Raw genomic sequence first — 103,007 nt, forward strand, 5'->3', positions numbered from 1 at the left:
TCTTGTGGTAACGTATCGTATCGCAATTGCTTTGTATAATAACGTAGCAGAACATGCTTCCAGGAGTAGTCAGCAGGATATATGTTTTAAGGTCCACACCAGTTTAAATTAATTATTTTTTAGTTTAAGTTATGCAAACTCAACAAGAAACTCTTAATTTTTCTTCTTCATTATAAACAGCTGTGCAGCATCTTCTCATGAAGAAAGCAGTTTGTACTGATGTTTCATCTCATAATGTGCTGCAGGATTTCCAGTGAGAGATGCACCTCAAGCACAATCTCAGAGAGACGATTTCAAGCAAAAATCTGAAAAAGACGCATTAAAGCTGACCAGATTTCCTCCAAGGGCATGGTGGATTTTTCTTTTAAAGCATTACCCCACTGCCCGGAGGCTTATCAAATATAAATAGAAGACGGCTCAATCGATTCGAGTGGGCGAGTAATCAGAGCATTGCAGTCTGAGGGCTCAAATCCAGGCCTGCACCTTGGACCGTAAGTGCACACACTGGAGAAACACACAATCACACATGCATGCACCCACAGGTCTGACTGGATTAATTTTTCTTGACAGACACAGTTGTGCAATTAGAAAGTTCAGTGTGGTTTGTGGTTTAGGAAGACTTAATTATTCATCTGAAATTAAACATGAATAATAAAAGAGACACTTTGCCGTTTGATTTAGATTTTTTTCCCCCCTTAAGCTGATAAAAGAAGCTGAATTCTCAACCCTGACTAAATACATTATATGGGTTTTTTGTTTTATCTTAATACCTCTGAAGAGGGCTTAATCAAAAAATGATCTCTTGACAGGATCATGATAAAATGTGTTTTATAACAATGATAAACTGGATTGAACAGCTCTAACAACTTATCACACACAGTGGAAATAAACGGCACAACAGACAGTGTCTGGTTTGCAATTTACCGTGTAGGTCAATATCACCTCTTCAGATTGTTTTTAACTTTGTCTTTTTCAGCAGATAAAGGTGTTTCATCGTCTAAAAAAATACAGAACTAAGCTGAGCTAAAGTTAATACCAGCTTTAACCAGCTGTCCTCTTAGCTCTGCAGAATAGAATCACAAACATTGTTTTTTTTTTTATCCTGACACTGTTTAGTTCATTGTTTTTTAATCACAGCGTCTGTGTGTTTTTGGAAGGAAAAGAACTCTGTGGATAATTCCAAGTAGAAACCTCAGTATAATAATGACTGCAGGAATCCATACCCTAAAACTCAGCTAAGGTTATGAACTGCAGCACCTTTGTCTGCATAGAGATGTTGGAGGAATTTTAAGAAAAAAATGTAAACGGCTCGATCTTCAATTGTGTCAGTGATTATCTTTAGAGTAAAAACTTATATTAACAGACTGAACATGTTTGACAGACAGCTACATTGTAAAGTTTAACTGAACCATCTGTTTTTCAAGGTCTCTGTCATCATCAGGATATTTTCAACCTCGCAGCATTATCAAATAATAAACCATGATAAAAATCAATACTGCTCAATACAACAAAAAAATCAGGATTATATTATTTGGCCGTATCGCCCCTGTAGCTCCCTCTCTACATAGTAGGCCGTTTTCTTTCATGTTAAGAACAAAAAGTTCAAAACTCTGCAGTTCATCGAGTGTCCATTTGAGGCTGGCAGCACAAGAACCGGAAGTCACATACACACCCATTCAAAAAAGCCTGTTTTTACAGCAGAGAAACAAAATGTTTACAGCCTGGTTTAAAAAAAAGAAGAAAAAAAGGTCTGATTAGGTCATGTCTCGATCAGCACACTCTGCAGGGGGGTGAATTTTTAGATAACTCATCCGATTTAATTTCATGAAGGATAAGAGGTGTGTAGCTGACCTGATTGACAGGTAGGTGTGATGTTATGGTTTGTCACAGGGCTTAAAACCCGCCTCAGCTCCAGCTCTCAGCCTGCCGTTAGGTTGACTGAAAGTTAGGCTGAGACAGGATTTTCAGCATGGCGACCGCCATCCATGGGACTCCAAAGCCGCCCTCCAGTAACAGATCGGTGATGTCACTCAGGCTTCATCCATTAATATTTACAGTCTATGAGAGAGACACAGTAGGTGAGATGTTAAGACTGCAATAGGTTTTGAAACCAGAGCCCATCTCCTGATTTATAACTGTGGTATTAAAGAGAGAATCTCAATAAAACATCCAGAGCGATAGAGATAATAAATAATAGGGGCAGGATCACACCCCTGCAAAAGACTGGTATCAATATTTAGACTCAGCAGCATCAGGCGAATGTTTAGATACTCATCAACTTTTCATATGAGAGAAGAAAGGGAAGGCCAAATGTGATTATTTCCCTGAGGGCATGCAGACCTGTTGTGTATATTGTAATAATAATGTGGTATTTGCTCTCCCGCTCTGTTCAGCAGATTTCACTCAGGTTTGACGAGTTACAAAGAGAGATAAGCTGAGAGAGAGAGAGAGATGAAGGATTTGTGCTGCTTCAGAGAAAAACGCTGATTAACCTGCTCAAACACGAGAAACGCTGCGGAGAAGTTCTTGAAAAAATACAAATAAAACTGTTTTCATGCATACATGTTTCAGTTAGGATACTTTAAGCGTCACAGAGACTTTCCTGCTCACCTGTCCCCCCTGTCCCCCCCCCCCCCCCGGTGGTTGACACGCCAAGCTAAGCTGGGACAGTGAGGCAGAGCTCATATAGGACACAGCTCTTTTGTTGCAAGAGGCTTATTCATTATTCACCTGATCTGAAAAACAGACTGCAAACCAACTGCACAGCTGTCATCGAGCAACAAGGCGTAGACACAAATTATTCATGACTCTGCAAAGAAAAGGCAGCAGAATGAGAGGAAAATAATAACAAGAGACATCAGCGAGGCAGCTGACAGGCTGAACACGTGTGGGGAGAGACGGCCTGTTTGGGCTGACAAGCTTTCTGCTCAGTCGCGCCTTCACTGAGCTTCCCCTCGACCGCATTTACAAACTGAACTGACTTTGAGAGTTTAGAGTGGGACAAAGGGCTCAATACTTTTATATTGTTTCAGAGATTTTAAAATCATGAGGCAACTTATTTAAGAATTTTTTTTATCAATGACATTGGATAACTGTAACTCACTGTCTCTTGGGTTAATGGTGTAAGTTGTAGGACCTACCTCGACCTTTAACCCTGTTGTGCTGATTTTATTACAGAACTATCAGCTGATGTTACAAACTGGATGGCAAAAAGTTGAAAAGCCAAAACAAGAAAAGACAATTATTTGTATTATTTACCCTAAACTTATTCCTGACCAGGTCCTACGAAGTACAATAAATCAAATCCATTATCTATACCGCTTTCCCGTTCAGGATCGTGGGGGGCGCTGGAGCCAAGCTGTCATTGGGCGAGAGGCGGGGTTACACCCTGGACTGTTCACCAGTCCATCAATAAATCCCAGTTTTAATTTAATTCACTTAAATGATAAAAGTTAATCAAACATTGCTTTTTGTTCTTAGTTTGACAAAGCAAAGATACAATCTAATTTAACTTTATTGAAACACACAAGCACACCCTGTTTTAACTTCATAGTGACACAGTTTTCATCGCCTTGATCAAAAAACCTTCTGGCTGCCGATTGTGAAAACTGCTGCAAGACTTTGAACTAGAAATCCAAATTGGGACGGCATTCTGTCTGTTTCTGCATCTCTAAGTCGGCTGCTGGCTCATTTAAGAAATGACTTTCAAATGGGGCGGTTATAGTCGAGTCTTCTTTTAATCAGAAGATTGGTGGTTGGTGTCCAAGCTCCTGCAGTCCACATGTTGAAGTGTCCTTGGGCAAAACATTGAGCTCCTAATCGCTCCTGAAGGCGTTACCATCGATGTTTGGTTGCATATAAATGGGATTAGTTAATATGGACACTTGACAAAGCAGCCTCTGCCATCAGTGTGTGGATGTGACATGTGTAAAAGTACTTCACTAGTCAGAAAACTAAAGAAGGGATATACAAGTACACATCTATATTTACCATTCACCAAAATTTGATATCTTTATAAGTACTGAAAGGTTTAATAATTCACAGATATGGAACCAAAAAAACGTGTATCAAATCAAACTTTAAAACCTACGATGATTATATGGTTTGCTCTGCCATAAAAACTTGTCTTCCTCTTTTTATTTATTTATTTTTTTACTTTTTTTCCCCCTCCAATGGGTTCGAAGTTTTGCATTATATTTCATTTTTGCAGCTGTTTTTTTTAAGGCTTAATGTTGTGAATCGAACTGCCCAATAAATCAAGGTTACCATCATTACTTCTACTGCTCAGAATAGTAATGTTGGTGTAAATGTTGGTGTAAATGTGCCTGTGCTGTTGTTTTCAGTTTTCAGGCCTGTTTATAATGGCATGTCCCAAGGTGAGTGTGCGTGATTCTACAGCCATGACCACACACACACACACACACACACACACACACACACACACACACACACACACACACACACACACACACACACACACACACACACACACACACACACACACACACACACACACACACACACACACACACACACACACACACACACACACACACACACACACACACACACACACAAACACACCAGTGACATAAGGAAGTCCAAATGAGAGCCGACATATTCTCTGGCTGCCTTGAAAGCTTTCCATTAGCCAGGATCTGTTCTGAGGGTCCCTGGCCCTGAACAGCATGAGCCCATGGGGGCTGGTGGTGGTGGTGGTGGTGTGTGGGGGCTGACTGGGATGGGGGACCCACAGGTTTGATAAAAGGGAGGGGGTCGGTAGGGCTGTCCACTCATTTAAAGACATGTTTATCTGGTTCATTAAGCATTACATATCACTAGACGATTTGGATGTGAGCTGTCACTCAGGAACGAAAAGGCAGCTCCGCCGCTGCTCAGTCTGAACTTGTGTCGGCGTCACAGTCGCCTACTCTCTGTGTTGGTTTACACATTTCATATTGTATAACTGTAAAAAAAATAAATTAACAAAATACCTTTGTTCACCTCTTTTAACCCTTTTGCTCCTACATTGCGCTCTCACCTTGTTGGCCTGGTTTCATCCTTTTAAATGCAGTCATGTCGACATGACAACACATGAATCCTTAAGATGACATTAAAAGGATCCACTCTGACTAAAAGGCTTGAAAACAAAAGATTCTCTTCTCTTCAGGGGAAAGGAAACGCGTGGAAAAGAAAATCTTGACATATCCTTTTATCATGCAGTTGATACTCTTGTTCACTTGTAAAAGGTTTTACATCACTTAGATATTGATGTGTGGAGTGTAAAGCTGTACGATTCAAGCACAAATCATTGCTGTTTTGTGGGGAAAAGACTTGATGTTAATTGTGCAGTAAAGACTAGAGGCCACACTGTGAAAGCTGGAGTTAAAAAAAGAGATTATAATGAAAATGTGCCTATAGTCAGATTTAGTGTCTGTACAAGTTGCCTGTGCTCAGAATACATTTAAATGTCACATATTATCCTCCTTTTCAACCAGTTTAAATAACTCTCAGAGCTCCCCAAAACCAGTTTGTGAAGTTTCTTCTTCTAAATCCACTCTGATCCTGTATTTGATCATACCTATAAATCCCTCTATCTCAGCTCTGCTCAGAACAGGCTGTTTCAGTGTCTGTAGCTTTAAATGTAAATGAGCTGTGAATGACCACGCCACTCTGGAAGGGGATGTGGCTCAGGCTTTTTCGCTCCATGCTCTGTTGTTTAGGGTGAGAAGGCAGACTCAGAGGACAGAACAAACACCTAGCTGTGGGAGTGTCACCCACCAGGGGGAGGGGTTTCTGCCCTTTGTGATGTCATGAAGAGAAATTCTCCAATCAGCCTGTTTGAGCACACATTTTCTGAAAGTGGAGCAGGCAAAAGACGGCGAGAATGGACTTTTCTCATAATTAGGGGGTTTGTAGACGCCAGCATGAAACCAAAACAACTGGCGCTGCATTGTTGTGTTAGCATGCTAATGCTAGCGATCTTTATTATGCTCGTATCTTCACACTGCATGTAAATTTACCTGAAATGAGCGTGATCTAGAAATGCAGTTAATCAGTGAGTAAAGTATGTTATTCTATTTTTCTCTAGTCCCTCAATTAAACAACTTTTATACGTGAGGGGAGGAGCCGGCCGGCCGCCCCGGCAATGTAAACAAAGTGAAGCTAGGACTCTGAAAACTCGGAAAGCGTCACAGACAGTGGGACTCGGGTGTTACACTCATTGTAGACAGTTATGACTCACAGAGTTATTTCAGAGGATATACTTGATTTCTATTATATTTAAGTGTGAATTTAACAATGCGTGTTTTATTAAAGATTTGCTTGTCTTTATACCCTTCAAACATGGTACTTACAAATATCTTTAGATATCATTCATACCATAAGAATAACAAACATACGATAAAACTGTGTGAGATTCTACAAAAATGCTTCAAAGTGCACAAATGTACACGCCCACCCTCTCAGTCACACCTGTACCCACTGCTGCTCTGTTTATGTGGGAGCTGACACTTGATTTTTAATGTGCCCTGATGAAGACTTTATTTTCACAAAGCAGTGTGCCTTGAAAGTTTTTGGTCATGACTTATTGGACACAAAGCAGAACACAAGTCTAGCCTCTCCTGTTTCTGGCGGTGTGCTCTTTCCTTGTGTCCAAGAAGCTCCTGTCTTTGAAACCTGTGAGGAAGCACTCCTCAGTTAATCATTTGGCTTTTTTTTCTTAATTTACTGACTTTAGGCAGTTAAATAAGTACATGTATGTAAACACTATACATATTTTATATTTGTAAATAATCCTACTTTTAAAAAACATTTAAAACGTGACCCTTTCCATGAAAAACTACACCATGGACAGTACACTAGCCCCCACTGTTGTGTAGCTAAAATGTTAATCACGTAGTAATATAACAGAGGGATGTTTTAGTATCTTTATCAAATGAACACACAAAACCTCTCTGCATGGATTATGTATGCAAACAGTAAATGATTTGTGATTGAGCATGGCAGCACAAGATGTTACTCTGTGATACAGTCATCTTCTTAACCAGGCCTGATTGCAGCTATGAATCTTTCTGAAAAATTCATAAGATCCATTTCACAAATGACCAAGCCTAGCACACGCCTGTATCCAAACAGCAAAAAGAGAGAGAGAGAAAGAGAGAGAGAGAAAGAGAGAGAGAGAGAGAGAGAGAGAGCGAGAGAGAGAGAGAGAGAGAGAGAGAGAAAGGATCTATAAGAGGAACCCGCAGCTGGAGGAAGGAGAACAAAATGACAAAGATTTATTCTCAGCCATGATCAAATATTTATGCTGAGGCATTCAAGTAAAGTTACTTTTTGTGTTCTGATTTAATGAATGATTTGAGCAGTGGCAGTGCTGAGAGGCACAGATGTTGGGTTTGCTGAAGCCTGCACTAATGCCCATTCAGGGGTCTGTGTGGTCATGTGTCAGACTGCAGCAGGATCAAAGCAGAGTAATGCAACGGCGGGGATCGCAGCGGAGACGACTAGGATGGTAAGTACTTCCACAGGCCCAGAGGTCCACACTGGGCCGTGACTGGGAAAGATGGAGTAGGGAACAGGGTGAAAAGAAATGCTAACAGTTAGTAATTGTTGAACAATCCTGCAGGAGGAAAGGGTGTTTTACATTATATTTTTCTATGAATTAAAGGTTCTTTATCTCAAAGTGAAAAGGGTAACATCCAATCATTGCCTAACCCAATATCTCTCTTTCTTTTTCATCCGAGGCCAGTTTGTTAACAATCAACCCACCAGAGACGAGACACTTTAACAAAAGATGCTGCACATGCTGGGATCCAAAGTGATAAAGCTGCAGTCAAAGGAAATGGAGACTCTCTCATTCTCCCTCTGGCATCCTCTGAAACTTTAATGACCCCGAGCTGAATCTGATCTGGCCTTCTCTACGCACTGCCCTGTTTGTACTCACCACCATCACCCGCTGATAAATAAAGTCAATCTGTGAGAAATATAAGGAACAGAAGATAAACTGCCTCAAAAATACACTCTTGCCGGCCTTCCATCCATTGATGTACCTGATGAACTTTCTAAAACTTTTGTATCTTATTTACCACACATCCTATAAGTCACACATCACATCACAGAGCTTTATTATGAGCAAACGTAGTACTCTGTTGAAAGAAATGTGGGGCTTTGATTTGATTCTTTCCTTTGTTTAAATGAAAATGTGGAAGAATGGTGTTCAGTCATGTTTCAGGTTTATTTTTGGGCTTTTTGTACCTTTTACTGTAGAGATAGGAAAGTGGATAGAGTTGGAAATCTTGGAGAAATGCTGCTGAAGAATTATCAACAGTCATATAAATAAAAAGACATCATGTGAAAGATTTTTGTCCTTTTGCATTAGCTATTTCTGTCAGTTTTTTTCCTGAAGAGTTGTTACTGTTGGAGTGTGCTCCTTTTTCTGCTGTTTTAATTTACAGGCACCTTATTATAGCACAGATTTACTCACTGTGCCCCTACAACCTCAGTGTGTATATCACATAATTCTGAGGATTAATTAACATAATTTATTATAATTATTATGATAAAAGGTGACGTTTAAAAAACAAGGCAGAAAACGTATGAAACCCTGATGTTAAACTAGCAGAGTGAGAAAAGATTCAGAAGGAAGTTTGTAAATTCAGAGAAGGATTTGGATCACATGACCTGAGTGGAGGCCTGAGAGGGCAGAAAGTGCCAGGAGACGTCTGTGGCAGGTGAAATACAAATTGTAACACTCGAGTGAACTCTTAAACAGATAAAGGGAAGTCAAGAAAAAGAAAAAAAGAAAAGGCTAAAAGCCTCCATCACTTCCAACAAGACACTGGTACCCCAAACACAGTGTGTCAGCATCTTTAAACACCGGAGAGAAGGGGAGATGACAGAATCGTTTTGACAGCCAGTTCACATGTAACATCTCCGATTCATCCACCTTGGGGAGTTGCTGGGCAGTTTTACCACGCTGCCGGGGGAAAGCAAGCCCCTGTGTGTGATAGCAGAGTGGGCAGGGCCGAGCGTGTGCACCACGCCACACGCCAATTATTGATCAGAGTCAGACAGGGTGTCAGTCTCCACAGCCCAGAGATACAGCAGGCAAGCAGCAGTTATCTGTGTCTATTAAGGCTTCCGCTCTGTGTGTATTGATTGGGAACAACTCGACACAGGGAATTGTCATCAAAATGCCGATTTACAAAAGGTTGAGCAGGCGACAGTGAGGTCTGTCTGATGCGGCCGGTATGGATTTGTTGATGCGCTTCTCCCAGCGGCTTCCCCGAAACCAGCAGCAGCTCAGGCAGGGCTGAGGCGTTCGGTCTGAGCCTTTGTCTCACCTTGGGAGCTTTCACCTCGCAGCCCACTGGTGGATAAAGCAGCTTTATGCCATGTTGAAAGATGTGAAAAAGACTGGACTACATTACCGCTACAGCTTCTGCCAGATCACAAACAAATGTGAACGAAACACGCTCACACACTCACACTGCAGCCGCACAGCCCCTCCCTCTAATTGTTTGCTTCAGGGGCAAAGCTTTTACAAAAAGGGGCCAAGGTCACGATTTCCCCTGGTGAGGCAACCCTCTCCATTAGCTCCAAGATCACCAGAGTATCCCTCTCCCCCGAAGATATTATACTTCTTTACTCCACTTCTTGACCTGCACAATGGAAAAGAAGAAAAAGACACATCTTTAGGGCACAAGTTTCCACTTTATCCGTTGAGATCTACACATTTAGTAGTTTGATAGTTTAGTACATTTAGTTTTCCTGCTCAAGTTATGACATGTCTTATGAGACTACTGCTATCATTACTGGCCCCAAAGTTTGATCCAAAATATCATTTGATGGTGCAAGGAATTCTCTGTTATAAATACATTATTTAAACACAACTGAACACAGCGTAACACAAACATTAGCTCTAAAATGTAAATGTATGAAAAGAAGTTAACAGACTGTATTTTTCTATACTAAATGTAAACTACTAGCCAGATTAGTCACCTCTGCATTGGTAAATAGAACAACAACAATGCTGATGAGAAAAAATTACAGGGCTTCAGCAAACTCCTCATATGTCTTTATTTACCTTGCCACTAAAGCTGATCCTGATTCTCATCAGAGTCATTACTTCATGCAGTACAGAGGGCTCAGAGACAAAGAAAGACTGTCAGATGTTTGCACAACGCTAACTACACTCCTAAACAAAAAAGGAACCTGGGGTTGGTACAATAAAGTGTGTGCAAGGTTCACCAAATCTACTCGATTCACAAGAATTGTACAGCGTGTCGAGCATCTCTACACAAAATGGTAAATAGTGAATGGACTTGAGCTTGTAAAGCGTTTCTCTAGACTACTCAAAGCGCTTTTACACCGCAGGTCACACCTACACACACTGAGGGAAGAGTCTGCTATGTAAAGTGACCATCAGTTAACTAATCCAATCCATACACATTCAAACGGCGCAGACAAAGCAGCGGACTGTCCTGCAGCCACATGTCCGATGTAGATTCAGAAGCTGTTGATCGAACAACCAACCTTTTGGTTGAGAGACGACTGAGTCTACCATCCGAGCCAACGCCGCCCCCTTTCTCTCCTTGGAACATTTAAAAACCAAAAGATCTTGGCATGTATGAAAACAATGAAATTCTTGGGGACATTACGTTTACCCATGAACCATCTGAAGTTCAGTTTGAGGTACCGGTACATGAAAACTTCTTTCAACAACTTCTGGAAGCTTCCCATGAACGATGAATAATATCCAGTTTTTCAACTGTTCCATTAAAGTTTCTGTTAATTTCTTTGGGCTGGATATCACTGGGGTGTCATAAGAAAAAAGACTGACGAGTTCATCCTTAAAACGATTTGAGAACATTCAGTTTAAAGGCTTTCTATGTGATTTTTCACACTTAAACGTAATAGAAATCAAGTATATCCTCTGAAAATAACTCTGTGAGTCATGACTGTCTACAATGAGTGTAACACCCGAGTCCCACTGTCTGTGAGGCTTTCCGAGTCCTATCTTCACTTTGTTTACATCGCCAGGACGGCGGCTGACTCCTCCCCTCGTGAATAAAAGTTGTTTAATTGAGTGACTAGAGAAAAAAAGAATAACATACTGTACTCACTGCTTAACTGTGTTTCTAGATCACGCTCATTTCAGGTAAATTTACATGCAGTGTGAAGATACGAGCATAATAAAGATCACTAGCATTAGCATGCTAACACAACAATGCACCGCGAGTTGTTTTGGTTTCATGCTGGTGCTCAAGGGCGACATCTGCTGGATCAAAAAATTGCATATAAAGCCTTTAAACATTAAAGCAGCAATCACAAAAGCAAATCTGAACTGCATAAAAAAAATATCTTAAAATCAAATTCATGTGAGCCAAGCAGCGGTGAAGCTGGAGCAGCACCCGAGAGAGAGGCCTTAAACATGGCAGCTTTTCTTTGACAAGCGCAGCGAGGCCTGGGGAGGTTTTGGGCAGACAGGAGAGCTTGCAGTGGTCTGAAGAGGCCTCAGGGGGACGCTGACTGGATAAATAGTTCACTTAGACCCTCTTGCTCTCTAAGAGGTCACCGAGGAAATATGGGATGGAAAGGGGAAAATGGAGAGGCTTTATCTCGCTCTCATAGGACCGCTGCCTGTTTGTATACTAGACTGCTCCATAAATACTGCACTATCTGCTGCTGCATGGCTGAAATGATACAGTCAGTCATTTTTTTATCACTGCTTTCTCTTCCAGTCAAAGAAAACCAAATGCACAAGAACATATCAGGGCATTTCAACATGCAATAAACCACAATAAATAAAGTCCTGCAAACAAACTGGAAGTTACACAAGGCTGTCCTCTGAACGCCCAACGAAGCAACTGTGTTGTTGTGGTCCATCAAATTAAATATAAATGGATATGTGATATCAGTGACCTGAGATACACGTCGGCCTCTGAACACTGCAAGCCGCTCCCCACATGCCTAGACAGTAAACAGAGCGTCACACAGTATCTCCACCTGACCTGAAGATTGCTCAGGATATTCATTTATGGAAATTGATACTTTGATGGGGGGCTACCAAATAAATGTGCTCGTACCACTAAGATAAATTGGCGGTATAAAGCTGCAGAAGATGTATCAGATTACACAGTGGGACATTGTATCTCCTGACACCATGATACAGGTAACAATACACATCAATAGCTACCGTAGAACGCCATTTGATTACCAGAACTGAAGGATCCTGACAAAATATTTAAATTAAGTGGGACTGCCTAGTATGTCGTGTACCCCATGTTCAGATGCTGTAGTCCTGTTGCGGTGAATGTGGGTTCGAAACCGACTTCTACCCCTTTTCTGCATGTCATCCCTCGCTCTGCCCTCCCAACATTTCCTGTCTCTCTTCAGCTGTCCTATCCAGTAAAGGCAAACTAGGACGTGAAATAAAATTGTTCATTACTGTGAAAACAATATGAAGTGTGATTAATAACCAACATTTAAAGAGTGCATACTCACAGTTTTTACGTCTACCTGCTTTTTTCAACTCCTGTGTTTCCAACATGTTTCTCCAGAATCCAAATAAATCCAAAACAAATTGTTTCTCCACAGATAAACTAGCAACAATGACTCGGAGGCTAGCTAAGAACTAGCTTGAGCTTGATCTTACTGCATCAAAGTGGTGTGAAAGTATGGTTATTATACCCAGATCTTCATCCAAAGGGGCAAAAGTATCCATGCTGAGTGTGAAAGAATTGCTTGTTTATTATGCTACTTTATCCTTTACTGAACTACACTTCTGTCAAGGATGGATTTTAAGGATGTAGTTAGTATCTAGTCATGAAGATACATTTTCATTCAAACACATTAAGGCCTCTACAATTTTCAAAACAATTTTCAAAACAATCTTTTTCCTTTAATCCGTGAAGAGCACTGTGATCTATTCTTCACCAGGTTCTTTACTGCATGTTACACTTACACACAGCTGAGGAGAGACAGGAGATGTCGGGGGAGAGAGGGGGATGATGGGATAACATGCAGCAAAGGGCTGAGGCCGGATTCAAACCAACGGCCGCTGCAACAAAGACTAAAGCCTCCAAACATGCGACATAGCACTAGACCATCCGGTGCCCCAGAAGACTGAACTTTTAGAACCTCAAACGAAACCATCTGATGTTATCAAACTTCTTTTATGAGCTTTTTTCAGTCATTGTTTTTGATATAAATACAAAATATTTGTTGAGTGAAAGCACATGACATACGACATGAGAGTAAAGGTAAAGAGTGGAATGTAAAAACACTAATACTTGTAATGGAATATGTTTAGCAACATAAAGGTATATTTTTAAATACTTTCAATCTAATTTAGGAAATTTAAAATTACAACATTTCTGTCACCACTGCCTCAGTATTAAGGTGTTTCATCTGTTGACTCTCTCCAGACAAACAGCGCCCTCCTCAGTCAGAAAGTCAGAATTACTTTCACTCACTCAGCAGGGCTTTTGGATTCTTTATGATTGATTAATTATCAACACGATCAAAAGAAGTCTAACTTTGCTTTTATAGATACATTCTTCTTCTTAAGATCACCTTCATTTGACGTACATTTCTTTCACATCAGTATTTTGTATCCAAAAACATCAAAGCACAGAGTTTTAATTTCATTTACTGTAAGAAAACAAAAGAAAACAAAATAGTTTTTAAGTTGATGATTGATGTTTAGAATTTATTTTTTGTATCGCAGTTTATTTTTAACGTCAGTAAAAAGTCTGAAGTCTTCAGAAATCTTCATCAACAACTACAGATTTCTCATCACTTGCTGTGGCTTACAAGCTTCACTCACTCTCTGATTGCACTTTTCATGTAAGTGATGTGTGTGTGTGTGTGTGTGTGTGTGTGTGTGTGTGTGTGCGTGCGTGTGTGCGTGCGCGCGCGTGGGTGCATGTGTGTGTGGTTTGGTTTTATGCTCTGCTGTCATTCATGTGAGCTGTGTGCACACTGATGCTTTTTCACACAACTGAAGTTCCTAACAGATAAATAGAGTTATTTGAATTGAATTGAAGAACTTTATCCGACACTTACAGAAATCTTGGAGTACTTCTTGATCTGCATCTTTATCAAAATCACAATCACAACTTAACCAAGAAGCTGAACCAGAAACTATAACAAGATCAGATCACACCTCACCAATACAGTCTCTGAAACATACCTACATGCAATAATTCTTTCAACAATGTTCTACTGTCTCTGAATCTTGTCTCTAACTACAAAAGAAACCATTAAACTTAAAGCTAGACCGTATAATGGAGCCCATAAGATTCATGGAAACCTCCCCCCCCCCCCCCCCCACACTGTATTGCACTCGCTGTAACACCATGACTTGAAGAATTATACAAACATTCACACCATGAAGTTTTACAATCAGATCCATAACAACAAGTCGTCTCCAGAACTTAATGCTCTAGTTCTAAGATCCAACACAAGTCAGGAACACATCACTAGATCACTCTCAAAATAAATCCCAGAACTAGTTTACAGAGACAGCTCTGGTCAGAGGTCAGAAGTCATTATTTCATACTTATACTAAAATCTGGAAATCTACATTATATCAAGACAACAAGTGATGCATTTCAAGCAAGGCTTATTACCGCCACCACATGTGATCAATGATTTAACTATATGTTGATTTCATTCACCATCTTCATCAATTTGATCCGACGTGGCAGAGATAAATCATAAGACAAATGCAGTATAGTCAACACATACTTTTCCTTGATTTCCTGCACACAGGAACCGCTGTCAAAACAAAACCTCATCAGCCTGTAATTACCAAAGACAAAATCAGTGACAAACGCGTGCTGAGCAGTCGTCTGAACTGTGTTTGCTTTGTGGCTTTTGTCTAAAGCTTTCACCACAGAGCAATACAGAGAGCAAACCAGAGCGGCAGATGTCGGCTAAATCCGACCCGTTCAAACACGCTTCTCTCCCTATTCATGTAAAATCAGGACTTGAGCTGCTCTTGTACTGAAGCTGTCTGACAGGAGCAGGAAATCAGTGATTGTACGTCTATTGTGCTGCTCACACAGAGAGGCTGGAGGGGAAAAGATGATCCCTGCCTTTTGAAGCCTTTGTGTGTTGTCATTAAGCAATCATGGAAAGGTATACTTCATCCTTTTGCCTCTCTATACAACACACTTCTTTCATTTAATTATATAGAAAAGCAGGAGCACCCGGCATGGGACACTGGTGGATTTATTTGTTAAATATAATGTCCAATCACAATGAGGCTCGATCGGTACATTTTCTGTCATAGAAGGTTAAATAAAAGGTTCATCTGTCATGGGGGGGGGGGGGGGGGGGGGCTGCCCAGAGCAAATGCTCCTGAGCTGGCGGAGTGGTTCGATGCCTTGCTCAGGGGCACCTCAGCAGTGCTCAGGAAGTGTACTGGCAAAAGACCTATTTCCAGACTTGGACCATGCGACCCCCCAGTTCCCAACCAAAGTCCCATACAGACTGAGCTACTGCCGCCCAAAAACACAGTAAAACACCACAACATCATTTTTTTGAGCCAGAAGAATATATTTCAGGGTGATAGTGAAACTGCTTATAGAAGCTGTATTTTCATGAGATTGGTGAATTATTGGGCAGAAATGTAAATAGACCGTTTCGAAGGAGGACACACAGTCATGGAAAGTTCACGTCATCTGTGCTTTAAGTTAAAAAAAAAGAAGATATTCCCCTTGAAGGCCTCCTGTGTTATACAACAGCCAAATTCTACAGTAATATTTTACATGGGCACAAGGGTCTTATGTAGACTTTTAGCAACATGATGAAAAGTGCAGATTTTCTGGATCATCCCACATGTATTAACATAATGCCTATTAACTAGGGCTGTCAAATGATTAAAATGTTTATTATAATTAATTGCATGTTTGAAATTCCATTATTGGGCATTTAAAAATACAAATGGTTAGGGTTGTATCTTGAATGTTTGTACTGTCTTAAGCTGAGAGCACTTTACTTGCTGTTGAGTTCAACCCCGCTTTTATTTTGAAATCAAGTAAGGACCCTCTAGTAGATCGATCTATACGACATTAACTTAACCACGGATAAAGAAACTGATTACGGATCAATACGTTTATGAAACAGCTGAAGTGTAAATGTGTGATGTCATAAGGTGGATATCACTTTGGACTCGTCAGCTGAGCTGTCTGAGAGTTAAAAATGAAATGAAAAGACGCAGCAGGGTCGTTCTTTTATATCACTGTGACCATAGGGAGACACCGAGGAGGCTTATCTACAGGGTGTGTGGGACAGAATAGCATGAGATTAATAGAGCTGGACTATAATTTATGGCAATTAACTAGTTAATGCTGACAGCCCAAATATTTTCTGCTGTTTAAAACAAAAACTTAATACACAAACCTACAGAAAGGTAGTTAAACACTTTAATGAGTGGGTGTGAGAGTGGGAGGTTTATATATTCAGGGTCCTTCCAAATGTTCAACTAAATCCTTCCAGACACTTCCAATATTTTCTGTGACCACACACACACGCACGCACACACACACACACACACACACACACACACACACACACACACACACACACACACACACACACACACACACACACACACACACACACACACACACACACACACACACACAAACACGCACACACACACACACGCACACACACACGCACACACACACACCCGAGTGCTCTGGTTTAATCCTATTACACGTCAGGCACAAAGGGAGATAAGAGGTTTATGTCAGGGTTCCTTACAAACAGAATCTCTCTCTCTCTCTCTCTCTCTCTCTCTCTCCCCAGAGACACCGTAAAAGCCATATATCGGATCATTTTGATACTGGCTGCTATTGAAAAGACATACTGATAAGAGGATTTTCTGTGATGAGGAGCTGAGGTAACACCAATGATGAATGAAGAACAGGTGAATGTCATCATCCAGAGATGGGTAAGTCATCAGGGTTCACTTCAATACCATTTAGCTGAGGCATTCACTTTTCTAATTATTGATCTTGTTAAGTTAGGGGATGTTTTGAAATGCATTTTTAAGCATTCTAAAAAATACTCTTCTATTTTGATGAATTATTTCAGACAACATTAAATGTCCCAGTACAGGTTAGCATTGGGTTTTCGTCATTTCTGCTACATGTCTCTAGAGTCTACTTGAGAGATGGACTAAAGAGCTATTCTCTCACTCTGTGTTTAGATGATGGTAGTGGAGAGGGCTATCTCACACTTTAGTCCAGAATCTCCCCTTGGGTGTTTGACTGGGATACGATCTGATGACTGTGAAGGCCATTGCCTACTAAACATGAAACTCTTCAGTGATCCCTCATGGATCCCTGTGTGGATGGCTGCATGGTCATGCTGGAGAGATTTTGTCACCCACTTGTTTTCTCAAGATGAATGTTGCACAGTTGTGTTCTTATAGCACGTTAAATATACCTACAATATCTAACAATTTCTTCAAAACAATTTTACTACTTCCTGATTGGTTGGCAGCTTACAAGACAACACCCTTGTTTCACTTTCAAAATAAGAGCATTTGGTCTCTTAAGAGTGTTGTGTGATGCAACTGAGAGGTTAATGTGACCCTGTCTCTACTTTTTTTTAAAGGTTTTCGTGGCATCAAATTGAGAAAAGGATATATAATCAGAGGCGCTGCTCCTCAACAGGCAAAGCAGACAACTGCTTTGGGCCTCAGGCTAGTCCTCGAGGGCTGACAAACTTGAAACCACAGCAGTGGCTATAAATGTTCTGAATGTTGTTAGTCCAGCCCTAAAGATGAGGGAGAGACTATTGAACAACATAACTTTTTTTTCACAAATCTTGTTTGTTGGTGTCAGATTATTTAAAACATGATGGTAACATACGCTGGTTGAAGCCCCCTCAACATTATCACTCTCCAGAGTGTAAAGCGGTGATGCACTTACATGTGCAGTTACTTTCCAGTTGAGTGACCATCTTGTCTTAATTTGACAGATTTTTCACAAGTGTTTCTTAACTGCACTTAAAGGATCAACGCAATAAATGTGTTTATCTATATCTATCTGCAGTGTGTAGAAGCCCCACTCTGACATCTCTCCACTAATGTATGTCCACAGGTCATGTTTGCATGTGTGTATTTGGGGCCTGTGTGTGTGAGAAGCATGTCTCTAAATAACAGAGTGTGAACCAGAATTTCCCTCTGGGATTAATAAAGTATGTAAAATAAATAAAACAAAAAAATGCAAACATAAGCTGTTGTTTAGCTGCAACGGAATATCAGATATGTCTTTAAACTTGTAATATGGCCTGATGTCTCTGAGCATCTGAGAGGTAACATTATAAGAGCATCTGAGATTTTCATTTTGCAGCGGACATCAGAGGAATATGGTCACCATGAGATTATGGGGAATGATATCATCATGATCATACAAGAGAAAATACATCAGAAATCAACTGACTTGAACATTTGTCCTCATTATCAATGATAAAGTTAAGATCTGCACACATGTTGTTGTGACTAAAAGCTGTTTTGCCTTTTTCTCAATTTTTAGAGAGATACACCGGGAGAACATTTAGATCTGGAGGACTATCAGAAGTTCAAAGACTTTGGATCCGCTTGTCTCACTCAGGGTGACAGTGAACAACTACTGACATTTCTTCAGGATGAGAAGAACCAGGTATTTCTCCTCCAACACCAACACACTGACAGACGCAAATCAGCAATACACTGCCTGGTACGAGTCATATCTCACAGTTATGGAGTGACATTAGACTGACACTGTTAATCTGTCATACAACACTTAAAGCACATTCACAGCAACACTAAATTCCCAGAGCAACAACAGCCACATAGCTACTGAAGCGAACAGCAGCCACTTTCCTGCTACCCCAAGTATGCCAAACATTAACATGCAGCCTGTACTCTGTGCCTGCTGCGGCCTCTTGACCTGGAGGTGTGGGGAGGAAACAAGCAGATATTCAGTCAGATTTCTCGCTCCACTGATAACCCTCTTCAATACGACACTCCTCTAAGTGCCCTTGGTTGTCCCTTCTCTCCATGCGTCATGCAGTAGTGTGTTACGTCCTTTTAGGAGCACGTGTCAATTCTTACTTTCTCCAACAATCTCAAGGGACGAAAAAGAATGATTACAAATGAGAAATCCATGGCTTTGAACTTTATAGTGACCCACACAATAGGCTCAAGTGCATCGATAGCGCTCTCATTCTGGTTATCACTTTATGGTCGAGGTCTCTTTTAGTATATTTAGATATACCATGAAAAATCTGTTTATCAGAAAGACAGAAGAAGCTTGAAGAGGATTTTTGAGTTAACACATTGTAGCTTAAAAAAAAAGATTGGCATATAGAATTGAAAAGTAATGATCTTGAAATTCAAGAAGAAGAAGAAAAAGATAAGTGGGGAGAGGGATGAGGGAAATTACCAAAAATAGAGAACAGAGGAAAAAGGTAGAATAGGAAATGAGGCAGACCCTGAAATATGCTTTCATAAAAGACAGGGAGGTCGTATATTCTTCATTATTTTAGGAGGACAATTGGGTTTTGGCTTTTTCTTCTTCTAGACAAGAGAAAAAATTGACAGCAGCGCCACAGAGAGTTCATTTTCAACACAGAAAGGCTGACATCAGGTTCAGTTTGTCAAAGTATTGTTCAGGAAACAGACATCTATGGTAAAAGGTAAATGGACTTAGTGCTTTTCTAGTCTTCTGACTACTAAAAGTGCTTATCGCAGGTCACACCTACACATTCCCACACTGATGGCAGAGTCTGCTATGTTAAGTGTCCATCAGTAATTATTTACTAATCTCATTCATACGCTGCTGACAAAGCAGCGGGAGTACTTAGGGTTTTGTGTTGTCCAAGAACACATTTGACCTTTTGGCTGAGGGGACTAGGGGAATCGAACCCCCAACCTTCCGGTTGAGAGACGACCGAGACAAGACAAGGAAAACTGAGCCACAGGGGGCGGATGTGGATCAGTAGTTTGGTTTTTGGGAGGATTAACCAAGCAGTATTAAATAATATAATATAATATTAAATAATTGTCAAATATAGGATTTTGAAAAATTGAGAATATAAAATATAGCAGAAGACCATATTCTATTGATGATTGACTGTATTGTGAACAACAATATTTCAGTGAGTGTTTGGATTGATTTTGCAACCCACTGGTCAATGTTGGTGTGTTGGTGTGTTTTTTGTTTAGAGTTAAATGGATTCCTGTCAGAGCCACATCATTTTCTTAGGATGCGTCTTGTATAAAGATCAATACTATGTAACTGTTATATCTAAGAGTTAAATAGGAGTGGAAAGACTCTCACAAATGTCTGTTTTTTTGATAGCAAATGGAAAAGGAAGAACCCTTCCTCTCTCTCCTCTTGCTTCTGGTGAAATATGATTTTGTTCTCTTGCACTCAGGGGCTCATTAAGATTATGGGCTGTGTTCTCATCGGACCTCTCATAAAGGACGTTCTTAAAAAAGGGAAAAGTTTGGACCACTGCCAGGCTGCCATCACACATTTAATCACGGTAGGTACAAACAACTCATCTAAATAATCCTCTACATTACGAGCCATGATTTCTGTGCATCCCCTTTGATTCCTGTTCGATTGTTTAGACGTGCAGCCCAAATGAACTCCTGCACAGCTTGCTTGAACTAATTGAAGACATCGCTCCAGGTGTCATTTCTGAGACCATCTTAGTCCTCATCCCACATCTTCAAACTGGTAAGACAACCCGAGCTAAAAAAGGGCGCCACAACAACACTTTCTGTGACACTGAAAGCTCTTGCGTGATGTATGAGATGAGTTAACAAGCCTTTGTAATGCATTGGTGTCCTGTGACATTAGAAAGAAAAAGCCAATATTAAAATATTCTGTGAACTGTAAAAATGATGATCCTAAATGGCCAACAGGGTAACCTGTGCACAGCCTGTACATTCTCAGGTGTGCACGGTTGCAGGAACATACCATGGAAAATAAATCAAAACTCTGTGGCATAACTTTACTGTATTTTATCGTGAGGTGAAACGCATTGTTCACTCAGTAAAATACAGTAAAGTTATTTTCAGTGTGCCACAGAGTTTGATTTATAAAAATGATGGTTACTCATTTCAAACATAAAAAGTAAATAAACATTAACGCACAAATCTGAGTGATATTAATGATTGTGACATTATAAATGTTGTTATCCTTTCATATCAAGACAAATAGACATGGCCAAATTTACTGATGAGAAACATGGCGTCAGATAATATTGTTTTTTAGATGAAGTTAAAAGAAACCTTTTCTATATAGATTCTCTTTGCAATTAGACAATGCAAACATACTCAGAAATCTGCTGTCTTAAATAGACGACATGATTTAAAAACATTTAATATTATTCCACTGTTTCAAATAATTGGACGGCTGTCTGCTTAGCTGCGACTCTCCAGATGGGCTACAGAGAACCCTAAGATTATTGAAAACTTAATTCTGAGTTCTGCTTGACAAAGATCATGTCACCATTTCCAAAACATTGTTTTCTGCATTATATGTTCTGTGAAGGAAGTTATGAGAAAGCATATATTTACCTATTCCAAGCTATCTGAACCTATAAATGGTCAGATTTAACCTTCAGCATCGAGACATTAAGGCCTCCAGAAACTTTATTTTATATATAATTGCTAAAGCAGTCAGTACTTTTACTAAATATGCACAAAAAAGTCAGGGTTACAATTAATCATGCAGCCTAACAGATATGTGATCCTGCTTAGCTCTACAGCTGTGGGATTAAGTTGTTAGTATATATACACATTTATTTTTGGGCTTTTTATGCCTTTATTTAGAGATAGGACAGCGGATAGAGTCAGAAATTGGGGAGGGCGAGGGTACAGATATGCTGGAAAGGAGCCACAGGTTGGATTTGATCCCGGGCTGCCTGCTTGGAGGTTTACTGCCTCCAGTCCGTACATGGAGCATGCGCACTAACCACTAGGCTACCGGTGCCCAGATTGGTAATATATTTATAATAAATAAATCTATAGATTAAACAAAAAATATGCATTAAAACACCAATGAATGGGGCATTTATAGCAGGAAAGCTGTGTTAGATTACATTAGGGTTCGGTACAGTAAATAAATGAGATGTACTGAATAAGATGTACTGGTTTAGAGGTGGCAAACAAATGCAGCTGTTTAAAGAAGTGGTGTTTGGCTCCCTCTGCTGTACATTAATGTTCACTGCAACAATGTTTAAAATATTTAAAAACAACACACACATCAAAACGTCAAGTACTGGGTGCTGCAAAGTCAAACAACTCGAAAGGAAGACTGAGTCCGCACACCAGAAGCTGCTGCAAATCACATTTAATGAGGTTCATCACAAAATGTCACATGGTGATAAAAACTTCATTAAATGTGAGTTGGAGCAGCTTTTGGTGTGTAAACTCCTCTTTTATCTCAAACCCTCTTGACTCTTCAAAGTGCTTCTTCAGCTGGAGGAGGGAAAGGCAGCAGGTGTGGGCTCAGCTCTCTCCGCCCTACAGAAGCAGCTGTCTCGGCTGCCTGTACCTTACACCCGGCAGCAGGAGGAAGCTGACCAGTACGGTGTGTGTCGCTGCTGCCATGCCTTGGCTGCGTTTACAAAACCATTCATAGAGGAGGTGAAGAGGAAGAATGGAAACTACATCACAAACTCTGAGGATGAAGAGCTGCGCACTGAGCTTCTTAAGTTGTAAGTTTCTGACTTTGTATGAAAACTATAAACTTCAAGTTCAAGTATAGATTAAAGGCAGGGTTGGTCATTTTTGAAAACGAGCATGATTTTGAAACCCACCCACCCCCTCCCCTCTGTGCTCCCTCAAAAGCCAAGCCCCTCACTATTTTACAACTCACAACAGCCAACTACAAACTCACAGTTTAAAACCCGGTCATCGGTGACGTGCTTTGAGTGTGGGCTAGTTCTGACGAGGGGTAGAGAACGAGCAGGGAGACAGGGAGGCGTGTGATTGGTTCATCAGATTGGTACCTCGTGGCAGACATTAGTTTTACAGGCTTACAACTGCTACAGGTGACTGATTTTCTTTGTTCCTTTTTCGGAGCACATGAGTTATTCATTTCTGTCAGGACCTAAAGACAATTTCAACCAAAATCTTAAAAAGTGTATCTGGGGAAAATGACCAACCCTGCTTTTAACTTGAAACAATATTTTATTTCAGAAAAGGTTAACACAACAATCTTAGAGGAGAGGCGCTGATGTAAAATCAGAAGTAAACATCTGTGTTGTCGTCATTTGCAGCTGCATGTGGAGCTTGAGAGAGCCTTTGCTTGAGGCCGAACTGAACCGGGACAGAAAGTCTGCGCTCTGGCTCTTTGCAACAGAGATCATGGTTAGAGCATGTTTTCTATCAGTGGGAAAAAGTTGATGATTTCTCAGTGTGATTCTTTTCTGTAAGTGTTGTCTTTGTGCATCACTTATCCTACAGGTCATACTGCCTGCTATCCACGAGTCTCTGTCAGAGCTCCTGTTCTTCAACTCTGTGAAGAAAAGCCCCCAGATGGACAGCAGTCAGTCGACGGAGTCTAGAGCTTGTCTGGCCTATCTACTGTTTGTCCAGCTCATCAGCATCGACAGCTTTCCAGCAATATTCAGGTGACATGAGAGAAGCCCATCATGGTCGGACTGATGATGCACCGGCACACATGAAGAGAAAAAACATACTTATTGAATATTCAAATACTGTTTCCTGCTTTTTCAGTCCCGTTTTTGTTCTTCAGTGCAACATGGAATACATCAATCAGCTACTCAGTAGGTAAGAGGTCATCACAGTGTGACCTGAATAAATGTTCTTTTTGAATTGATTGATTACTTTGTGTAATCTGTAATGTTGTTTCTTTAACAGCAAAAAGGAATCACACTTGCTTAAAGGACTGGTAAGGATGCATTAATATTAATACAGAGAGTCTAATAAAGGATGAAAGCAAAAGGAAGAAGGATTAAACGTCTGTTTTCTCTCAGGCTCTGTACGGAAAAAGTTTGGAGAGTGTGCAGGACGACAGCCTTACAGTGAGTCTACTGGAGCTGAGGAGCTTCAATAGTGTCCCAAAGGTAAGACAGTCATGCCATTAGCATCCATATCAAACTGTAACAAGCATTTTAACGCCACATACCAGGTTATCCATAAAGGTAGAATTATTCACTTCGAGGTTTTCAGACTTCTAACTAAGCCATACAGGAGATAGTTAGTAGGATCTTATTTGTATGAGAAAACATATTGAAAAATACTTAAAAACTGCTAAGAAAGAAATCTAGACTGGTTATACTACTATGACTATTAGAGGGCTAAAACTTAGGCTGATACCGACATTTGAAATAAAGATTTAGCAGATTGTTGATTTCGATGTTTGTACATGACTTCTTTTGGTTTAAGACTCCCAACCGTGACACCATTTTCTGTCGTTTGACAATGAAAACAGATCTGAGTGTCCAACAGGTGACTTCATCTGCCAAATAAAAAAACTGTTCTCTGAATAAGCACTTAGGTGTACTAGATGTCAGCATTAAGTTGATTTGGCACAACAAATAAACATCGGCTACAGACATTGGCTCATGCCACATTATTTGCTGATGTCTGTCAATGGGGACGATTTCGGCCGATACGATGCATCGGTGCATTCCTACAGACTTAAAATAAGAATTTTCCACAGTTAAGACAAGCATGCCATCAGCATCAGTATGACTTTACGTCTCTTGAGCTGCATCATAAATCTCAAACTAACTAGTTTTTCACAGAGATCTACAATTTATCTATTTATAGAATCTTTGATACTTCTTACTTATTATTATTGATTATTTAATATCTTCCTAAATCAAAACATGTATTTTTAATAAATTGCAAAGAAATAATTCTTGTACTCATGGCCAATGATTGACTAATGCTGTCCTGATATTTACAGAACCTGCAGCGAGTTCTCAAGGATTGTCCAATTCAACACTTGGTGGGTATTATGCTTGATGAACATTTCACAAACTGTGAAACCCAGGGCTTTGTTAAACTGTTTGTGATTGCTCCCTCTACAGAGAGAATCAGGACTGAAGGTTTTCCAGCTCTTCATCAATAAATTAGATCATGAAGCAAAGCACAAGTTTTTCAGGTGAGAGGATCATCACAGGGAAGTTCATGTTTCAAATCAACCAAATGTACTTGATTGATGTACCTTCTTTGGACTGTAGACATTACAGAACACAAACTGTACTCAAATTCAAATTCAGTCTTTCAATACTGGTGTTTATGGGATAATTTTCAATTTTCAATTTTCAAATACTCACATCTCTTATAATTCTATATCATCTTTTATTTTTATTAACAGTTTAAAGTAAAGCTATTGCTTTACAATTTTACTCAATTTACAATTTTTGCAGGTGCATGTTAAAAACCAGCAACCACGCAGGAGTAGAGAGTTATATCGTAAAAAACATCAGGAGTCAAGTCGAATTTTCTATGCAGGTGAGTTAAACATGCAGAGTCAAGCCTTCAATGGCTCATAAACTTTGTGACATCAGAATCAAAAACACCCTGACTCTGTTTTGATGACACAGAGGTTATTGACGGTGATTTTATATGACGATGTTTAACATATGATAAACTGTCCTCTAGCCAGGTAATGCCAACAGATGGTTTCTGGGAGAGGAGCTCCTCTCGTTGTTGAGACTGGTGTTCTATTTGCCTCAAGGTGCTCAGACAGATTTGTTGAATAGTATGGACAGGTGAGTAACACGAACAGTGTGGTTTAATAAACAGACAGTCCTGCTGTTTTGTTGCTTCAACTCCACACTAGGCATAACCTACAGATAACACATGTGAAAATGTTTGCCACTGCAGAGTCAATGCAGTCTTCAAAAGAAGTCACAGTCAGATTACCTTTAAACACTTGTCCAAAGGCACCTGATCAAAGTTTTCAATTCCTACAAATAAGTGCTTTCAATTGTCACATCTATAAATTGATATAACTATAGATATGTATCTTTATCTTCAATTAATATAAAAGGTACATTTAATGAAATATGAGGCAAACTATCAACATTTTTAACTGTAGGGCTTTTTATAGAACAGTATTTAATTTTATTTAGAGGGTTTTTCTCTTAGGGGAGATTTGGTAGTGAAATTTGAAAGTTGGAGAAGTGAAACAATTTTATGCTATATTTTCTGAACTAAATACACAAATAGAAAAATGGCTCCCTGAACACTGTTTGGAGCTAAAAAGCTACCAGGAGAGTTATGGTTTCACTGTTACGGGCCCCCACGATAACTCCTCACGTAGCATTTTATCTTCTAACAGTGTTTCAGGGACCACATTTTCCTCTGAGGACAGTGTGTGTATAGAGTTATGAACATATACCACAGAATCTGTACACTTCTCCAACTTTCACATTTCTCTCCCTAAACGACATAGTGCACCTTTAAATTAAATAAAATGACTCCTGTGACCGACAACTTGAAATGGATCACTGTGAAGCTTGTTGTGTTATTGGATGTTCTCTGACGCCTCTATTTGTTGCCATTTAAACTCTATTTGCTCTTCTATTACAAAGTCACTGTGAGGGTTACTCTTTTTCTGAGGTATAAAGAAAGGTTGATCAATTGATTAGTAAAACAAAATGACTCAAAGTAAATCTCTATCTTTTTACAGTTTTGACTTTTCAGCAGGGATTCAAAGACAAAAGGTGTATTATAATTACGACTTCTGGACACTTCATCCAGACTGAGCCTTTAAGCAATTCCCTGTCTCTGTTTCCCCAGGATAATGGAGACTTTGAATCTTCTTCGCTATCTCCTTATCAGAGACAAAAAACTGAAGAGCACAGTAAGTCACCCTTATTCAACACCTCCACTGGTCAGACAGCGTGGTTCAAGCAGAAAGCTGATGATCTTTTCCTCCTTCCTTCAGGCAGATGCGTGGGAAGAGCTGTACAGGATCAAGGACGAATACCTTAAAGTGCTGCGTGTGTGTATCAGCATATCAAGAGGGTATTATTGTGCTGAACTGAAGGCGCTGAGGGAGGATCAGAAGCTAAAGGCGAAAGGTAGGCAACAGCTGCTTGCCTATGTTTAATAATGACTTTGAAATTACCTTCAATTCAAGACAGAACGGCAGTATGTTTTCATTCTTTCTCTATTTTCCTCTCCTAGAAGCGAGAGATGCTGCCAGATCGAGCGGATTAGTCAAAAGAATGACAGTGAAACATGAGAAAGTCTCTAACATGTCCCCAGAGGCCCAGCACCAGGTACACAAACTCTCTTTCTCGTGATCATTTGGATTATAAACATTTTTAGGTCCAACAAGCTACAAATAAGTGTTGTTATGTGTCACAGGTGTTGCAGAGTGCTTTGGTGACATTCGACCTGATGGAAAGTCTTATAGTCCGGGTCGAAGAGATCACAGAGGAAAAAGTCAAAACCCCAAGTCAAACCACTCTCTCAACCTCTGATGAGCCTCTGTCTCCCTGTTCAGAAAACTGAGAAGTCTGATTCAATATTCATAAGAGTTGTGTTTTATACAAAAATACAAGAGCTTGGCTGTATTGTGGTTTGCATATATGGAACGCCAGGATTAATACAATCAAGCGCTCGTTACTTGGACTTGGAATTTAAAAGTCACATATTCTCCTCCTTTTCAACTAGTTTAAATAAGTCTTAAGAGCTCCCTAAAACATGTCTGTGAAGTTTCTTGTAATAAATCCTCTGATCCTGTATTTGATCATGTCTATAAACCCCTCTATTTCAGCCCTGCTCAGAACAGGCTGTTTCTGTGTCTGTAGCTTTAAATGTTAATGAGCTGTGTCTGACCACGCCCCTCTCTGGAAGGGTTTGGGTGGCTTGGGCTTTCTTGCTCCATTCCCTATTGTTAACGGTGAGAAGGCTGACCCAGAGGTCAGAACAAACACCTAGCTGTGGGAGTGTCACCCAACTGGGGGAGGGGTTACTGCCCTTTGTGATGTCATGAAGGGAAAATCAACAAACGGCCTGTTTGGGCACACATTTTCTGAAAAGTGGAGCAGGCAAAGGACAGAGAGGATGGACTTTTCTCATAATTTGGGGGGGTTTGTCGACAGACTATAGGGACAAATATTAGTGTTTGAGAATCATTGTTAAGTGTATTATGCATAATATGTGACCTTTAAAGAATTTAACATGATACTTTTGACCAGTTTACAGATTTTTAGTCCTTCCTTTTTTTGTATTTTTCTTTTCTTGGTCGGATTGTTGTCTAGTTTATGTTTCTAAAATTTCATTATTTTTAAATGTTGTATTTTCATAGTTTAGGTAAACTTTTATTTTTCATTAATAACTGGATTTTATGCAGTTTTGATTAAAAATAAATTAAACAACAAACAAAGGCTCCATGGGCTCTTGTGTCATTTCAGAAAACTGGGTTAAATAACACTAATACACAGTTTTATTTCAAGTGATCTGTTAACCAGTAGAAATACATGCATTATGTTAAGTGTGATTTTTTTTTACAGCATATAGTTATCTAGAAAACAGAACAAACTGTGCTACTATATTGTAACACATGTTTTACCTTTTCCTATGTATCATCAGATAACATGACTGAGGTGTGAAAATATGCTGCATCACCTGTTGAGCTCTACGGCATATCTCTTAACATCTCCCACACAGGACTGCTTTCAATGATGTGAGCCCGAGCCAGAAACATCCTATTGCGGACACTGTCAACATGAGGCTTACTGGTGGCCTGTAGATAACAAAAAAAACAGAAGCCTGGGCTTACTTAAAAAAATCAGGACATAATGGCTTTTTATTACACCAAATAACTTCATTGCACTGCCTCTGTCCTTACCTTGGCAACTGTCAACATTCCTTTGACGATCTCAGCGTTGTTTCGCACAGGCAGGATCCTCAGGTTGCTGCCAAAGAATCTGAAGGAGAAATAAAACCCTCAGTTTTAAGAAGGGTGACAGAGATAACAAAAATCCTGTTTATATTAGTTTTATTAAAGGAAAAGAAGCTTGCAAGCTAACATGGTTAAGATATCAACTTTGGGATTCATTGATGAAGACATAATGCAGCCACTCATATATACCTGTGCTGAATCACTGTAAATATTTCCATCTCCCTTGTCCCATTAAAGGGGGCGAACAGAAGCAGGAAGCTATTCCGATGAACTTGCACAAATGTATTTATCCTCTCAATGAGTCCAGATTCCTCAAGACGCTCAGGGAGATCTTGAGGGTCGACCAACAGAAATGCAGTGCCTGCAGTACACAAGTTATCAAAGTCACAAGTTAGTAATGTCAACTATTTATTTAAGTAAACACAACATGGCATTATTTGTGTAGTGTAGGCTAACATTGACAAGACATTGTGGACTGTTTCAAGAGTCCAATAGCTATAACTATGTCTTAAGTGATGACATTATAAAACATATACAGGACCTTTCGTTCAGGTTAATATGTATATTTGTATACAGTGCATGCATATATCAAACAGTAGACAATACAGCAGGTTTACCTGAGAGCAGAGACTGTAAATATTACCTGAGAGAGGAAAAATAAAGACTCCGGACTCCACACTGTCTGAAAATCTGATTCTGTGCTGCTGCGCACTTAGCATCCGGTTAGTATCGTGATTCTGGAAGAAAACAAAAGGTAAATTAAATAATATAACTTCTTACTTTCGGTTAAAGCCCAACTTCAACGAGGTAAAACTTAAACAACTATTATCATTGGCGCATAACTGCGTTTTTTGTTCGCAGTGTTAGTGCTAGAAAGCTAGAAAACACTTAAATTATGTAAAATCAAACTCAAAATGTTAAACATTTCAAACACCTACCCGGAGTGAAGAGCTGGCTATAATGGTCGTTTTCCACTGAGGAGCTGTTTCTCCGTTTGCTGCCATGGTTGCTAAAAGGCAGCAGAATAATTCACTTTTGAAGATAAAACTTAAAACCTACCATTTATTTAGTTTGGTCGATGTTTATCCTGCTTGTGCTGCTGTGCTTGAACGCAGCGTGAGCGCTAATGTCGTCATGACAACAAGAAGCCACGAGAGGCCGCTGTGGTATCAGTCTGTGACATTTTCTGTTGTTCAGGTGTTTTTGTTGGTAAATAAACAACTTTTGCACTGATAACAGCATCAAATAAGCAGCGTTTTGTCAGTAGTTATTGTTTCAGTGATGCAGGTGTGTATTCACTTGTTAGGCCAGATTACAACATACGGCGGTGTGATCGTTTGATTAAATATTAGTTTATTTACCTTTGTGCGGTAGCGGTGTCGTCATTGCAGGTTAAACACAGACAGGTGTAAGTGATTACACTAATCAGGAAAACATATTATCAAATGCAAAGATTTCATTTCGGGGCGCATGTCACAATAATAGCCAAGCTCTCTTACAGCAATACATTTTTTTAAAAGCAAGTCGTAAGTTAGGAATAGTTATTAAATCATTATAATAGCCTAGTTATTAATAGATATTAATACTAACCCCAACCACAATGTCAGACACCACTGACTCAGGGCTTATACATTGAACCAAAGCTATAGGCCTACGGGACACACTTTTTAAAAGCGTCTAGTCCACTATAAAACTTGGATTGTTTGAATTGAGATGTTTTCTGCTGTCCTGTGAGGTATGTTTTCTGTCGTTGAAACAAATAAAACAATACACTGTCAGCAGAGCTATATGGTTCTTGAAATAAAAAACATTTTATAGTTGTGTATGTTATTTCACTAAATGGCTTAGTTTAGTTACAAACTGTGCTACATAGGTTTCTAACAAAAGTGAGCAGCTATAGAAGCAGGTTAGTGGAAAAGTTGTGTGCCTCCTTCAAACACATTAACTAATATAATGACTTATAACACGTCTATTGAAGTATAGACAAAGGCAGAATAGGTAGAATTTACGAAACTATCAAAAAGAAAATACGCAAAACCTGGACCTAGATCAGTGTGCCATATAACAACATGGAACGATCTTAATTTTTCCCAGAAACACAACTTTATTTTCAATAAGACATTAAATGCAAGCCAGTAGGCTGATATTTTTCTTTAAGAAACGTCAGTCAACCAAAAACACTGCCATGTTTTTTCCTCACTCTATTCTTTTCTAGAGATTTGAAGCAACATCAATTCAACAGTCAAACATACAAAAATATCAGCATGCAGAACAGCCCGTTAGTGTTAAGAAACGGTCCAAAGGGCGTGATGAGAATGCAACATAGGTTGTTGAAAAGCTCAGAGTTTTACAGTGTGCAAATAAAGAGAGACCAATTTTAATAAATTAAGACAAACTTGATGTATAGACTTTCAGTGCTCATTGAGAAGGCTTTAACTGACCAGCAGGTTCTCCTCTTTGCAGTCAGTGATGTGTTTCCAGTTCCACGATGGTCCACTCCCCCTGTGGAGATGCAGCGTCTTCTGGGGAGAAGCTTGTCACTGTGATGCTGGTGGAGGAGTCATCCATGGGCGAGATGAGCTCCGCCCAGCGTTTGAAGGTCTCCTTCTCTGGGGACAGGAAGGCCTGCGAGTCCAGGCAGTCACGTGAGAGGGACAGTGTCTGTTTGATAAGGTACTGGGCCAGGTTGAGCTCCTCGGGCACAGGGTTTATGACACCCAGATTGGACTCGTGATCTGAAAGGAGTTGCCTGAGCAGGCTCCAGTCCCCCTCTGCAAACTCGCTGCTTTTGTCAAGGTCCCCTCTCAGCTTTTCTTCCTCTGTCTTCAGTTTAAAATTCCTGTCCTTGTCCGAGCAGTGCTCAAAGGCTTCTCCCACATCCATCTCGTAAATGGGAGAGAGGGCTTTGGACGGTCGACGGTCATGTTTGCAGCTTTGATCCAATCTGTCACAACCATTGTCCCCTAAAAGCAATTGACAATACTGCAAAATGACAAACTGAAACACTCCTTCAAATATCTTTTTTTTTGTTCATTCAAAGACTAGACTGGCCTACTACAATAAAACACTGAGAACTGAAGTGTACCCTTAATGCAACTGTGTCCCGAAAGATATTCCACAGTAAAGATACCTAGGTGAGGACAGCCAATGGGGTGGGCAGAAATGTTATTGGTCACATGGTAATTGGTTAAAACTCACCAGTTACTTAAAATATGGATATCAAGGTTACATAGTTGCCTCAAAGGTAGTGAACAGAGGATTGCTTTTCTGAGTGCATCTCTTTATCCACCTCTTTGAACAAAGTAAGCCATGCATTGCCAGCACCAGTGCGTTTTGCATTCGTCAGTAAGTAACAGTGATATGTTTTGAGATTTGCGTGCAGGCCTTTGGACGGCCAGACCTTTCTTACAGACTTTAATACCGTCACCAAGAAATGAAACTAAAAACGCAAGCAACAGTGCTTCGCTTGGTAGCACAAAAAAATATGGCACACCACTGAGTTTTCTTTTGACATTCTTTGTGTTTTCTATCTTTGACAATTCCCAAAAAAAGCAAAAGATGAAGGAAAAGATCACCGTTTGATGTTGAGAACAAAATGTTTTACATGTTTGCATGGAGTAAGACCCTCACTACTGGTGCAGCAAAGATTTCCTTTCCTGAATGTGATGAGTGGAAAAAAGAGAGACATGGCAGAAACCCTGACGGCTGCTCTAGAGACACATCACATACTTTACAGAGGAGGCTACTGACACTACATAAACCTACTGAACAAAAGCTTATACACAACAAAACGGTTGTCTTAAAAACTGGACAGCATCCGTCTAGACACAAGTCTACTGGGTATGACAAACGGAGATGGATTCCAAAAAAAATAAAAACATACATAAACAAGGATGAATGCTATGAGGGAATGACAAATTCAGAAAGTAGCATGCATGTGTGCAGTGCAAAAATAAAATAAGAAAACAAAAAGGAACAAATACATTCTCAAATTCAAAGAAAGAAAAACAGCAAGGAGATGCAAGGGAAAAGTTCCCAAGTATAACACACCTTTGTGAGTTAGCAGTGGCAGTTTAATGTCTTAGATTTTATACATTTTATTTGACTGTAAAGTCAGCCAATTACTCTATAGAAATAAAATGAATCATTAATTGCTTGTTATTTACCTGAACATACATTTTAAAGGTGCTACATATAATGTTTCAGCATCAAGAAACCTTTTCATATTCATTTTGAGATGTTAGTAAAAGAACTATATGAACAGAAAGACCATCACTGAGAAGCTGAGACTGATCTTTAGAAGCTACGCTACAATTGTTTCGGGCTTCATGGCACACAGAACAGATTAGTATGTGTTAATTAAATTTAAATATTTATCCTGTGCAATTAAAAACATATACAGGAGCAACACAGATTTGCATAACAAACAGTGGACTCCTTCTCTCAGACAGGATCCAAAGAAAGTACTGGAGCACACCAAATGCTTTGCACCAATTTAAATTGGCTTTAAGTGATTCATGTGCTCCAGTACTTTCTTTAGATCATGTCTGAGAAGGAGTCCACTGAATTATTTTGAACATCTTAAGTCCTTCAAATCGACCTCCATTTGTGGAGCGGCTGAAGAGCGAGACTTTCCTTCTACCTCGACAGATTTGCATAATTTGCTGACTCTGCATGGAAAAATAAAAAAGATAATGCTTAGATTGACAATGTCTCATGATTCCTATTGGGGTTGAAATGTTCTTAATAACCTGAGAGTGCATCAGAACTGTCTTTCCAAAGCGGTCAGCTTTATTTGATACACATAGCCCATTGGTAATTATAAAAAATAAAGATATAAAGATATAGTGATGTTAAAATGTATACATAGCACCTTTAACTATGTCAAATTATTTATGGCTTAGAAAGGCCAACAACTGATCCACTGCATAAAAGAAACGACAAAAATAATCCAAAAAATCTTATTTTTTTATGTACATAAAAGTGCATTGGTATAACTATGTCACAAGCCTTTTGCAAGGCAGATATTTTTTGGACAAGTACAATTTTATGATCAGTCTTAGTAAAGAATACACTGCTTTCCCTTTCTCGTGAGAACTGAGACACCGAGGCCTAAACGCCTGCGACTACAGGTAGTTCAGTTGTTTAAAACGTACAGTTTGGTTCTGATGAGACCGATCTCCATCTTTAAAAGGATATTAATGTTGCAAATTCAAATCTACAACAGCTACACAATCGATGGGTTGTCATGAGAGAAAGCTTTGAGCTATGGAAGTAGGATGATTCCATTTGAATTTGAACTTGTACTTATAACTAGTTGCTTAACTAGTTTGCTCAATGATATCCTTTTTCTGAAAGAGGGATAGGTATACTTAGGTGTTGGTAAGCTTTAAGAATTCGAGCAGAGGAAAATGGATCTTGCAGGGATACACTACACCTACACTTATGGAGTTTAAGGATAAGAGATGGGTTTGGATTTGGGGTCTAAGAAGGGTCCTTAGATCATACTTTACCTGCTGGAGATTGTGCAGCATGTACAGGAGAGTCCCCTGTCAGCTGCGGCTCACTTAAGTCTAGATGTAAATCAGCCTTCTTGCTCTCTGAGGTGTGATTTTTGCGCGGCCCTCCATTGTATTGTTCAGTGTGTCGCAGATCCAGGTGGCATGGGCGCTCCTGAGGAGGGAGGTCTCTGGTGTCAGAGTCCAGGACAGGAGCACTTGACTTCACTGCATCCACCTGGATGTGTTTAACCTGGTCTTCTTTTACAGGCTCCTGGATCTCTGTGAGGAATATGGAGGACTTTTCTTCCTGTTCCTCGTTGTGTAGATTGTGCTTCACACCGCCATTCTCAAGGTGGTTCTGTTGATCACTTATGGGGGCGCAAGTGGACTGAGGAGTTATGGAGTCTGACTCGAAAACATCACAAGGGGTCAGAGCGTCATCAGGCTGTTGAGGTGGGGTTTGGACGCCGCCCTCTTCTGAGCCCAGCTCTTCACACTCGTCGACAGACAGCAGCACCGACCGCCGGAAGTTAGAGGTGGACTGATAATCGGGTTGATCGTTATCCTGCTCCGCACCATCGTCATCGAAAGCGAGGTTGATGATCCCCTGAAAGTGTGGTGAGGGATCAGTTGGCGGCACAGGGGCCTGACCTTGAATCACCTCAACTTCAGACCTTTCATCTTCTGTCGCTTCCTCGTCGTCATCTTCCTCTTCCTCCTCTGAGGAGAAGAGCTGGGGGTCGGGGACGCTCTTGACAGTCGTAGTGGTTTCGACCTCCGAGTGCTCCTCCTCTACATGAACCTCCTCCCTGTGCAACCAGGAACGAGGACGCTGTCTCACCCCCTCCTCCTCGCTGGTGGTCTCTGCTTCCCGCCCACGCAGCCGCACCTCCACCCTCAGCCCTGCACCACCTTCGTACATCTTTAACTCCTCTGGGGTGCTCGTGTCGCTACTGCTGCGGCCCAGGAAGTCATGGCAGCGCATTGTACCGCACTTTGAAACTCCCCTGTCGTTGGAGCAGTCGTCGTCCTGCGAGCCTCCTGCGTCGTAGTCCTCTGAGCGGGGCTTGATGTCGTCAGAGGAGGTGGTGTGGGTGCTGCCCGTCTCAGACTCCGGGGTGACCTGGTGGTGGATTGCGCTCCAAGAGTCCTCTAATTGGGTGTCAGTGCTTCCCATGCTGCAGGGGGTGTCTACGGGGCGATCAATGTCTCTAGGGGAATTTGGAGAGCTGACCTCATGAACTTGCCCTCCATTGATGTGAGCTTTGTTGACCTTACTTTTAGACTGTTTGACGGTGCTTGCTTTAGCAGATTGAAAATTGAGGGTGTTGCTAGCTGCTGTAGCACCCAATTTAAGATCTGCACAACTACTAGTGTTATCTTCCTGTCTGTCAGTCTCCTGTAGATTCTGCTCAGAGCTGAGTGAATCCCCTCCAGTCTGGCTTGTTGGCTGCTCAGAGGGTCTTACCTCTTTACTATCTTTATGCACTGTAGCATCATCAGTGTGTTCAGCTGGAGCCAGCTCAGCTTTACACTCTAAACCTTTGCCACTCACCGACTCTTTTCCTTTAGTTCCTGTTTTCTTGGAGGCGGCAGCAGTAGCAGCTGAGGTTTTGGCAGTCGCTCCAGATTTGGGAGCTTTCTCCGCAGATAATTCTGTACTACTTTTTGGCTTTGGTCCAGACTTTGTGGCTACAACAGACGATTGCTTGGAGGGGGCCGGAGAGAGTTTTGTTGGCTTAGCGCTGGATTTAGCTGAGGCTCCAGTCGCTGAAGTGGGCTTTGTGATCTTCTTTTTGGGAGCTTCACTGGCTGCTTTGTCTGGTGCTGAGGATTTCAACCCGTCCTTGCTGTCCTCTTTTCTGGGGGAAGCTGGCTTTTTCAGGGAGGACCCATGCTTGTGGACTTAACAGAAGACAGAACACAACAGAACCTTAAAACATGGCAACAGTATAATCAGAGATATTTGAATCCATTAAACGTTGCATGTCTCACGTTGGTGGTCTGGCGTGCCTCTTCCCTTGGTGTCTGTTCTTGCTGATCCTGTCACTGCAGATGACGTTTTATCACTTGCACCAGTCTTCACTTTGCCACCTTCTCTCACACTCGCCTTATTGGTAGGACTGCGGACAGACAAAGAACCATAAAACAACTACCAGCAAGTCACCACAAAAGCTTTTACAACAGCATCTCAATTAATAAATAATTGTGGCTCACATCATCAATAAAAACATTAGTGAGAGGAGCAGCAGGAAAAAGCAATCCTGCATTAATATTTAACACCAGCAGGGGGCAGGTGGCTTCTTTTCCCATTCAGTCAAGGTCAAGCCTCTGAGACGTGAGGTGATTATCAATGTGAAGAGTTTCAAGTCGTTTCTTGTGTCCTTGGGAAGGATGTTCTTCCCTAGTTTCAGAGAGAAACATTGTTCAAGTTTGAGATTGTGTTTGTGGCCAAGGTCGGTTGGTTTTTAATAATGTGACATTTTACAGCGTTAACTCGTCACAGTTTCGTGAAATCTTTCATGAATTGCCATATTTGATTATGTTTCACATCTGGTTATAAAAGATATCATGTACAGTAGTTTAGGTCAATTCCGTTTAAAGGGTGGTTCAGTGGCCTTCAAAAAGCACAATCTTTCTGTTAACTTTATTAACTGGAATTTATTATATCAGGATAAAACCCTTGAGGTGTATCACCTCTTTTTCAAGGGGGTCCCAAACAGACATTTACAAACAAAAGAGTCTACACAGCAATACAAAAGACAATGCAGCGACACAACCTACAGAACAAGATACGACTATGACCACTACAACAACCACTGCAACCCTACACTAGACACAGAGGGAAAAGGATCAGTCTTTACGTAGAGGAAACAAACAGTGCTGCCATTACTGGAAACATAAGCAATCTGTTTTAAGCTGAGAAAACAAAACATTTTTAAATAATGATGACAAAGGATTGATATTTAAAGGCAACGTATTCCACTAAGAAGGAGCATGCTTAAGATCAGCAGGCTCGAGCACACATATCCAGAAAACCCCAAAATGATATTGCTTCTTCAAAAAGGGGGGAAACTAAAGATGCACACAACATGCTTCAGTACTGGGCACGCTATCATCTATTTATTGGCTACACGTACAAGGTCCATCCATCGAGATTAAATATTAACGTGCTTCCAGGACAGATGGAGCTCGGATGAAGCTGATGTAAAAACAGGTATTTTTAACATCTTAGAACGATGGATAAGACACTTGTCGGTGAACACTGCACAGCTGCTTTCATCCTCATGACAGCCACATGAGGTGTCAAAAGAAAGCTTGGTGACACTGTGCTGCAACACCCTTTAGATTTGCACTGTTTGATTGAATGTGCTGCATAAGGTGTGTTTGTTTCTGTCCTGCAGACTTTCAGCAAATGGAGTTGGAAGTATAGGTGTTAGGCTCATACAATAACAATACAGTTATGTTGAAATGCTGTGAGGAGGCAGAGGGCTGATGTATAATATACATATCCATAGATGTGGAAAGCTCTGCTGAACCATGGTGGTACACAAACACATTTCATGTGTCTCAGATGTAGAGGGTGGTGGGTTATCTAGTTAAAATGATCTTAACTGAGTCAATTTTTCTTTATTTGTTAACTGATGAACTGGCAATGATTGAAAACCTGCGTTTTTTATCTGCTTAGAAAGAGAAACTCCCCTAAACTTATTTCAGTTAGATTTCTTTTACGTACTTTATTAACCCGAGGGAAATTCTGGTTCACACTATTATTGAGAGACATGCTTCTCACACACATAGGACAGAAGATGCACCAACAGGACCTGTGGACCTGCATTAGTGGAGAGCTGTCAGAGTGGGGCTGCCACACACTGCTACGCAAACCAGAGCTGTTGGTGGTTCAGTGCCTTGCTCAAGGGCATCTCAGGGTATGCGGTACTCAGGATGTGATCAGGCACCTCTCCAGCTACCAGACCAACTTCCATAACATGGTCCGCACCAGGACCTGAACCGGAACCCTCTGGTCCCAAACTCAAGTCCCCACAGACGGAGCTACAGCCCCCTCTTTCAAGGTCTTTCTTGGATCATGTTGTTTAGAATCTGTGCTCTCCAGAGAGTTGACTGATTCTTTGGGCACGGTGGTATTAAAAAACACTTGTCAAATAACCCCTTGTATGCAAATCAGAACCATGGGCAGGACTAACGCGTTACCAAACTATCTGCTGATACCAAGGAGGAGTACTAACAAGAATAATGTTAATGCACAGCACATCCTCTCAATCTTAGACACATTGGCCCTCACTTATCAAACGCACGTATGGCAGAAAAATGGGTGTACGGTCATTTCCGCGCAAAGTTCGGCATTTATCAATTTGGACGTGAGCGGAAGGTACGCTCAAATCCCACGCCAGGTCTCAGCTTGGGTACGCACGTTTTCAACTCAGTGTGGACTTGTGGTGCAGCGAATCTGTCTGTGTCGGAGAATCATTAGATCATACTATAACAGTGCTTGTTAAGACGGATAGATAGAGGTTTACAGATTTACTGTTAGATAAGATATTTCAAATGTATTTTATATTACGCTCCACCTCAAACGATCTCTGTAGGCTACATTGGTTTTTAAATAATGTTGAGCATCGCAAGCTGTCAGGTTAGTTATTAATTTGTATGTTTTGATTAATATTTGTTTGTTTAATCGATTTACTTAAAGATTAAAGATTAGAGAGGCTGCTTTCAGTAAATACATGTTAAACGTTCAGCGCACAGGAATATCACTGCAGAAGATACTGAGACAAATTAAAACAGAAAAACTACAAACATTTACTTCAAAAGGACATAAAAACTTCCAGAGATACTAAATACAACTTTTAGCCTCTGAAAATTAAATATTTAAGAATTCAGAACATTAACATTAGATCATAACTAATCGGTATGTCCGGAGATTTAAATCATCAATAATATGCTGGTGTGCCTCATGCGTAATAACGCACAGCAGACGCACATAGGCCAGAGACTACATGTGACATAATAACGAATAAAGAAATCCGGGGGGCTGTAAGACGGAGTCAGGACCTTCTTTTATGTAAGTGTTAAATTCTTATGTTTGGAAAGTAGGCTAATCGGATGAGAAGTGCACATTGCACAGCGTTTGATCAAACACTTTATTCATGTGATGCAGGACGTTTCAGGCATTCATTCATCTCTTTTAAAATCTCATTAATGGCGAGCACGGAGCCCGTTAGTGCAACCGATGTTATCCGACACAGATGCAGGTTCGCCTGTACCACTTGTGCCTGATATTGAGGCTGACTGATGAAAGAAGCCACTCGCTCCTCGATCTGGGATAATTTCAGGTGGGGTCCGGCTGGCGTCCTCCGGTCCGGGAGCTGCTTCTTTTAAGACCCGCAACACTAGCCTATATTACTAGCCTAGGTTTTTTAAAAGTAAAAAATTGTGATTATATTATAGCCTAGATTATGTACATTACACGGATGTTAAATTAATTATTAAAAACTCCGCTGGAGTTCGGTTATCCACACCAACGCTATTGAGATTTCCGTGCAGGCGTATTTCTTCTGAAGCTCTTTAATCCTACACTTCAGGCTACCAGACAACACAATGTTATTCCTCTTTACGTCTCTCTGTTATGATGTCACTCAGGTCATATCTCATTTCTCTTCTTTGGCGTATTAAGTATCTCCATGCCGTAAACTCTGGGGGCGAGGACAGCTGAGCCGTGAATAAATAGGGGCGTGGTATTTAAATGACGATCGTTTCCAGCCGCCACACTTATCAACACCCGGTCTTGTGTACGCTGTGATCAGCCAGATACGCACGTTTCATAGCACACTGATATACGGCATAATGCTTGTAGTAAAGCTTACCTGCTGGTCTTTGATGTATCTGTTTTCTGAGAAGGTTTTGTCAGAGGAGATTTGTTCACAGCCTTGGCCTGCAGTTTGGGCTTCGCACCTAAAACACAGACAATAAACCATATATGCACAAGTTTTAACCATAGGTTTGTCATGGCAGGCAGTTTTGAGAACATCAACCAAAACCACACTTATTCCTATAAACTAGACCCTTCAATTAGCAAATAACAAAACAATCTTCAGGGTATAGCTGGGATACAAAACAGTAAGTCAGTAAGTCTCGTTCAGGGTGGGGTACAAAGACTCATGCTGTGCTTGAACCAGCAGGACAGACAGCTGAGGCACACATTAGCCGTGGAGTGTAACATCAGTGGGGATTACGCCTCCTCCCTAAAACCATCCTCACTGCAAAAGCTCAAAGTGATCAGTCACACCCCCCCTGTGTGACAGCTGTATGGGGCTTTGACCTCCGCAGTCAGTTTGTACACTGACACCAGCAGTCTGCCAAGGACGGCCCTCATGTGCTCTGTATCCTGATAAATCAACATTCATACATGACACTGCCTTTGTCTTCTAAAAATCCCTCCTGGTCACAGCACAACATTCATCATACTAATTAGCCGGCAGATCTTTTCTTATTCCAGCTACAGTATTACGTCTGAACTTCCAGACACTTCAGCTGGGCAAATGTGATGTCCTATACTGTAAGTGGTGTCAGTTACCATGATTAAATGAAGAGAAGTCAATAAAGAGGGAAAACCTGGAATGGAGTGGGTATCATTGCGAGGGCTGCTGGCACCGTTTTCTGGCGAGGCGCTGCCTGATGAGGGTGAAGCGCTGGGCTGAGCTTGGGTGGAGCCAGCAGTGCTGTCAGACTTTCCTGCTGAGCTCCTCTGTGCCTTCGTTGTTGCATTAAGGCTCGTAGATGTGCAGCTCGGGGGAGATGTTTTAGGCCGTGCACCTGGGTTTGGCTTCTTCTCCTGCTCCTTAGCCCCATGCGAGCTTCTGAGGCCATTGGCACTTGCTACATCCCGCCTGGCCCCCGCAGCTCCTGTGCCATTGACAACAGGCGTTCCAGCTGATGCTGTCTTTGCTTTTGCTGCTACACTTCGGTCTCCTGGTTTCTTTACATTTTTTGCTTTGGATGTGTGACCCTCAGCTGATTTGTTTGCTGTCCCAAGTCCATCAGACTTCATGGCTGATGCAGCTCCGCGAGAGGAAAAAGTTGTGTTGTCAGACACCCTCGGGGTCCTGTTCACCGGAGGGCTCTCAGGTGCAGATAAAGGGCATTTTACAGCCCTTGACTGGAGGAGAAAAAAAGAAAGAAAACACATCAATCATGTACCCATGAGACTGGATTAATCAGAAAATAGCCCGAGTCCAGTCATATGTAACTGAAAGCTTTTATTGCAGATTAACTCAAACCACTGGGACACACCACTAGAAAAGATGCTGTCTTACATCACCTGCACGTCTACATAGTCTATTGAGAACTGTTTTCAAAGCCCTAATACAGCATATCTTGTGTTATATATTTAGTTATCTGAAGTTTGCTTTCACTCTTCATGAATTAAGTAGATGACACTTTAAGATTCATCTTCTACATTTTGCCCCTTTCAAAGAATATTTCACAGAATCTGCACAAACAGCCTAAAGACAGAAGTTTAGTTTAACTGCATCAGACCACTTGCTGTGAGATCTGTAAAGAGGGAGCTCCACTGCTCTAAACCACTCATTCCTACCATCCCAGTAATCCCTCCCTGGATCACCTGAGCCTGGTTTATCTTTGCTTTACATCTGTTTAAAGAGGTCCTGCTGCTCATTTCATACTGTATCTTTTCACTGTGCGGGTGGGGTGTGTTTATGCCACATGACATCTGACGGGCAAAACACTCTAATCACTGTCAGGGATTAAAGAAACACAGATTTCTCTGAGCTAAAAAAGAAACTCATTTCCATTATCGAGCTTGAGTCAAAGTCGGAGTTTTGATCAACAAATAACATGGATGATTATAGATTTATATTTTATGATTTTACCTGTGAGCTTGTGAATACAGGCTTTTTACCGAGTCTTCGGTTGTCCCCTTTATCAATAGCATCTATTTACACATGACAAAAAGAAAGAACCATTAATCAGCACATCTAGGAGTTCGCCTGCAAAAAAGATTATTCATGGCAGATTAAGAGAGGCTAAGCAGTTTTCTTTCAAAACACTGCACGATCCTTCTTTATGTGAACTAGAGGAGTCATCCTTTTCATTCACAAATTCTCCTCTCCACACCCTGTGTTTACCCTCGGAACATTAGAAAACAAACAGCACATCAATGCATTGATCAGACAGCAACCTCTGGAAAGGACCGTTCCAAACAAAGCAGAAGCAGTTTTCGTATATAAACGACTTTTTATCTATTCAATCAAAAGCAAATCCAATAAAATGTACTCTATCAAATATATAAATCTGGAATTTCTGCAAGAGACCTGGAATCCGATTACACTTGCAAGACATGTACCAGTAATAGGCACGCACTGATTCCAGCCAAGTAAATTATTCATGCAGGGATATTTCAACATTTGGCTCAGCAGTGAAGGAACTGCATCTTATTTGTATTTGTGGCAGCTTCTAATCATGTGCAGACCCACAAAGCTGGAATTCTGCCTCACACTCCCACCCATTGACACATGCATGGCGGGGTTTGGTGCATTTTACCATGTTCAAGGTCCACTCAAGACGTTTGAAAAAAAAAAAAAAAAACTTGTATAAAGCAACAATTTAAGACATCAGCACTGGCCAGGACATAAAATGGGTTAGTAGTGTCCAGACAGCTGTGACGACAGAAGCCATTTAATGTTTAATCAGCCAACAGCAGACGCTACAAGGGCTTTGGTTCATCTCTGGTGATGCAGAGCCCCTGCTTCAGCGCAAAGCTGGGTTAGGGAGGGAAGAAAAACATCCACATACACACACCGCAGCATGAATATCCTATGTCAGAGTACAACCAACAATATCCTTCCTTACCTGCAAGTATCCTTTCTCTGTGTTTGGAAGAAAGGGTCTCCCATCCCTGCGTGTGGCGGACCGCGTAAAAGGTTTGAAGCAGGAAGGTCCAGAGCCGACCACGCAGCGTACAAATCTCTCGCCTGAACGGCTGGCAGACACACAGAAGAGAGAGAGAGAGGCAGAGGAGAAGAATGGAAAGGGGTGCGCTACAGCACAAGCGAATCAGCAGCTGCTTGAAAAACCTTTCGCCATGGCAACAAATACCCCTCACTCCTCCCTCCCTCCTTCCTTCCTTCCTTCCTTCCCTCGCTCTGTCCCTCCCTCCCCCTTCGTCTCTGTTGCAGAATCCACTTGAGCTCCCCTCAGTGAATCGGTGATGTCAGTGGCCGATGCCCATACTCCTGCCTCCACGCCTGATTAGAGAAACAGGGCTGGACAGAAAGGAGGAGCTTTCTCCACCTCCTCTGCTGCACTGACAACACACACACACCCCTGACCAGCTGAAACACAGCCAGATTAGTGAAGCCTGCTGGCACACGTCACAGTCTCCCCTCAGCTAATCCATTCTGCCATACTGTACGGTATTTATGCGCTTTAACTTGTGCAGCCAGGTCACTTTCCCCTGGAAGTCATCTCACAAGCTTACCCTTCCTGCCCACACAATTGATGTTGTTAGTTTGTAATCTCCTAACTGTTTATTGGACTATTGACTGATTGGATTCACAGTGATCTTTGACAATATCCAACAAAGTGCTCAGTTTATTTGAGGCTTTAACGGCAACATTTACAGCTTATACTTAACCACCATATGCCAGAATTCAAAAAACAGGTCTATGCATGAACTCTCAAGCACAAAAGAGTCCCCAAACATTGATGTTTAAAGGCATCTTATGAGAAGAACGGACGTTGTACTTCCATTAAAATAGACAAACTGCAGACATCTGCAACACCAAGGATCCCCATGCTCTCCACTTTTAAAGCTCTCCCTTTTTAAAAGTGTGGCATGCATGTGATCCTTGATTACAGGTGGTAATATCATGCCAAGATATGCTGCACTGCACCAGCAAAGGCAAGGAGGAAAAAGGACAGCAGGCCAGTTGAAAATGCATGATTTAAAACACTTCTTTTTCTTAAATCAGATCTGCAAATGATGTTTGACAAAGGATTGCATTAAACACATTTGACACATTGTACTTTGTTGTGTCATTCTGAATAAATTGACAAGACGTCATTGAATTTAGACAGGAGCAGGGAGGTTATTTTACTGTAATACTTACTGTTAAGTAAGTAATACTTGTAATACTTACTACAAAAGCTGAATTTTCTCTGTCTATATAATCAGCAGCACAAACATTTACTCAAGTTAACGCTATTTTGAGATCTGCATCATTGAAAGACAATGCTTTAAGGCAGGGGTATTCAACTCTATTGTTCAGAGGGCCACATTTTTCAGAAAGCTAAGGAACCAGGGTCCAGACAACAAGCCCACCACAGCAGTACAATGTGCGAAAGCCGTTTTTTTCCCATCAACAACACAAGCTTGTGATAGGCTGCGAGCACAGGACCAAATATGTTCTATTAAACGGGAGCACTCTGCTGTTTTTAACACTTTACTGTAGCAACAATGACAGTCATTCACGAGTTGCCCCCCCTGTTTGTTACTGATTTATTTTTTAACTGTAAATAGAACTGATCTGCGAGCCACTCTGAGGTCATTCGTGGGCCGGAGTTGGCCTCTGGGCCGCCAGTTGAATAGGCCTGCTTTAAAGGCTCAGCCAATTTAAATCATAATGTATCTTTTTAAAGGGCAGATGACATCGGTCATCAAAGCTCATCCTCAGATAGCTTTGATGGATTTAAATTATAATGTTTTACACTCAACATAGCAGACAGCGTGGTCAAAGATGTGTAACTGTAGGACTAATAAGTGCTGATCTATGAAACATGTATGCAACATCTATGGAAAAAATAAAATAAAAAATACATAATCATTTGTGATAAAGATTGAGAGCGAATGCATGTCAGACTGCAAACCCAAGATGTCACCAAGCTCACCATAACATGTTTAAGTTACCCAGTAATGGTTAAAGAAACCGTTGTCCACCCTTTGATACCAAAGCCAAGCAGAGTCAGATCTTTATCACATCCTGGATAAGAGCAACTCATGCTGATCCATTCAGACCAACCCTGAACACATATTTACCCTGAGGTCCCTGCTTTGGTCTGAAAGACATGTAAAGTGATGGTGTGTTCCTCCAGAGCTGAATACTACCCTGTGTTCAAAATGAAGAGAAGCACACATGATAAAGACCAGGATAGCACACAATGGTCTTTAGATAATAAAAGTAACCCTGGTTCAATAAGATAGACTATCAGAGAGCAAACGTCTCTAAAGGGAAGGGAAACTTGTGTGCACACCTGTGGTTTGCTTTCCTGCTCATACTGTGTAATTACAAATCTTAGCTATATGGACGCGGCATGTGAGGTGTAAAACCGCAGAGTTTTGGTGAATCGAGAGAGGATTTAAGTTAATGAAAGTAATGACTCTGTTGGAAGCATTATTTCTTTTTTCTAATGGCTGTAAAGAGCTCACAATCCTCACACATACAGACATGAAAATGTAACTAAACTGAAACCGACTTAAATAAATAACAGAAGAGCGGAGAAAAGAATCCAACCCACGGTCCACAGTGTTTTACAGTCCTAGGCCCCGTGTCCACCCAGTGTTTTTTATGGGCAGAAAAGTGCTGACTGTGCACCGGGGAGCACTTGCATGAAGCATTTGTGCGCCGAGAATAACTGCGCTGCAAGTCCCTCCTATCACTATGACAACAGCCCCTGAATAACTGACACTGCTCCATTGCTTTTTACTGTGTGGTCGAGATCCGCAGCAGATAAAAGTAATCGTCGTCAACAGCGGCTTTCTGAAAAGTTGAAAGATTTTCAACTTGAGCACTCGGAGCGGCTGGACAAAAAATAAGGTGGAGCGCTCACAAAAAAAAAAAGACGCTGGGTGCTGTGCTTTTTCTCTGAGCGGCCGCCTGCTGCTGCAAATATCTCTCCTCATTGAAGACAACTGAAGAAAAAAAAACACTAGGTGGACACAGGGCTTTACTCTGCATTGTGAGTTTGATAGTCTTGCGTCATCAACAGTTTTGATCCAATTCTATGATCTCTAATAGAGGTTAGATGGTGGACGGTAGTCGGTCCAAACTGCATCCATTGAGGTAGACGAGGAGAAGAGGTTAAAAGCTCTAGAAAAGTGGATGAAATTGTTTTCTTCACTGCAGAGCGAAATCCTACTTTCTGACGCAGTCACCATTCAGGTTTACCACTCAGACCGGCCTTAGTGATCAGGACTAAAAAGGAAACTTCACCACAAATATAATGGATGAAATATAAAAGAAAAGACCAAGAGTTTGGGGAATGTGCTTATTTCACCTCTTCTTGATTTTGCCCTCCAGGCTCCAGGAGAGAGTCGTCGTCCTCTCCACACAGCAGGTACACAGCCGTGTAAAGATCACAGCAGTTCTCCACAGTCGCACCTTCTCTGATGGCTGAACACAGCTTCTTCAGTAACGTGGGCTCTCGCGTGAACTCTTCCCTCTGTGATGACACGTAATATACAATAGAGTGAGAGAAAACCATAGAAACCGAAGCTGAATACTTCTCAAGGTCATTTCAGTGAAAGAGAGCGCATGATCACGCCTACACCGCTGCCTTACCCTGCGAAGGTCCCTGAAGGCCTGTGTGTGAATTACTCTGGGGAGATTCTGGACAATAACACCGAGGCTCTCCTCCTGAAGTTCTGAAGCGAGACTCTGGACCTGTTGTGCCCACTTGACTTCGGGGAGACTGCTGAGCAACTGCTCAGAGCCACAGAGCATGGTCACTGCGTTCTGCACAGTCTGAATGGAAACATCTATCAGCTTATGAAACTCTCTCAAAGGTGAGAACAAAAAAATCAAGTCAAATGAACTTAACCCTTCAGAAAAACAGCAAAATAACTTTTTGTATTTAGTCATTTTACTGTGCCCAGCAGAGCGCAGCCATGAGCAACTGTTCTCGCATCACAGGAGAACTTCAAGATCACGCGGGAATACAGAGAAAAACTTAAAAACAATACGTTGCTTTGTCGTTATGAGGTTGTTTGTTGTCTATTTGGTGCTTGTTTTGATGTAATGTTGATTAAGTCATGAAGAATACGATCATGAGTCCGTATATCAAGTTTTATTTTGAACAGGCTATGTGGAAATTGTCAGTAAAGGCAGATCTGCAACCGCCATTGTCTTTGTAAACAATCGTCCCAAAAAGTGCAGGTAATCACTTGACCTGCTGGAAATCAGCCAGCGCTTTTATTATTAATTTGACCTTAGACAAGGGGCTTCAGGTCTTTTTTCATGCAAGGTACCCTGCATATAAACTCAAAATATAGGATGACTCATCAAATCTCAGTTGAGCACTGCAGAAAGTCTAACATGCACTGAAACTTTTACAGATATTCTCTATATGGCCTTAGATGACGAATAGTCAAGTTTTCCAGATACCAGTGTTGGAAATTCCCAAGGTTCACTGTTGATGATGCAATGATCACCGTTTTGATTTATAAGCCCCCAAAACCCATTTTCTTCATCTCACTTATTATAGCTGCAACTGGCAATTACTGTTAGAGAGCTGCACAGAGAAACTGAATACAGGTTAAGTAATCAACAGCGCTGTGCTAGTGGAGAAAGTGACATTATGATGCAGGCGTGGACATGAGTGAGAGAGAGAGAAATATAGTTTGAGATTATTTCTCCAAATAGAAATATTTACAAATCCAGACCTCAGTCTGTTAGTTTGAGAGTTCGCCTCTCTTGTTTGCTGCTCTTTTATTCCTGGCCAGGACCTACCGATCAGCGGAGGGAGTCCCCGGATTGTGTAAGCGTTCTTGGCCAGAATCAGGTTCTCAATACTTGCCAAGAGTGAACAATAGTACACTTGTATTGTTGTACTCACAGAATCCAGCCAGCCTCCTTAGCAGTGACGAAAGACAGACTGAAGATGTAATTATCAATAACAAGGCTGGATCACTCCCAATCTGTCTACATGCACATCCTATTACTAAATTAGTGCCTCTTTAATAACTGACAATTGAATAAAGGTCGTCTTTAATTAGATAATGATTGGATTTCCTTCCTGTGGAAAAACACTGCAGAATGAGTTGACGGTATTTTTGCAACTACATGAATAAAGCTAATGACGGTGTGGGAGGGAGAAACTCACCATTGTTTCAGTTACAGCTGTTAGACAGGCTCTTTGGAGCTCAGGGGACAAGAGGGAAAAGTTCCTCTCACACCATGTCTTCACAAAATGTTCAGCAACCCACCTAAAAATACAAATCAAATAGTCACAGAGGATAGCTTGCTTTTGGCTTTTTTTTATTTTAACAGAACAGTTCATATTCTATGCAGTTTGACCATTTATCTGAAATCACTCAGACAAAGTGACGGAGAGCTTCCTGTGTTTCTGCACTGTGATCGGACTCTGACAATCCAAGCAGCGGTCAACAAAGTGTTGCTAGAAAAATGCAACGAGAATGGATGAGAATGTCTGCAATGCACTGCTGCACAGTGATGCAACGCCGCTCACTGTCATACCCTCGTGACTCATCAAAATCAGCAGAGACAACCTGACAAGGCCACCCCACACACACACACACACACACACACATACACACATACACACACACACACCCACCTTTAAATCAGAACCAGCTCACAGTCACTCTCAACACATCCTTTCCACCTGACCTACATTCACACACTTCTTGTCCGCTCACTGCAGTGCACAGTTAGCTTGGAGCAATCACAAGATAACTCGAACAACTCCAATTTAAATATTCAGAGTTTGTGTGCACTCGAACGAAAAGAAAGGAAAGTGATAATAGCTGTGCAGCAATATAAAACACAAAGAGACACGCCATCTAATAGGTTTCCATTTCTTAATGCAGGCATTTTACTACTGTCTATGAAATTAGGCTTAAGAGTGCACTCACATTAAACAATCTGTACCGTGACTAAGCACGATTCTCCCCCAAAGTCCAGTTCGTTTGACCAGTGTCAGTGCTCCGATCACACTTCCAAGAGGTGTTACAGTTCATGCACAAGCACAAGCACTGGTACACAACGTGGACAGCCTTCATTATGGAATAACCCCGGAGTGTTCTGGCTGTATCTGGCTTAAAAGACTCAAATTAAGCCTCAAAGTCAGCTAAGTAGCTGTCATGTTCTCTGTGTTGTTCTCCAATGTGCGGACGTGGATTCAACCCTGTGTCCCTTTTTCTTTTCTTTATTTTCGAGTCCGCCTGTCTTGTAAACTGAGCACGCTTCATGATCACTTAAAGCCATGCATGCGTTATATTCCGACATTATGGACAAGAGGTAACACTGCTCGGGCCCGGTTAGTCCTGGAGCAGTGTGAGTGCAGGCCAGACCAAACAGTTCTGGGGACTTTTTGAAGAGGAACTATCCACGAGGGAGTTTCAGATATTGTGTAAGAGCTTCTGTGAGGAATTTATGTCTGTTACTTGCCGTGAATAAATCTGTTTTTTAATCACAAGCCAACTACTTCATAGAACTTAATCTAACCCTAGGGTCCATAATGACAAAGAAGTATGAACCCACTGGATGGTAACCTAGCAACAAGATGCAGATGTAAATTGCAGAGGCGACAGACTGGTACGTGTTGCACTTTTTTCCCTTCAAATTATGAATACAATTAGAAAAGGTCAAGTTTAACATCAACTTAAAATGTCGGACCATGAATCAATTAAAAGCATTTTTTTTTTCTCATTAAGTGTCGAGTGCTGAAACTCACCTCTTACACAACATGTGGAGGTTTTGAAGGCCTAAGGCGTGTGTGAGGGACAGGCACTCGAGAACTGTTCTCTGGACTCCATCATTCGGCTACAAACACAAGAAGAAGAAAACCACAAAGAGGTTATATTCACACTCTTGTTTACAAGTGATGCTTGGAGGGCTCTGTGACACAAAAATGCTTAAAAGACAATTTACCAAACAACCTACACTCTGTAAAATGGGACTGCAAAGATTTTCAGAAAAGAGAAATAACATTTTTATTGACACTGAGAAAGCAGGCCCTGAACAAAATCATCAAGTGTAAGCCAGAGGAATAGAAATGGATTTGTTCTTCGTCTTTTCAGCTGTTATATTTCATGTGTTGCTAAATCTCTGATCTTTAGGAACACTACACTCAGTAGAGATCGGATTCACAGTCTCTACAAATAGTAGAAACATGATATCTTTACCTCAGGATCAATAGATCAATAAAAGTTAAGTAATTGTGGATCACATCAAGCACTCTCCATTTCAAGGTGAGGAATCAGTAGGAATACAAACCGATCCTACTTTTCTCTCCTGATAAGGATTCTTAAACTGAATGTAAAAATATTTTCTGAAGCCAAATTAGATAAGCCAATGAATGAAAATACGAATGGATGGCTGTATGGATGGTTAGAGATGGCTGTGGCTCAGTTGGTAGAGTTGTAGTCTCTCAACTGGAAGGTCAGGGGTTCAGTCCACAGCTCCTTTAGCAACATGTCCAATGTGACCTTGGGCAAGACACGTAACCCAGAATTGCTCCAGCTGCTTCGTCTGCAGCGTATGAATGGTCCACTTTTCCACTCTCATAGTCCACTACACAGCTCCTACATTTCACCTTTTGTACAGTTTGTGTTTTTATATTTTTTAAATTCTATTTTATATATTGTAATAGCTTCTTATACTGTATTATTTAAGTTGTTGCTAGTTCTGCTTTATTTCCTTGTTAATTGTTTAGCACCAATACACCAAGTCAAATTCCTTGTATGTGTAAATGTACTTGGCAATAAAACCCAATTCTGATTCTGAATGAATGTGATTTGTTAGTCTGATGGTCACTAGCAGCCTCTGCCATCACTGTGGGAATGTGTAGGTGTGACCTGCGTCACAAAAGCGCTTTGAGTAATCAGAAAACTAGAAAAGCGATATATAAGCTCAAGTCCATTTACCATTGCATGATGAAAGGGCCCCAGGTTTTATACTTCTAGAAAGGATATAAGCCTTAGAAATCTTCGATACCTTGGGGAAGAAGCGGCAGTAGTCTCTGGTCAGAACCATCTCCACCACGTCTTTCAGTCCCTCCAAACCCAACATGTCTGCTGCCAACACGACCTGACTGTGGGAAAGGAGACATCAAACACAAGTCAGTTTGCTTGCTGTAGCTGTATGACAGAGATGTCTTGGCTTACAGATCAAACCTTTACTGTTCACTAAGGAAGGTAGTTCAGGTTAGACCCTGATTTTAGGAGCAATAACAGATGAAACGTTCCTATGTCACTATTCCTGTTCCCAATGAAAACAATGTTTTCTTTCTGCTTAATATTCTCCAGTCTTAAACTAATCATTTCAATAAACGCTAAGCTGTCCTAACTTTCACGTTTCAATCAGGTAGTGTACGCTTTGTTGTTTAATTTAAATGAATCTCCTTTGAATCTTTTTAACAGTGCCAGCCGGATGTCAACAGCAGCTTTGTTTTTCAGCTTTTTCTTTTATTTCCAAAGTCAACAAAGTTGTAGATTTCTCAAATATAACATCTTTGTCTTGGGGGCGGCAGAAGCTCAGTCTGTAAGGACTTGGGTTGGGAACCGGATGGTTACCGATTCAAGTCTTGGTGCGGACCAAATATGGAATAGATCAGGTAGACGGAGAGGTGCCAGTTCACTTCCTGAGCACTGCTGAGGTTCTCTTGAGCAAGGCACAGAGCAATATTACGCTGCTGGAGAACCAGAGGCAAGACATGTAAACGAACAGCACGACCCCCGCCGACTCAGACATTTATAGTGCTGACTTGGCAGCGGCTGTGGGTTCAAATCCGACCTCAGCACTTTGCTGCATGTCACCCCCTTCTCTCTCCTCCAATAATTTCTTGTCTCTCTTCACCTTTCCTATCTAATAAAGGTAAAGGAAGGCCCAAATAATAACCTTTTAAAAAAGTTTTCATTTTAAGGCCATCAATATCAGTCAACCTGTTAACAAACAATACCTGGCACTGGCTCCATGCGGGAGATCCACAATGGCCCCGTACATGAACTGAAGCAGGATCTCCATCTCGTCCGGCCCTAAGCTGAAACAGTTAACAAAAAAACTGTCTTACAAAATATTTTACACTGAACTGTCCCATATCACAGACAACACTGTAAATTAATTTGTTGCACTGCATACGTTTGCTGTAATGAACGCAAACACAAACTATGAATGCTGTGAACAAAATCTATATATCATGCAGCACTGGGCCCATGCGGCTGCAGCCCTGAGGGCCACTTCACAGGACTTCCCCCCTGCTCGTCAATGCAGCCGCTTTCCATTCTGACAGCAGTGTCTTCCCCCGTTACCCTCAGATCAGCAACACTGAGGCGAGTGTCACACTGTCTCTCCCTGGAGGAAAAAGCGGGCTTCATTTGCTTCTGCCGCTGAAAAGGGGGGGGGGGGGGGAATGTTGTGGTGGTGATGTGGACTCTTCATCAGGAAACATTTCTGTGCCTCGCTGAGAGATGACAAAAAACCTGCTTGGTGGAAATCTGAGCGAGCCAATTTGAGATTCCTCGCAGTGGGTGGCTGCGTGTGGCTCTGTGTGTGTGTGTGTGTGTGTGTGTGTGTGTGTGTGAAAAATAAAATAAAATAACAAATGGCAATAAACCTGACTCCTTCTGTTTTGATGTAATATTGCAAAAATGTGACTCTTTCACCTTGCCTTTTTTGCTTTTGTTTTGTTTTTTTAGCATGCATTCCTGTACTGTTTTTGTTTCTCATGTGCAAGTTTGTGCTTTTTTCCCTTCTTTTTTGTGCTGTATAACACGTAAAAATTAAATAAAAACTGAGTTAAAAAAAAGAAAAGAAAAGAACAAATGGCATTGTGTGTGAAACCCCTTTTACTGTACAGAGTCACCTCTGTTCAGAGGCATGAATAATGAATCCAGCGTATGCAGGAATCCAGCTGTATTGTTCAGAGATGAAATGTGCAATTGTCAGGCGAGGACTAGGAGGTCTACTATACTATACCGATCCATGTGACTTTCTCCTAGAGGATGCCGATGCACCAAGTCTTACCCTTGCAGAGTGATGCACTGTCTGGAGCTCTCCATCCAACTCCCACTCAGCATGGCTTTGAAGTACTGAGACCGTGCACACAGGATCGCCCTAGAAACCCAACAAAGCAGACAGTTGCATGTCAGATTCAGCCGGCACTTTAATAATTCACGTCATCTCGTGTGCCTGCGTTTATTTCAGTGGCTCTGAAGCAAGGAGACGGAAATTAGAGTGTGTGTTCTGAATTCTCGGGAGATTGTGTTTTTATTCTCCCTGGCCTCTTAAGATATTCACTGATATGGAAATAAACTGCCACTGAGGTGTTGGTAGTATTTAATGAGCTCCCTTTAAGGATTAGGCAGAAAAATCTCATGAAAAGACCAAAACCAACAATGAATCTCTCTCCAATACAAGCACTGTATTTATCTGAAGCCTGATACAGCTCATACCTAAGTATCACAGAGCTCCATTAATGCCCCAGAAATGAAAGAACACACAGCTATCAACAACACTAATGCACATGAAGACCGGAATAAGACACTGTAGTTTATTCATTCAATCCAACATAGGCTGTCCTGCAGCCAGAATGATGTATTAATCTGCAGCTAAAAATAGACTCCAACAAATTAATTTCTGAGTCCTCCTGTTCAAGGAACATATCAGAAAACAGCTGGGCACTAAAAAATTAAAGTGTTCAGTTGTTTTAAAGAACAACTTAATACCAAAAATAAAAATAATATATTTGTGACCTAAATTTTTTCAAGCATTAAATCTGCAAAATGAGCCAGCAGGCCTGAGGCTCAGAGCCACAGATGGGGGAGGGAAATCAGAAGGTATTGTGGGATGCCGCTGTTGGTTTTGTTTTGTTTATCTTTGGGATTTTGTAGCCAGAAGAAAGATAGAATAATGCCCGGTTTATATAAAAATGCACATAAGAGTCCTGCTGTAGACGGCCGCAAAAATTCTGTAGCAGCAACTCTGTAATGACTGTAAGTCCAACCCTTGACCTGTGAGGTGTAACTCTTGATTTCATCAACCATGAATTTTTCTTCTTTAATATGTTATGGTAGTGCATTATTAATATTCAGTCAATTTTTGTTAAGCACATTTTATAGATTCAAACAACAACACATGCTAAATTTGCACTGGATAACACAGATTAATTCACATGTTAGCTTATCCAAAGACCAAGTTATTCTTTCTCACCGGGTACTCCGGATTCCTCCCACAGTCCAAAGACGTGCTCATAAGGTTAAATGGTGAATCTAAAATTTGCCCGTAGGTGTAAATGTTAGTGTGGTCGGTTGTCTGTCTCTCTCTCTCAATATATATTTTTTATGTCTTTCTTTGTTGTTATTGCTGTTTTACACCTTGTCTGTAAAGCACTTTGGTCAGCTGAGGCTGTTTTAAACGTGCTATACAAATAAACTTGACTTGACTTTAGGTCAGTCCTGTGATTGACGAGTGAACAGTCCAGGGTGTACCCCGCCTCTCGCCTAATGACAGCTGGGATCGTCTCCAGCCCTATGTGACCCCGAATGGGAAAAGTGGTAAAGACAATGGATGGGTGGATTATTTGAGGCATTACTATAAGTACCAAAAGAAACAATCATTTATGAATAGGCATCCACTGTAGTCAGGTATATACTCGAGCTCAATATCATGACCAGATGAAATACTAATAACTCTGTGTCAATATCCTCATTCTGCAGAGTCTGAGCCCTCTGATGCAGAGCCAATATGTTTCTTTTATTTGTCAAAATGAATAAATTAAACGTGCGAGTAGCAAGCATAGAGAGGTGAGATATCTTCTACAAGAGGGAATTAGGTTTTCATTTGTATTATGAGAACAGCCATCACTTTGGAGCAAGAGGGTACCATGTCAATGTGGTTGTCCTGGATCTGTACAGGCATGCACAAGCCTCTGTCTATCTTCCTTCTTTACATGTGTCATGTTGGAAGACAATCTCTTCACTGACAGGGTTTCTACTCGCTGCCTTTTTCTGACATATTATTATTCTTTTAGTAATACAGCCTACAGCGATTAAGTGCAAAAAACACACTGCATCCAACTAACAATATCAAATGATTTCATGTTGCCAAAATTGGCTGCATTTAGTAAGTCGTTGTTGCTGAGCTTTCTTCACTTGTGTTAATGTGAATAATGGGAGCTCTGTTTTAATCCAAATTGGAATGAAAAATGATTTTCCTTTTTTTAAGCATGGTCTGAAAATGTTCAATTTCATTCATTGATATAATCTTTATCTTGCCAAGCCCTGATGCTATTTTTAAATAGACGCATTTGTTTCATGTGAGACTGTGTATTACGTAAAAGAGGAATTGCTTTTCCAAGAGACCTGAAGTGGATCATGGTAGGATTGAACGGTATCGCAAAAAAAGTGAAAAGCAATATACTGTATGTTGAGATAAAACAAACAAAAAAAAGATGCATATAGATGCAGTGTCTTTTTTTGTACATCAATTGAAATGTAATATAATTCTTTGCATCTTAAAGTATTTTCCTTCTGTCATCATGCGCTGGGTCCGGCCCTCTGACAGCGACACACAGAGAGACCAGGTGATGCTGTTTCCTGTCTGGATTGAATACGGAATGAAATATTTCATCTTAAGCTTGACAAAATAACATGTTCAGAGTCATTTTCAGTTTGAATGACCAGCTCTGACTTTGTAACTTCTGATTAAATGACAGCTCACCGTCTCGACCTGACTGTGACTCACTGCACAATGTGCGCTTCAGGTGTGCCACAAGTAAAAGATCAACTTCAGCTCTGTTAATGGTCCATGTATATAAGGCCTCAGCAAGAATGAGCAGAGACCTTATAGCGGGATAATTTCATTTTGAATCGGGGTAAGTGATGGCAGCAGCGTCTCCTGTATGTCTACTTTTTTCACGCAGGGACACACAGACTCTGCATGCACAACAGTCAGTTCTGTGACCACTGACGGTGATATCAGACAGACTTTTAATGTAAACCTGTCATGGTAACGATAAAACTGGCAGTTTTTGTTTGCATCAAACAGCAGAGAAGTGGCAGCATGGTGTGCTCCAGGTCATAATTGTTGTCGCACCTCCTGCAATATGACTATTGCACATGCGCATATCGCTATCGTGATGTTTAGACGATATGTATATCATTTAGCTCTAAGTCGTAGTAAAGCAGATGTAGAGGCGTCTGGCTGGAGGAGCCCTGGTTCAGCCTGTGGGTGAGAGATGCAGCAGCTAACAATGAGCTGCTACACATATCATTGCTGCAGTGTAAAAAACAGCCCAGCTTCTGCTCTTTGACAAGCACTCGCCGGCTGCCTGCTCCCGTGAGCACTCGCTGGGAAAAACCTGTCTCCATGGTTACGAGCTGCTGCTACTACTACCTCTGCATCACTGAATGACCACTCACGAGTCAACAGCAGATGTGAAACCTCTGTCGTGTTTTAAATGTGGTTATCTTAGCTGTGATGTACTGAAATGCTCCCCCCATGAATTCCCCCGAGGGGTGATTACAGACTGTGCTTTTTGACTCAAGATGTGAATCAGGGAGTTGAGTGCATTCTATAAATAGCTCTACCTGTGGCAGGAGAAGACTTGCTCCGCTACTTGGATGGTGATGTCACACTGCTCTCCTCTCTGGTATAGATCCAGCAAGTCTGCTCCGAGGCCTGAGGCTGGCTCGAGACTGGAATCTGAGAAGAATCGGAGATGAGACGGATAATTTAGGCAGAAAAGAGGGAAACTGATGAGACACAAGCAGTGAGTGTGTGAGACAGATAACACAGGTGTTTGTGTTTTGGGAACTCATTGAACCACTAGACACAATAGGTTTAGAGAAAACAGTGTTAAATCCCAGCTTTATCCATAGCATGACAGTGCTGTAATAAGCATTCTACAACAACAGGAACAACAACAACAACAACAGAGATCCAAATGTGATTAGCTCCAAAGTGGATTAAGGCTAAGATAACATGATGTGATGAAAAGGGAGGGAGGGGACAGCTGAGCAGCCAAGTAACCCGGAATAACCCTCCACGGTGAAACGTGCTGATTTGTTTACCTGAGTCAGTGGAGCTGTGAAGGTCTGCCGCGTCGGGAGCAGACAGAGTGATTTCTGGCACCAAGCCCTCCACGCCTGGGATGATTTCAGCACAACGCGTGCTCTGCTCTGCTGTGTAAACTCGCCTGGAGAGAGAAGGCATATTAGGTTAATTAAAACTCGGCCTTTCACACCTCTTTACATTACCGTCTAATTTAATGCTCTGTGAGTTCAGTGTCAAACCGGGTACCTGAACATCGCAGACTTTACTGCACTGACCCAGTGAAGAGTTTTAGAAAATGTCTACTTAAGTTGCAGCTCGTCTTTTGCAATGTGTACTTCTAAAACATGCTGCAGCGTCCTCGCTTAAGTGTGTGTGGGGGGGGAACATTGAAAGTGAGCTTTGCAAATCTTTCTGATATATTTTGAGTCCAGAAACAGTTTTTCTAAGCCTTTCTTTACAATGCTAGTTTGATGAGCAGGATCACATAAATGTCGTAGTGTTTCAGGTGATTTAATTTAAACTGGTGCAGCTTTTCCAGCCCATACAACACCTAACTGGAAAAACAACTATTTTTGTCAACCATGATTGTGTTACATCAATTGGCCTTCTCAACTAAAAGCACTATGAAGAGTAATTCATGATTAAAATAATAGGCCATGTCACTAAATAACAAAGACTTGGTGACAAAAGGGAGAGGGAATTAAGGGGAGTGGAATTGACAAATGGTACAAGGTTGTTAAAATGATTGTGTGTTATCATGTTGAGTAAAACCAAAAAAACCTGAGCTATGCCTGACCTCCTCTCTCGAGGCGTTTTCAGACCGCAGGAACTTTTTCATAGTTCTAGGAACCGTTGGCACCCTGCTTCTTTTTCATTCATGCTGCACAGCAAGAACTTTTTTTATTTCCAAGCACCCATTTAGAGGATCCTTTTTCGCTCCTGCTGCAGAGTAGGTACCATGGCGGTGCGAATGCAGACGGAAAAAAGTCCCCATGGCGCATAGGAATCAGGGGACTCCTCTGTGAATAGTTCCTCTTAAAAAAGTCCCCACAAATGTTCGGTCAGAAAACACCTACCTGTAGTATAAATCCATTTTAAAAGGATGCCTGTGAGTGCTTAAACAACTCAATCCTGGGTGTCTGAACTCAGTCATGTAGTTTCTTCTTTTAATTTAAAGCTTTCCAGAAACTTTTAGGCTCTGTGGTAGTGTAATCAAGGACGACTCTTTCATCTCACCCTAATTATAAACTGCTAATGAGACACAGACACTAATCAGTGGATCAAAGACTTTTGCACTGTAAGAGCTCACATTGCAGAGCCTTGATGAAAACTATACAAATGCTACTCTTGACACTAAGACACTCGATGATTAAAAAAAACAAAAACACTCCAGCACTTTGAGATCCAGATATCCCAACACAAACAGGAACGTTTGATGGGGAACTTATAAATGAATTACTGCAACATGTGCAATGCCCCCTGAAACACACAAACACCAGTACATCCATGCAGACTAAAAACGGAGCATGTGGCGCCCTCTGTCAGTGAGCAGTGGAAGTGTAGAGTAGACTGGAAGCAAAGGATAAATGATGTGTCTTGACATCTGTCCTAGAAAGCAGTTGCATGCTTCATTTGAAACTAGTGAGTGGTAAGAAAGAAGCTTTGAATGAGGGTTCTGAGTGTTTTTTTTTTAAGCGGGAGCCTATTTAACATATTTTAAAGTCTAAAAGACTGAAACGTTTAAAAGGTTTTATCCCCAGATATATCCCTTCAGCCAGCAGCCTCACGAGGAACTGTAACGACTGTAACTAGACTAATCTTACTACTTTACACATCGAGTAAAGGGCTTGTTGTTGAAGCTCACACAGCATCAGATTTTTGTTTCATCTTTAAACAACCTTACAGAGAGGATTCCACCTAATCCGATCTCTTTATGATGCAAGATTGCTTTTCTTAAGCTGAAAGAGACTTTACATCAGGTTCTTATAAAGCACCGGTCTCGACTGACTAAAGAAGGAGAGGCTGCTCAACATTTCCTTTTACCGGGCGTTATCAGTTGGAATTAAAATAAGACTCTGGTGTTTTCAAGAATTTTCTTAGATATATCAATATACAATCACAATGTCCAGACAGGAAACAGCCTCCTCCCAAGGTGTCCCAGGCCAGATGGGATATACAGCGTAATCTCTCCAGTGAACTCTGGGTCTACCTGAGTCTCCTCCCAGCTGGACGAGCCTGAGAGACCTCCAGAGTGAGGTGACCAGAAGGCTTCCTAATCAGATGCACGAACCACCTCAGCTGTCTCCTTTCGATGTGAAGGAGCAGCGGCTCCGAGCTCCTGACCCTATCTCTGAGGCTGAGCCTTATAGATAGGGTACACCAGCAATTGTTTAGGTGTAATTCCCCTAAACAAGTGAAAATAAGCCCTGTAAACATCCAAAGGGTGACCACTGGAACCCAATGCTCACCTGAGGAAATCTTTAAGCCCTGACAGCTCATAGTCAGGCAGATGAATGATGGCGGGATCTTTGTGCGTGTGTCCCCGAAGAAGGTGCGGAGCTCTGGCCAGCAGTACAGCTCTGTGTGCTCGAAGGGAGCCCGAGGCACCAAACAGAGAAACATCGGCCTCCAGCTCTTCCTGCAGCAACCTGGGAAGAGATATTACAACACCTGATGATGATTCCCCTTTAACAGAGAAAAAAATAAATAAATAAATAAAACAAAAGATTTTATTTTTGGAGCCAAATTGGCACAATGTTCATATTAAAGATTTCATAGCCTACACAGAAAATAGAGAACGAACAAAGGCCCTTTGGAGTAACATCTATGAACTATGAAATTCAAAGATGACTCCGACGTCCCAGTTTTTCCACTTCAAAGTATCACAAGCACAGTCCTGAGGCAGTCCATTTCTTCTTTACCACCATTACTTGTCTTTCCGCTGTGTCTGATCTGAATGACCCAGAAATCAGTCAGCTTGAGGCGAATTGGGCGGTAAGAGTTCAAATCCCAGTACTGTGTCCATTACTGTATCCCTCTGATGAGAAGTGGTTGGATTGATGATCCACTCATGCGAGAAGGAGACTCACATCTCTGTCAGCTCAAACCCAATGAACTGCTCATATCCACGTGAGCTTGACTCTTGTGAGCCTCAAGTCATCACGGGTGAACTTTACTGTAACTTTGCTCTGTGCCAAGTTTTATATTTCAGATCCCCTGATCCCATTAAGCGAGGAAACACTCCGGCCTTGGCTTTTTTAATACTATTACAAAAGAATGTGACATTCCATAAATCCTGGGGTTTATTTTGTGACTGAGAGCGGCATTATATCCGTTTAATGCACAACATTTTCTCAAATCCTTTTCATCATCGGTAATTCAATTTATACGCTTCACAAAAAAATGCATTAAAGAGTAACTAAACCCTAAAACCACCTTTTCAACTGTAAACCTCTGTATTTGAGTATTAAGTAGTGTTATGGATCAATCCAAGTCCCAATCTCAACATTTGATTACAAAGTATTGAAATTTGAAATATTGTGTTATAAATGTGCAGAGTGTCTGCCCTTCCGTTTGAAAAACTCTAACGGCTGTGTGGAGTACAGTATGACGTAGGAGTGAATTACTACGTCACCAAACCTATAAAAGCCTCGTCACCTGACTCTGCGAACTGTGGGGAATCAAGTGTATGTGTGTATTTGTGTGTGTGGGGCAAACATTGTATCATGTTGTGGCTGATAACGGCAGGAAGCAGTGAGTGGGCATGTCTTACCCCCTGCCCCCCCCCCCCCCCCCTCCAAGTCGGGTTTAGCTACCCTTAACTTGTGTTGGATAGTTGTGGGTGCGTGACATTTCTTTTCTACAGTGGAAAGACTGGCAAAAGGCTGTGGATGGTTAACAACACTTGCTTGTAGGTTTAAAGCTGCAGAATTGAAAGGTCACGCATTATGTAAAATGCACCATGGTTTTTGAACACTAATATGTGTCCCTATTCTGTCTACAAACCCCCCAATGATGAGAAAAGTCCATCCTCTCCGTCTTTTGCCTGCTCCACTTTTCAGAAAATGTGTGCGCAAACAGGCCGTTTGGAGATTTTCCCTTCATGACATCACAAAGGGAAGTAACCCCTCCCCCAGGTGGGTGACACTCCCACAGCTAGGTGGCTTGTTTTGCACTCTTAGAGCCTGTGTCCACAGACAGTTCTGTTCAGAGCGTTCCTCAACAACATTGTTGCTAGATTACGAAAGTCAAGCACTGCTTCCCTCAGTAATGTCCATAAGGTGTGTTTTATATAACTCATTGTTCTTTATTATTTGCTTTAATTCAAGGGAATATCACCAAGAAAACATGAAACAATGTAAAGGAGTCATGTCCTGGCATCAGCTGCAGCTCTATGCCTCGCAATTGTACCCTTGAAAAGACGAGTCAGACGTCCCCTCCGCTGTTGTTGTTGACAAAGCTGGAGTTGTAAGCCCCGCCCATCTTGAAAGTGCTGAACTACATTGTTTTTAAAAAATTGAAAACAGGTGCTACCAGTGTTTCCCGGGCCTTGCTGCCTATCCAACGTAAACACTGAGCATGGAGTGTGAAAGCCCAAGCCACATCCTCTTCCAGAGAGGGGTGTGGTCAGACACAGCTCATTTACATATTTAAAGGTACAGACACAGAAACAGCCTGTTCTGATCAGGGCTGAAATAGAGGGGTTTATAGACATGATCAAATACAGGATCAGAGTGGATTTAGAACAAGACACTTCACAGACATGTTTTGGGGAGCTCTGAGACTTATTTAAGCTTGTTGAAGAGGAGAATAATATGTGACCTTGAATGACATAGATTTTCCTTATACTGACCGGACAAAAATCCACTTAGGGTTGATATATTGTGGTTATAAAAAGAAGTTTTAGAACTTTTTTTTATGGATGCCGTTCTTTTTATTGCCCCACATCCAAAAGATGTTTGTACTACAACTCTTCTGCAGAGCCTTCACAACCTATGAAAGGAAACTGTAAAAAAGATCACCTGACCCGAAGGCGATCACAAAATCAATGATTGTTTCCACTCGACGGCCCTGTATTGCTTTAACCGCAGTCTTTTACACTGCAGTTTGAGCGAGGACCTTTTATCTTGACATTTGCTGATAATAGATAAGGACTTTGCAGTTCATTGCATAGTAGCATGCCTCACTCACCCGTTGAGGTCTGCAGACAAAGCTGAAGATAAACATCTCTTCACTTGCTCCTTGTATCTTCGCTCCTTGACCTGGAACTCTCTCGCAGCCTCGGTGGTGATCATGGTTTGTTATGTTCTCTCTAAAAAAAAAAAGACAAAGCAGAAACATTAGCAGCCATTTCGAATATTTCGAGGACAAATGGTGAGACAGTTCAATTTAAGAAAAATGCAAGATACACAAAATGTGACTTAATAATGTGCCAGCCAGGTTATCAAACAGTTCACCCAATCAGATTGTAGATACTGTGTAATACAGCTTTAACACGACAAAGTAGCATGTGACTAGGCTTTAATATTTTACAGTTATCACATAATGTCCACACTTTTCTTTGTTTGCTCTGTGATTGTGTAAATGATGAACTGTGTAACTGAATCGAGTAGAAACGTCACCTGCCTCCCACAACCAGACTTAACATGTGAAAGAAGAAACAGACGCTTTAGACTAATTTAATCACTTATTGTGATAAAAGACAGTCTTGACAATCCGGTACAAACTCATTATCAGTTTCATGACGAAGCAGATTAATTGCCGTCCACAGAAGTGACAATGTTTGCTTCACTAGCTTCTTCATGACCTGCTTACCTTAAAGTCAGCATCCAGGGTTAAACACCACAGATAGCATCACCTAGTTTAACCAGTTTTGCTCTCTAATTTTGGACAAGTTTCATAATTTCACAAGCAGTTCTCATTCAAAATGAGCCACACTCTGCCACACTTTCACGCACATACCTGTGTTACATCTGTATTTGCTGTTTCTCTGCTGGTCAATGCCGACAGCTGAATAACACTACCCTCGTTTTCCCTCTCGCCGATAGCATGCTAGTGCTAGCTAACCGTGAGTAGTTACCTATCCATTCAAACCTTAAACCGCTGAATGTCGCGGGACTAATGTCGACCTGTTCACGTGAGATTTAACAGATTGTTTTCAGCCAGAAAAGGGTTCGGTAACCTGCATAAATGAAGCAGATTAGTGTCTCGAAGGGGCTGACCCACTGACCAATGTTGTTGACATCACTGCTGCACGCCGTGGCCACTCACCAAGACACGGTTTGCGAAACAGAGAAGGTGTGGACGTGACGTCATAGTCCGGAAGCGGGACAGCGGCGGCAGCTGCGCAGTGCAAGAAAGGAAGAAGCCGTGAAGTTCGCCGTGTCCTCAAATGAGACTTTCTGGAGCTCCGCTTCAAAATTAGACTCATAACTAAATATAGAAAACAAACACTTCACATTCTAATAATATATTGCGAATGTTGTGTGAAACAGGCGCCCTCTTGTGGTCTCAAAGGTCAATGGATCACTTACATGTACAATTACCCTGATCTGATAAAGTACATTTTCATTTGTATATTAAAAAACGGTCTAATCTTCCTCTTAAATAATTTTTTTCATGTGAAATGGCACTCTGTTATGTTAGATTAAATATTTGTATATGAATGATAAAGACAAAGTGAAATATTTCTGACACTCAAAAATATTTAAATCTTAATTATATATTCATTTTTATTTAAATTCATACTGACCTTAAGACTATTTACCAGTTTCTCCTGGGTTCGTTTGGCTTTGGTAACCCTCAGCTGCAAACTGGTTGCAAATAGTAGCGTTTCCTCGCCATGCATTGATGTCATCGTCTTCTCCTGCAATGTTTGTCCTGTACTATGATGTCAGGGCGAACTGTACACGTTTGAAACAGCACCATGGAGCCACACACACAAAAGATGTCAAATAAGGTTAAATAGTGAGCTCGAAGAATAAGCAATCTGGAACAACACAAGTAGCTTATATATTTCCAATAAGGTATCCTCTATAGTGTTAACTTGAAACTCCTGGTTTAGTTGAGGGCTTATAAGTGATTTATAGCTGAATAAGAATACTAACAATGGTACAAACATTTAGACATTTATAAGGAGCAGAATGAAGCCAGGATGTTAAAAAAAAAAAGGAAATTTGAGGAACTGACTTCTATCATATCCTATCTGGGATACTTTGTCGAATCATAAAAAGGTGCTTGTCTAAAAATAAGAACTAGAAGAGCGTGGACCTCCACTGAAGCCTTGTTCATGAATCAGATCCAAATCCGCTCTAAAATAGGATGGATTTTTCTTTGGCTCATGCTACATCCTTAGAGTGAATAAAAACAATAAATCCTCTAGAAGGCTCCTATTGGTCTGAAACAGACATGATCATGTATTACCCAAATGTTCTCTTCTTTAAATAGCTCAGCAGTGCATGTGTGCGAGGTTGTGTGCGGTTTATATAAGACCGATAAATACAAACCTCAGTGTAATTCCACATGAGAGTCTCTGTTGAAATATGGCCACAGGGGTAATATAAGGCATAAATAGAAACAAAAAAAAAAACATGATTTCCAAATGTTTGTAGACTCAAAATAACCATCATCGACTCTTGTGTCACTCCGCTCTGTGCTATATTTAACAGTACACTCATCACTATTTCTGTTATTTTTTATCTCCTCTGTGTAAAAGCTCAGAGTGGCTGTTCACAGGCAAACACATGGTTGCATGCAGCACAGTTTCAAACACACCACTGTTATTATTATCCCAAAAACAGGCCAGTGATTTTTTAAAAGAGCAAGTGTAGTCCAACAGTTTGACACTCAAGTTTTATTTATAAAATCAAATGGTGTAGATCTGGCTCAGTGGATTTCAAAATGCAGTGTGTAGGAATAGATACAAAATAGTACAACCATAGTCAACCATCACTGACATTTCTATACATAAAGATTAAGATAACAACATTCTCTATAATTCAGCAGGTATCTCTGAGGAGAAAGATACAAAAAGAAACCTTCCTTAGACAACACTACCTGATAAAGGGATGTGGAGCGTTCTGCTCCCAAAGGACTGTGCCCAAAGAAGCGACCCCATGAGACATACACGTACAGCAGACGACACCCTATCCCAGTCTCTCCAGACATCTTTACACCGCCACAACTTGAAAGTCAAAAGGCACCACACAATACAAGTCACAAGGAGATTTTGCCACACATTTGTAATGCTGTAACTGACAAACTTTAAGGCGGATGTCATGTGCAAAAAAATATTTTGAATGTGTGCCACATATGTATGTATATATGTATATATATATATATATATATATATATATATATATATATATATATATATATATATATGGCCCAGTGTCCTCTCCACTGAAGTGTGCTTTGATTCTCTCCTGTACAGCTGACCTCTTCAAAAAATATCTGAAATGTGAAAGATTAAAACAATGATTGCATTATCACTATGTTGCTTGGTATCACAGGCATTTTCCAGGCTTCCAGGTGTGGCAAGTGAGGGGGGGGGGGGCTGGAGGAGGCCTCTCTGTGGATTTAGTTCCTGTAGCTTTTGCGTCCCTCTCCCTCCTTGAGGAAGGTCCATATGAGGGTGTTTACAATATCAGGCTGGTCTTGCTGCAGCCAGTGACTGGCTCCAGAGATGATGTTGAGACGGAAATGATTGCGGATGTAGAGGCGGCAAGCCTCTGCCATTTCCTGCTCCAAGAAGGCGTCTCGCTCCCCCCACAGCAGCAGCACTGGAGACCTGACGTGGTTCGGGCTCAGGGGAAGAGAGCTAAGGAGAGAAAGGGACAAAACAGAGTCAGTTTCTGGTGTGAGATGTTTCTTAAAGACAACGTAATTCTAATGTTGATATTTTAGGTATTTTAAACAGAAAATAAATCACACAGGGTGAACTACGTATAAGCACTGGTTTATAGAATAGAATATAATATCAGCTTTAGTCAGCATTGAGCTCCAAGTAATTGTGACTAGAAATCAAAAAACAAGTTATGACTGATGTGTCGAGTCAACAGACTGATTCTGTTCAGAGCTGCCAATCATCGTGGATGTTATGACCCTTTCTTGTTTCTGGTACTTGCAAGATTCCTAGCGATGATATTTTTTTCCAATTGTTAACTTACTTTTGTGACTTATTTTGAATCAGTAACTTTCTACTAGCTTGTGTCAACATCATCGTTACATCGTAAGCTTTTTTTTTTAGCTTCTCGGTGGATTTGAGGCATCAAATGTAGAAAGGCATCCTGGCTATAATTTCCTACGTTCAGTGAAGGAAGCAGGCAGATATCACAAGATATCAGAGGAACTTTTTAATCACAAATTGGGATGTGCATCAAAAAAGGTAGATGGAAACAACCCTCTGCATCATCATGATCATAGAAATCTAATGCAGCATATGAATTAATAACTTCTGAACAGCCGACTTAATCTGTGTTTCATATTACACATTTCAGTTCGCTCTACATCTCTGTAAGAATGTGGAGGAAAATGCTTCAGCCCTTCTGGCCAGGACGAGTAAGAGGGACGGATGGATGTTTCTGTGTATTTATGTCCCTCGTGCCTATATACAGTATGCTCTTGTGGAGAAGCTAATTGAGCATGGGTCAGTGATGTTTGTTTGACGTAAGCATATAAAAGCTATTCTCAGATAACTCCCTGCTTGAGAAGGGAGCAGATGGCGTGCTCAGCCATGCATTCACAGTTCACATGTTAAAAATGCATGCACTGATACTTTCTTTGATCTGATCTGTGACGATCACTCTTGGCCAGCGAGTCACGTCTAACGTGCGAGAATGACCCTGAGTATATGAATATTTCCTCTTCCTTTGACCTGAGTAAAGGGTCAGGTTTAAATCTTCACTTCACAGCTCTGACAGCAGATGGCGCTACTAAATTAGCATTCAACAACATCACGTATTTCTTAAGAATAAAATGATAAAACGTTTTGAAAAGTACAAACTCACTGCTCAGCAAGTGATTCTTTCATCAGATTGTACAAGAGCTTATTAAGATGACCAAACACACACTTACTAAAAAGCATCTCAGAGTACCGCAGTCAAACTGAAATGGTCTCCTATGGCAACAGCAAGCCTGTTTCAGAAGCTTCAGTAAAATGCATGTCTTATGATGTACTTTTTAAAGGTGAGCTACTCCAGGGTTGTTTTTTAAGAGAATACTAAGCTAGTAAAATACAACTTTAAAAAAATATAATAGCATAACATCCCGAGGGATTTCACTTTTCGCACCAGAAGATTTTTTCAAAAAATAGTCAATACTTTGACTTTATTGAGAGTATTTCATAATGCTGCATTCATACTTTCACTAAAGTAAAGGATTAGAACAGTCCTGTGCTGCTTTAAATTTCTATACTAACGAAACACTGACTCAGTCCTTCTTCTGTGAAACTATTCCCCACCTGAAGACATTCCTGTAATAGTTGAGGGCTCCAGTCAGAGCTCCCGGCTGTGAGAGAGCGTACAGATAGGCCTCTAAGTCCTCTGCAGTGAGCCATCGACCTTTCCTTCCAATCCCCGTGTTTCGGCTGGTGAACAAGGCCTTCAGAGCCTGCAGCAAAGACAGCAGCAAACACTGGGGTGAGTTTATGTTACTGGTGCAATTTGAACTGGAACACATTTATATAAAAAAAAAGGACGTCAGTGTCACTGAAATATGAGTCAGAAAATGTTCCTTCGTGTTTAAATCATCTCTGATGACCTTCGGTCACAGCTCTGGCACCCGGACTTACTGCTGGCTTGACAACATTACATGCTGTGCTTTAACTTTCTAAAACGCCAACACAGGGGTAGAGGAACGTTATGAAATCTTGCATTCAATTGGCAAATATGATCAAATGTGAACACTTCAACATAAGATGACATTTAAAAATGCCTGGCAACGCTTAAAGAAGCCCTTTCAAATCGCCTTGAGACAAGGAAAGAAATGGTTCAACACTTTTGAGGATGACTATGAGCAGACAGTTTGTTCGTCTTAAGCTTCACATAAAAAAGAGAACAGTTTTGTGGGGAGGTTGCTTTGAGCAAACACATAGGCCATTACATGTTTGTTTTTTTACCATTTGGCCTTGCTCCCAGTCAATATGCTAAGCTGCTGCTGGCTGTCACTTCCTTTTACTGACAAATGTTAGAGTGGTAACTTTTTTCATGTTAATGGAGAAGGAATAAAACAGCTTCTTTAAAAAAAAAAAAAAAAAACAGTGAAAAGGCACCGCAGGGTTTTTAAAATCATTATATACGTAAGTGCTCTTCGGACCTGCTCTGCTTTTCCCTCTTGTGAAACACTCATTACATGTGTAAAATATGACCTCAGTCAAAAATGTAAAATGCAAATATTCTCCAAAAATACACCAAGACACACTTTAAGGTCTGTGCAGAATTATACAGCCCTTTGTCATACTCAACCAAATGAATGTAAAACAACCAATGTGTTGCCAACAACATAGGTTTCATCATGTGAAGCTGAATAAACGATCAATTCAACCTTCATTCTGTATGAACGTGATAAATCTCTTCTTCTGAACATTGAGGTCCATCCCTTCCTTTTCCTTCTTTCCTTTCTACCTTGAGTCCCTCTCCTTCTCGGCCATCCTTTTTTCCTCCTGCCGTTGATGATGCATCACTTCCTCATTTTTTACCAATAGGCTCGTAGATTGATAGGTACCCATCCTCCCACTCCATTCATTATTGTAACATATTACAGGGGTGTAAGCTCCTGTCGACAATGACCTTGGGGTAAAGCTTTGTTAGACACAAGATGCAGAGTATTTTAAATGGTAATTTCTATGTTAAATAAACGCTTTATGATCTTACCCAAACCTTACAGGTTGCCTTGGAGCCTTTTTAAGGGAGATTTGCATTTTACATTGAGATTTTGAGTTACAATATTTATGATATAACTCATTTAAAAGGGCTCATTTTAACCCTGAACAACAATAAAGTTGAGATGGAAAATTCAACATTCTGCCTAGTTTCATTCAATGTTTCTGTTGCACTCTTAGTGTGTAGAGAATAAGTGCATCCTTTTGTTTACTACGTCTAACCTTTATCTGACCTTTCCAACAGCAGGTTGCTTTAAGTGGCAATGATGCAAACACTAAAAATAGCCTCTCACTTTAATAACATGCGACATAGTCCCGATGCACATGCATATAAACACCGAGCATGCACACACACAACACACACAAAGACGCAAACACACACAACCTTGACCTTGAAACCGCTTAAGCCCACACACAACAGACCACCTTGAAATCATTGATGGAGAGCATGAGCTCCGGGAAGCGGGGCAGCTGGAAGAAAAAGAAATGGCTGGATTTCAGCAGCTGGCTGGGGTGACGCAGAGCGTAATCTGAAGGAGAGGAGAGGAGAGGAGAGGAGAGAGAGAAGTTCAATATTAATCTTAACGCCAACTCTGCACACGCTGTGAGGTCGTGTATGTGGTAACTGTCAATGACTTTGCCTCTCGGTTTGCAGCAGCTAAACCAGCTGTTCCAGCTCCACATTAGCCTCCTGTAATTAGCTTCTTATCTTCTTTCCCTCAAGGCAGAAGAGGAACTGCCAGATGGATGCATACATTGAATTGAAGTAACAATACTTCCTAATTAATGATAATAATTACGGTAATAATCTAAGAGCCAAACCAGAGGCTCTCTAATTAGCATGAACAATCATGGTTTCCTTTCATGACAAACAAAATGTGATTTGAGAGTGCCTGTGTTTGCTCATAGAGAAATCTTACCTGCGAACACAGAAGGGTGGGCACAGTTGAGAACAATGAGCTTCGTCACCATCTCTGGGTAATGAATGGCAAACAGCCACGCTACGGTTCCTCCCCAGTCGTGGCCAACGAGGCAACATCTGTTGTATCCTTTGACGAAAAGCAAAACCACAAGAGACTCTGCATTATTGTTGTAGTAGAAGAAGACAGCTGTCTGTTAATGTTAACACAACAGCACGTCCATTCTGATGTTTGTGTTTGTTTATTAAAGCATGTCAGTGCCCTAAAAATCAATACTGTTCTCACGTCTTTATTGCTGGCTTACTCCCTCAGAGGACATTTACACCCATCAAATGGATGTATTTCATGACATACAGCCAAATGCAAATCAAGGTCAGAGCATCTGCCTCAAGAATTCTGAACACGTTACTGCCAATAACTATAATCTAATCCCCTTTCCTTTGGAAGCACCATTAACAGCCACTGGTATGAATCATACAAGCAAGCCCCGTTCCAAACGTTGATATTACACATGCTTCTTAAAGGGCCAGATATTTAGCTAAGGCTCTTACTGCTCCAAGTGTTTGATATGAGCATACATTTACCTTCTCATTTGTTAAAAAAAACATCCTGTAAACACTGCTAGAATCAATCCTAAAGGAGCTCAATTACACTTTAACTTCCGTCCATATATAGCATAGTTATCCTCTTTTAACTGGATTGTTGAAAAACCTCAGCTTGTTGAGAATGATGCTGCAAAAATCAACACTTTAAAAAAAGAACATAAACAATATTTCCCCACAGATTAAGACACTGCCATATCATTGATAAAATAGTTTTGAAGTGTTTGAAGTGTCTGAAACTCCTGGGACATAGGTTAACTCCTTAAGGATGTGGAGACCACATCTGGACAAGAGATTGGATCTGTAACCTGTGTTGTCCTTTGAGTTTATGACATGCATATATCTAAGACAGAAACCCCCACAGTTGTATAGAGAGGGGTGGTCCTGTAAAACAGATGTCCATATGTTGTTCTCATGTGAGGTGTGTCCATAAGTACCAGAGTTTCTGTATGTTCGCGAGGGATCATTATTGGCTTCATGACTCTCCTGGGCATACGTGTTCAGTGATGCTGCAACTTGTTCATAAATAATTTAAAAGCAAGTTTAAAAGCAAGTCAGGTTTCAATGGCGAATTTCTTCATCAAACATATCAACAACTGAGGAAACCACATCAGTTTTTTACTTTTTTAAATGTAATAGTTGAACCAGATCACTAATGTCCTCGAAACCTTTTCTTGTAATTTCTTTATACGTCCCATAAAAGTACATGTAAAGGTACTGGAGTGGAAAGTTCTCTCTGTATTTTCAAAGGTCACGTTTGATGCAAAATACACTTTATCTTGCTTTTTTAACACTAATATTTGTCCCTAGTCTGTCTATAAACCCCCAATTATGAGAAAAGTCCATCCTCTCCGTCTTTTGCCTGCTCCACTATTCAGAAAATGTGTGCTCAAACAGGCTGTTTGGAGATTTTTCCTTTATGACATCACAAGGTGGGTGACACTCCAACAGCTCGGTGTTTGTTCTGCCCTCTGAGTCTGCCTTCTCACCGTAAACAACAGGGTATGGTGCAAGAAATCCCAAGCCACATTCCCTTCTATAGAGGGGCGTGGTCAGACACAGCTCATTTACATTTAAAGGTACAGACACAGAAACAGCCTGTTCTGAGCAGGGCTGAGATAGAGGGGTTTATAGTCATTATCAAATACAGGATCAGAGTACATTTATAACTAAAAACTTCACAGATATGTGTTGTAAAGCTTTAAGACTTATTTTAACTGGTTGAAAAGGAGGATGGTATGTGACCTTTAAGAGAATACTAAGACACATCTTTAAAGTATGGTTTTACATATGGAGTGATGTTGGAACACGAGTCAGAGTTTGTATCATTATTATTTTTTACATATTTAATTCTCTGGTGTTTATTTTATTTTTCTCATAAAATGTTTTGATTGTTTGATTTATTTTTTTCATGACCATTATTTGTAAAATTCTATACTCATTTTCCATCTGAATCATTTTTTCTTGCTAAATGAAGCTCTGCATGTCTGTATGAAAGGCTCTGCAAAAATAGAGCTTCATCTAGTTGAATTGATCTGATAGTTCTTACTGAAATAAGAAAATGGGATGTGCAATGTCCGGTTAACAACTGTGAGAAGACCACGAGGGCTCCAACAGTTGTGTAGTACAATTTTAAATCAGAGCCCATTATTTAAAGTATGATAAACGCTGGCCTCCCACTTTCACTAAAATAACTTTGATGCATTATTGAGTGCTAAGCTCCCGAAAGCCTGTTAAGAAATTAACAGTGACAGCTAGAACAATGGAAAAAGCTACAAAGCATTAACTATAGAGCTCTCTCATAAGCACCATTGAGACAATGTGAATTTTTCATGTTGAATGGGTTCAAAAACTGCTCATGAATACTTACTATTATGTGTCTAACCATTATTTTACCATTAAAGTGGACCATTATGATGCCTTCGGTCTCCACTGGGTTCAAATGGATCAACTTTGGCTGCACAACTCATTTTTGACATAAAATCAAACCCTCTGATTAACCCAATTATAATGTGAAAAGTACTGATACAAAAGAAATTTCCTGTTGAGCATCTTCAGCTCATAGCTGTGGTAATTAAACTCAGAAATCAAGTTAATGTCTGAATCAGAGCTTTGTTGTTTTAATCCAGCCTGACTGTTCTCATCGTTGCTCTTTTCCAGGTGTTAGAAACATTCAGCACCAACCAGCAGACAGGTAAAGTAAAGCAGCTAGCAATATAAAGTCACAAGAATTAAAAGAGAAGAATTCATCTTTTACATTCAGATCATTTCGTTGAATGTTACTCACATTAATGCTTCTGTTGCTACATCTTTAATAAGGCAACAGAGAGTGACATAATGATGCTCGTATGTGTACCAGCCGTGCAGCAGGTCGGCGTACTGCCTTAAAAATCAAGATCAAATGAGTGATTTTTGTCTGAATTTGTTTATTGTTATCCTCATTTGTGCAGAGTTAAATATTCTTTCTGGTGTAATAATAACAAGTTTATCGTCTTTCCCATCTTTGCTGTGCAGGAGTTTTATTTGAAAACAATGAAAGGCCCGTCTTGTATTAACGCCTGTTCACAATGAAGGAAGGGTCATTTTAGAGAACAGTATATAAAAGCCTGGGCTTTTAATCAACGTTTTATGGTATTCATAACAACTGTAAGCACTGAGTTATGTGCAGCAGTAATAATATCACTATTTTCCAGATTTACCTCCCCCAAAAATGGAGTTACCATGGGGATTGTTTGAAACCTGTGTGATTGTTTGACCATTAACATTTCCTACTGCATTTTAGTATGCTCCTTTTTTTGATAGCTGGCAACAATAAACTTGTTTAATCTTATTTTAATCATGTTGATAAGAAGGATGGACAAACTTTAAAACAAGCAAGCAAGTTATAATGGACCTCAATCATCTATTAGCAAATTATGCAACTAAGTAGGCTAAGGACAGTGTGTATGTGTAGCAAAGTCAGGACATGACCATCTAAATTATTTCAGCAATCTTGTAATTAGTGCTGAAACAGTAGCTGTAACACACTTGAATATGAGGTGACAAGTGTGAAGGAGAGGACAAAGATAGAGCTACCAGACTCTAACTACTGTACATGAACTCATTAGACAATCTTCAGTGACATTTCAATGCTCAGACTGCTTATCGTGTAAAGTCTGTGAGTTTAAAGGAAAGTGATTTGTTGGCCAGTAAAAGAGCAAAAAAAATATCTTTCTGGCCAAGTGATCATTAGTGGATGCTGGTGTGAGCAGACTGCCTCAGGCTAGCTTCCTGCTAGTGTTAGCATGCAGTCAGCCGGCTGAAGGCTCTATATCTACACAATGTCCCATGTTTGGTAAGAATGACTCACAGGAAGTTTGTCATGCCAGGCTGCAGGCCTGAGGGCTGTCCACAGCTTAAGACTGATAAACAACTTCATTTTTCACTCAACACACTTCTGAGGTTTTTTTCTTGATTACAGACAGAAACACTTTTCCAGTGTTTGCTCACCTAAGTACTCCACGATGTCCTTGACGTCGGTGACCAGGTGATCGAAGCGATAACTTTCAGGTGAGAGCGGCAAGTCTGACTCCCCATAGCCCCGCATGTCGATGGCCACCACACGGAATTCACTCTTAAACTCTCGCAGCTGGTATCTCCAGGAGAACCTGAGGCACACAAACAGATACAAACATGAAAAAATATTTCCTTTTTTATTTATTTAACTTAAAGAGACAGTCTTCAAATATTTTGTTCCATATGAAAAACAGAATTCAAATCAATGCAGCAAAAGTCTAGATACTCTAAGTACAAAACCTCGGGTCCAGCCACCCAAAACACTGGTTCCCTTAACCCCCATGATGCAATCTGATTGGGTGTCCTCTGTCATTCCCACGTGGAGCCACTCAAATTCCAATCCCTTGTATGCAACAAAGACTTTCAGCTAAACACTTTCAGTCTGCAAGCTCAGACTCAAGACAAACTGGGGCATCTTTTAAGGATTTATGTAATCTCTTGTTAGAGTCACAAATTATGCAAGTGTTTGACAGGCTGAGCAGAATTCCCTCGTAAAATTATGTCCAGCACTAGTGGAGTGTTTTTTTAAGTGCCTCTATAAACTCATACCATACACATTCAGACAAATATTACAAACTTCTTTTCAAAGCTAAAACTTTACTTTCTTAAAAAGGTGAAGGTCACCTCAGTATACCAGAAGCTGTTTTAGATTCTAACCGCCCCCTGATAGTGTGGGCTCGGCTGACTTCCTAATTGAAGATCTTTTCTTCTGTAGAGGCTCCTCATCAGGACTGAAATCCCCCTCCTCCTCAGCCGTACAGGGGGGGGAAGAAAGATGCAGAGCCCTGACTGTGATTTCTGATGAGTCAGTATAAGATCCCTGCACTCAACCGCGATCTTAGAATATAGATGAGGTTTAAAGCAAAGTAAGCCTCTCGGACCCCTCCACCCTCCCTCTGATGCACAGATACACTTCTCATTTCAAAGAGGGAATTAGCACATATTAAGTAAGTGTGAAGAGTTCTTTCCACCCATGTCACTCTCATCACTGTTCGTCATTCCTGTGAAGAATACACAGCAAGTGAAGCAGAAAGAGCTCGCCTCTACAGTTAATTAATCTTAGTTCTGTCTGCAGCTTAGATGGTATGTCAGAGATATGGACAGGCTTACAGCTCTTGACAACCTCTGGCCCCAATCCAGGAGCAATACTCTACCCCATTTATCATGTCATATCAGAGGAAGGAGATCTTGAATGCTCGGGACCATTTTCTCCTGATATTAATTCATATCCCCCTGGCTGGAGTGGGTTATTATTTCTCTATTTTTTTGCAGCCCTCAAGGCGGACAGGGATTAAACCTGAAACCTCAGAGCCAAGGAATTCTCTTTGTCATGGGAATTTTAAGAGAAGTGACCGACGTAACAAATACCAGGCAGCTGAACAAACAGAGTTTTACAGTTGACTTGTCTGCTTGTTCTGAGTGCAGTGGAGCTCACTAATGCGGTTACCGCAACTGCCCCCCCACCCTGATTTCCCTGTGACCTACCAGAACTCAGGGAATCCGTGTAAGAACAGCATGAGTGGCTTTCCTCTCTCTCCAGCAGCAACATAGTGAAACCTGAGGCCAGACTCCTGGGAGGAAGAAGAGACAATGGCATTTAAAAAAAAAAAAAAAAAAAAAAAAAAAGACTTTAGCTGACAGTCTCAGCCTTTGGCATTTTGAAGACAGATTAGAACAAATCAGCATTTTTGAATGTCCATTACTTAATGTAGCAGTAATCAGGAAAACAATACTGGTGGAGATTATGACTCAAAAGATAATGAGAATACAATTATCTGGCAAAGTCACTGTCTTGTGAGTCTGTTGCTGCTTCATTAAGCTTTCCAAGAAAATCTGATTTTTTTTAACCAACTTAAAAAAAAGAGTCTGTCTATCCACACGCATCAGATAAGAATCAGACATAGAATTAAACAGAACTGATTTGCTACAGCCTTTTTCTACAGGCAATTGTTGATCCTGCATGGAAACACGGTGTAGGTTTTTCTTACTCATGCACAGCTCTAAGCTTCTTGTTCAATACATGATTTTTTTTTTTTCTGCTACTTTGGTCTTCTGTCATCAAACTTCAGAGGGGAATATTGTCCTCTAACTGCAATAGATTTACCAAATGGCAGTTGTAAGTAGTTAACTCAAATATCAAGATTTAGATACGAAAAAAGCACAATAATACTTTAAAATGTCCAACAGAGTAACAGAAATAATGAACCTGTACTGGACCAGCAACATATGAATATAATTAACTGTACAGTTCAAATTAATAACCAATATAGTCTAATTTTATAACAATGTCAGGGGTCTCCCTGCAGACTGTGAACACTTTCGGTACTTTATGTACGGTTGGTTACTTGACGTGTCCCCCCCCCCCCCCCCCTTATTGTAAACGCAGGACTTCTTAAATAAGGTTTTTATAATGTAGAATTTGTACTTTCACTTTTCAAATTCATATAGCCAATCCCTGCACAGACAATATAGGCTTCGACATGTTTTAGTGACAGGCATGCCTTGGTATTTAATTACATAATGTTGAGCACAGGTTGTTTAGTTAGGAGGCTGGCAGCCCGCCGCATGTAGAGGCGGAGGAGCTGTTCTTTCAGCACCACCTGAGCGCAGCGCCAGCAAACCGCGATGCCACCGAGAAACGTCTCAAAAATCAACAGACGCCTCATGATATGACCACACATCAGGCCTGTTTGTCTTTTCACGACGCGACACTGCAAAACAAGGTGTTGTAGCATTTTACATCTGAGCATCGTAGCTCGCGAGAGGGGCTCATACACACACACACACACACACACACACACACACACACACACAATGGACTCCCCCCCCCCCTCACAGTCAACAGACACCTTTCATGTCCAAGTGCACGAGTGTCTTACCTTGATCCTAACATAACAGTGGGTTCCCAAGGACGTGTCATTCAGACAAGCCGGGGGAGTTTCACGAGTCACCCATTGGAAGGTTGTTGTCGGCCTCAGGACGATGTTCCACCAAAGTTTCAGGAGGGCTACGACGGTGCACAGACCACAATAACCGTATATAAGCGACCAATACCCCAAAACTCTGATTTTAAGCGCAAGTCTGATCAGAAATAACAGCAAGTTGTGGAGCACTCTCGCCATCTTTACATTGCCGCAGAAAAAAATCAATCCAGACCAAGTTACCTATTGATTTCTCTCTGTTAATCTGTCGCTTGTGTTCAAATACTGCTCTGACAATGCCGCTGTGGCGTTAGCAGCGCATACGCACGACTGTCTGAAGGGAGGATCCCGAGAAACGTTTGAATGGGACGGTGGCTGGAGCATCACGTCAGATTTCACGCTTGCGTGTGACAGCACTGGTTGTTTAGCAGGAGTCGGTGTTGTTGACTATACAAGGCAAGTCCGAAATCCAGCAATAAGCCTGTCAATGCAGTCAGTGATTTACAGTGATTTGAGCACAGCTAAGAGGCGCTGTTAGGCAGAGAAAACCCTGAAAATCACTGCAAAGCTCCGGGGCTGCACGCCGCTCATGAAAACAACACTGGTTAAAAAAAAGACAGCATGTTCTTCTTCACAGTCAATCAATGGAATACTTATTCTCATGTTCATTGTTTTACAACCAGTTTTAGAATAATATGTGGCTTCTACGCGACTCAATCATATGTGACTGGTGTTTTCCAGACAGCGCATTAATATTGTAATGTATTTCAATGTAATGTGGTCACAGGTGTGCTTTTATTCAGCCCTTTAAACCAAACTATTGCTTTGTTAGAAAGCACAAGTCGAGACAAGATAACACATAAGCTTATAAACCAGTTAACCAATTCAAGATTAGCCTAATCCATCACGTGAGTGGAAATATAACAGATTAGGCTACACATCTTTTACCGCTGCACTATTTTATGTCTGTGTGTTTTAGAGTATATTTTATTTCATTTATGAAGGCATTTATTTTCACATGTTGCATGAACAGTGTTATCTAAAAATGAAGAACTTGACATTTAATAAAAACCTATATGTGCTCTTTAGAGTTGAGCCCATATTATTACACAATGGGGCAAAACAACTGAATTCATAAATAAGTAATATTGTAACTTAAATAATTAAAAAGCACAGTAAAACGATAAAACACAAGGGCTGACCTGCCTTAAAAACTGCCTCAGTGCTGAAAACAAATAATTTTTATGATATGACAGAATGATCTTCTACTTTCTACATTAAAATTGTAAGGGATCCAAGTCTCGTGGCCTCTGAAGATATCATGTTAAAGTTAATTTGGCTAACTTCATCCAGAAGGCTGCAGACAAACAACCTTACAAATGAGGTTTGTTATTATTTAAGATGCAGAATTTTAGAGAGAGTACAAATGTCTAAGAATATTAAGGTGTGATTAAACTATTAGTAGGCCTGATAGTAACTATTGGTAGCAGTTAAACAATGTAGCTAAGACAGAGCTTTTCCAGCAACGTTTTCTATGTCCTCTGTGAGGATCCAAGAGGCCTTCCAAAACAATAACACAAAAACCCTCCACTTTGTTGTCGACCCCCCCCCCCCCCCCCCCACTCCTTCCAGTAGGATTTTGGGCGTACAACATCCAAAAGAAAATGCATAAGAGCGATCAATCCAGATGCCCATACCTGAGATGGATCAGAGACTCTGTTCAAGCCTCCTCTGCATGTTTGAGCTTCTTTAAGCATTTCAAAATGTTGATTCCATCCACCCTATGGAGATAACAAAATCTGCCTACTTGTTCAACAATCTCATTCTCTCTGTCACCACCGAGGGCTCATGACCATGTATGAGGGGCTGGATTGTGGATTACTCATAAATCAAAAGCTTTGGCATGCGGCTTAATGTTCTCTCCACCACAATGTTCTGCTAAAAGCCGACCATTTCTGCTGACACCGATCTAATCCACCTATGATTGTATTCTAAAGCAAACCAAGCTCGCATTGTGGTAGGGGTTGCACAGACTAGTCCACTAGTCAACTTTACAGCTGTGTGATGATCCTTCATGCCTGATGTCAACTAGTCGTAATACCAGGATAAAAAAAATCAGGATAAAACTCTGCCTATAGTGAGTCGGCAAAAACTCTATTGTTACCTGAATTATTTTTTTTCCTAAGTTTTAATTTTTCTATGCACTAACCTAAATGGATGTGGTAGCACACATGTTATTGTTGCATACTCTACTGCAGCTGTTGCATCCTACTGTTTCTTATGTATTAACTGTCAGGTTTCAACAGCATGTGAGTTTTGCAAGTACATATTTTTGCTGGTTGCAAAACATTCCCTTCTGGTGGTTTTATTGATAACGTCATCAGCGGCTATTAGACATCGACTCCACTATTATCACGACTGTCAACTTACAACAATCTGAAGTCATGCAACCCCTAATGTGTGGAAGGTCGTAGCTTGATGAAGCCAAAGCATCCCATGGCTGTGCCTTGACAACCTTTGCATGAAAATAAATGTTTTAGATTCTTACAAGAGATAACCCTTGTCAAGCCTGACGATCACAGAAACCATGTTTGACTCTGCTCACAATATGGACACAGCTTTAGCTTTCACTCAGATTAAAAAAGCACCTGATGGCTCATAGAACCGACATTTTACTCCATACTCATACTATATCCCCCTAGACTCCCTGGAGTGAAATGGTTGTAATCCTTCTCCAAATCCACAAAAGACATTTAGACTGGCTTGACAATCACTCATGACCCGTCAACTAAGCCTGTAAGGACAAAGGCCTGTTGCATCACTTTCACAGCAGCAGAATCCTTCCTTTGTTCCCTTTTTAAAAAATGGGTGCCACCACATTATTCTCCCATTCTGCAGGTACAATTGACATTTCTGCAACACTAAACAGACATCACAGCCAAGACAACAAAACCATGTTTAGACCCAACTGCATTTGAGGGCTTATGTAAGCCACAGGTGGACCCTTAACCAAGCAGCAACCTCGTATTAAAAAAAGAAGCCAATGTGGAAGTGCAAAAAAAAAAAAAGAAGTGCAGTTTCCTCGAGCCCTGGAAGCCCCATGATGCCTCACTTCACCATGCCCATTTTGACAGCAGAATTAAACATATTTACAGCCTGGTATAAAAACAGTCTTGGTCTGAATATCTCATTTCTTAATTGACACACACTTTATGGCGCCATGCATGCATTTCCATAGTTCGAGACATGGCTGATTTGACTGACAGGTGGGTGTGTAGTAGCTGTTCCCAGGAGGCTAAGGCAATACTTTTACTCCACTCTGCCTGTGACTTAGTTGATCAAAAGTTAGGCAGAGACATAATTTCCAATGAGGCGTCTGCCATCCTGTCTTCAAAATCCCTCTTCAGAAAGCGATGGCTGACGTCACTGAGACTACATGTTTTTTACAGTCTATGCTGTCAACCCTCCCTATACCCTGGTCTACAAAAAATCTTGTAGTCCTCCTCCAGGGCACATCAACATGCACTCCCTCTACCAACTTCAAAAGTTTCCACCCATATCGCTGAGTCGCCTCTTAACTACCTCAAAAGAACACGACCAGGGATTTGGTTTAGGCTCTCAGGGTCCTGAAAGTCTGCATCATCCCCAGAAGGGAGTACCGGTTAAGTTAAGGAGTTATGAAAAGGGTCTCCTTTAAACCCAACAATATCCTCAGTTAGTGTCAGCAGTTCTCCCCTGCTGAGCACAGCCTGAGCAAAGCTTGATTTCTCTTACTGAGTCGCCTGACGGCTTGCCAAAACTTTTTTTTGGGCCAACTGAAATGCTGCCACACAGGTTTTCGCTGACAACACCCCTTCTGGCCTTCTGCTACCCATCTGCTGCTTTACAAGACCTCTGGGCCAACCTTGTGTTCTCAGGTTGGCAGCTCCATAGATACATGACCTTTTGACCACAACTTTGTGAAGGTGCCTCCAACATTGTCCCCCACCTGCCCCAGAGTTGTGAGACATTCTTGCTGTCTAGGTATCAGTTTACAAGGCCATACTTCAATCACATACTACAGTTCTATGACTTGAGCAGAATATTCTCTTCTTTCAATCACTGCTTGATAACTGGACGAAATCAAGTGATGAACTACAAATAACTTTCCATAACTCCAACTGCTCCTGTCCTGCTCTGGTTATCTGAGACTTGGATCAACCTAGAAGGAAATCATAAAGAAAGTTCAACACAGAACATGTAGGAAATTTTGTTCTTTAAAAATGCAAAAGTTAGCACCACTGGTGATTGGATCTGTATAATGAAGGCATCAAAATTGGTTGACAAACCTGCCGCTGTACAAAGATCAAATGATTATTTGAAGGGGCTTCTGAGTAATCTGTATCAAAAGGGTTGCTGCCATCTGCACTAACTGGCATTAAAACCTGGTGTAGTAAGGGAAGTGATGCAAATCACTTAGTGAAAATAGCTTTATTATTTATGTCAAGTAAAAAATGAGGAAAGAAAAATTCTTTAGCATATACAAACTGTAACATACAGAAAATATTGATAATCTCCAAACACAACTTTGGAACAAACAGAACTGTCTAAACAGCAAAGTGCAGTGAGTGTAAACGGTAACATCTTTCAATCCAGTCAAGCATAGAAGGAGCTGTGTTTATCAGAGTCTGTGTTAGAAACTTTGGCATAGTCCTTCTTCTTTTTGTTCCACATTGTACTTTACCTTTGTGCAAGAATCCTTCTCTGAAAGAAAGTATGCATACATGCATTTAACATTCACCCTAAATACCTGTGTACCTCATGTTTTATTAAGAATGATGATGAACTGACACATGGTGGTGAGGGTTAATCAAGTGGGGTAACTTAACACGAGAACAAAACAACACTGCACGTTACAGCAAACTAAACAAAGAAGCATTTTAACGTGGCGTTTTATACGGATGTCTGTCGAAGCTTTTCTTACACAGCAGTGGGCTGTACGTTGAGCCAGCAAGATGGGAAAAGGACATTTAAGCACAAAATGTTCCAAACAGATTTTCACAGTGCTTTACTCTGATCATCTCAAGTTGAAGAGTGGATCAGTTCACATTCACCAACTATTTCAAATACAAAGTAGGGGCTGACCCATTTATTATTCCAGGTCTTTCTCCTTAATTAACATTTTATTTTATATTCTCGTAAACAAACGAGGTTGCCATAAAGTTGTCTTCAGTGCCGAAGAAAGCGGCAACAAGTCGAGATTTTCACTGATGAGAGAGGGAAGTGTTGAAAAGATGAAAGGTTGCTTCTGCAGCCCGGTTGCTTTTAATCGAGGTTCAGCTCAAAGTTAGTCATGATGTCCCGCTGCAAAGTCATGTCAATACTAGACATCTAGAAAGAGAAAATAAAAGTTGGTAATCTAACATAGTAGACAAGAAAACAACTATTGGTTGGTCCATTGATAACATGGATGGTGGTACTCACGGCCTCTCGTCTGCGACGTTCTTGTTCTCTTCTGCGGGCCATCTCTCTTTCTACCTGGGACTGTGTGGTTACAGGCTGTGTTTCTTTTGGAGACTTTTGATGCTCCACATCTTTAGGAGAGTCTAGAGAAGCCTCTGTGCAAATGCTCTCAGGTGAATCAGGATCCTCCTTTACAGGTTGTGTGATAATTTCGGCTTTACATGAGCCAGATAGGCTAGAGGGAGAATGTCCGTGTTAGTTGGTTGTCAAGTACTGGTATTTGCAGATAAATACTCCTGTGATGAAGACTCTCATTTTTTTTACAACCAGAATCCTTGTTTGTATGGAAATTTGAGCCTGTACAACCAATATTTTACTCTAAAGTGATCAATGGATTTGCTAACAAACTGTATAAAAGAAGTGATGTAAGCATGATCAAGTCACTCTTTTTTTTGTTGACCATCTTTTTGAAGCATTCAGTTTGGCACATTCACCCATTGTTATTTTTTTTCAGGCCACAGTGACCATACGTTTACAGCATGGTGGATATGCATTATTACCTCTCCAGCGTGGCTTAGACTTTTAAATCACAGATAGTCAAGCCCCAAATCATACCGCGTAATATCCTCAATATTACATTTTTGAGCTATGATATACAAAATAAACATGACTTATTTTTAAAATATTTTAAACGAGTGATCAGGACTATAAACTCATTCAGAAAAAGGTAAAGGAGTTGATAGATGTGAGAAGAGTAGACTCATGTTCTCTTCTGGTTTCTTACTATCTGACTCTTTGTGGAACCAGTAGAGCAGCTTCCTGCTGGCCTTTAGAAACAAAGTATTTTCAACAAACCACAAAGCAAGAAGCTACATCCACTTCTTCAATACTTATATAATGCATGCTCTGAATACCTGTTCTTTTCAGGAGCTTCCCGCTCCTTGTGTCCATCCTCCTGTTTCTTCTTCAGAGCTTTTTCACGTTCTTCCTTTTCTATGACAGCCTTTCGGAACTGCTGGAAGCTCTCTCTAGAAGACTTGATTGCAGTTGAAGTGACCGATTGTCTCACCAGTCTCGCCCAAGACACGGCATTTTTCAGAACTATGTCCTGAACAAAACAAAGGTTTATCTTTAGTCCGTTTAAAGAGGGTTAGGAGAGAATGACACCAACATTGGTAATCTAAAAAGCTGCATGTTTTCATTTTTGACTTTTAAATAGAACCATTGAAGTTGTGAAAGATAATGATTTAATGCCATCTGGTGGATAAAAAAATGTACTACATGATTGAAGTGGTCATGGATAAGTAGATAATAATTTGTTCATAATTGCGTAAGTTGTAATACTCGACTGACCTTTTCCATATCCATATCACCAACCTTTTTGGTTATTTGGGGTTTTTCCTCTTCAGTAGATCTAATTGTTGTGTTGGTGTAATTCAGACCAGTCACCTGATTGTCGGGAAAATCTTCAGAGTATCTGAAATCTGGCATAAAAACACATTGAAATGTTGTGGTAAAATTGTTATTCATTTAAAAAAAGAACGGTGTTGCAGAGTTCAGTAGACTCACTGGATCTGGTCTCATCTTTGGACGGGAGTGGACTATCTCTCAGAGGCGATAGCACCGGGCCATGCTGAAGGATGGGATTAACTTGTTAAAATATTTAGGTCCTTAATGTTAAAAAGCACTGCAGGTAGCAAGCAACTGCACTATCATCCTCATGTACTACACATTGAAATATCCCTGAAATCAAATTATAAAGATATGATTGCATGGGGACACGTTTGTAAGGATAAATTTACTTCATCTCAAAGAGCTTGAATACTTTTCTCATGATTTGCAAAATGCCATTTAACTAACAAACGTTGTTAAACCTTTGAGCTTATTTCGATTCAGATCATCTGAAATAAAATGTGAATTATGCCTGTGTTTATTTTTCTTAATTTACGCAGCCTAACTAATGCACCAAATCTGAAGATTTCTGCTGATACAACAAATGGCCAATGCAGATTTCTGTTGTTTTGCTCTTTAGTACAACAAGAAAAGGCCCTCAAGAGTCCTCTGTAAATGTTAGTTGGTCTTAGATATAATATAACATGTACACAACAACTACAATAGTGTGTCATCATTTGTTTTGTCACAATAGATCAAAAGTGAGGTAGAAAGTAAACATACATTATTACAGGCTTACCTTTGTGATTTTAAAGCAACAATAAGAAGGACTTTGGTTTGGTGCGCTTTGGCACCCACCAAAGGTCACTACCCCTCTTCGAAGTATTTATGTTGACAAGCAGAGGGTGCAAAGCAACCATGTTGACTGACAAGGTTCAGCAACCTTACCGGATTTTACGCAAATATGACTGTAAGCATCTTCAGGCCTGTTGTTTACACATTTTTTGAATGTGGAGAATGTGTTTGTGTATTTAGCTGTTACCATGATATCTATGGGCTGTGGGGAAATGGTTACATTGGAGAGGGTAATTTACTATGCTAGTTGAGATAGGTTTGTAGGGTTCCAATTTTATAAAGCTAACTTAAAGATCGCTGGGGAAAGAGAAAACTTTTTGGTGTCAAATGGATTTATTGATTTATTTGTTTTCAAACCTGAGACATAACTTGGGTTAGTTGTCTTTCAGCAGCCTGTAAAGCTGCTAACCACGAGACAACGATAACACCGAAAATAAGATAAGGATACAGCCTAACCTTAAGTCTCAATCTGTTATGAATAATATCTGCAGAGATGTACACTCTGCTTCTTGCTGTGTCACTCTTTTATTTCTCTTTTTAGCTTCATCCATCACAGTCCTCTTCCCCTTCGTCTCAGCCTTTAAATCAAACAGTACAGAGACAGGCTAACTGCTTCTTTTTTATAATTGAAGGCTGCTGTGTTAACAAGTGCCATAAAGCCAGACACACTTCTAGTGAGATGACCTTGGCCCGCTGCCATAACTACATCCTGCAGCATGCAGGTGATTGGGTTGCACTGAAGACATGAGGAAAGACAACATTCTCCTGTTTGAAAGTTATGGTGCTATCAACTCCACTTTTTAAACTACTATTTTAAATTGGAAAAGTTACACATTGTTGCTTTAATACAAAGTTATGTTTTTTTTTTTTTACACTACAGTTCAGAGCATACAATGTACAAACGAAGTGTGTCAAAAGATATAAAAGTTATCCAAACTGGCTGCGTCTGTGAGGTTTCAGTGACATCAAAAGTACCTCAAATCTGGCAGCTGCCCAGTCCAGCACAACTCCTGGAGATGCCATGGGGGACAGAAGGGCAGACAAATCTGTCAACCCAAAATAAAGCATTTAGTTTAAGACATCATACACATGTGAGAGACAATAGAGGTCCTTTACATCTATACATGACTTGCAAAGAGAGCTAGTGTGAACCAACTCAAGTAGAGAAAAAGTAGCAAGCGATGGAGAGCCTGAGATGAAAAGTCATTGGAGGAGGAAGGTTCATTATATATGTTATTGCTAGATTTATGATGTGCAGCCACCGGCAGTGAGAATGCTGATTAAGCTGATCTGTGAGAACGGGGCGGCAGTATTGATGAGGATATGGTACAAAGGATAGGGAAAGGTTGCTACAGACTGAGAGGAAAATGAATCTAAAATAAAAACATACCGGTATGTGTTAAGGCCAAATCACTGCATGGGTTAAATTCCTTTTCAGCTGAGACAAAGGAGAACTGCATGTGAGCAGTACCTGGAGGTGATAAAGCCAGCTTATCACAGGTCTGCTCTGCATTGAGAAGTGTCTGATGATCTTCTATGGTTTCTGCTGTGGATGACTGCACAGCAGGAGGGGGCTGACAAGTCTCCACGACGGTGTTTGTCATATCTTTTGTCTCCGATATCTGCGTGCTACAGTCAGGGTGAGTCTCCTTCAACTTTGTCTTCTGAAAAGAGTTCTTTCTTTTCTGCTTCTTTGGATTTGGCACTGAGGGACAAGCACATTAATGATTTAGAGTCTACAGAGCCACCTTTTCTTCCTCCCAAAAGCAGTTCACATCAAATGCAAACCACTTCAGCATGTTTTAATATGATACAATGACATTTTGAATACTGCAACACCCTCTACCAGACATCCAATTTAATTTCATTCACGCCAGTTTCTATAAAATATTCATAGCTATACTCTTTCACTTTTGAACTTTTCTACGAATAACTATGGTTTAAACCTCAACTCCTTTCATCTATGCTTAAAGTTCAGTGTTTCCCCTACCATTATGTTAGGGGGGGGCTTCATGTCTGTTCAGGAAAAAAACGATCCCAAATAAAACAAACAAAAGTAAAAAAAAAAAAATGACAGAGCAGTGTCAGTAATACAGCGGCTGTTGTCATAGAAACAGGACGGACGTGCAGCGCTATTCCTCTCAACGCTTCATGTAAGAGCAATGCAACTTTCCCATGCAGCACACATCTATGATACAACTCTTCAAAAAAAAAACAGCAATTATCAGCTTCTTTATCTGGCTTTTGTTGGCAGGTCTCAGTGCCAACTTCAAGTGTAAGCATGATGAAGTAACTTTTGTTGAGCGTAAGCACTATAAATGTCAGAGAAATACTACCTTAACCTTAACTGATTAAAAAAAAGACATTACCTTCTTGTGCTTGGCTTATCAGTACCATTGATTCAAATCAAATTATGAATAAATGATTGTCCCGATGTCATTACATATGTGCTCATCTTTGAAATAAAACACAGTGCAAACACCTGATTAATGTGCAAAAATCTACAATTTAAAGGTGCACTATGTAGTTTTGGTAGAGAAATGTGAAAGTTGGAGAAGTGTACAGATTATGTGGTATATGTTCATAACTCTATACACAAACTGTCCTCAGAGGAAAATCTGGTGCCTGTAACTGTTTGAAGATAAAAGTTATGGTGGGGGGCCCGCAACAGTGAAACAAACTGAGTTCCAGGGACCCTTTTTTTCCTTTGAATAAAGTTTGTGTATTTAGTTCAGAAAATATAGCATAAGATTGTTTCACTTCTCCCACTTTAAAATTTCACTACCAAACCTACATGGTGCACCTTTAACATGTGGTGTGCAACCAAGGTGGATAGGGTTCGGATGGCAGTAGCTTATGTTGTCTTCTTCACCAGGATAGGCGAAAAGGGTAAACAAAAGTAGGTGAGAGAAGAGGGAGACAGGGAAGGCAGCTCACCTGATTCAGAGTCACTGCTATCAGGGGTGCTAAAATCACTACTGCTGCTGCTGGATGACGAGCTGCTGCCTTCACTGAGGTGTGAATGGTGGTTGAGGTCAGGCAGTATGATAACTTTAGCTGCTGAAAAAAGTACATTTTATTTTAAAGTCAATGTCTCACAGTTGTAAGCGTGACTGTGATGACACTGTTGGCAAGTCAGTTCTTACCTACTGGCTTATTTTTCTTGATAAAGATCTGCTCTTTACTGACCACCTGAGATTTGTCAGCCTCCTTTAATTTCCCAGCCTTCATTCCTACTGTGGGTTTTACCTGCTTTTGTTCTGCAGGGTAGAAAAAAGAAAATTACACTCAATAGTCATTGCAAAGAATTGTTTTAAAAACCTTGAACCGTATCAAACTTGATCGAATAAAAACATTTGCTGTAACACTTAAGAGCTGTACATACTGTTAACATTCTTATTGCATTTCCTCAGACATGCTCTAACAAACTTCTGCAGGGCTCTCAGCGTGGAAGGTTTGAGGAGTTCAAAGTCAACCTCAATTTCCTCAAGAGTGGAGTCTCGCAGACACGACTCCCTGGCATGAATGATTTTCACCAACTTGCCCAGCTTGTCACCGGGCAGCTTGTCGATGTCTTGTTTCAACTGCTTCTTCTCCTGGTAAGTCACTGGTTTTGATGAGACCTCGTTCTCACATTTTGAGTGTACTCCATGGATATTGTGCCTGTTAGCAAGCCTGTACATACATACAATATTCCAATATTAGCCATAGGGTCAATAAGCCATGTTATAACCACAGAAGGGAAATACTTACATAATTGAGCTCTTGAGGTTGGCCATTTTTTCAACCATAGATTTGTATCTGCTGGATTTGTGCTTCAGTCTTGCGATGTACTTTTCTTTGGATCTTTTATCCTTTTTCAACTTGTCTTTCTTCTTTGGTTTCAGCTGGGGCTCTTGGCTGAGTCTCTTTAGCTGGTCACTCACAGCTTTCAACTGAGGAGCCAGCCATTAATGATACAGTTAGGTAAAATGCACTGAAGTGATTAACTTCTCAAAAGCCATGTGCACTTTTACTGGCATGTATATACCAACCCCGTCCTCTAGATTGGCCAGCTGCATGGCCACCTCTTCTGACGACCTCTCCTCCCCTGAGGAGCTTTCACTTTCAGAACTTGCTGACGTCAACAGATTTCCAACTCTGTCTATGTTTACCATTTCAACCCGGTGAGGTAAGGAACAACCCTCTAGTTCTTCGGGAACTTTCAGATATCGGGCCTCAAAAACTTCCTGTTGACACAAACAAAGACCTTTCATGTTATCATTCATGTCATGTCTGCACCTTATTTTTATTTTTTATATGTAAATACATGCTGCTGTTTTTATCCTGCACTACAACGGGCCAAATGCAACAAAATTTCGTTCTTATCTGCACTGTAAAGTACAAGTTTGAATGACAATAAAGAAAGTCTAAGTCTAAGTCTAAAATTGTTCCTGTTGCAACATGGCTAGCAACACTGAACAGTTCTTACAGTATGAACATATAACTTCATACAACTGCCTGTTGAAGTGTCACTTGTCAATAAAAGCCTTTAAACGGGAGCTCCTCAGTGTGCAGATCTTATTTGCTTCTTTCTACCTAATGTGTGTAATGAGACATCTTTTACTAGATATTGGACAAACAGACTTTCTAAGATTTGAATTTTTGCAGTAGAAGTATTACAAAGGGCTGTCATCTGATTCATGTCATCTGTCTTTCCTGCTCCTTCTGATAAGATGTCCAGACTCTACACACATGAATAATGTACTTACAGTGGGTAAAAATCCTGCTGCAATGAATGTCAATCATCTGATCATATTTCAAGATGTTGACCTACTAATGGATTTTTACTTTGATCATTCCGTGAAAAGGTATTCTTGTTGTGTATTAAGGTGAGCCACCTTGATTTGCACCAAATAGCTGTGAAAAACTTGGTTTTGTCAACGTAACCTCCATTATTCTCAACTTACAGTGAAAGAAATTGTGCAAAACCTGAATTTGGCATATTTGGTATGAAATTGCTGTGGGAATTTTAACAAAACCGATTATAACCACGGGAGATTTACACGGTTTAGGATCATAGACAACTTCTGCTATCATATCACTACTAGAGATCCCCAGGTATTAGTAGTCCAAAGTGGATAGAGCTGTTTTAAAACAAATTAACAGGTTATAAGGCCTGATGGAAACAAATGTATTCTGGTGAGAAACAGTAAATACAAAGATGCATTTGTTTACCACAAAAAGCATGGTTCATTTGAGTATGGCTATATAAGTTAGATATAAAACATTGTTAAAGATGTATACCTGCAGTTTTCTTGCCATGTAGACCACCCCATGTGCAGGTGGATTATATTTATAACAGTTGGAGAACATCAGCCGAACATCAGCAGCAAATTCCTTTGCGTTTCCATACTCTCGCTGATCCATCTTTTTCTGAGGAAATGAAACTGTGATACACGACTTACAGTATACTGGTATTTATGTTACGTACATTCTGAGTAATCAGCCTCTTACCTTGATGGTAGCAAGGTCCATAGGCTGTTTAATAATATCATGGTAGTCATGCAAGCCCAAAGCAACTGCATCGACCGGGGTGTAAAATGGCCATGCATGCATCGAGTGTCTCTTCGAGAGCAGCTCCTTCAGAATTTCATTGCAGCACCTGAGCTGCTCCGACAGTCTGACCTTGACCTCAGAGGATGGCAAGTCTTTCTTCGGAGGTTTGATGGGCCTTCCACTGCCCCGCCTGGAGAGTAATGTACAAGGTGCTGAATGATCCTCAGTGGGGAAAAGCTCACTGTTGATGACTCCTGAGGTGGTGGCGGCTGTCGGCTCTGCTTTCCTCTTAAAACCTTTTTTGATCTAAAAAAAAAAACAACAACAACATAAATGGTTGAAAACAATGTCAATACAAAAATTAAATTACTGGTGTGACAAAGCAGGGCAGTCTTTGATTTACAGTCATATACTCATAGAAAAGCTCCTAAAATGGCAAACAATGCATCAGTTTCAAGGCAATACATGTATGGTACTGAATGATATGTATATTCATCCAAGATGACATATCAGCATATTTTCACACGCTTAAACAAAACCGATGTTTAAATCTTTTTATAATTTGTATCTTGCTAAACTATAAAAAAGTAGTTTGACATGTATTCTTAATATTCAAGTTTGTTGTTTACTGGCAAACAGGAACATTATTGGAAGACTCATTCAGCAGTTAATATATTTCCATTTCACATCCAATTAAACTTGATCAACTGTATGTCCCTTACACACACGATCCACAAGCTGATCTCAGCAGTTACACTCTACTGTGAATGATGGTCAGCATTCACTAATCCTTCCTTGAGTTTCCTGCCTTTAAAAGGAATACATCAATATGCAAAACCAAACGCAAGTTTTGTGGGAACATTTAAGACAGGGAACTCCAGGACTAAAAGTCAATTTAAATACAATAAAATGATACCAAACCAATGAAATACTTACTGATGCATCAATGTGTGCAGAGAGCTTAATGGGTTGGAGAAATGCAGGCACATCAGGAGGAATGACTGTAACAGTCTGCTGGAGGACAACTTCTGAAACAATGGATCTCTGCTTGATTTCACCTGCATGACAGTAGATAGTTAATGCATGCACAGGAGTCAGGTACCCACTCAAATGAGAAAATTAGGAAGTACAATTACTGCCTAGATTACATTATATGTGATTGTATTTGGAACATTGAATAGCCCTAATCAATTATATCTGCAACAAGCATGTATAAGCAAAAAACAACTATTTTACCCAGTTTAAAAGGTCAAATGTATATGATATCTAGTTAATCAAATCATAAAATTATCTTACTATATCATCAGACATTAAGGAAACATGCTTTGTTGAAATGCTGGCTTCTCTGACAACAATGCAGCAGCCAGTATGGCCTCCTTAGTTTCCCCCCGACTCGGCTGTTTTGCCCCTCGCCCCACGGTTTGCCAGGCAAACGGCAAGAACAACAGGTGTTGCAGCGTATCAAGCAAATGGTTCAGGATAAGTGATTCGACCCTAAGAAGCCTAAAAAGTGTGACGTTTCTAATAAGCTCCACGAGCAGAAATTTGGTCATTCTAGGATAAATATTGGCGATGCTTTCGAAAAATGGAGAGGTTAGACCGCAGAAAGGTTTACAGACTCATGCAGTGTCCCCGACATGGTAACCTGCGAGTGCCTCGACTCTAGAGAGGAGGGGGCGGGGTGAGACAGCTCTCTCCACGGTTTTGAATTTGGACTGCAGTACCCACTTTAAACATTACGCATCAGAGTTACATACAGTATTGCTCCTTTAAAGTATAAACTAACAACTTTATATTCAAGTCTAAAATATGCAGAATAAAAGTACATCTTTAGGACCTGCATTCATCTTTCTCCCTTTGACTGGTTCCTTTGAGGTTATTGTGGTGACTTCACACTCTTCATTTGGCATCTTGGAAACTTTCTGCAGAAAAAGCTTCTCTAGGGACTGTGCCATAAAAACAATGTCATCTTCAGGCTGTGGAGAGAAACAGCATGTTATCATGAGTGACTTAAGAGCTTAATGTTGCAAACACTCTCAACAATCATTTTGAGAATCTTTAGCACTCTTAAAGAGAAACACAGGTAGCTATTAAATGGGTGTACTTGATAGATGTATTGCATTGCACTCCTCTCTCTTCAGTGTCACATAAACATTGTAGTTATATGAACATCTGTAATATAACATAGCAAAAGTATCCTACCTTGTTGTAAACATAGCAGTTGGTGAACATGGTGTTAAAGTCTTTTATACAGTCGAGTCCTTGCCAGTAATAATTGTTTTGAAGACGTTTCTTAATTGTGCTCAGGTCCATAGGGTTTTTAATAATTGTATAATAATCCTGAAAGACAACCAAGACATTTTCATGAATACACACGGGTCCATTCTTCCCAGTTATCAGTCCATGGGAAGACAATTTAGAGTCTGAACACTTTACACTTAAGATTTAGAGCTAGAAAAAGAACTCGCGATAGATTTATCAGCACAAACACATCTTTGAATTGGGATGAGAAATTACATTTTTATTACTTACTGGAAGACGTAGTGCCACTGCATCAACTGGCTGGCGAAAGGGCCATGAAAATTGATGCCTCAATAAAGCTTTTATGACCACCTTCTCCAGATACTGCAGCTGATTGGTTATGCGTCCAGGCATCTTTGAATTTATGACCTCCGGTGGAGGGGGATTTCCACTCACAGTGGGACAGATTTTAGCATCGGACATTGTGTTGTCCAAAGGCCATGAAGGGAGAAGGCAGTAGTCTTTACTTCAACTTGTCACAAATCGTCACACGTTTCCTAAACAAGATTTGAAGAGTAGGTTCAGTGCTTCAGTAATATTTATGTATATTTAGGCTGAAAGTACAAACATAGTTGAATTCAGTCAGAGTTGCTTCTTGTACGTAGCACATTACAGCAAATTCTACCTTTATGCCTTACATCTAAAGTCTTCAAACCATTATATTACCCAAAGTTAAGTCCATCATTTGGATGGGCTTGATGACGTGGTAGCTGTAGCCTTGCTAACCTTAGGGCAGAAATATAGAGTAGTCTACTACTCTCTCCGGAGAGCTCACTTGTTTTTTTAATTCCAAACTCTATCTCATTTTCTACCTTGTAATCTCAAAACACACCTGATCTCAGAGCTCCCAAAAGCTTAAAAGCTTGTTTTACTTCTACAGTGCTTCCAAACACCAACATCAAGCAATTAAAAGGTAACATCTATTCCTTTAAAAGTATAAATGCTAGTTTTAATGTGCAGATCAACCATATTCCTGTCCTGAAGTTTAACCTACAAACTTGTGTAAGCAAAGTCTGTATCTTTTAAATCAATCCCTTAGGGGAGGTGAAAGGATGCTATCTGATCTGACCTGCAGAGTAAGTATTGTTCATTTATTCATGTCCCTCTCGTAGAGAGACAATTACTTTTCTTTGGTCTTTGAATGTCTGAAAAGCCCCAACAATTCCCAACTTTTTTGAGGAATAAAATTTAAAAAAATAGCTGATTTATACTTTTAAGCATACAGAAGACCTTAACGGACATGCAGCCATAGATTTTATTTAATAAATGTTCCTATCATAACAAGCGATTTCCAATTGTTTTTCACGATCTCAACTTAAGAAATAACAAAGCTGGTTTTCTCTGGATGCTAAAGAGTTATTTTGTTACCTTGAGAGGCCAAGGCTTGTTTTCGCATAGTAACAGGATAATTTTATAGAAAGCAAAACAATAGGCTGGTCACTGTGATAGGCCAGACCACGACATGCTATGCTGCCATAGGCCTCACCAATGAGATAAGTTATGCTTATTTATATTTGTTTTGTGCTTTTGCAACTCTGGGGCTATGGGAGAGATAAGTGGAAATACTAAGAGAACAATAAGAAACTATATCATGGGAAAACAGAGTAAATAAAATGTATGGATTCATGTCTGTTTACAAGTGTATGCAGGTCTACAAGAAGTTGGGCTTCAGTGTTTTTTTATCCATCCCCAAGTAAGCTAAAGCCATATGTTTTGTTGAATGTAAATGCTAGTCAAATTGAAAACATACACAGAATCAAATTCTCAAGAGACATCTTTCCTGCTTTGAAAGGACAACATCACCCCCTACAGTATCAATGAGAAATGTAAGGGCATTATCTTTGTTTTAACTTATTGTTTCATTAAATGGGGAAGTAATAAAGGGTCTGTTCTATAACATAAAATTAACTCTCTCCAGATGAGAGAAAATTCTCTGAAAAGGTGTGTTTAAGATTATTGTGCATTAAGTGGTATGTTGTCAAAAAAAAAAAACTTAGATTAGGATGCAACATTGTTTAGTGAATTTAGGTGAAGTGCTTTTAGGTGGAAAAGTGAATACCTGTGAATTATCTCTCTCAACCTGCAAACTGAAAACATGTTCTCATCCAACCAAATATTATCTTTTTACACTCAACCCAAATAAATCTACTTTGTTAGTAATGTTTCAAATTTTTATTGATTTTTTTATAAAGACAGATAAAAACAGTTCTTCACATGTTTATGTGTTGGGTGCAGGGAGGTGCAAGGGACTTTCATCTACCCAAACTTCAGGGACCAAATGTCGTGTCCCGAATTCAGGGTCAAGCGTATTTTGACATTCAGAATGATTTCGGAAAAAAGCACAATTATCAAAATGAACACAGTCAAGCTGAATCAGTTGATCAAGTAGCAGATAAACAAAATACTAATCAAATGCAACAAATGTGAAGGACTTTTTTTTCACCTCAAATGTTTCAGTGTTTTCAGTTTTTTTTTTTGCCTTAATGTAAACCTTCGAGTGACCTGACAAAACAATTGGTTGGCAGTACGTGATCATTCGGGGGAACTGACCTTTGTGAATTACATCATTTTAAAATATATGAAGGACTCAGTTTCAGAAAACTGAGATCAGTGTCTTTTCACATATTATAGCATTGGCAATGAGGCAAATGTATCCTGCTTAGTGTAAAGTGAAAAGGTCAGCAGATTGGTTATGAAACATGATTAAATGTTAAGGTTAAAATAATGAAAACTTTTCTTCCAGTTGTCTTGAAGCTAACAGCAAACACTGAACCCTGAGCTGATCAAAAACAAAAGTAAAACTCATTATAAGTCATGACACCACAAACAGATGGGTGTCAGCACAAGACGAATGAAATGAAAAATAGTATTCAAATACAAAGTACGATGTCAGAGATTAAAAGATGATATATCCTTGCTTCCAATAAACAATCAAGCTCTGACAATAACCATTTCTCTACATTTCTATTTCACTAAAGCTATGAAACGCGCCAAGAGTAGACATATGGCTGGCTGCATGCATGCATGCTGGCTGGCTGCATGCATGCATGCTGGCTGGCTGCATGCATGCATGCTGGCTGGCTGCATGCATGCATGCTGGCTGGCTGCATGCATGCATGCTGGCTGGCTGCATGCATGCATGCTGGCTGGCTGCATGCATGCATGCTGGCTGGCTGCATGCATGCATGCTGGCTGGCTGCATGCATGCATGCTGGCTGGCTGCATGCATGCATGCATGCAGGCTGGCTGGCTGGCTGGCTGCATGCATGCTGGCTGGCTGCATGCATTCATGCTGGCTGGCTGGCTGCATGCTGCACTGTTGACAGGACTCCAACACGTGAAGCCTCCACCACGCCCCCCGGTTAGTCGAGCTATCCGCGCTAACCGACTTCAAATGAGACGGAACATGTGTCAGGGACGAGAGGGCGATGGAGCTTATTGCCAGAGTTTTAGCTGTGACATATCAGTTTTTTTAAAAATCCGTCTGACAAGGTTAAAAGGACGATATCTTATCCTGCCTCGTAGTCACGTTTGCATTCAGCAATTTAGAAAAACGCTGACTCGTTGCTAAGGACGACTTTAGCATTTTGTGTTAACATTAGCATGTTAGCATGTTAACAACTAACTAACAGATGGCGTTGCAGCATTACACGTTTTCATAATTTTACAACTTGCTTTGCCATCACCGAAACAAGTGCAACACAGCTTACACCTTTACTCAACTTTACCTCCACGCTTGCAGGACACGCTGGCACACAACAACCTTAAAGCTAAGCTAGCTTTGGCTACATGTAGCTGTTTCGTTGTGCAGTCAAAGTTAAGAGCTTCTTCGGTCTCTTCTGTGAGCTTTCAAGAATATCAAACGACCAACATTGATCTGATTTGACAGTTTTTAAACACTGTGTGTGCTTTTGTAAGCAGTAAGTCACCGTGCTAGCGTTACCTTGTGGGCTCCTCTTCAACTCTTCAGTGGCAGGACGTTTCCACGGCAACCGCCTGATTTATACCTCACTGCACGAGCCCCTGGAAGTGATTGGTCAAAACTCTACCTGCACGTGTCAGGAAGCATTGGGGTTTGAAACTACTTAGTTCATGCACAAAGTAATTACATCTCCTGTGTCTCCTGCAAAGCTGTAGCTACCTGGGAATTTAAAGCACGAGAAAAGGACACTTGAGTGGCCTTGTTCCGTGCAACTTGTAGTTCGATGTCATGGTAGGATCCTGGTTAAGGACTGCTTTGTGTAAAGTCACCAACCACACACAGTTACTGTCACTCAGTGAGGCTCTCTGACTGCCAGTGAAGAGGCTGTGTGTCTTCATTGGATCGACAGGAACGGAGAACTGGGGATGTGGGCGGAGCGATGAGTTCAAGTTTTGAGCCAGAAGCGGAAAACTTGCTTTCAAGGAACACGCCAAGGCTACAACTCAAAGGCTACAAAGGAAAAAAAATATTATGAGACAGACTTTCACATCAGACATGAGGCAGGATATACTCTTTAAAAAAAAAAAAAAAAAAAAAACTACACGGGTTTGTCTTATAAAATGGAAAGCGTTGGTGTAGCCTATTTAAAATTGAGAGTCTTTAGACTTTACGAGGTACCGCGAACTCGACATACAGTTACTTCCTGTGAACTGGAAGTTAGTCAAAATCTTGAACAAGTCAGCCTGGGTTTCAATTAAGTCATTTCTTTTGAAGTCATAAAATGTACCTAGCTATAGAACATCATTTTAAAAAGTATTTAAGACATATATTGTTATTAATTGTATTTTTTGTATTGAATGTCCTGAAACTGATGTTTATTGATTTCAGTATTGCCTAACTGTGAAGAAGTTCTGCAAAAATGATGTGATTTCATTCATGATAAAATGGATAAACCTTGTGTTTTATTTTGGAATAATTTATTGTTCAGTTGCTTGAAAAATAGTACACAGAAAAACATGTGTGTGTATAATGGCACACATCTAAATTCACAGGTAAAATAAACATGCTTAATTGCATTCAGTAACGAGTACAAACGATACATTTCCTCATTTCATTCATCTGAAAAACAGAAAGCACTTAAAACTGTTGCAGCTTGTAGTATGTTAAAATTTGTACTTTGAACCCCCTCTTCCCAGTGTAAACTCTGGTGTTTTTTCTCCTCTTTTTTCTTTTTGTTTATCAGAGTCATTTGATATACACCATAAAACTTCAAATAAAATTCTTTAAACAACTGAAGACACAGTGCAGCAGATTGGCAGAGATGGGCTGTCTTACACAGCAAGATCTAATTGGTGTTTTGTCACTTAACTTATTTTTCAATGACCTTTCTGGTGTTAATTTCCAATTGTATAGTCTTTCCGTCTTTGCTGCATGTGCACAAATTATATTTTTTCAACAATTAAAGGCCCGCCTCGTATTAGGACCTGTCCCAAATAAAAGCGCAGTCATTTTATAGATTGATGTAAATAAAGGCCTGGGCTATTAACTGAAATTTTACCCTTTTTTTAGCCATGTGCATTTCTAAGATACTGTTTTTCATACAGATCAATTGTAGATGCTATGTTGGCTTTTTATTCCTTTATTGGAGAAACAGGACAATGGAGAGAGAGAGAGAGATTGGGGTAATGCCATGCAGGAAAGCAGCTACAGGTTGGATTCAAACTCAGGCTTACCGCTTTCGAGGACTTTAACCTCTGTACACACTAACCGCTATAGGCTACTGGTGCCCTCCATAAGTCATTTAATGATTTCATAGAAAAAAGAAAAACTCCAAGGCACTCTCTTTGAAACAATTAAAATGTCTTTATTTTAACAGCATGGTCATGTGGACATTAAAACAGCACAGGTGAACATGACCATGCAGTAAAAATAAAGACATTTTGTTTTGACAATTGTTTCAAAGAGAGTGCCTTGGAGTTGTTTTTGCTTTTATTTCTAGGATCGCATGCATCCTGATCCAAAGAGCACCCTGAACCTATACTTATTTTGAATACTGCTCTGCATTAGAACTCTACATTAATTTTTTTTATTCAATTCATTATTTCAACCTTTATTTATACTCAAGAGATCATTGAGGGGAAACACTCATGTACGATGACATTGAGTCATTACAGAATCAATTAAAAGCCAGACAGCAAAGCATTAGAAGAACAAGAAGACAGATGAATACAAGGCCACTAAAATCAACAAAACGGGGGAATCCAAAAGTATTTAAGCAAGCTTAATGAGTATATTAAAAATAAATGCAATGAATATAAAACACTCATCTAAAACAATTTCAAATAGAGATTGGGAGCTTTAAATATCAGGTTTCTAAAATGTCCAAAAGGTCAAAGTTCTTTGCCCTCAAGGAGAAGAGCAAATTTGCCAGTTGTGACCTGACTAGAGGAGCATTCAACAGAAACAGGGCGGCAGTATCTCAGTCTGTAGGGACTTGGGTCCATCAGTGCGTGTCCATCAGATCCTGTTTGTGCATGTGTGTGTTCTTCACCCTTTGTGTGTGTAGCATGTTTAAACAACTGAGTGTAAAATTAAATTCCACCCCTGCTGGATTAATAAAGTATATCTTCTTCTTTTTTCTTAACTGGTTTGAGTAACCTGTCTGGTAACGCCCAGCCAAATGAGTTGTGTTTAGTGTGACAATAACTTTCCATTGAGAGCTTGATAAATAAAAACATACCAATGAATATCCCATCTTTCTTTGAAAAGAACCATCCAAGATGTGTATCATCACCCGATTTTGTCCAGACAATTCATGATTTATTGGCCTCTTTACTAACCTGCTTACACATTTTTTCTGTGATCACAATTAATAAATAAATTGTGATTTTCAGTGGTAAAAATACCCAAAATGTAAGAGATTAACCGACTTCAATATTAAATACTTCATCCTAAATAATTCACACTTTTGTCCACAAGATGGAGCCATTTGCAAATACATTTGGGGTGTCAATATCCTCCAAAAGATACCGACTTGATAGAAGATGTGGGCTGAATCATGGTTTTGAAGCGATAGACTAAAATATTTTACAGTTTTAAATACAAAAAGAAAGACCGTCTTATAACTCAACGTTATTTCACTCTCAGAAACAAACACAGGAGGCCGTGTAGGCCGAGACTGTTATGAAGTGTTTAGTCTGATACAGCAAAGGAGCGACTGTACATCTCTGCATGTTTAAGGGAAAAGCTGGAATCAATTTTATTGCAGCCTGTTGTGTAAACTGTGTATGATTCCTTTTATACAATCTGTCAGAGGAAGCTCCCATAACCCGCGTAACTGATGGGGTGTTTTTCTTTCTCCAAGTCCTATAAACAATTCTTCACTTTTAGGTCATCCATGGCTTCAACCCCCAAAATTATTTTATCTATATTGACAATATATTCTGTGGTGTATTGTATATTTGAAGCAGTTCGGTTTGAGGGGGAGATTTAGAAAGTGAAATGAATGGGTTGTAAATCAGATTGTCGTGTGTCCTGTATGTCTTTTGAATCAGAACCGTAAACACTCACAGTGTCCGTCCCCTGACAATGACAGGAAGCTTTTTCAGAAGGGAGGAGGTCATTTAGGAAAAGGATCTGCCCCCTGATGTTTCAAATGTGAGGAGTAACAACGGCTATTTGTTTTCGAATGGATAAATAAAAACTCCTCCACCCAAATGAAGGAAAAATGAAGCAGCATTGACACATAGAAAACTCTTGCTGCTAATTCGTGGTAGATTGTATCCAAGTAGGCTTCTCAAGCACTATTTTAGAAGTGCTATATCATTTTAAAACACTTTTTTAAAGGTTTGTTTTGGGGCTTTTTGCCTTTATTGTAGAGATATGACAGTGGACAGAGACAGAGTGGGGAATGACATGCGGAAAAGTAGCCACAGGTCGGACTTGAACCAGGGACGTCCGCCTGGAGGACTACAGCCTCTCTACATGGAGCATGTGCACTAACCACTACACCACAAGCACCCCCTTAAAACATTTTGTATATAACTTTTCTTATGTTTCTTCACTATGAATGTATCCTGCCCTATGTTCTATGCATTTTCTTGTATTTTATTTTCAAATTTTTATAGGCATATAAAATGTAAAGCATACGTTTATTATGACGACCCAGCTGTAAGTATAGTTCCACTATAGCTCCACCTCAATCAGGAACTGTAAACGCTGCATCTACTTCAGAAACACATGAGCACAAATGAATACAGAGATATGTTATGTAATCTGATTTAAAAACACATCCTGAGCCGATAGTTGCATAATGACTGTAGCCTATTGTTACGTTTAATTCTTATTAAGCACATTTTGAAGCTGATATTTATTATTAATTCTACGATTGAATTGAATTTCTACTTGCCTTGATGCTGCTTTTACTTCAGAGAAGCATCCTACTTTCATCACTGCTTTTACAACTTTTTTCCTGAACTGATTTGTATATTCTTAATTTTCTTAACGAATAAGAAATATGTAGCGTTTAGGATCATGTGTCTGAGGATTCCCTTCTACATCCTCCAGATCTACATGATTGTGTTTAATGACTAAATTACATTCTACGTTGGTTGTCTGGGATAATATACTTATTGAGAGAGAAATGCCGAATAAGAATGATTGACTGTACTCCCAACTTACACATGAGGGCACTTTAAAATCCCTGTGGAAGCACGTTGGTCACACTTGGTTAGTACACGGTGTACAAAGAGGACAGATGGGAGAGGTGCTGACAAAGATGGGCCTTATTGTTGAAAGAGTATATTTCAAATCTGTCTAAGTTCAAAAAATATGAAAAAGACCAAGGCAGTTTGACACTAAAAAAATGTGTTATTAATTGTTTTTCAGCTTGAGTTTTTTCCTGATGTGCCCCATATGTTGCTGCTAAAAGACGCTGAACAGTCTCTTCAAAGATGCTTGAAATGGTCCACCAGCATGTGGTTTTGTTGTGAAATGAATTAAAGCGAAAACTCTGCATTTGAATAGAATTCAGATGTGTTTCTGCTTTGATTTAGGACATAAACCCCAGTAATAGAAAATAAAAGCGCTGTACAACAATGTAATTCATCTCATCTTTCCTGCTACTGATAGGTATTTTAAATCAAAGTGAGACCATGTGGGAAAAATGTCCTGTTCTGTTCAAAGTCCCAGAGCCAGCTGGACTAAAGTTTTTACTCTGGATTTGCATTTTTTGTGTGTGGCTGTTGAGTGTTTGAGTAAGTATGAGACAGCAGATTCCCCCTTTACGCTGGCTATCTGAGAAAACTCCCTGTGACTCACATCCACATTTGTCCAACAACGCTTACTGCCCAGATCAAATATCTAAAGTTTTATGAAGACACCGTTGGATCAGGGACAAAGCAAAGGGGATTCTCAGTGATGAGAAGTTACTGTTTTCATTTTTTTTTTATTCACTGCAACCTGACTCAAAGTAAAACAAAGAACATTTTACATGCAAAGCAAAGCAGGTTATTGCTACTAATTAAGGTAACAATCCTGTGTGTATTAGAGGGTAGGAACAAAAGGCCCATTATCTCTAGGTCTTGATGGAGAGTTTAAAGCAGTGTCCTGGTTTATTAAATTAAATCTGAGGTGACACTTACCTGTCCATGTTTAATTCAGTTCAATTCAATAAGCTTTATTGGCATGAATGTGTAAATATATTGCCAAATCTTATACAAATAAAAGGGAGGCTTTTTATGCCTTTATTTCAATGATTTGAGGTGTGGATAGAGTCTGAAACCGGGAAAAGAGAGTAGAGAATGATATGCAGGAAAGGAGCCATATGGTCGGATGGGGGCATGTGCACTGCAGCCCACATAGCTAAAACCATTGTTCATTCATTAGACTGTTTCTGAGCATTTATCGCATTGTTTATCAGTTTTTACTCTATAGTTTTATGTTCTCCTTACTTTGTCACAACATAGATAGAAAATATTATTCAGTTCTACCAAAGCAATGAATGATGGCGGAGATCTTCCACCAAAGCACAACTTCTAACGTTACAAAATCAAGTTTATCAAATTATATAAACTTGATCTCTGAGTACAGGGAGTTGTGGTGCATTCATGTGGTGTCAGACACATCGGAAAAACAAGTTTCCGAGTTGTAAAATGCACATTAACACATGTTTAAGTCGGAACAACAACTCGGAAACTAGGAAAATAATTA

General features: G+C 40.4%; 5 protein-coding genes across 14 annotated transcripts; 1 reads left to right on the top strand and 4 right to left on the bottom strand.

Annotated features, from left to right (window-relative positions):
• The first annotated feature begins 16,760 nt into the window (after positions 1-16,760).
• LOC109983466 (glomulin-like) lies at positions 16,761-28,217 on the top strand. The gene is made up of 18 exons (XM_020633187.3): positions 16,761-16,969; positions 18,561-18,686; positions 20,446-20,556; positions 20,645-20,753; positions 22,491-22,740; positions 23,305-23,395; positions 23,492-23,658; positions 23,765-23,818; positions 23,909-23,939; positions 24,025-24,114; positions 24,963-25,004; positions 25,087-25,160; positions 25,429-25,513; positions 25,664-25,773; positions 26,807-26,870; positions 26,955-27,090; positions 27,197-27,291; positions 27,380-28,217. Exons 1-18 carry the CDS (start codon positions 16,928-16,930, stop codon positions 27,524-27,526), a joined length of 1,824 nt encoding a protein of 607 aa, XP_020488843.2. The 5' UTR covers positions 16,761-16,927; the 3' UTR covers positions 27,527-28,217.
• A 228-nt stretch (positions 28,218-28,445) lies between these two features.
• Positions 28,446-30,855, bottom strand: LOC109981733 (protein SPO16 homolog). 2 transcript variants are annotated; one of them, XM_020630664.3, is made up of 5 exons: positions 29,861-30,855; positions 29,566-29,659; positions 29,112-29,283; positions 28,869-28,947; positions 28,446-28,763 (listed from the first exon to the last, which is right to left on the bottom strand). In XM_020630664.3, the coding sequence occupies exons 1-5, from the start codon at positions 29,924-29,926 to the stop codon at positions 28,656-28,658; spliced, it is 519 nt and encodes a 172-aa protein (XP_020486320.2). In that variant the 5' UTR covers positions 29,927-30,855; the 3' UTR covers positions 28,446-28,655. The 2 variants fall into 2 exon arrangements, with proteins under 2 accessions (XP_020486320.2, XP_065812150.1); XM_065956078.1 differs by having other exon boundaries at positions 28,446-28,789.
• Positions 30,856-31,002: 147 nt separating this feature from the next.
• On the bottom strand, positions 31,003-63,716 carry btbd8 (BTB domain containing 8). 3 transcript variants are annotated; one of them, XM_020630652.3, is made up of 19 exons: positions 63,701-63,716; positions 62,662-62,782; positions 59,940-60,119; positions 57,489-57,613; positions 57,006-57,120; positions 53,443-53,532; positions 52,379-52,459; positions 51,415-51,511; positions 50,153-50,241; positions 48,560-48,662; positions 47,020-47,202; positions 46,736-46,900; positions 43,313-43,442; positions 42,334-42,395; positions 41,057-41,600; positions 40,309-40,396; positions 36,419-36,546; positions 34,436-36,328; positions 31,003-31,885 (listed from the first exon to the last, which is right to left on the bottom strand). In XM_020630652.3, exons 2-19 carry the CDS (start codon positions 62,763-62,765, stop codon positions 31,386-31,388), a joined length of 4,677 nt encoding a protein of 1,558 aa, XP_020486308.2. In that variant the 5' UTR covers positions 62,766-62,782; positions 63,701-63,716; the 3' UTR covers positions 31,003-31,385. The 3 variants fall into 3 exon arrangements, with proteins under 3 accessions (XP_020486308.2, XP_020486298.2, XP_065812149.1); XM_020630642.3 differs by having other exon boundaries at positions 63,433-63,710; XM_065956077.1 differs by lacking the exon at positions 63,701-63,716 and adding an exon at positions 63,653-63,667.
• A 1,592-nt stretch (positions 63,717-65,308) lies between these two features.
• On the bottom strand, positions 65,309-77,797 carry ephx4 (epoxide hydrolase 4). Its single transcript, XM_020633135.3, has 7 exons — positions 77,306-77,797; positions 75,912-75,997; positions 74,361-74,518; positions 70,270-70,398; positions 69,776-69,879; positions 67,931-68,079; positions 65,309-66,289 (listed from the first exon to the last, which is right to left on the bottom strand). The coding sequence occupies exons 1-7, from the start codon at positions 77,546-77,548 to the stop codon at positions 66,049-66,051; spliced, it is 1,110 nt and encodes a 369-aa protein (XP_020488791.1). The 5' UTR covers positions 77,549-77,797; the 3' UTR covers positions 65,309-66,048.
• Positions 77,798-81,798: 4,001 nt separating this feature from the next.
• brdt (bromodomain, testis-specific) lies at positions 81,799-98,154 on the bottom strand. Of its 7 annotated transcripts, XM_020632994.3 has the most exons (20): positions 97,017-98,090; positions 96,819-96,924; positions 93,107-93,372; positions 92,777-92,914; positions 92,412-92,550; positions 91,511-91,632; positions 90,533-90,880; positions 90,323-90,451; positions 89,071-89,265; positions 88,790-88,971; positions 88,422-88,711; positions 88,183-88,296; positions 87,974-88,096; positions 86,427-86,741; positions 86,012-86,082; positions 84,359-84,422; positions 84,143-84,273; positions 83,704-83,897; positions 82,811-83,024; positions 81,799-82,717 (listed from the first exon to the last, which is right to left on the bottom strand). In XM_020632994.3, exons 3-20 carry the CDS (start codon positions 93,296-93,298, stop codon positions 82,652-82,654), a joined length of 3,027 nt encoding a protein of 1,008 aa, XP_020488650.2. In that variant the 5' UTR covers positions 93,299-93,372; positions 96,819-96,924; positions 97,017-98,090; the 3' UTR covers positions 81,799-82,651. The 7 variants fall into 7 exon arrangements, with proteins under 7 accessions (XP_020488650.2, XP_020488660.2, XP_020488686.2 ...); XM_020633004.3 differs by having other exon boundaries at positions 87,974-88,093; positions 96,819-98,093; XM_020633030.3 differs by having other exon boundaries at positions 84,167-84,273; positions 86,508-86,741; positions 87,974-88,093; positions 96,819-98,092.
• Between the last annotated feature and the right edge of the window lie 4,853 nt (positions 98,155-103,007).

This window comes from Labrus bergylta, chromosome 6, assembly GCF_963930695.1.
Source record: "Labrus bergylta chromosome 6, fLabBer1.1, whole genome shotgun sequence".
Lineage (NCBI taxonomy): Eukaryota > Metazoa > Chordata > Actinopteri > Labriformes > Labridae > Labrus > Labrus bergylta.

Bases quoted from the DNA above. Each gene is read 5' to 3' on its own strand.
- LOC109983466 (XM_020633187.3), top strand. From the start codon at position 16,928: ATGATGAATGAAGAACAGGTGAATGTCATCATCCAGAGATGG. The intron at 20,557-20,644 runs GTAGGTACAAAC...TCGATTGTTTAG, and splicing joins CCATCACACATTTAATCACG to ACGTGCAGCCCAAATGAACT. The intron at 23,396-23,491 runs GTTAGAGCATGT...CTTATCCTACAG, and splicing joins TCTTTGCAACAGAGATCATG to GTCATACTGCCTGCTATCCA.
- LOC109981733 (XM_065956078.1), bottom strand. From the start codon at position 29,926: ATGGCAGCAAACGGAGAAACAGCTCCTCAGTGGAAAACGACCATTATA. The intron at 29,660-29,860 runs GTAGGTGTTTGA...GTTTTCTTCCAG, and splicing joins TAGCCAGCTCTTCACTCCGG to AATCACGATACTAACCGGAT. The intron at 29,284-29,565 runs GTAATATTTACA...TGTGTACTGCAG, and splicing joins CTTTATTTTTCCTCTCTCAG to GCACTGCATTTCTGTTGGTC.
- btbd8 (XM_020630652.3), bottom strand. From the start codon at position 62,765: ATGATCACCACCGAGGCTGCGAGAGAGTTCCAGGTCAAGGAGCGAAGA. The intron at 52,460-53,442 runs GTAAGACTTGGT...TAACTGTTTCAG, and splicing joins CAGTGCATCACTCTGCAAGG to CTTAGGGCCGGACGAGATGG. The intron at 40,397-41,056 runs GTTTTCCCTCTT...TCTGTGTTTTAG, and splicing joins TGATACCCACTCCATTCCAG to GTGCGAAGCCCAAACTGCAG.
- ephx4 (XM_020633135.3), bottom strand. From the start codon at position 77,548: ATGGCGAGAGTGCTCCACAACTTGCTGTTATTTCTGATCAGACTTGCG. The intron at 70,399-74,360 runs GTGAGCAAACAC...TTTTCGTCAAAG, and splicing joins GGACATCGTGGAGTACTTAG to GATACAACAGATGTTGCCTC. The intron at 66,290-67,930 runs GTGGGGAATAGT...TTCTCTCCTTAG, and splicing joins TATTACAGGAATGTCTTCAG to CTCTCTTCCCCTGAGCCCGA.
- brdt (XM_020632994.3), bottom strand. From the start codon at position 93,298: ATGTCCGATGCTAAAATCTGTCCCACTGTGAGTGGAAATCCCCCTCCA. The intron at 92,551-92,776 runs GTAGGATACTTT...TTCTCTCCACAG, and splicing joins ACTGCTATGTTTACAACAAG to CCTGAAGATGACATTGTTTT. The intron at 88,097-88,182 runs GTAAGAACTGAC...TACTTTTTTCAG, and splicing joins CAAGAAAAATAAGCCAGTAG to CAGCTAAAGTTATCATACTG.